At 37.1% G+C, this 121,896-nt stretch overlaps 1 protein-coding gene and 1 pseudogene across 1 annotated transcript; both read right to left on the bottom strand.

Annotated features, from left to right (window-relative positions):
* Positions 1-723: 723 nt before the first annotated feature.
* On the bottom strand, positions 724-84,052 carry ARSJ (arylsulfatase family member J). The gene is made up of 2 exons (XM_015074796.3): positions 83,655-84,052; positions 724-5,539 (listed from the first exon to the last, which is right to left on the bottom strand). Exons 1-2 carry the CDS (start codon positions 84,050-84,052, stop codon positions 4,135-4,137), a joined length of 1,803 nt encoding a protein of 600 aa, XP_014930282.1. The 3' UTR covers positions 724-4,134.
* A 3,447-nt stretch (positions 84,053-87,499) lies between these two features.
* Positions 87,500-88,016, bottom strand: LOC113598835 (60S acidic ribosomal protein P1-like; annotated as a pseudogene).
* Positions 88,017-121,896: the final 33,880 nt, after the last annotated feature.

Below are 121,896 nucleotides of genomic sequence, written 5' to 3'. Positions count from 1 at the left end.
ATAACAGTATACTGTAATAAAAGTTGTGTGAATAAGGGTCTCTCTCTCAAATATCTTACTGTATTTTACTCAGCCTTCTTGTGATGACGTGAGATGAAAAAATCCCAAAGTGATGAAATGAAGTGAGGTGAATGACCTGAGCATTGGGATGGCAAACCATTGACCTGATGATACGGAAGAAGAAGTATCATCTGCTTCTGGGCTGCAGTGGACCGTGAGTAAATGAAACCATGGAAAGCAAAACTGAGGCTAAGGAGGGGTGGGGGGTGGAGGGAGGGGATTTTGTATATAATTTGTGTATAAGTTTTGTTCATTATTTATTGTCTGCCTAACTTGGCAAGAGCATAACCTGCACAAAGGTAAGAATTTTTACCTGACAGATAGAATTTTACCTGACAGGTAGTAGGATATGATAAATATTTGTTGCATGAACGTACACATTTGGATAAGTGATTTTCCCTAAGAGGGAACAATGAAGTTATTAGCTTATGACATAAGAATTTTGTTTGCTTCTTTTGCAAAGCCAACTTACTTCTGCCAACAACACATATTCTGATAGCTACTGACAAATTCACAATTTGCTCAAGCACCTTATGAATTAAATGCTTAAGAAGCTAATCCTGATGCCAAACTCATGTACCTTGGAATATCAAATGCCAAAATACATTAACTGTATACTTATTCAGTGGTCAATGGCATGCCGTTTTCCCTATTTCTGAAGATCTTCAAAAAGATTTTCAAGAAACTGTAACAGTCGCTCAATTTTTTGAAAAGTGAGGTAAGAGTATGTAAATATACATGAAACATCTCCTTTAGTAGACTGGACAGATGTGGGGTGGAAGTTTTCACTGGAAAGGTACCACAAGGTTTTGTTGCTTTGTTATTTGTTGCTTTGTTATTCCAATAAAATGTTTATATCCTTTCTCATCCAAGGCACATAGCCATAGCCACAAAGTATTTTCTGACAAAGCTAGTGGGAAACAGGACTTTCTTTTGTTCTCCTAATGAAAGGATCAGAGGTTTTTTTAATTTGTTTTTAATGTTTATTTATTTTGAGAGAGAGACAGAGCATGAATGGGGAAGGGGCAGAGAGACGGGGAGACACAGAATCTGAAGCAGGCTCCAGGCTCTGAGCTGTCAGCACAGAGCCTGAGGAGGGGCTCAAACTCACAAACCATGAAATCATGACCAGAGCCTAAGTTGGATGCTTCACAGACTGAGCCACCCAGGGGCCCCAGGATCAGAGGCTTTAAAGAGTTGCAATTTACACTTGGAAGAGCCACAGATGGCCCTAGAAATTCAACCTGAGAATCGCAGTTTAGGAGATTGACACCTGAGACTAAATACCCAGTATTAACAGAGTTTGAATGATTAGGACATGAAAGTCAAGTGTACAGTATTTTCCTTCCTGGACATCTTGAAATACCTAGTGATTTGCTGACAGCATTTTGGAAAGATTTTTGTTCATTATTTATAGATGACTATTAGACTTTAGCTCCTTAAGGGCAAGACAGACTTCTCTTAAATCAGTCTACCTAAGCACCAGGTGCAGCGAACAATAGCAACATTTGTGAAGCCATTTCTAGATAGAAGACTGTGGGCTAATTTATTTTCATTGAGAAAGTTATGGTCATTAATAGAGAACTTAAAATCACATCATATTATGTAATCCTTAGTGGCATCATGTGAGTTAATTTTCATAATCTTAATTGCCTCCTTTTTCTAGAAGATTCTATGTTTACACTCATAATTTTCAAAGTCTGTTCCACACTTTGCCTAGTGCTGTGCAATGTGCTATTGACAAGAGTTTTATGGTGAAATAAATTAGAAAATCATGAATAAAAACTTCCATCTGTTAGAGATTTATGAGGCAAATCAGGATTTTAAGAACTCTTAAGAAAGGCAGCATTAAAGAGACCTTTTTAACTTTGTTTAACTCAGCATTTCCTGAACTTACCCTCAAAACTATTTTCTAATGATAACTCTATTTTTTGAGTTATAAGACATCAACTTTTGTAAATCACATCATTATTTGATGTACCACTAAGAAAGGAAAACACTGACAATATGCCTTTGATTTCTAAGACTCATTTAATATATAGTCTATAAAACACAAGCTCAGGAAATAGTTCTTTATCCTACATAAAACATATACTCTAGAAGTAAAATACTAAAATTATTTTTTATCATTTTGGTTAGTAATTTCAGTAACAGTCTAAATGTTCTTTTATTGATTTCCATAAATTGTGAAAGGCAGTCCCTTGAATTCTGATGCAAATGTATTTAATGGTATGCTGCCATACCACCGCATACATTTTGTTATCACAGTTGTAACTTCTTTCTGTGATTTTTGAAGTGTTGACTATGAGGCTTAGAGGCCCTTGTATTAGGGGAAGTCACTTTAAAGAAAACTCTAGGGCAGACAGAGGAGCCACATCAATCTAGGCCCATTGATGACCCATGATAAATTTTATTACAAACCATGCCCTCCTTTTTTTTTTTTCTTTAAGTTTATTTACTTATTTTTGAGAGAGAGAGAGAGAGGGAGAGCAGGAGCACGGGAGGGGCAGAGAGAGAGGGAGAGACAGTGAATCTCAGCAGGCTCTGCATGCTCAGCACAGAGCCCAGTATGGGGCTCAGTACAGGGCTAGGTAAAGGCTAGAACTCACAAGCTGTGAGATCATGACCTGAGGTGAGTCGAAGGCTTAACCACCAACTGAGCCACCCAGGTGTCCCAAGATCATGCTCCTTTAATCCTCCTCATGGTATTCACACATGTGAGTTCCAAACCAGATTTTTAATTATTCCAGGTAGGATCCATATCTTCATTTCTCTCTGTCTCCCCAGTGTGTCCACTTTATATAAGAGTAGGATCATTATAAATGTTATTTATTAACAAAAGGACATTTTTGTCTATGAAATAGCCAAGTGGAAACATCTCCTATTTGAAAAAATCCATATTATTTACTATGGTAGTTAGCAAATCATACCTGCAATTGCCTATTTGTAAAGATGTTTGTTGTTAAGATGAAGAATATAATTTCATCTAGAAATTAGATCAGAAAAAGCCACAATAAAGTTTCTAGTGCCATAAAATAAGTCATTTTAATAATAAAGACACATAAATAAGGTGTTTATTATGATAGATAATAAAGTTGTCTTTCAACCCTGTACAACACTGAATTCCAAGTAATTTGTAAGGAATATATTCATCTTTTTACATTCAAATAATGGCTGAACAATGAGGATTATCATTCTTGCTGAATAATTTTCTTTTTATCTTTTATGAATTCACCCAGTATTACAGTAATTTATAGTACTACAGTGCTTGGTAATATTGAAGATATGAAATAAAATTCTTCTAACAGTATTTAGAAAATAAAAATAAAATAATTAAAAGTTATTTGTAGAACTTTTTTGTGAAAACAAAATAATTAATATTTTTTTCTGTAAAAATAAATTACATACTTTACGTTGAAACGTCATTCTATTAAAGTGTTTAGAAAATAGTTACATTCACGTTTTGGCAGTGTGCTCAAACATTCTTATATGCCATTCCCTCATGCATGACAGAATGAGGTTCAAGCTGTTTACATGGGAGCAACAGCTTATTTTCACAGGAAAGGAAATGATACATGAAATGGAATTAACTTCAAAAACCAAGTATCATAAGACAGAGATACAATAATTCACGAAGAAAACGTATCTTTCAAGGCCTTTCAGGTGATGCAACCTTTGACTGTACTTTATCAAAGGTAGTTTTTAATCATGCTATCCTGTAACTTCCATCAAATTAGCAGGTCCGTTGATCGCAGTTTTAAAGCATAGTGTCTGGTCAGTTGACGAAAGCACAACAGTTGCACTGATTAAGGACCATTTTTGTAAAGGAGCAAAAGAAATCAGCATCTCCATTCTCCTCTAAGTGTGGCTTGCAAGGGTAGCACCTTTGGCACAAAACAGAACCGTCTTCCACATGACGACCAGGTGGCAGCAGTCTCTGGAGTGGCACAACATGAAAACAGGGCTGCTACTTCCGGCAGTAAAATCATTGAGCCAAATTTGCTGGTCTCTCTAGAAAACAGCTAAAAGACTAAGACCGACTTAAGTTTAACCAGACAGGAAAAAAATTTGTACTTATCTAAGATAATGGCAAACGCCTGAATGGCAATTTGGAAATGAACCTGCTTTCGGCTGTTTCTTCTTTTTCTTACTTTTCTTCTGCTTTTTCTCAGCCTTATTTTTGCTCGGCTTCTTTTTCTTGTTTTCCTCTTTATACCATGGTCCCCAGACTCCTCCGTTGAGCCGAGGATTACTCCTAGGGTCTTTGGGAGGGTACCTGACAGGCACTGCGGTTTTATTGAACTGTGAGAGCCTCCGTAGGAGCTGTTTCACGATTCCAGGATACCTAGTAGATAGGTCCACCCTCTCATATGGGTCAGCCGTGATGTTGAAAAGCCATATGCTTTTGCCAGTTGACAATGTAATTCGTTCATTGTGCCACCGGTTTGGCCCCAGGTTGCTGAAAGACTGAGGGGGAACCCAGTCACTGTAGCCAGGGTTTCCTGTAAGCAGTTTCCAGTGCTGCACCCTGATGGCTGACTGGATTGCAGTGTTCCAGATCCCATAGCCTGCTGCCCAGGAGCCATTTTTTGCCTTGGTATAAATGGGGTCGATGTTGTGCAAAATATCCACCCGGGGTGAACGAAGGCCTTCGCTTATGGTTTCCCAGACATCATAGCCATCCAGTTGAGTGTCCTCATCAATCTGTCCTTCAGCCAGTGAAATAAGAGTGGGGTACCAGTCAGTGATGTGCACAAGCTCCTTACACACTGTTCCCTTGTTTTTCAGAAGTGGACTATGCACAAAGCCAACAGCTCGAATGCCCCCTTCCCAGTATGTTCCTTTGCTACCTCTGAGAGGCCAGTTACTTCCTCCTGCTGTGGGTTGGCCGCCATTATCTGAAGAGTAGATGATAATGCTGTTGTTATAGAAACCGTATGTCTTCAGAGCCAGGGTCACATTGTTGATTGCTTCATCTAAGCAGGAAAGCATGGCAGCGTACCTCCGCCTATTTATGTTGATAATGGATCTGTAATGTTCAAAATACCTGCCAGGAGCTTGCAGTGGTGAGTGAACAGCTTGGTAGGCAATATATAAAAATATAGGCTTTCTGGGATCATGGGAAGCTAAGATTTGCTGAACTCTTTGAGTGTACATCTGTGTGGAGTATAGGCCATTGTCATAGTCCCAGGCAGCATTGTCATTTTCATATAAGTCATAGCCACACATCCCAGGACTGTCACATTTGTAGTGTGTATAGTAATCACCACTTCCCAAGAGGGAACCAAAAAAGGTATCAAATCCTCTCTTGGTGGGCATACATTCTTTTCTGTAAAAACCCAAGTGCCATTTTCCAACCATATGTGTCGAATATCCAACCTCCTTCAGCTTCTGAGGTAGGGTTGCATTGTCCAGAGGTAAGCAGTTGGGTTGGGTAGGTCTTATGATAGAATGTTGAAGTCCGGTGTGTATCTGATACCTTGATAAGAGTAAAAAATTTTGTCAGTGCAGGATAAAAGAGATATTATAAAGATTCTTAAACTAAACAATGCTCTTGTGAAGAGAAACTTCACCCCAACTAAAATATGACCAATTCAGTATTTCTACTGCTGATTCAAAAGTCTTATCCTAGTTAGTTTCATATATAACATTTGAAATACATTTGACTCTAAATCGGTACTTTTGAAACTGAGATTTCACCACTTACCTCAAAGTGTTTTTAAAATTCTTCTAACAGGATTAATCTGAATAAACTTTAATCTCTTAACTAATTATGCAATGTTGAAAACTAATGTGATAAGGGAAAGGATATGAATGTACATAGAGTATTATTATTATTATTATTATTATTATTAGTCTAGAGAACTCACATTAGCTCCCAAATCATTTCCTGAGATCTCTAATTCAAGCTAATTCTGAAGTACTAAAAATACATGCAAAAGTTATACAAAAGTCTCCTGTTTGATTGTCACAAAAATATTTTATAATTAGTCCCCAGCCTGCTAGATCTCTGTAAAGAGAAAGAATTTTTTCTGGCTCACAATACATTATTGCTGAAAAACCATCCTAGGATAAGTATTTTAGCTAATGCTAAGGAAGGATTACATTTTCGCCCAAACAGCAGGAAATGAGTTCTTTCATGTATTTTCCACAGTGTCTCCCTTTTTAAAAAAGTTACATTCACTTACAATGTAGTCTAGGAAAACAAGGTAACCCTTTCTATACATTAAAATTAAATGAACGTTAGTTTCTGGCATTGTTCTTTTTCCCAAAGATATTTTGCCAAGGATTTTTTTTTTCAGAGAATGGTTATTATCACATAGTGTATGAATTTTCACTTGGGTCAAGATGTGCCTATCAGTTAATGACATTTAAAAGTGATTGATTCCATAGTTATTATATAAGTTCAAAAGGACTTTTAAAATAGAAAATATAGAAATTCTGAGAAAATGAAGGTTGTAGAAGGTTTTAAAGTAAATGTGAAAATATTCTTGGAATCAAGTTACAAAGAGTAATATTGAGATCAAAAGTAAAAGTTTTTACAATGGATTTAACCAGAAAGGCCAACATGTCATACATACCTTGGGTGAGTACTTCAATTTATTTAAACCTACAAATGAAAGGTTAATGTAACTGCGAGTTCTTTTGAAGTATCAATTGTAGTCACATGCTTTTGGTTTTGTAGGGTCTATAGGGATATTTGGTCACTAAGGCAAGGCAATATTCACATGGGCCCTGTCTGCTCTGCTGATCATTTAGCTGTCAAAGTTTCACAATTATCACAATTGTAAGAATTTAAAATGTAATCAATTCTCAAAGAAATAAGCATTTCAAAAGCATTATTTAGCACCAAAGTCAGACAGTATTGTTACTATCCTTGGTAACTTTTTAAAATACTATTTTATGTATATTGTTCTGGTTATTTTAAGTTTGTATATTTTGAGAGAGAGAGTGCGTGTGTGAGTGCGTGCAAGCAGGGGAGGGCCTTTCAGAGAGGGAGAGAATGAGAATCCCAAGCAAGCTCTGCACTGTCAGCTCAGAACCCAGTTCTGGGTTGGGCTTGAACTCATGAAACAAACTGTGAGATGGATCATGAGCCAAAACCAAGAGTCAGACGCTTAATGGACTAAGAAACCCAGGTGCCCCTCCTTGATAATTTTTGATGATCTAGTTCAAGATCCAAAACATTCACTTGTGAAACTATTGATTTTGTGACAAGGACATGACAAATTGGTAACACCTATCATCATAAGCATTGAGTAAATTTAAAAACTGAAAAATCTGTATGGGCAAGCATTTTGATGAATTATTAACTAAATAATTCTATGCAGAAAATGTACTTGGCCAGAGCATCTATTCAATTCATTGAATGGCTAACCAATTTAATCTTTCTAATCAAACTGGGCATTCTCTCAGCTAGTACTAAAAGCAAAACTAATTGAGCCTTTTGAAAAGCAGGAAGTACAGAAAATGTTTACACAAAAAATAGTAGGAAAGAAGAGGTGTGCTTCTTTCAGGAGAGGGTACAGTGTTAGCAGATAAGTGAGAGAGGTCAGAATTATTAACTGTGTGGTTTCTGTCTTCCCCACAGCCTAGAACAGTTTTCATATGGGAAAATCCAGAACCAACAACAAAAAGATTAGGCAGCGGCTCATAACAGAAGAGATATTTTCAGGACAGACTCTTATTAAATGAACTTGAGACTGAGGCCAAATTGGTGGAGTTTCGGGTAGAATCTGGGGCATGGGTTAGGGGTACAGTTTGGGGGTCAGACACTGTTGGGTTTGAGTTTGCTCCACTGCTTATTAGCTGTGTAGCTTTGGGCAGTACTTAACCACTCTGATCCTCAGTTACCTCCTCTGTAAAATAGAGATAATAATACATATTGTGTTGCTGTGGCATTGAAGACAGCATAGAGTCTGGTAAGGAGAATATGTCAGCAAATGATTGGTTTTGCTATTATTACATCAGAGTTCTGAGTTACTATGTTACACATTTGTGTAAAGTTTTATAATGTATAGGCTTTCTTTCACATGTATTATTGCATTTAGTCCTCATTGCAACAGTAAGAAGTAGGATGCTTTTATGTTAACTTTAAACATTTTTTAAAAGTTTATTTATTTTGAGAGAGAGAGAGAGAGAGAACAGGAGGGGTAGAGAGACAGGGAGAGAGAGAGAGAAAGAGCGAGAAAGAGAGAGAGAGAGAGAGAGAACAGGAGGGGTAGAGAGACAGGGAGAGAGAGAGAGAAAGAGCGAGAAAGAGAGAGAGAGAGAGAGAGAGAGGGAGAGAGAGAGAGAGAGACAGAGAGAGAGAGAGAGAGAGAGAGAGAGAATCCCAAGTAGGCTCCGCACTGTCAGCACAGAGCTCGGCATGGGGCTTGATCCCAGGACCTATGAGACCACAACCGGAGCTGAAATGAAGAGCCAGATGCTTGACAGACTGAGCCACCCAGGTGCCCCTTATGTAAATTTTAGAGACAAGAGAATAGAGATGTAGAGATGAGCCCAATTCCTCCAACCTGCTCCTCCAAGCTGTGAAATGAATTCCTGAATAACAGAGCTTAAGCTGATGCTCTTTCTATTCTCTTACAGAGTAAATATCAGTACTTCTTGAAAAATCAAGGAGCAGAGGAAAGATGGCATCAGTCTTGAGAAGCAAATCGGTTCTAACTTTCTAATGAAAGATGGGGAGGATTTTTGTAAACCAAATAGTGAGGCTTATCGTGATCCCAGAAAAAAATTGAGAATAATTTTTTAAGGGGATGCCTCATGAGCATGTTAAAAACAAAAACAAAAACAAAACAAAACAAAAACAAATTAGGTGGAGCCAAAAAGAAAAGTCTTGCTAAGTTAGCTTCATTTTCTTTTTTTAAAAAAAGATCAGTATTAGGTAAACAGCTTAGGAAAATGATGGGCATTTCAAAAATCTGCTCATGATTCTTTTCTTATAAAATAATGAAAAAAAATAACTGCATGGTAACATTGTATATTCACCAGAATAATAATAATATTACACATTCACACCAATCAAGGCATACAGAAAATTTTCATTTATATTATTTCTCTGGCTTCTACAACTCTGTGGACTAGGCAGGGGTAATCCATTTATTACTTTCATCTAATAACAACGAAGACAAAAACACTGAAACTCAGAGTAATTTAGTATAATTGAGTGGTTTGCCAGGCTTTACAGCTGTAAATCTTGAGGTTCTACTCTGGAATCCAGATTTTTTGGCTTTAGAGACTTTTCCATGGTACACAAACAGATTACTGAACAGCTAGATCTATTTAAAGTTTGGGTTAATTCATTTGCATTAATCTTCAGTATTTATTAGTTCAGTTAAGCAATATGTTGAGTGTAAAATGTGTGCCAGGGACTAAGCTTTTGTTTTGTTTTGTCCACTACCTTCCCATCCCCAAAGCTTTGACATCCCTAAGTGAGCTCTAGGTAAAGATTGTACCAGCGATGGGGGTGAGTTCAAGGCATGAGCTCCTTGAACCTTGGGGTCAGGTGGGGCTTGAGACAGTGCTTTCAGTCATGGAGAACACCACTGAATAGTAATAAATTATTTTCTTTCAGGAAGGAGATGGTTGGAATCTAGGGAAGAATCTTTGGCAAAATAGTGACTTTAAGTTGGCAGCAGCAACTAGCTTGATTATCAATCAGATAATTCTTCAAAATACACTACAAAATAGTATATTAATTAATGTAACTGATTAACTGGTCGAAGACTGCTGATCTGGAAAGTAGTCTCGAGCAGTACAACAAGGCTCTTTCCTTGGCTTCAATGCATTGGTCATTATTATCCATTGATTATTATAATCCATGATATATCCATATCCATTATCATCCATTATTGCTATGACTTGAATAAGAAACAGAAGAAATGCTTATTATCTAGGTGGAATAGTCAATATTATAAGTGGCATAATCAAGATTCAAAGTAATCTAAATGACCTGAAATGTTGAAACAAAGACAATGATATACAGATCAAAAGTTAAGGAAGGGCTCAAAGAGTGAGGGGAATATGTCAAAAAGATGCAGAATCCTGAATGAAGGGGCTCTTGCTGGCCAAATCTGGGATAATGTGAGCATCAAAATAAATAGTGATAGTAAAGAATTATACCAATGAATCAAATAGGAAACCCTGAGTCCATACTAATAAAAAGAAATAAGTAAATAATAAAAGGTTGCTATGGAATGGGATGACATAGTCTACATAATAATTACAAACCACGTAATCAAAGAGTAACTGTACAGTGAAAGCACCTGATAAACACCATATAAATCAAGCGATTAAAGTTAACATCTCAGTAATTGGGACAAATCAACATCTTGTGCCTGCAGACAGGATGCAATGAGAGAAGAACAGCATTGTTTCTGTGGTGTGCCAGCCTAAGATGCATAAGGTGAATCTAGTCCCGAGTAAACAACAGGCAAACCCAAACTGAGGGATATTCTACATAAAATGGCTGAAAATATTAGAAAAGTGCCAATATAATGTAAGTCAAAGAAATGGTTCAGAAGAAAATGTTATTTTTTGTTGTACATGTGCAGTACTTGACTTTTTCTATAAGAGTGTTTCAAAATTAAAAAAAAAACTGTAAGGAAATCTAATTGGGATAAGTGGAAAGCACTACATGTTAAAAAACAATCATTTACATGATCATTATAGATCTGGGAAGTTGTATATATCAGACTATGAATTTGATAAAAAAGCAAATATGTAAAGAGCTAAAATGCTAATAAGATCTTACATTATATAAGGGCAGTGTGCAAATTCTAAGAAGTAATATTCCTACTCTGTTAATCAGAACACATCTGGAATAGAGTATTCAATATTTAAGCATGTTCTCCCCAAATATATGTACATTTTTTAATTTATAAACCACACACATCCACTGCTATACCAACTTATGAACATTATAAAGCATACACAATTGAAATTTTAAAAAAAGAAGTAGATAAAAATAAATAGACTTTCTGGTATTTGTTCTTGTATCCTAATGAATCACCCTGTGTTGCCCTAGGGTGTACGTATTCCAATTTGGAGACCACTGATACAGAAGGTAGATTGGTAAAAGATGAGAACTGAAACAGGGATTAATTAGGATGCTGTTACAATAGTCTAGGTCAAAGATGATGGTGGCTTGGACTACCACCTAGTGGCAATAAAAATGGAAGTAAGTGGATAAATCCAATGTATAATTTGAATTTAGAACTGATAAGACTAAATCAGTGAAGGGAGGGAAAGGAAAAGGAAAAAAAAAACAAGGACTTTCAGATATGTGGCTGCTATTTTGGTAGATGGCGGATGGACCAGTTGATCTCTGTTTTGTTCCAAAGTATACAATTAGGACTAATGAATAACATTACAAAAAGGCAGATGGCAAAAATAACAACAACAAACAAACAAAAAACCCAACTAGGAAAAAAAAAGAAATGAAAAACAAAATAGACTAGATGATCGTCTGTCAGGGATTGTGTAAAAGATATATCAGAATTGGAAAAGGAGTACTAGTTACCTTTAAGCTTCCTTCTAACTTTAAGAATTTATGGATCAAGGATGATAGGTCAATGATTCCTCAAAGAACCCCATGCAATCTCAGAGCAGATTCACAAAAACAAGTTTATAATGTTACATACAAGTATTTGATAAAGAAGTTTCCACAATACATCATATATATATAACATCTTTCTTTGATTAATATAAAGTTAGCTTAAAAAATAGGTTTTTCACATAGCATTTTCTGAATGCAATGATCATGACTAAGAAAAACTAATTTTGAAATTCAGTCTATTTTTTTTATTACCATCTGGCTACCATGTGAAGAAAATTCCATATGAACAATAGTAAACCTAGAGTTGATGTCAAATCTGTTGAAATCAATAGCCATCATTCTCACTTTCCTGCCAGCTTAAAAGACAAAAGCTAAGTGGGCTTTTCAGCTTGGTGTTAGAACGTGTAAAGACTTCTGTAATCTTTTTAAATATTCATTTATGTCACTGGGTTCTGGTAGTGGCAGTGGTTTTGAATTCTCTTTTGTCTAGGGAAGTCTAATGTAATATTATTGTTTTAATCCAATTACGTAGTTAATGTACCCTAATAAATGTAAAACACTCATAAGGGTAAAATATGAATCATCACAGTTCCACGCAGACTCTAAAGTGTAGGATTGTTACAGAATATGAAGTGAGCCGATAGTGTAGGAAAAATTGATATTTTGAAGGGAAGGAACCAAGTATAAGAGACTATAGTTTATGAATCAAATGTCACTTAGATATTTATAAGTTAGAAAAATATAACTAATTTTCCATATTCTGCAAAGTATTCCTTTACCACTTCCTTTCAAAAGACTCTTTTACCTCCAAGACTGTTGTTCTATTTATAGGACTTAATTTCATCTTTTAGTTAATTTATGTCTTCTGACAAAGGTTGTACGTGGGAGAGAGGTATCATAATAAGTTTTTCATCTCATGAATGAATGAATTTCATTGGATATTCATTCATGAGATGAACAACTAGACATAGTTTAGAATGAATTACTTATTCAACATTCAATGATTGAGAGCAATGATTCCTGCCCTCAAAGAACTCAGTGAGCCTTCTTGCTCAACTATAGACCCCAACAGTTAAAAGCAGAAATAGACAAGACTGCTTAACTCATGCTCTAACTAAAACCCATTGTGCTTATTTCTTATCACACTTTGTTGAGGCATTGATGTAGGTGTTTTACAATGAATGGAAAATTCCAAATGCCAGGCCAGAAAAGCTTTGATAGCAATGGAATGCCTAGAAGACCACACATCCCCTTCCACACCCAGGTTCATGGACTAAACACATATCCAGTCCCATCCATGATCACTCTCTGCCTGCTCTTTTGCACGTGCCCCCACCCCCAACCCCTCCTCATAAAACTTCAGGTGTCCATATTGCCAGTGGAGAGGCTGGTTGTTCAGTGGAGAGGTTGGTTGTTTTTGTAAAAAAAAAATTTAATGGTTTTTTTATTCATTTTTGACAGACAGAGCAGGGGAGGGGCAGAGAGAGAGAGGGAGACACAGAATCCGAAGCAGGCTCCAGGCTGTCAGCTGTCAGCACAGAGCCCAATGTGGGGCTCAAACCCATGAACCACAAGATGGTGACCTGAGCTGATGTCGGACACTTAACTGACTGAGCCACCCAGGTGCCCCATGTTGGTTGTTAAGGCTTGAACCTGCCACCTCCCCTAGCTGCCTTCACCCACAATAAATTTACCTCCTTCTCTTTTCTAAAACTCCTCCCTTGGATTTACTGGCTTCTCTTGTGACGAGTTTATCTGAGTTTGTTGGGCAACAGTGTTGGCAAACATAGCCAGGAGCTCTGCTTTTGATTTGTTGGGATTCCTCAGGATGGAGCAGTTGGCTGTGGCAGCTTGCCAGGGCTTCCCCTTTGTTTCCTGAGTTAGAGGCTATGATAGATCTTTAGGTAACAAGTCTAGTGTCTGAGACAGACAATAATTAGAGGATTATTGTGACAGGGATAAATACTACAACAAAGACAAGCAGAGCATTCTCTGAGTACTCATATTAGGCTCAGGAAATGCTCTCAGAGGTGGTCATGTGGGTGGTCTGAGGGCATTGATGGTCTATCTAGGTGAATGTGAGGGAAAGGCAGATATTTGAAACACTTGGAACAATATGGACAAAACACAGAGTCACAAGGGAACATGAATCGAATCTGAGGTGATTCTTCAGGGAAGAACAGCCATCTAGGTGAAGAGCTGACATGAAGGCAAAGAGTTTTTCAGTAAGAGGAGCAGAATGTTCAAATGCACAAAGGGAGAGAATTTGGCCCTCTGTGGATCAACAGTTTAGAATATGAGAACAGAGATTCAGACACACCTTGGTGGAAGATGAGACTACAGAGGTAAGTAGGTGCAAGTTACAGAGAGCTGTATTACAGCACACAGCTGTACAAAGATTTTTGTACTTAATGTGAGGCTCACAGAAAACCAAAGAAATACTTTTGAAAAGAGTAATATATAATAAAAGTCTGCATTAGAAAACTCACTCTGGTTGTAGCGTGAAGGGTAGATTGGAGTGAAACATGACAAAGTTAGGTAGGTTTGCCCTAGTGTAAGAGATAAATGCTGACAACTGAAATGGAGATGGGTGACAGTAGGGATGCAAAGAAGATTCTAAGGAGGCACATCTGAGAAGGCTACAGGCTATGGAGAATGTGGGAGAGGGGATGGTAAGAGTGAGTCCTAAGTGTCTGGGCTGGGCAGTGGGGTGAAAGTTTTCCTGCATGAAGTTAAGAAATCTAAGAACAGGAATGAATGGGAAGATGGTGAGTTCTGTTCTGTGTTTAGTCGGAAGCACCTATAAGATATCCAGTCGGAGGTGTATAGGACGAAATTATTCCAAGATTTGAGACTCATTAACATATAGGTGGTGGTAATTCATGGAAGCACATGACACCATTTAAAGACAAGATGAGATTGGGGCACCTGGGTGGTTCAGTCGGTTAAGCATCTGACTTTGGATGAGGTCATGATCTCACCGTTCATGAGTTTGAGCCCCGCATCAAGCTCTGTGCTGACAGCTCAGAGTCTGCAGCCTGCTTCAGATTCTACGTCTCACTCTCTCTCTGCCCCTTCCATGCTCAGGTGCGCGCTCTCTCTCTCTCTCTCTCTCTCTCTCAAAAATAAACAAATATTATTTTTTTTTTAAATACAAGATGGGACAGGACACCAAGGTGACCCAGTCAGTTAAGCATTCTACTCTTGGTTTTGTATCAGGTCATGATTTCACGGTTTGTGGATTCAAGACCCATGTCAGGTTCTGAGTTGACACCATGGCGTGGAGTCTGCTTGGGACTCTCTCTCTCTCTGTCCCTCCCCGACTCACAACCATGTGTGCTCTCTCTCTCAAAATAAATAAATAAACCTAAAAGAAATAAATAAAGACAAAATGGGGACTGAGGGCCAAAGATAGAGCCCAGGAAATGCCACTATTCCGAAGAAAAACAAGCAGCACAGGGAAAGAGTTTGAGATGAAACAGCTGCTGTGTGCACTAGAGTAGTCAAGGGCAGTTTTAGAGTTGACTGCATCACATACTGCAGAGAAGTCAAGAAAAGTGAGAATTGAAAAGCACCAACGAAACTTGGGAATAAGCCTGTATGATCTTGTAGGGGCCAAGGGCAGACTGCCACCTCCCCCACAACTCCCTGGATGTACCAGGAAGAGAGCTATTAACACAGGTTCCTTTTTACCTAAGAAACTTAATGGCATAATAGGGCAACCTTTGTTTTCCAAACATCTCCCTTCTCCTTCCTACTAATAAACTTCCTTCCCTTTGTATCCCCAAAGGCTTACCCCTCTTCCTAGCTCAAATAAACCTCACATTGCCTGACTCTCTTTGGAAGTTCTTGTCCGTGTGGATCCCGGTAAGTATGAAACTAAATTTGATTTTCTCCTGTTAATCTGTCTTCTGTCAATTTGATTCTTAAGTCTAGAATAGAAGGATCTTGAAGGGCAGAGGAAATTCTTTCTCTTTAACAACCTATTAAACTATATTTTAGTAGAAATCCAGATTTTAGTTGGTTGAGTCCTGAATGGAAAGTGAACACTGTGAAAATATTAATTTTCCACTAAGGTAGAGCTGGAAGGCTAGAAGTGGGAGCTATACCATTCAACATCAATTACAGGAAGAATTGTCAATTATAGACCCCATCAAAAGAATCTTAACAGGTAAGAATGATCAGTTACAGGTCCCAACAGGAAAAGATGTATACTGCATCTGCTTTAAGAAATTGAGGACCCCTGCAACTCAGCCAATGAAAAACCATCATCACTTTGAACTCTTGTTTTTTCTCCAATGGACCTTAGTTAAAAACAACCCTCCCAACTTCCTCCTTCTCCATAAAATAGTCTTCTTCTCCTTAGTCTGTTGGACTTGCCTATGGCTTTGCTGTAGCTTGCAGGTCCTGAATTATAATTCTCTACCATTCCTGAAGAAACCCATTTTGTTGATAAAATAACTGCTTTTTTTTTTAGGTTGACAAAATGTGTAGATGCTGAGTATAAACTATTTCATGATACATGAATGGAAAAAGAAAAAAAAAAAGAATAGGGTGAGGCTCCAAGTGCTGATGTGGAGAAATGCTTATGATGTATTATTGAGTAAAAGAACATCTGGCACTGCCAGAGTACCTACTGTATTATTACATTTTTATAACAAAAAAATGTATAAATTCCCTAAAGGCAAGAACTGTTCGCTGCTGTTATCTCCTAAAACAATACCTGGCTCATAATATGACATCAATAAATATTTGTTGAATGAATAAATGAATGAGAATGAGTGTGTATTCATAGAAAGAGAAAGAGAAAGAAAAAAAATGTAAAGATATACACCAAAGAGTTAGACATCATTATTTCCAGGGAGATAATAATAATTGTAAGAGAAGAGGAAGCTTGCATTTCCTGATATATAAATTTATATAGAATTTATATATATTATGTAAATACCATTTATAATTTCTATATATTATATAAAATACTGTAAATGAAACTTAGGTGAATGGGTGTCAAAAACTTAGCTTACTCTACTCAGACTAATTACATATGGCACTAATGTTTAATTTAAAATAAAAAAAGAAATCTAAATTCAAACAAAGAAAATGTTCATCTCATCAAAGAGGGTTCTTCTATTAGGGACACCTACTCAGGAGACCACATTTAGACCAGAAGAAAGCAGATGGAATGAACTAAATAAATTATGTAAGTATCCCTTCAAAGCTAGAGAAAATGCTCCCTTTAGGCAAAAATAAATAAATCAATAAATAACTTGTCAGGTAACTTAAAATTCCTGGTTCTGAATGGTCTTTCCTTGTCATGAGAGCCTGTTGTTCATTCCTGCAATTGCCTTGCTCATCCACAATATGTTAACATTTACAACATCAAAGATTTTTCTATGCTGAATACAGTTGTCCTGGTCTCATTAGAAACATGGCTGCAAAACACATGTTTAGTGATTTCTTTCTGGAAATTTCCCTTTTAATCTTGAAATTGGTGTCCATCTCGTCAGTGCAGATGAAAGAATGAACGCTTGAGGTCATATCGCCCCAGGCACCACTGGACTGACCAACGAACCTGTAGGAATGCGACTCTACTAGCTTATAGGTATGAATCAGCACTACCCTAGAGATAGATCACCGACTGTACCTAATTAAAAGAATAAAGATATTTTTCAGATTTCAAGTCTCTTGGGATGGAGAAGACCTCCAGGCAATCAGACAAAGCGGCACCAGAGCACCTGCTAGCGTGGGCCTTCAATCAATGGTGTCCACCTTTTAGGAAACCCCTTCCCCAAATTTTGTCCTTAAAACCCCTCACTTGCAAACAATCAGGGAGTTTGGGACTTTAGAGTATTAGCTTCCTAATCTCCTGGGGGCACCACACCAAAAATTACCTGTCTTTCTTTACTGCAAAAGGTGGATACTAGTTTTTATTGGCTTGCTGCATATCAGGTGAATAAACTTTTGTTTCCTTCAGTTATAGACTCTTCTATAGTGTGTGTGAATTCTTGGTAGTTTCCACCAAAAGGTCAATTTAGTTCCCAACTAGAGGGTCTTCTCCCTGATTCTTTTTTTCCATGTTGTCTTTCTTTTTGGAATTATTCCTTTTGAAGACCATACTTTCTACTACCTTAAAAAAATTAATACATAAGTAAAAGATTACCAAACATCTGTCTAAATGAATATTCACTTATATAATTAATATGTTCCTTTTCGGTAAAATTATTTACACAATAAAATTTAAGAGGCAACTCCAGAGGTTTATTTACAGTTATTTAATTTTAAAAAAGTTAACATTTATTAATTTTTGAGAGTGAGAGAGACAGAGTGTGAGTGGGGAAGGGGCAGAGAGAGTGGGAGACACTGAATAAGAAGGCTCCAGGCTCCGAGCTGTCAGCACAGGGCCCGACATGGGGCTCGAACTCACAGACGGTGAGATCATGACCTGAGCTGAAGTCAGATGCTTAACGGATTGAGCTACCCAGGTGCCCCTACAATTATTTAATTTGTAGAGACTATTTTAAGGTCACATATATTTCACAAAGCACAGTGTAACTATAGTGTGAAAGTAAAATTTTCTATTTCTTTTTGCTATTCTCTTTACTACCACAGAGTATTATTAAGTCATTTTTTTTTTAAGTGCAAGTTTTAATCTCTATTTCAAACAGAAAATGCATGCACAGGTGTGGACCAGAGATTTCTTAAATGTTGAACCACATTTCATGTTACCAACTTTGCCCTAGAGACAGGGTGCATTAAGGAAAATACCCTTAACTAATATCCTTTGATATTAGAATTCTCAAAGATATCGATTTCTTAGAAAAAAATTTAAATCCTTTCAATTATTTTGAAAATATGATCTCTCATTTTCCTCTGTATGCATTAGTCTATCATTATTATTCTTCTAGAAATAGGACTGCCATATTTAAGTCCAACATTTTCTTTGTAGTTCTAACTTTGAAGAGAGAAAAATTATGAAGAGCTTGACATTTATGTTCACCACGTGGCTTTTCTAGGGATTAGCTCAACAAAAAAGTGGTAACTTCTTGCATTCTTAAACAGAATTACTTCCTTTTAGCCATGGTTAGGAATTATCTTTCAAATAACTGATTATCTTTGAACCTGAAATTATCCCCACATAGGTGAAAGTATTTCATGTCAAACTCATGTGGAACTCATCAGTGTCTTAGCTGCAAGCCAGGTGAAAATAAACTGAAAGTAAAGATGGCTTAGCAGGGAATAGATAATTGTTATATAATATAATTGTTGGGGAATGTGATCAAAAAGACATTCGTCAATTGACTCATGAGCTGGACTGGGCACTGGGGGGCTCCTCACCCCCTCCTCTGTCCCGGGAATGTGGGTTCCATTTGCCTTTCCTGCTCCCAGACGCTGCTCCAAGGACATAGCCTTCATATGGTCCTGTGATGTTGAAAACACCTGTGCAGTATATAGGGTATATATAGGTGACCGAACCCAGTTAGGACCTCTTTATAAGCTTTTAAGATTTGGAGAGCTGGTGTGAGGATCCATTCATCTTGTTGCCATCCAAGATAAGTCTTTAGGTAAGTTCCTTTTGCTACTGTTAAAAATGCCACCACCACACACACAAAAAAAGCCACCTACAAACTTGGAGTGGATGATTTTTTCTTAGGTCTTTCCCTGTTTTCCATGGATGGAGCTGCTCTCAGATTACACCAGGAAATCTACAGCAAAGGCTCTGAACATAATTCTTCAAAGCCAGTAGGTTTACTAACACTTTCAGTTGATTACCATTTGTTTTTAAAGGATGTTTATAATTCTATGCTACAAAGCAGTTTTACTAAAGAAAAACGCAATTATTGAATAAAAGCTCCATCAATTCTCAAGGTTGGAGCCATGCATTTTCATGCAGGCACCATTAGACTTAGAACAGAGAACCAACTGTCATGTATTAGATAATTTTTTCTCTAAAAGCTGAATTCATGGACTTCTGTCTGTGACTTTGCCCTTTTATTGGTTTCTCTCTAAATTCTAACAGTGATTACTATTGATTCTGTCCTGAATACAGATATTAAACTATATTGAGTAGCTTAGGATTTATTATTAAAATGGCAGTATTAATAAGCAATTAGTGCAGATAAGGACGTGGAATTGATATTTTATGTTGTAGAAGATTGAACTTTATACATAGCTTTAAATGAGAGTAAGAAAATTAGCAAATTAAAATGGACCCTTTGCGCTGATAATTATTATAGACACTCTTTCATCTACCACATGTATAACAGGATGGTTATAATAGCTGTTTTAATTTTAAAGTTTGTTTGTTTTATTTATTTTGAGAGAAGGAGAGTGTGCACAGACACGCTCACAAAGGCAAGTAGGGGAGGGGTGGAAGGAGAAGGTGAGAAAGAATCCCAAACTGTCCCCTTGCTGTCAGCACAGAGCCCAATGCAGGGCTCAATCCCATGAACCGTGGGATCATGACCTGAGGCAACACCAAAAGTCCAAGAGTTGGATGCTTAACCAACTGAGACACCCAGTCACCCCTGTTACTTTCTTAATTTTATGTAATATTGCAATTATTTTCATTCAACTTTCTCCTTTATGTAGAAAAATGCTCAGAATAGTTGTCATATTATTCTTAAGAAGATTTAGTGTGTTTGAAATGTTTCACAGTGATAATAAAAATAATTTTTGAAACTAGAAAAAAAGGAAAAATAAATATACTCTGAAGATCTCTAATAGCTAAAACCTATTGCCTTGAAATATATCCGAGGGAAGGAGATTCTCTCCACTCTGGCTTATAATCAGAACACCTTTATCAGAGTTAACTATCATCTCTCTTGCTACATAGGCTAGTCAGCCCTCTTTTTTTTTTTTTCCAGGAAAGTTATCCAAAAATTACAAGTAAAAAGTAATCATTATACAGGCACATTATTTTCCTCAGGAGAGAGCTCACTGCTTACAGACTAAAAAAGGGCACTAACTGGAAAGTTCCCAATATTTAAGTCACATGTCATCTGGCAATAATCCTCTTTATTTTCTCCAAAAGTTTTGCCCTGGTAGTCAGGGTTGGGTCTACAGCCCAAGGTCTCATACCCATCTCCTGGGTAGTAAGTGGGAGAATGCGTACTTTATATTTGTTAGAAATCAGGTTGGTGGAGGGATCAGTAGATGGCATAGTTTATCTTTGGACATTCTGCCCAATGACTTGACATATTAGGATGTTTTCTAGGATGTACTGTGGAAACAATCCAGCCTATGTGGTGGTACTGAGAAAAGCCTACAGTTTTAGGAATCACAATGGCTGGATTTGAAATCCTCCTCCTTACTGGCTGTGTAACCTTGAGCCAACCACTTAACCTGAACCTCAGTCTTCATTTGTAAAAAAGGTATTAATGATAGCAATGCATCAACTCCACAGGATTCCCCTCTCCCCTTTTTGGTTAGGATTAAATGAAATGAAATACTTAAAACATACTGTAAACTGTGAAATTTTATACAAATGCTAGTTATACCAATTATTATGACATCTTGTCTCTTCTTGTGCCCTTCCTTTGCATCGTCTCTTCAACACCATGTCCTCTTCCTCCACTGCCCTACTGTATACAAGTGATGTAACCAAAACCAAACCAAAACAAACATGTGATTCCATTGCTTGGAACTAATGAACTAGTATCTTGCCCATTCTCTTTCTTCCTGGCAGTCAGATTGGAATATGCAATTATCAGACTGAAGTTTTGCCCATGGAGTTGCTTACCCCCGACTCCTTTTATTTACAAAATATGTCAATTCCTCTAAATGTCTATGAGGAATGCAAAAAATAATAATTCACATTGCTCCATAAGGAGACCCAAGTTATTGCCAATTACTTAGCCTTATTTTTATGCAATGAATATTCTGAATGGAGTCAGTTTGTGAAAAGAACAGGTGTTGAGTCTATAAGAATATTTATGGTATGCTGAGTTGTAATGTCTTATAAACAAAAACCAACTGATCTAGTTGTCTGAGTCATAACTTCCAGTATTATTTTAATATATGCATCTTGATATATTTCAGGAGTAGAGATAAACTTATTCCCCTAAATTCTCTTGAGTGTTTTAATATTAATGTTTATTTTATCTATCAGAGGGAAGATTTGATAGATAAATCTCAGCTGGGATACACTATTCAATTTTTTTCTTATTTTTTATTCATACCATAACTCATATCATAACTCATTCTAAAATACTATGCAAATGTTGCATGTATGACCTCGCGAAAGCATACCCATTATTAAGCATAGTTTTCTCAGCTGACTCTATTCTGGAAAGCTTCCAGAAAGTACCCTTAAGATTGGCTGCACTAAAAATTGTTCTTTATGGTACTGCTTCTGCTAGTGCTCACCACTCCTTTCCTGTGCCATCAAGAGGAATTATGTCTTCCTGCTATGCTTTGCCTGACAACTCCTCTAAAAATTTGTGTTATAACATCCCAAACTGTTATCCCTATGTTCTTGAGATTTTGCAATCCTAGAGAGTTATGTAAATCCTGAAAAGCTATGTCTAGCTTTCTTTTACTAGGATCCGAAACACAGATTCCTAAAATTAATTTAAGGTATTTTTATTAGCAATATAAGGGAAAGTGCACACAAAAGTGCAATGATTAGTAAAAATTATATTCATAAGCTGTGTTAATGTAGTTCTTCGATATCATATTCAGAAAAATACTGTATTAGAAACAAGTTACCAAAAATAGATCGTTCTATTGCAATAGGCAATATAATTGGAGGCATACTAATACTAAAAGATTAATAAGTGATTTTGGCCTACTAAAGGAGGGCTGTTATCTCCCTTTGTAATTAACCAATGTATTATTAGTGTTCAATATGTCATATGCTTACCAGTAACTTTGAAATTCTATTACTTATCCTTGTCATTAGATTTATTTCATTTTGAATTTACTATCCTGTGAAACAACAGAGCTGAGCAGTAACATGGAATATTCATTTCAGAGGTTCTCTAAGCCTCAGTTTCATTATTTGCATAATAGGAGGTTAATAATAGCACCTTCCTCAATGAGTTATCAAGACAATTAAATGAGTTAATAGATCTAAAGTGCTTAGAACAGTGGCTAACAAACAGAAGCACAATAGGAAAAATTAGAGTGCAGTGACGTTATTAGAATTTTGGCAGATTTAATACATTTTTCCAACTAATTGGTTGTCTGACCTCACCTAATGGTAAGTAAGACTCCCTAAGAAACTACCATTTGTCAAATTTTGGTGTAGTATCAAAGAAGAATACCCACATTTACCTGAAAACACTACTCAAATACATCTCCTTTTTCCAACTATATGCCTCCATGAAGCTAATTTTCTTCATGTACTTCAATAGTAATAATGTATACCAATGACAACCTAGTTATCTTCTATTAAGCTAGCCATTAAACAGATCAGCGAATGTAAAAAATAGTGCTAATCTTCTCATTATTATTTTTTAGGAGAATATAGTTCTACAGTAGTCCTTCCTTATCTGCAGTTTTGCTTTCTGTGGTTTCATGTATTTCATTTAATCCTAATCAACCATGGTCCAAGCAGATGATCTTCTTGATGTATTGTCAGGTCAATAGCAGCCTGACACTACGTTGGAATGCCTGCATCATTCGCCTCACTTCATGTTGTCACACAGGCATTTCAGCATCTCACATTATCACAAGAAGAGTAAATGTAGTACAATAAGATATTCTGAGGGAAAGAGACCATATTCACATAACAGTTTTAAAGTATATTGTTATAATTGTTTTATTTTATGATTAGTTGCTGTTATTCTCTTAGAGTGCCTAACTTTTTACTGTTTATTTAGTTTTGAAAGAGAGAGAGAGAGAGAGAGAACTAGTGAGGGAAGGGCGGAGAGAGAGAGGAAGACATAGAATCTGAAGTAGGTTCCAGGCTCTGAGCTTCAGCTCAGAGCCTGATGTGGGGCTCGAACTCAAGAACTGCAAGACCATGTCCTGATCTGAAATCAGGTGTTTAATCAACCGAGCCACCCAGGCACCCCTTAGAGTGCCTAAGTTTTAAGCTTATCATAGGCATGTATATGTAGGAAAAACATAGCATATATAGGGTTTGGGACTTTCTGCAGTTTCAGGTATCCACCGGGAGGTCTTGGATCATATCCCCTGTGGATAGGGGGTACTACTGTACTCATAAAAAGATCTTATTTATGTTAACATGTAATTGGTTTGTTATTATTTTTAAATAAATTAATAAGAAAAATATTTTTTTAATTCTCAGCTTTAATTTCTATTATGGTAAAAAACAACACTTTTAACTCCTATAAATAAAAGTTCTTCGACATTCTTAGTGATTTTTAAGAATGCAAGCAGGTCCTGAGGACAAAAATTTGACAAAACACTGATGTCATAAAATTCTTTATTCTATGGTTAAAATTTTCTGAAAGGACACATAAATCATTATCAAAGCTAAATAACAAATATTTTTATGAACAAATATTTTGCAATAAAAAAGAACATGAGATTAGGTATAAAATTTCCAATACTGAATCCATTATTAACTCTGTAGCAAGATGAAACAAATATTTTTTAGTAAGCCAACTCTGGCAAAATGCACATTAGTGGTGAAAATTTTCCAGGTTGCTTCCTTCAGCTTCTAGAGTAGTTGGCTTTGGTTTTTAGAAAAAGTTAAAAATAAATACATAAAAAGGACTATTTTTTATATGTAGGTTGCACTGAAGCTGAGAAACCTATCATCTAGTCTAGAACATGAGATTCAGCTGAGACCAAAGGCTGTAGAAAGAGGTGACCATGAGACTTTGAGCTACTAGTAATTAACAGAAGTCCTTGGAACACTACTGGACTTCAGTAAGATGTATGTTAGGAGTTGAAATCAATTTTATGTAAGTGAAATTGCAAAGGAAAGTGTAAAGTCGAGTGATAACAAATTGGCAGTGCCTTTGATAAATCAATTCTGTATGTATCTACATCTGCTCTGCAAAATGGAATAATACTTCCCACACAGGGTTATTAAACAGATTAAAATGTGTTAATGCAAACTAAATATCTATATAAATTATAATGTCCAAACAAATGGTTATTGTTGACATTGTTAAAATAACTAGTGGAGCCCTGGATCTGTCATTCTTCAGGTCATTCTCCATGATTTGGATCTATCACTTACCCCTCCTGAACCTAACTTTCCTAATCTGTATGAGGTGGGGGGCATGTTTGAGGTATGTGGACTTTGGGAAGGGATGGTTTGTGAGACGGACAGCCAGAGAAATGGCAGAGACCGTTTGCTATGCAACATGTCCCTGAATTTTCAGAAAAGTTAGTCATGCCTCAGAAAAGCATTGAGGATCTTGTGGAGACAGGAGAAAGGCAGAGATTCATGGTTCAAAGTGACAAAAAGAGGAATCTGCAATATGGGCAGATGCTGAGAAATGCAAAGGAAGAATGGTAATGGCTTTCTTTAGTCCTGACTACAGAAGTGAGCTGTGGATTGTAGTTAACTAAATCTCTACCAATCTACAATGGTCAGACACGTACACTTGCCTTTCTCTTCTGGTTGTTGTGAAAGTTAAAATAAGATAATGTGTATAAATTCTTCTTTATTTTTTATTTTTTTTAATGCTTATTTATTTGGGGGGGGAGGGGCATAGAGAGAGAGAGAGAGAGAGAGAAGAATCTAAAGCAGGTTCCAGGGTCTGAGCTGTCAGCACAGAGCCCAATGTGGGGCTCAAACCCAAGAACTGCAAGATCATGACCTGAGCTGATATTGGATCCTTAACTGACTGATTCACCCAGGTGCCCCTAAACTTCCTCTTTAAATAATGAAATATTATGAAAGGTTAGTTATCATTATTAAGTACCAGGAGCAAGACGGTCCTGTAGATCCCTCCCATAGAGATAATCTGGGTATTGAAATAGTTTCATATCTAACAGGAATCATGCTCTGTAAAGTTAATATGCTCAAGATTTATTAGTGATTTCTACTAGGAACAAGAAACACACTATTTCTATAAAAATGAAGCACTTCCTTTTGTGTATTGAACACAGTGCTCTACCCTGCTTTGAGTTTTAATAAAAGAGAAAGCAGCTTGATATTCCTTTGTATAAAGCCAACAGCTAGTTTCTAAGAGTTAGAAAATTTAATGCTACCATGGGGCCAAAGGTTGTAATTATTCTCTAGTTCTTGTAGCAGGCTAGTTTCAGTGTGGATCAAAAGGCTTCCTTGGAATATTTATGTTTGTGTGAGTGTTCAAATATCATAAAATATTCTCTAGAAAAGTGTTCAGTAGCTATTAGGTACAAATGAACAGGCCTAAAGCACACATTCATAGCACTGAGCAGCAAACATAAAAATTACCCAGGATCACTTCAAAACATATCTGTACACTGTGATCTATTCATATATTTGCAGAAACAGGTCCAAATCACCACAGGTAATACACTCAAAGAAACACACAAACCAGTATCAGGAAAAACTGTAAACCTTCTTATGTTAAATAAAAAGTCTGTAATTTGGGAGCCTCCAGTCCTTTCAGTTCTGGCATTCCAGGAATCAGTAACTTTTATTGGCAATTAAAAGCTGAAAGATGAGGGTGCCTGGGTGGCTCAGTTGGTTAAGCGTCTGACTTCAGCTCAGGTCATGACCTCACAGCTCATGAGTTTGAGCCCTGTGTCAGGCTCTGTGCTTACAGCTGAGCCTGAAGCCTGCTTTAGATTCTGTGTCTCCCTCTCTCTCTGTCCCTTACCCACTCACATTCTGTCTCTCAAAAATATATAAACATTAAAAAAAAAAAAAAAGGAAAGCTGAAAGACTGACTGAATTCTCCTAAAATGAAACTTTTTTTAAAGAGAAAAATTGTAAAGAATCCAGAGGCAATATGTCTCTTCAGAGGCGACTGAAGAGTGGCCCATACTTAAATAAAAGTCCACGAAGGGTCATGACTTAATGACAATTGACCTGTTTTGACTGTCTACTCCGGGAAGTCAATCTGGTAAGTACTTAATGTGCATTATCACATTTTAGTATAAAAATGAAGTTTTAGAATTTTTAAATAACCTGGAGGTCCAAGATAATGACAAACGTCACATTTATATTCTTCAACAATTTAATCTGGGCTACTGACAAGGTCTTGAAGGTATTAGATTAAAAGCAATGGCACCAATCATGACACACTGGAGTGAATGGGAATGAAATGGGATGGCTGGACTGTGTCGGCACTGTATGGAATTGAATGAGATTCATCAAACAAAGAAAGAGCAGAATGCTGCTAACAATTCTCTGAAACAGATATACAGATACACATTTTAAATGACCATAGCTGTGAAACCAGTGGGAAACTAGAGTGTAGAAAGAAAAATTATAAGCTTTAAACTTTGAGTCAGCTCTGGTTAAAATGAAAAGAAACTATAGGAAACCATGGTATTTGATGACAAGTCTTGAGAGAAAAGAATCTTGTTGACACACATGCTCAGCAACTTCCATAAACTGCAGAGTATTACTCATTCTACCAACATAAGGAAGAACAGAAAGAGCCAGGCTGTTAGGAGACTGGAGGGTGGGAGGTGTGTGCAACAGATTTAGGTAAGATTCTTTTAGTTTATACATACTCTTTTTCTTCTTATCTTGAATGACAATTCTGTGTACTGTTTGTTGAGGAGGGGCAAGAGGCTCTCAGAATTATTCACCTGAAACTGTAAAATACATTTAATCTACCAGGAATGTAACTTTTAACCAAGAGCTGGGTTGACCATAAGGCTGGTTAAATAGGTTTGTTTATATCCAGGATATAAATGAAGCCACCATCTCAGTGATTATTAACCCCTAATTCTAGGAATGATCTCACCAGTCTTGTGTTAATTAAACTTTCCAAATGGCATCGCTTCTCTTCTTAGTCAGAAAACTATAGTCACTTTCTATTTTGCAAACTACTAAAATGAAGGGTGCACTTAGTAGTCTCTAACCCAGAGGCAACATAAAATTTCATCTTTCAGACGGCCGCATGCAGGCAGAGTTGTGGACAACACCAGGAACGGGGTACCTTGGTGAAACTTCAGGTGGACAATGAGTCTGAACAAATAGGCAAATATCAATGAATTCTCACATAGTCCTAAGAATAAACCAAGTAACAACAATCATGCTCGTACAACATGAACAGGGCAGATTTTTTTTTCTTGTGATTCATCTTCTCCATTTAAGTGGAAAAGAGAACAACATCAACATCAAGTTTGTGAGGAAAGTAATGTCTACGACAGGAAAGATCACTTAAAAAATGCAGGAATATCCGTCCCTACTTCTCTGCTTAAGTAAAACATCATGCCTTAGTCAAAGATGTTATGTTAGGAAAGTACTGAGCTGAAATCCATGGTGCGAAGTTAAAAACCAGACCAAATCAAATATTGTTATTGAGTGTTAAATGGTTTCAATTACTAAGAGTTTGTAAGCAATGAAGAAATGTAATTTAACATTTAATTTTCATATTTGAAATGTAAACAGGATTATTAACAAATATTCCAGCTCTTTTATGATTATTGTTCAATGTTTAATTAAGGTATGTGTAATATTATCCTATCAGCTCTAATGCTAAGCTTTTTTTCCCCTAATATATAAATATACTAGATATGTTCTCTAATTATTTGATGGAAGTTATGGTGGCTTCAACTCCTATCAATCACTGTTGTATTTTCACTATGGAGAAAATGGTAACATTTAAAGCAATCTTCTTACTTTTATTCATACATTATAGAAACAAAAAGTAGCATTTAGAATAATTAGCATCAAAGAGTTTTAGAATACCATGAAATAATATAACATTAACTTAGAGTGCTCTATCTGGTGATTTATTGAACATGTCAATTTTGTTTGATTTTAGAAAAGCAATCTGCTTTAGTACTAGTCAAATTCCTTTCCAGTGTACTCCATGGAACAATGCGGTTTGTTGTACTTCATACAAAAGTGCTCAGTGAACTATGGGATAATTAATTTTATATGTCAACTCGGGTAGGCCATGGTACCCAGATATTTGTCCAAACACTATTCTAGACACTTCTGTGAAAATATTTTTTAGGTGAGATTATCATTTAAATCTGACCTTCTCTGAAGAAAGAATTTTCCCAGTATTCTGCCTTTGGACTTGAACTGTAGCATCAACTATTCCCTAGGTTTCTAGCCTAATGACTTATCTTGCAGATTTTGGACTTGCCAGCCTCTGCAGTCCTTTAAAATAAATCTCTCTCATTCTCTCCACGCTCATAATACACCCCTCCACACACCCCTCCCTGTGCATTTAGGTTCCTTATATGTAAGAAGACAATAAAAGTAGAATTTACCTCCAGGGTTATTTTGATAATTAAGTATTATAATGTATGTAAAGTACTTGGTATCTTGTGAGCATTCAATAATTTTTAGATTTTATTGTATTATTACTATAATCCCAAATCCTAAAATGCACATTTTTCATAACTTAACAATTCCCAGATTGTGAAGCATTTTATAACTGACTTACATATTTTATATGGTTTTATATAATATATTGGGTTCTCCACTATTAATGGGATATTATAATCAATAAAATATGAAATATATTCCCAGAGCAATGCATATGTCTAAAATTTGCATATCAAAGTGGTACAAAATTCTAAAAAAGAACCATAAGAAATAAATTAGGCAGGAACATTGAGATGAATAGCTTGGAAAAAAGATAATTTGTTTTATTTTATGTCATAAGTATAAAACTTCAAATCTATGTCTCTTCCTTCACATTATGAAGGCTTTCCAGCAAATATTTACTTTTGCATGTCTAAAGGTAGACGAAAAGACCCATAGCTCTTTAGTCTTCTTTAGCTCTATAACTTCTTCCCTCCTTATTTCTCCCTCCCTCCCTTCTCCAACAATGTGCTACTCAAACAAAAGTAAAGAAGACACAGTGCTTTATCTAAAGGAGTTTATAGCCAAAAAATAAAAGATAAATGTCCTGGTGATTTCAATTCAGTGTGTTAAGTGCTCACATAGGGGTGATGACAATGTGATATGGGGACTCAAATGTTGCAGTTCAAGAAAGTTCAAGGAAATGTTCCCTGGAAAATATTTAAGCAGAGACCAGAATGTAGAAAGGAAAGGTGAAGAAGGGTGGTAAAGAATCTTTCAGACAGAGGCTAAATGATGTGAACAAGCACAGTGGTGGACTCTTACGTAGTTCAGTATGGTAGGCAAGAGCGAGGGTTGAAAGTGTGGGTAAGGGTCTTGTGTGGTAAAAGCTTAGGTAAAACTAGCTCACTGGGATGTCTGTTGCTATGACTTTGCCAGTAGAACTCTATAGTTTTCAAGATATTTTAGCTTTCAGGTTACAGCAAGGAGATAGTACATTTACTAAGAAATGTGGAACCACAAAGTTCTGAAAAATGGAATCTGGAAGAGATAGACATGAAGCCATGGGGCTGTCCTTAAAATGCAGGAAGAGGCAATGAGTTGCACCAGAAAGGGTGCTGCGAAATGAGGCAATGGAGCCCATATATGAGGGAGAGAAATACTGAAATAGAAAATGGGAGCTCTAGAAGCCACAGTCATATACATTTTTTTTTTTTAACGATGTCGAGGCAATCAGAGGAAGTTTCACAGAATGAGGACTAGCTTCACTGCAAAGTGTGGGTTTCTGTGAAGGGGTGTGTGAGAGCAGCAACTTCACAAACTCAGAAGGGAAAAAAAATAAGATGAGCCCTGTGAGAATTAAACAAAATTAACATGTTAGGCAAGAATTTTGGTATATGTAAGTCATTTGGTGGTGACATCCACTGTTAATTTTACCAATGGTCTTAGCACCTATATAAAAAGGAATGAATGTGTTTAACTCAGAATGAGGGCCAATGATTTGCAATTTATCCAAAAAAAGTAAGTCAGAGGGGCAGTCTTTATTTTTGTGTCTCTGAGACTGCTGTCATTTGAGTGCCTTGTTTATTGGACTCTTCAATCTGTCCGTTCCTGAGACAAGTTTATCTCTACAGCAAAGATACAAGTACTTGGTTAGTGGTTTCCAAATTGGATGTATCCACCTCAGGGAAGATGCAAGGCAGAAAGAAAATCAGATTAAAAACACTATTTACAAGTATTTTATCATTCTTATAAAATTTCTGTTAGGGGGGTGTTATTTCTTATAAGGCATATTAAATATTTGTATAGGTGATACATGATTAAATAAATGTGCATAAATTGGGGCAACTGTTATAAAAGCAATTTAGAAACCATAAAACATTAGAATCCTAAGCATGTCCACCAGTTCTAGGTTCACAAACCAGTTTTTGCTTATAATTTGGCTTCCATTCAAGCAAAGAACGAATGCAGCAGTCATGCCAACACAAGACTATTCTACAACACATGACAATTTGTATTTTAAGAGAATAAATGCTCAACTCGGTATATGTATTTATCTTGTGATCCTGGCTATTAAGAATCTAATAATGATCTAATATTCTAAGAAAAAGGTTCATTTTCAGTGCAGTGGCTGAAAACTTAAATACCACTCTCTGAATCCTGGAAACTTAGAAGTTAAATATCATCCAATTAAGTATCAACAATTAAGCACTGCTTTTTAATTTGATTTTTCAATATGGTCCACACATGTTTCTAAGTCTGCTAACTGTAGCCAATAGAAGTATAAATAAATATGCATAAAAATAAAGACTAATGGCTCAGCCTCCTCTGCTTTGGCCCAAATTCAACATTTTGAGCAAGAAAAAAAGAATAAGTATGAATTTTCCCTCTTCATTAACAACTTTACACTCCTTTTGGACCTACCATGATCCAAGATTAAGTAAAAAGAAGAGGAGAAAAGAATTAATGAGATAACCAAAGCAAAAAGGTAGAGGAGAAGGCCAATTGAGCTATGAAAGGAGTAGCCATTGTTCCCACCTGCTTAGAAGAAACGAAAACTACCCTCAAGAAAGATTAGATGTGTTTTCTCCTGCCCCATCCCTGATTTTATTATGCTACTGAATTTTGTTTAAAGTAAATGTCTCCAAGAAAGTATTTTTACTTAGTCATGATTAAAAATAATATTTAGATTATTTTGGAATGGAGAATGTTTTTCCTTTGAGGAAGTTTTGCATGCAAGCAAGAACTTACGTCAAGAGGCTCAAAGGATTTTCAAGTAAAAAAGTAGTAATTAGAAGAAAAAAATAAATAAAAATTAGAATCAAATTGAAAAGCAGGAAGTATCTTTATCTAGGAGAAATTAAAATGCAATTTAATATCTGAATCAAAACAGACTGAAATGTAAACATGGGGGCAATGAGATTATTAGTCTTAATCAGGAAAGAGTCATGAGATTAATAAGAAACCAAGAAACAAAGACAGGAACTGAATGTCACAGCCTCAAAAATGGCAATGAAGAGAATTTGCTAGAAAGTCAGAAAAGGATCGCTTCTCAGCCTTTTGGCTAAGATCAAGTGAAAGTCAGAAAAAAAAGATGCAAGAAATGAAAGAAAAGGTAAATAGTTCAGAGATGGAAGCAATTTGCAATTAGTTGGCAATTATCTGATTTTTATTCTTAAGCAGGGATTTAAGAGTGTAAAAGTATTTTTTTAAGCTTTTGTTTTTTTTAAGCAATCTCCACACCTAATGTGGGACTTGAATCTACAACCGAGATCAAGGGCCTCATGTTCCACTGACTGAGCCAGCCAAGCTCCCCATAGTATAAACACATTTTTAAAATAATTAAATCTGCTGCGTGGACCAGAAAATTGGCTAGCCCAGAGAATTAAGTCCCTGTCATAACCACAATAAAGCTAAATATTATTGGTGAAGCTTAGACTCTGGGGAACGGAAGGAGAATACAGAGAAAATAAATCATATTATGTGAAACTCCAGATTTTCCCAAGAAGTCAATGTCAAAACATATGTGAATTCTTGGAACCACAGTATCAGCCTAGATCTGACAAAACTCATAAAAGACATTCCCTAAAGAGCCTTTTCCTTTATAAGCTAAGAATCAGCTTAGGCTAAATTTCTACAGAATATCATCAATTTGTAAATGATCTAAAGCAGAATTTTCTAGCAAAAAGTTAGACTCTATTCTTATTCACACTCTACCTTTCTACTCATGAACCTGAAACATCATTTGTTAAACATGCTTATTTCCCAACAGTATATTCTCAGTTCTGCAGGCCAGAGGCAAGACTCTCCATTTGGTCACAACCCGAGGTGAAACCTGCGTCTCTCATGTCTCAGTCTCTAATTTCCATCAGGCCCTATATATTCATCTTTCTGTTCCCATCCCTGACTCCTCCCCAGGACACTGACCCCTCTGGAGCTCTCAGCCAGTCATTAGCATAGTCCCCTTGATCTTCAATCTCCTCTTGAATGTGACCTTATCTTTTGGTTTCTTTCCACTCAAAACAGGCTCTCTTCTGAACACACTCCATCTCCTATAACCCTCTCAAGTGGCAGCTCTTCTCTCTTTGACACCTTTCACACCCTGGGCCTGGAAGTGGGGCAAATAACCCACTTGCATTTCATTACTAATTCTAAACAATTCTTTCTCCTCCCTGTAACCCCAACTCTGAACCCCATGTTATCAGACTATAGAATCTACTGCATCTCATTTTTCTAGCATCCCCTCTCCATATATTCTTCCCTTTCAGTTCTTGAAGAATTTGGCTCTTAGTTTACCATAAAACATTCTTCAGTTCTGCTTCAATATCCACACAAATGATTCTTCCAATGCCTTGGACTCTTGGTTACTTGACTTCCTTTCCTCCCATGATCTTTTTTTTCCTAGCTACCAACTCCAGTGATCATGCCCTAGAAGATCTTCTCACTACCATTTATGGAAACCCCAATTTTAAGCACCTCATTCTCTAATCACTGATGCCAACTTTTTTCCTGCTCATTCCTTCTAATATCCTAACTAATAAAATATTTGTCCTCTTTGAGACTAAGAATCCACTTATTATACTTTCCACTACCTCTATACCTAATTGCCTAGTTTAAATTCCACACACCATAATTATAATTGCCTCCCTACACATGTGTACCACTCTCTTTCCTTCTTTCTAATTTTATCATACTCTTTCAGTGAAACTCTAATTCTGCTTAAATCCAACTCGCTGCCTAACCCATTTCCAGAGAAAAACCTTAAATGATGTGTACTGGTCTTACTTTGAAGTCATGATTACTAATCTCAAATGGGCCCTGATGCTGGCCCCTAGTCCTACTTTATTTTCCTCATTCATTGCCTCTCCGTTTTCTAGATATATATTTCATACCACACTCTTCTCCTCAGATCTCTAACAGCTCTTCCCTCATGCTCCCTCTTTCTGGTAAAGGAATTACCGATTTCACAAAGGAAACAGAATCACTCAGATTCTATTCTAATTTCCACAAGTTACCCAATCCAATCTACAACCTCCTTGCTTTTGTGTTCATAACACTCTGTCTTCCTTACTATGTTCATGGCTAATTCCAATCTCTCATCTTGCACACTGGATCTCATCCTCTCTTGCCTACTCAAGAGCATCTTTCTATATTCAACATCAGCAAATTTTGCCTTTCTGCTGAACCATTCTCATTAGCTTACATATGTTGTTGCTCTTTTTTATTCCATCTTACAAACACCTTCTCTTGACCCTATGTCCCTTTTCACGTACTGCCCTGTTTTTCTCTTCACTTTTACACCAAAACTTGTTGAAATACTTGTCAATACTTGTTGTCCACCACCAGTTTTCTCCCATCCTCTTTTGAACATATTCTAATAGGTTTTTCTATCTACCATTCTACTACAAGATCACCATTGACCTCCATGTTGTTAAATCCAATGATCAATGTTCAGTCTTCCTTTCACTGAATCCATTAGTAGCTTTTGACAAAGTTGATCATTTGCCTCTTCTTTACACACTTCCTTCACTTGGCTTCCAGAACACAGTCTCTTACTTTTCCTCTTAACTCACTGGCTGCTTATTTTTAGTATCCTTTTGACTCTACCTCATTCACTGACCTCTTAACTCTAGAGTGCTTGGGTTTATCTTTGGATTCCATAAGTCTCATGGCTTTCATGTATATCTTCAGATATAATCTCTATTCCAAAACTCAGTTTCTTGTATCTAATTGTTTACCTGACAACTCTACTTTAATGTCTAAAATGTGCCTCATGCTTAATAAGGCCCAAGTTAAATTTGTCTCCCTCCTTGAAAGAAGTATTAATATGGTTCAAAATAATAATATGAAATTGTGGATTATAAAATTGGGGTTTATATTTTGCTGTACTGGAAAATGATCTGGCCTAAGAAAGTAACAGCAAACAAAACCAGTTTTCTTGAAACCTGATTTAGGAATTCCCTATGTCCTTATTTTGACAGCTTGTTCAACTATTCCTCTGCTTTCCCATTTATCCTAAGTGTATACCATGATTCTCAAATTTCCCCTAATATAGTAATTAATAGTGTTTGCCTTTTTGAAAGTCTCTCTTAAAATGCATTTTAAACATTCTTTCAAAACTTAAGTAATTAAGGATACTAACTGAGGGGATTAAATGTCAAATAACACCAAATCCTTAGAGAAGGTGTTGTCCATTATATCCTCAACCATAAATTTTAATGCAAAATAAATGCAAAACATGATGTTCTAACCTGTAAAAAACATTGTGATCATATGAGCAAGCACTCTGACTTCATATGACATTTCCCTCATTTATGTAATAAACATACTGAGCAACTTCTAAGTGTAGGGAACAACTTTTGATGTCCTGAAGAATGCCAGGATATATAAGAAATAGCTAAGTAAGGAGGATAAGACATCTATAGCAACATATACAAGACAGAAATTCTTTAGATGTTCTGAAGAGGAGGAAACTAATTCTGGAAGGGTGGGCAGAAAGATGAGGAAAGGGTTCATATGTCACAGCTTATGATTTATTGGAGCATAGAATCTGAGTCTTACCATCCTGGTTTTCCATTTTGTACAGCACATTGAAATAAAGGTGTCACTTTAAAGATTATTAAATGAGGGGTGCCTGGGTGGCTTAGTCGGTTAGGCATCCGACTTTAGCTCAGATCATGATCTCGTGGTTCCTGGGTTCAGGCCCTGACAGCTCAGAGCCTGGAGCCTGCTTCAGATTCTATGTCTTCCTCTCTCTCTGCCCATCCCCTTCTCTCTCTCTCTCTCTCTCTCTCTCTCTCAAAAATAAACATTTAAAAATTATTGAATTAATGAAGGAATTAATACATGAATGAATTTTGTGTGCTTGTACGTTCATGAATCAGATTGACATTCAAAAGAAAGAGAACGAATGTATCTGCTACCTTTAAAAAGAGGATATTTACATGGTAGAAGTAGACAGAAGTAGACCAGATGCATTCCAATGGGGGTTCTGGTTTAGCCAGTAAAACAAATTTGAAGAACATTTGAAAACACTTCTACAACTTCCATTAGGTTGCTGCTTTACACACTTCACACACAGACACCTTAATTTGTAATCTCCTGTGTACATAATGCCAACATAATAAATAAATAAATTGTATGAATGTGTGTGAGTAAAGGTTGCATGTTAAATCTCTACTAAATCAACCTGTTTAGAATAATCTGACATTATCTTAATCACTGGTTTCTTACTTGTCCTCTACTCCCTGTTTACTAGAACTACTATGTAAAGATCCAAGCAGGGGAAGCCCTTTTCTGACTTCTTTATTACAGTTGGTGCACTGCACAGTGCCTGATGCATACTATCACTGAAATAGTACATATTATGAGTATTTTAATGTAAAGTCATGGGGGAGTGGAGAAGGGAATAAAGTTAACCATTACAAATGAGGAAAGTTAACTGGTGCAGCTGCTCTGGAAAACAGTGTGGAGGTTTCTCAAAAATTAGAACTCCTCACGACCCAGCAATAGGACTACTAGGAATTTATCCAAAGGATACAGGAGTGCTGATTCATAGGGGCACATGTACCCCAATGTTTATAGCAGCACTTTCAACAATAGCTAAATTATGGAAAGAGCCTAAATGTCTATCAACTGATGAATGGATAAAGATGTGGTTTATATATACAATGGAATACTACCTGGCAATGAGAAAGAATGAAATCCTGCCATTTGCAACTATGTGGATGAAACTGGAAGGCATTATGCTGAGTGAAGTCAGTCAGTCAGAGAAAGACAGATATGATATGTTTTCACTCATATGTGGAAACTGAGAATCTTAACAGAAAACCATGGGGGAAGGGAAGGAGAAAAAATTGTTTCAAACAGAGAGGGAGGCAAACCATAAGAGACTCTTAAATACAGAGTATAAACTGAGGGTTGATGGGGGTGGGGCGGGGGAGAGGGGAAAATGGGTGATGGGCATTGAGGAGGGCATTTGTTGGGACAAAAAAATATGCGATGGCCTCATCGCTAACAACTGATACTTGTTTAATATTGACAGTTTATTATTAGGCAGATGCTATATAGGATTTATATACTAAATATTAGGCAAAGAATATGAAAAAAGTATACTGTTTTTAACACCTGTTCATAAAATAAAGACAATAATATTATCATCCCCACTATAATCCATAAACACAGAATAACACTTTTTGCATTAAAAACAAAGAATTACTTAGAGAATGTTACTAGATAAAGACAAATTTTTAATAGCTAGAATTAGAAACAGTGGTCTAATTTTTAAAAAATATTTTGGTTGTGGGATGCCTGGGTGGCTCAGTCACTTGAAAGTCCAACTCTTGACTTCGGCTCAGGTCATGATCTCACGGTTTGTGAGTTTGAGCCCCACGTCAGGTTCTGTGCTGACAGCATGCAGCCTGCTTAGGATTCTATCTCTCCCTGTCTCTCTGCCCCTCCCCTGCTCTCGCTCTCTCTCTCTCAAAATAAATAAACTTTAAAAATATGTTAGTTTCTTCTTTTTATACTACATTGAAACTTTCTAACCACAAAAGTCATTCTTCAAATTTTATTTATTTATTTATTTAATTTATTGAGTTTTAAGTTTTTATTTAAATTCCAGTTGGCAAATAGTGTAACATTAGTTTCAGGAGTAAGTGATTCACCACTTACATACAACACCCAGTGGTCCTCACACTTGTATAAAAAAATTTTTTTTAAGCTAGCATGGATTCTTTTAGAATCAGAATCAAACTCACTGTAAATTTTCATTAATCTAACAATAATTAGAGGGCATCTGGGTGGCTCAGTAGGTTAATTGTCTGACTTTGACTCGGGTCATGATCTCACAGTCTGTGAGTTTGAGCCCTGCGTCAGGCTCTGTGATGACAGTTCAGAGCCTGGAACCTGCTTCAGATTCTGTCTCCCTCTCTGCCCCTCCCCCACTGGTGCGCGCGCGCTCTCTCTCTCTCTCTTTCAAAAATAAATAAACATTTAAATAAATAAATAAATAAATAAATAAATAAATAAATAAAATTAGAAAGGCATGGTTATTAAGCATAGAGGTGAGGATATTTTATTAGCTCAAATACCAAACCATTTTTATTTTGTAGCTCATAATAGCAGAATAATAATGAAGCAAAATAGGGGCACCTGGGTAGCTCCATTGGTTGAGTATCTGCCTCTTGATTTTGTCTCAGGTCATGATCCTAGGGTCGTGGGACACTCAGCATTAGCCAGATTAAAATTCTCTTTCTCTTTCCCTCGGCCCTTCTCCCCTGCTCATGCCCTGTCAATAATAATAATAATAATAATAATAATAATAATAAACCAAAATAAAAAACACTTCTAAGAATTTGATTATTTCAAATAAAATATTAATGTATCTTTAATATCTTCTGTTCATATGTTCATGCTACCACTTTTAGTTATATTGCATTGAAGTCTGTGAACACAAGAATATTACTGAATCTAAATACACTAAAACCTTAGTGAGATGTAGGTCACACTGGATTAAAGTAACAGGAAAACGCTGAATGCCTAGAAAATGGTGATGAAGACAGAAGACCTAGAAAACGAGGTGGAGGGGCATCTGAGTGGTACAGTTGGTTGAACCTCTGACTTCAGCTCAAGTCAGGATCTCACAGTTCACTGCTGTTAGCACAGAACCCCCTTTGGATTGCCCCACCACCACCACTCCTCCCCACTCTTTCTCTCTCTCCCTCAAAAATGAAAAAACATTTTTTTAAAAAAGGAGGTGGAGTTACCAAAGATAGATTTCACCTACTTTATTTTTTTTTAAGTGTATTTATTTTGAGAGAGAGAGAGAAAGAGAGAGCACATGCACACAAGTAGGGAAGGGGCAGAGAGAGAAAGGGAGAGAAAGAATCCCAAGGAGGATCTGTGCTGTCAGTGCAGAGCCTGACATGGGGCTCAATTTCATGAACCATGAGGTCATGACCTGAGCTGAAATCAAGAGTTAGACACCCAACCGACTGAGCCACCCAGGCACTGCTCACCCACTTTAAAACTTGGCCTAAAATTTACTCTAAGAGTTGCACTGAAGAATAAATTTAAAATGGATTATAAACTTGAATAAGATAATTTTTTAATGTTAAATGTAAATATTTTGACAGATGGCATGCATGTTTCTTAAATCTTGGGATATATGTGTAAAGCAGATTACTCTTGGGGCGCCTGGGTTGGCTAAGTCAATTAAGCGTCCAACTTTGGCTCAGGTCATGATCTTGCAGTTCATGAGTTCGAGCCCCACCTTGATCTCTGTGCTGACAGCTCAGAGCCTGGAGCCTGCTTTGGATCCTGTGTCTCCCTCTCATACTGCCCCTCCCCTGCATGCTCTCTCTCAAAAATTAATAAACGCTTAAAAAAATTAAGAAAAAATAACTTAAAGCAGATTATTCTTAGAATAAGATTCTTAGGGATTCCTTACACAACTGATTTCCTTATTCTCTTCTAGCTTCTACAATGCCTTCCTGAAGTAAACCTACAGGTTACAGGGACAAAAATAGCCTTCCAGGTGAGTAGTCCTTGAGGGTTTATCAACAGAAAAAAACTATATAGCTCTTTCCACTCGGTTCCATATCTGAATCCTGTGCTCGTCACAGAGCCACGAACACTTTAGCAGCTCATAAATATTTCTATAAAGAATGAATGACTTCTTTCTAGATGTAAATGTGATGAACACAGCAACATGTGAACACACCCCCTATTCTGAAAAGAAGATACACTAGTTAAGAGTTTCTAGGGACTCTTAAAGTTGTAAAATAAAACAAACACTTCTCAGTTACATGAATAAGCAAGCCAAAGTGGCTTGCTTTTTGGCATCTCAGAAATTTGAAAGAATATTGGAGTCACTTCCTTTGTGTTCATGTTTTGATTCAGTGAATGTTTACTTGGTTCCTACCATATGGAAGAAACCATATGGTAGGAAGAAAATCTACTAGGAATGTAACAGGACAGTGCAAAGATGAGAAGGCATGGCCTATATGCCCTCAAATGACTTGCAACAAACTAAAGTATCTGATATTGGTATGTTTCCCAGAAGCCCTCACATAATCATAATTCAAGATAGATATGTTGCTAACCATTATAAAATGTAACTTAATTCAAATTAAAAACATAAATATCTAATGTGTAAAGCATCATAACTCTGTGGTGAAAACGAAAATAATATTCCATTTCCACTTTCAATTAAATTAGAATCTAGATGCAGCAATAATTCATGTATATAAATGGCTGTATAGGAAGACAAAAGGCGAAATTAATATTGCCAAGTTGAAACTGCATCAATCCAAAAACAAGAATGCTCAAAATCTTTTCATTAATTACTTTAGCACAATTCGGAAGTGATGCTATTATTATTGTACATTAGAAGTTAGAGGTTTAGAGAGATAAGGAATGTGCGATGATAGATCATGGTTCCCAAAAGTGGAATTACAGGGATGGTGGTGGCAGCAGATTGGAGAAAGTGTCAAGGACATAACCTCCCTGAAATATGACTAAACAGAAGGAGGAAAAATGGATACCAGTTACAAGGAGCCTTAGTAGGTAAATGTGTTGAATTTGAAGAGCACAAGAACTGTCCAATTTTGTTGGAATGGAAGCGATGAGTAGTAAGCAAGAAATGCAAAGAAAGATCAGATCATGGGATTACTTGAAGACCTAGTCAAACCATGGTAATAGCAATGAATTCACATGTCCACCTTTTCTTTTTGCTTCCTAGACCTTTCTGCTCAAATTAATTTATCAGACAGCTTTCGATTCAATATTTTATAAACAAATCCCAGTGATATAAACTTGCTGCTAAAAAATCAGTTACCTGAAAAGTACATAAAGTATAGATATCTCAGAATGAGGTCCTTGAAATTATGGCTGTAAGTTTTCACAGACCCAAGTAACTAGTATCCACTTCTTCACTGTTCCAAGTATACCCAAGCAATATTACTCCTGAGACTTTACTTGATATAAATTTTTGTTTTGGAACCACTTCCATATTTAAAGGTCCATTTCAAATGCCGCCTCTGCCATAAGGCTTTCCTCTTGACTCTGAGCCACAAAGTAAGCACAATCAACAATGACTAGGGAATGTTCTTAGATTTTGGCAAGCAGTGGATATAAGTGATATTTGCAGATCTTCATTTTAATTTGGCATATACACAATGCACAATCTGCTAGAATTTTGGAACTTTTTCTTAAAATGGAAAAGTCACAAGAATATGAAAAAAATGTACCACATGTTTACTTAAATAGCACCCAAGCCGTATGTTCAATCATAGCCTAGAATAATTAACTGGTGCAGCTAATAAATACATGTGAGGAAAATATCTTGCCTAATGAGTCAGAAATTTACCTAGATACTAAAGAACAATAACTAGGAGTACAAGGCATCTTTCTACTAAGAATCACAAAATATTCATCCATAAATTTAGGCTTTGAATATCTTTGGTGGATCCTCACACATGTCTTGAAACCCCAACAGGGTTTATCGGGAGGCCACTGACTTCTTTTGACCGACATTTATCACTACGGGTCTAGAGTTGCTCAGATACTTTTTAAAACTTGACAGAGAGGAGTCAGCATCTGGCATAGACTCCAATTTCAACTTTCCCTGCTCTTATTCCTATCCTGGGGCTCCCATGATCCTGAATCCGTGCTTCATACCTTAGCTCACATCCAAGTACCTACCAAAGCCCTATGCAGGAGTCTCTTCTGCCCTTATGCTCTATTGTATCAGATCTATTATTGTCCTGAGCACCATTCCATCATGTTCTCTCACATTAATGTAACAGTTTAGATTCCTAAACAGAGCAGAAATTCCTCCATAAATACCACAAACATATTTTACTGGGGTTTACCTATGCTTTAACAAATATTAATTGAACACCACTTTGGGACAGGCACTAGAGTATACATGAACCCTAGCTCTACTCTCTCCACAGGGGAGTTGAATAATAAGCAAACCAGCTGCAAATAAGAAAATTCAAGTAGTAATCTGCTATGGAAAAAATTAAAAGAAGCAAATGGTGGAGTGACTAAAGAAAGGTACATTAGAGGGGTGCCTGGGTGGTTTAATCAGTTAAATGTCTGACTGTGGCTCAGGTCATGATCTCGCAGTTTGAGTTGGAGTCCTATGTTGGGCTCTGTGCTGATAGGTAGGAGCCTGGAGCCTGCTTTGCATTCTGTGTCTGCTCCTCCCCTGCTCTCTCTCTCTTTCTCTCTAAAAAATAAATAAACGTTAAAAAAAAAAGGAAAAGTACATTAGGTGGGGGGCAAAGGAAGCATTCTTTGAGGCTGTAGGTTTTAGACACCTGAATGACAAGATGAAGCCCAGTGAAGATATGGGTAAAAGCCATTCAAGCAGAAGGAATGGTAAATGTAAGGGCCCTGAGCTGGGAATCAGTGAGATGTGTCCATGAACAGAGAGAAAGATAGTGTGGCTGGAGCACAGTGGAATAGCAAAGATGGCAGGTAAGGAGGCCATGGAGGTAGAGGTCAGACTGTGTTGGGTCTTGTAGGCCATGTCATGAAAATTTTATTTTACTCTAACTGAAATGGTAAAGCCATTGGAAAGCTTTAAGCAGAAAAGTAATATGATCCAATTTAAGTTTTTCAAAATCTTTCTGCTGACTTATAGAGAATGTAATTTTGGTGACCAAAGACGAAACAATATAAATGCTGCTGTCCTAGTCCAGGCAAGTGACGTTTGTGGCTTAGAACCAGGAGACTCAGAGAAGTGATATATAGGAAATGATTTGCTCATAGATCTGACAGGGCTAGACAAGAGATGTGTATATGTGTGTGTTTGTATATGTATATATCTGTGTGGCTCTATGTATTTGGGAAGGGACAGATGGATAAGCAGAAGCCAAGATGATTTCTAGGATTTGGAATTACATAATTGTGTGAACAAGGGCAAACGGAGAAGAAGACAGAAAGAAATCAACAGCTCTGTCTGAGCTTGAGTTTGAGAGTCTTAAAAGTTTGAGACTCATCAGGTAGATGAGGTCTCATAAAATGGCCTCATGGTTTAAAAGTTGTCTAGTTACAAAAAGGGATCTATTACCTAAAAAAAAAAGTCGTCAAGATCAGTATGTCCAATAAAATTATATACATTGTGAACGAAATATTTCTCAAGACCTGGAAAAGGGTGAAGGAGATTTCTGAATGTCCTTTTCAGGTCCATGATGGGGGGTAAAGTCTTCTACCAGATCCCCTGGGAATTGTCAATTCTATAGGAATGTGTCTTATTATTGACTTGGCTACTTTACAACTCTGTAGGGGTTAGAAGTTAAGTGTTAGAAAACTGAGGGTAATACAAATGATTCTCATTTGTAGCAATGCAAATGAATTTTGTCTGGTAGAGAAATAACTGATCTCTGCCCTATAGAAAAGATGACCCCTAACACTGTATTTCATTACACCATGAAAATTAACTAGTCTTGCATTTACTAACAAATTCACTTCAGCATTCATGACTGCATATATATCATTCTTCAAATTCTCATTTAAATTAATATTGACATCTTAATGGGTCTCTCCTTAATGAATTTAATAAATCTTTCACATGTTTATTTTATATTTGAATGACAGAAGTATTTTTATATTTTGAAATTACATGTTAACAAGAATAACAACAGTGCATTAAAAATCAAAGGGGCATTTTTAAAATCCGAATAGGAAGTGATTTGCTGTGATTAGTTCTTTGATGGTCTCTCTTCAAATGTCCATTTCTGACAATTAAAGAGCAGATAACAGAAATTGGTAAACTTTGAATAGTTAGAATTATAATTGACTCGTAGAGATATGGGTAATATCATAATTGTGTTTGAAATATATGTAATCATTCCTAAGATACTCATATTCTAGGAGAATTTTTTTTGTCATTCATTCAAAACAGGCATCATGAACAACTATGAGAAAACAAGTTTTGGCATCGTAAATCCCATTTGTCCATTTCAATATTAAAATTCTTAATGCAGTTTACCTTTATGCATGACATTTATATAAGTAGGTAAAACAACTATTGTTTAGAAGTAGCTGTATTTTGCCCATTCTTTGATTTCTTCTTACTCTCTTCCTAATGAAAATAAAAATAATTCTACCTAGAAATTTCCACACATATCCTTTTCTGATTTGAACCAATAATTAAAAAAATTATGTTTATTTATTTTTTGAGACAGAGAGAGACAGTGCGAGTGGGGAAGGGGCAGAGAGCGAGGGAGACACAGAATCTCAAACAGGTTCCAGGCTTGAAGCTATCAGCACAGAGCCTTACACAGGGCTTGAACTCACCAACCACAAGATCATGACCTGAACTGAAGTTGGACTTTTAACCTACTGAGCCACCCAGGTGCCCCTGAACCAATAATCTTGATTGTTGGGAGAGGATACTGGGGACTTAAAAATGTCAATCTGTTTCTGGGTTGCAGGCAAAGTGATCTGAGAAAACAATTTCACACAAAGTACTTTCCTTCCACTCTTTAAATTCCACGCCCGCCTCCCCCCCACCCCACTAATTACCACTTTTCCCCCTTGGTCTAAATATAATGTGCCTGGTGGTTATTGTGATGAGTAACTTAAAATAAAGGAAGTGTAGGTCACTTCTGTGTTCCCCAGGTTGGATAAAAGGAAATAAATAAAAAGCGAGCCAGAATTTACTTCTTCACTCTTCTAGATGTCCTTTTCATCAATTTCTTATCTGTCTTCTTTATAGTACTTTCTTAGAACTAGGAACAATAGGGACTGTACTCCAAAATTAAAGTGAAAACAAATCTTAAATGTATCCACCATCTTTTAATGACTTGCAAATCATTACGCATAAATACAATGAGGCAGACACACATGGAAGTTCCACACAGAGAAGACTCCTTTGCACATCAAGTGGCACTTTTAGGAGCATAAAAAAAGTACCTGAAAGAAAAGAATGTTGAGATATTAGAGATAATTTAAATATGTTATATTTCACAGTGGATCCACATCCCAAATTTTGCACATGGTCTCCACCAAACATTTTAGAGTAAAAAGGAAATCCAGAAAGGCTGCATTATATGTATACATAATATATACACTCACCCATGCACATACACATGCCAGTAAACATGATTTATATATTTAATATGCCAAATTCTTTAAGTGCATACATTTGTATTTTGCCTTGACCTTAATAATAGCAATAATAATGCATTTATAATATTTTATGTAAATCATATTATTTATTTTCATATACATTATTACAATTGAGCTCAGAGGTTAGCCCATGAGGAAAAAATGTAGCATGAAAATTATTTTAATGATTTGAATTATAGCTGTTTTGTTTTCCTGTACAATGGTTTCTAGGTTCTTATTTTCTTTTCCAAAACATAGTTATGATTTTTTAATTATAGAAAATTTATTAATATTGTAATAACAGTTAAAAGTTACTTATGCAACTTAAAATTTAATATAATTAGGGGCGCCTAGGTGGCTCAGTTGGTTAAGCATCTGATTTCAGCTCAGGTCATGATCTCACGGTTTGTGGGTTCAAGCCCCACATTCGGCTCTGTGCTGACAGCTTGGAGCCTGGAGCCTGCTTCAGATTCTGTGTCTCCCTCTCTCTCTGCCCCTTCCCCACATGTGCTCTCTCTCTCTCTCTCTCAAAAATAAATAAACATTAAAAATAATAAAAGTTAATATAATTAAATTTTCATAAATAAGAGATGAGACATCAGCAAAATGAGTGGTATGTAACATTTGATGATTATACACTAAAAGAAACTGATGACTATCACTTCTCCATAAACTATGTGGAAAGCATTTGATTTTTATTTTTGTCAATAAGATATTTTGACATATATCCAAAATTTTCAAATTTTGATGTTTAGGTAATTTCACTATGATTTACAGGTGAAAAATAGGTTTTACTTTACCCAGTAGAGAATAAAGTGCCTTGCCAGTTAAATAAAGAAATTATACAAACTGTGTTTTACAAGTTACTTAATAAGTTTTACTTTTTGCATTCGATCATTTAGCTTGAGATACTTTGTACTTTCTTTAGAGAAGTGTAATATGGTAAAACATATGACCAAATATATCTGGATATAGAGTATTTTCTTAAAGTACTTGGAAAGTAAGTCTTTAAACTTTGTATCTGGTGAAAATATATTAAAATATAATATATTGAATATCTTAAGCTGAAGGAGTTTGAGAAAACAGCAGAAGCATGAAGCACCCCTTCCTAAAAAGCAGGAGATAAACCTTCCATGTGAAAGTTTCTCTCCCTGTACCAGGAGGAAGAAAGGCATCCTAATCACCAGAGACAAGGAATTTAGGGCTAAGAAAGCTGTGTAAAGAAATCTTGTTACTTGTTCACCATTCTTCACAAATTTATTATTTCTTTGTGTAAAAAGTATTAAAAGCTTTTTGCTCTGGTTACTTCCTTGGGTCTTGTGAAGGAAAGCTTCCATGTACATGTAAAACTTCAATAGAATTTGAATGCTTTTCTCTTGTTAATCTGTCTTATGTCAGCTTACTTCTGAGACAGAGTCATAGATCCAAAGAGGGTGGAGGAGAACTTTTCCTTTCCTACAGAAATAATAAGCTTGTGAGTCATTTATGGCTTCACTCTACTGTCTTATCTATATGAGCCCGGGTAAGGAATTGTCGAAATTTATATTCTTTCATAACTACAGATTGGTAAACACAAATCGTTTACAATCACCAAGAAACTTAAACCAGGAAAGACTTTAAAAATTATTACTCTTTTCTTCAGAAACCCCCTTATAGTTAACAAAGATTTGGGTATTCCCTCGAACCCTAAAGCTATATGAAATGTCATATTTTATACCATGTAGGCAGTTTTATTTATTTTAAAACCAAACACTTATACTTTAGTATTCTCTGATAACAGTTGCAAGCATGCTGCATTCTAGCATTTTTTCCAAGCTTCTTAGATGTTATTTGGCTTTGCTCTTAGAATTTCCTTTTCTTTCTTTCTTTCTTTCTTTCTTTCTTTCTTTCTTTCTTTCTTTCTTTTCCTTTTCTTTTCTTTTCTTTTCTTTTCTTTTCTTTTCTTTTCTTTTCTTTCTCTCTTTCTTTTAAAACTTTTATTTTTAAATAATCTCTGTACCCAACACAGGGCTCAAACTCACAACCCAAGGTCAAGAGTTTTACATGCTCTACTGGCTGAGCAAGCCAGGCACCCTTGCTCTTGGAATTTTCTCTATCTCTTCATTGCAACACATGCTCAAAGAGTTTCTTAAAGTCCATCTTTAAGAAATGTGCTACCTCACCAATAGCACGTTTTTTTCTGTCTAGAATTGAAGATGCAGTGATACCAGAGACCATCATTTCCCTTTCTGCTTGACTTTCATCAAAGGAAGAAAAGGAAGTGCATGGATGGAAGTTAAGGAAGCACACACTAGAATCTGTCATTTCTTTCTTCTTTTTAAAAAAAATTTTTTTTAATGTTTATTTTTGAGAGAGAGAGAGAGGCAGAACATGAGTTGGGGAGGAGCAGAGAGAGAGAGAGGAGACACAGAATCTGAAGCAGGCTCAAGGCTCTGCACTGTCAGCAGAGAGCCCAACGCAGGGCTTGAACCCACAAGCCGCAAGACCATGACCTGAGCCAAAGTCAGACGCTTAATCGACTGAGCCACCCAGGTGCCCCTAGAATCTGCCATTTCTGAACGAAACTCAAGATCTGCACACACTGAACAATACTGGCATTCAACAGCCCCCACCTTTATTGCACAGGCATTTACTGATGGTCCATTCACTGTCCAACTGAAAAATAGACAGGAATGGAAAAATCTGAGTGTTATTGAGGATCTACCCCATGCCAGTCCTTGTGCTAAGGGGTTTTACCTCCTTCTTCTTGTTTTCTCCTCATAATTACCCCATGGGATACATATATCAGTGTCATTTTAAATATGGAGAAATGGAGGCATGAAGAGATGAAGCTGATGGTCTCATCACTAATAAGACACTTTTGCAATCTACACTCTGCTCCATATATATCGTATTAGCTCCTTGACACCATCAGGCAAACCTGCACAGCAGAAGTAGATTCTTGTTATGAAGGTTCACAGCCTCTCTTCCACTTGATGTTAAAGACTCTTTGGAGGAAAGAAAAGAGAGGTGTGGAGATTTTCTTTTCCCTAGGTTTTCCCAACTTTTAATCTGGGAATGGAGTCAGACACTGTAAATGCCAAGACTCTAAGGACCCAGAGTAACACATGCTATACGATGCAAACTACATGGTTTCTCAGGCCATAAAAATAAGTTCTAGTAAAATGTACTGAAAAGTCATTACATATGAGTGGCAATATTGGGCCATCTGAATGGAGAAACCTGCTTCTGAAGGAGCAGCTTCTCCATTTCCCTCCCTTGGAAGAGATTTCAGCTGTCTAGACCGTGAAGGAAATCCATCACAAAGGAGGAAGGACATTTCTGTTCTACACCCCCTCCCATTCTTTTTATGCTCCCCCAAAGCTGCTTCCCACTGTACCCTCATGGTTGCCTTACTGCCAGCTGGTGAAGGGGAAGCAATTCGTAGTACAGCAGAGGTGGGAGACAGACAGCAGCCAGTTGAACCCTGGACCCGGCAGTGTGGTTTGGCAATAAGGAAACAACTCAAGAGAAACATAGGAATGGGACACTTGATCGTTCTGCTGAGACACACCATGAGACAACTGTGAGATAAATCCTGAAAGAAAGAGAGAAAAAGAGGGAGGAACACAGAGAAGGGAAGAGAGCGAGAACTGATTTTGCTTCAAAAGGGCTGCAAATTCTGAAGTTATATAAATTCTGCTTGGTTCTGTAATATGAATATCGAAACATTGCACATAAGCTCCTTAGGCTTATGATAAAGTGTGTTCTTTATTTTCATAGTCACCAAATATAAAGCTTTACCTATTAAGAGACTATGCTTTTCTGATTATACCGTAACTGGGGATAGGAATGGGAGTTATTTTCTCTGGAGTCTGTTCTGAGACAGCATCTTACTCTTTTTTTTAAAATTTTTTTCAACGTTTATTTTTATTTTTGAGACAGAGACAGAGCATGAAGGGGGGAGGGTCAGAGAGAGAGGGAGACACAGAATCTGAAGCAGGCTCCAGGCTCTGAGCTGTCAGCACAGAGCCTGACGCGGGGCTCAAACTCACGGACCGTGAGATCATGACCTGAGCCGAAGTCGGACGCTTAACCGACTGAGCCACCCAGGCGCCCCAGCATCTTACTCTTAAAGAAATCTGCATACAGTTGAAACACTGGCATACTGCTTTGGCCATGATATCCTGTAATTCTGTTTATGACGCTGCCTTGTCCAACTTTGTACAAGTTTGGGAGGAGGGATTGGAGAGCAAAAGAAAACAAATGAAGGTTTCTGTATTTGAAGACAGAAATGTAAAAAGAGAGAAAGGAAACAGAATCATAAAAGTTAAAGATTTACAAGAAAGGCATTAGACACCCCAAACAGTAAAGCTATAAAGAGGCATACTTGTTTCTTAGTCCTACGGCTTTTTCTAGAACACTTCCAGTGCAGGGAGTTCAATTTCTCACCAGACAGCTCATTTTGTTTCTGAAGAGTTTGCTAATAGAAGGTTCTTATTTGGATTGATCCAGCCTCTACTTGTCTGGAATCTTAATAAACGCAGCATCTCCTCTACATTACAGTTCTCCTAATACGTGAAGACAGCTACCATGTTTCTGAGTCATCTCAGCTATTTCAGCCAATCCTCGCGCCCTGCAGTTGCCAGATCTCCTTGGCACATGCTTCAGTTTGTCAGTGTCCCTCTTAAAATCTGGCACTTTAAACTGAACATCCTACGCCAGATGCGGTATGAAGAGTGCAAAATTCAATGGGACTATTCCTTTCCTTGATCTGAACTCTACACTTTATTAGGACTCAACGTTAGCTTATTTGGCAGTCATCACACTGTTGGCACAGGGTGAGCCTGCCGGCAGCTAAAGCCCTATGTTACTGGTTTTTTGTTGTTCTTTTTTTTTTTTTTCTTTCACTTATACTTTTCTTAAGCCAGGTTTCCTGCATTTTGTAGCAGAACGGTTTAATTTGTGAATCGGCACAGAGAATTTTCCATTTCTTGATGTTTTCTCTCATTCTTCCTGCCATTTAGAGACCCAGAAGATACTTGATTTTGTCATCCAACACGTTAGCTATTCCTCCTCTGTCAATTTTGGCAATAGAGGTCTTCATGTGAATCACATGTTAAAGATTTTGAGGGGACAGCGCTAACTCAGATCAAAGCCTTATAAAATGTTACTGGAGACCTGCCCTCAGGCTAACTTTTGATTTAGTACTCAGTTCACTTTGAATGGCTCATTCAACTTTTTACTTACCACTCAATCTAATTTTTTCTTTATTAAAAAGGATTGCATTTTCTATGAGCTTTGCTGAAACTGAGATAGAGTATATCCATAACTTCCCCTGATATTGGCATGCTAAAAGAAAAGTAAATGATATTTTGGGGGCATGATTTCTTCTCAATGAATCTAAGGTAGATTCTAATGATCACTGATTCCTTTACTAACTTACTGAATAACAATCATGTCCTAGTCAAGTAGAATTTTTTTTTATCAGGGCACTATAATCAACTAACTGGTCTTTTGTTGTTGTTGTTGGCACTGAGATCCTACACATCTTCAATATTGTGACACCTTCTCTTTTCAGGAGTCTTCTATGGCTGCTTTTCAGTTTTCTCACACACATGTTAATGTTTAAAATATGGAATGTAATTTAACCCACTGTGGCTTCTCAATTCAGCTGACTGTTCTTACAGTCTTTTAACCCAGGTAAACAAATGCTTCAGCACAAGAATAAACCACCAAATGAGATAGTGTGGAAAGCAATCACTAGAGGGCAATAAAGGGCTAAGAAATAGTTACTAAAGTGAGTGACAGCTGGTTAGAAGGACCAAGAGACCTATAGGCTAGAGAAGGCCGGCCCTCTGCAGGAGAGGCAAATCTCTTAGGCTTATCCAAAAATTCCAGTTTAGATAACAGTTCACCTAAGAACTGGGATAGAACTGGGACACAATCAAGAGGGATCAGCCAGTCAGCAATCAGCTGGAGGACACAGCAGTGACGTTTTTAGGAGGTTTGATATCAGTGTCAGAAAACAGCTTTGACACTGGGAGTCTTGGTATCATTGTAGACGTCTATCTTGAAAGCTAAGATCAAAATAGCATGGATTCAGGGGTACCTGGGTGGCTCAGTTGGTTGAACATCCAACTCTTGATTTTGGCTCAGGTCATGATCTCACAGTTCAGAGATCAAGTCCGCTGTGTTGGGTTCTGTGCTGACAGTGCAGAGCCTGCTTGGGATTCTCTCCCTCTCTCTTTGTCCCTCCCTGAGTCCTGCACACGCATGTGCATTCTCTCTCAAAAAAAAAAAAAAAAAAAAAAAAAAAAAAAAAAGAGAGAAAGACAATACAAAAGAAAAGAAAAGAAAAGAAAGAAGTAGCACAGATTTAGCAATAATAGCTACAGTTTATTGAGTACTATATATCTAGCAATAAGCCAACAATATATCTCTCATTCTTGGAACAACCTTTGGAAAATAACAGTGTCCCTGCTTTATAAAAAGGAAACTAAGTATTAAGAAACTGAAGTGACAGACCTAGTATCTAGAGTGAGGTCTGTTCAGGGTTGTTCTTTCTATGCTCAAAGATTATAGGGTATCCTGATTCAGTAAATTAGAACTCTGGGAAGATGGCGTGGAAAAAGCTTGTGACAACTGGCTTTAAAGTCTTGGCCATCTCTCTTAAAATTTGTGGAGAGTAGACACATCTCATTTACTTCTTAAGCTACTATTTCCTAATAATCATATTTCATCAATCCTTCAGTTTGAAGTTCATTCTGCTTTTTAAAAAGGATGCAAACAAAATACATTCCATTTCCTTTAATTTTTTTATTTTATTTGTTTTATTTTTTTGAAAGAGAACACACACAATCGAGCGTGAATGGTAGTGGGGGCAGAGACACAGGGAGAGAATCTTAAGCAGGCTCCACGCTCAGCACGGAACCAACGCGGGACTCAATCTTGTGACTCTGGGATCATGACTTGAGCCAAAATCAAGAGTTGGATGCTTACGGAGCCACCTAAGAACCCCTCTATTTTCGTTAAAGTCTTGAGACAACTCTCTCCCTCCCCTGACCGTGCTCTCTCTCTCTCTCTCAAAATTAAACATTAAAAAAATGTTCTTAAGTCTTGAGACAAACATATACTTTGTAAACATAACATATGGCTTTTTTTGTTCAGTATGATGGATTTAAGACCAATGTCATGCAGTGAAAATCCTTAGCAATAATTTGAATTTCAAACAAGAACTGCACCTTTTTGCCCCCAATACTGGCCATACATATGTGGCACCAGATCAGCCTAGTGAAAATGCTAACTAATTAATTAAGGGAGAAAATATTCTAAAGGGTAAGGAAAAAAAAAGATTTTCAATTTTGGTATCTGTAAAATAAAAAAAAAAATGATCAGTGCTAGCACAAGAAAAGAATTTTAAAGGTGCTGAATGTGAAATCAGTCAGATAAAGTGCTCTGGGGAAAAAAAAGGATCAGAAAGTTAGCAGAAGCAAATAAGGTCACTGATATCAAAGATGTCTGACATAAGTCTGAATAAAATTGTTTCAAGAAATGTGAGATTCAAAAAGGCAACATTTCTAAATATACTAGAAGCATTCTAGAATATGGTATAGGCCTAAGTGAGTATGGTTCTTTATAGCTTTATTGTTCTGGGTTTCTGATAGCTTTCTCAGACAAGAAGTAATTAAAATAATATATTACCACCAAAATCTATTTTAGGCCTCTGAAGGGATGCCCTCTGGTTTCCTGGAGTCACTGACATCCCATTAGATATGCAAATATATCCAATACATAGTGACTCTAGGGAAATCTATTAGCCACGGTGCCCCTCCTCTTTGCCTCCCTCCTTCCCAGTGTATATATAAAATATTCTTGGCAATTAACACAGAATTTTCATAAAAATTAATATATAACGTTTCCATAGTAGCTTTCTCTGATCTTTAAAAAAATATAATCCGCAAGGAGTATGACATAGAACAAAATTTTAGGCATATGTTATTGTTTATGTTTTCATTCTTTACAAAGATACATGTTTTAAATACTTGTAAAAGAAAATAAATGAAATGTTTATTTCAAATTCTGCCTCAAACAAAATACCTAGGAAGCACTGCTTCCAAAACTAAAATATCTCCCTTCATTTCATTTAGAGTTAAACATAGATTGTACTTTAGAAGTCCACATCTATCTCCTTTAACGCTCTTTGCACAAACTGTTCCTGGGACAAAGATTTCTGCAGTTATTATAGGCATTTTTTGATGTATGGGTATTGCCAATAGGTGGGAATTTATCTCATAGCAGCGAGACAGATGAAGCCAGATCACACTGGGCAGTGAGCCACCAAAGGCCCACTTGCTGAAAATAGAGCCATGCCTTTTAAATTTGCACTGTTTCCAAGAGGTCTATGGGTATTCAACCCCCAAAACCCAGGAGCCAGATGTCTGGAACCTCTTAGGAATGATTTCCAATTTGTTGTAATGCAGTAATGCTTCCCCTTTGCTATTGTCTGTGCATTTATCTGTCTTGTGTTATTTTGGTCCCATTCTTTACCCCGACAAACAGAGCTGTGTTCTTTTTTATTCCTCTTCTCAATTTCATGACTGTTTTCTTTAGCATATGTGAGCACACAGCATCTGTTTCTGAGTCTATGCCAGATGGATGAACTTAATTATTGGAGAAATCTGAGGAAAGGGAGATCAAGGTACTTTTAACACAGGAAGGAGATAATGGAAGGGTAGAACCAAAATCCAGAGACACTCATTGGAAACACAGTAAACCGCTTCTCAAAGTTTTGCCAGATCCAGTGACGCTGGATACATCTTGCTTGAGAAAGTCTTTGAGCAGTGGGTAGATGCAGGATACTTATCTCTCCCTCCCCCACATTCTTATTAGAGCCTATCAAAATAAGTACTCAGACTGCTTACTATCAACATATTAACTCAACCAATTCATCAACTTCTTTTAGGTCCTAAATCTACATGGACTCGTGGTAATCTAAATGATTACATAATTAAACAGGAAATTCCAGAAAAGACTATCAACAGAATTACTAAATTAAATTACTTGGAAGCCCAGCTTCCATGCCATCCTGCAGGGGGTGTGTCATAGTTTTTATTATAACAGAAAGCACAAGGATGCAGTCTGTTTGGTATTTTCAAGCACCGAATTCATATGGGTACAGCTTGATTAAATACTATGAAAATAATAATGACTAACATCTGTATAGTGCTTTCTTGTCTACACATTGCTTTGTTTAACCTTGATAAGCATTGTCATCCTCATTTATAGATAAGGAAACTGAGGCTTAAGGAGGAAGGCTTAAGGAAGTCATTACGATTCCATAGCAAAAGACAGTATTTTTAGCTATAATTTTTGATTCTAAAATGAGTTTTTTAATTCCAAATCTAGTGTGAGCTCTACCATGGTATTGTGCCTCTCTTTGAAACATTTTAACAAATTCTCCATTGCGGAAACAATAATGTGATTATACTTTCCAATGTTACTTTTAGAAATTGCTGTCTTTTAGTATGTTCCAACTATAGGTGCTATGGTCTAATAATTCATGAAGATAATATTTCTGAGCTATTCATACTATGGAAACAGTGTTTTTAAAATTTTTTTAATGTTTATTTATTTTTGAGAGAGAGAGAGAGAGAGAGAGATTGAGCGAGCAGGAGTTGGTGGAGGGGCAGAGAGAGAGGGAGACTCAGAATCCGAAGCAGGTTCCAGGCTCTGGGGTGTCAGCACAGAGCCCCACTTGGGGCTGGAACTCACTCACCGTGAGATCATGACCTGAGCTGAAGTCAGATGCTTAACCAGCTGAGCCACCCAGGAGGCCCTGGAATCAGTGTTTTTAAACTGAAAATTTTTAAGTATTGTTGAAATTTATTAAACAGTTCTACTTGGTTCCACTGGTGACAAAATATTTTTTCTATGTATTGAATTTTGCAGTTTGGGTAGACAGTAGTCATAGAAAAAGGCTACAACCTCACTGAGGGATCCTTATGGTTATGGACACATGCTCTACACAAGTGGGCCAACAAGTCATGAAAAATGTAATGCCTCAGGACACAGAGCACTGACTTAAAACAAAATGTGTTAACATAAAGTTTCAAGGCACACTAACTTTGATCACTGTTAATTAAGGTGCTGTCCCAATTATCAGTGTTTCTAGACTAAAGATAAAGGTTATATATTCATTTAGATGAGGTAAAAATAGATGCCATGTGTTTAATTATATGATATAATTGCCATAGCAGTTAACATGTTTTCATGTTAAGCATGTTTGAACTCACACTTCAAAAAAAAGAAAATTAAAAAAGCCTGAAATGTTTCTGTAGTAAAATATTCAAGAAAAGTTGAAGACAGTTGTCTCAAACTTTAAAGCAAGTATAGTTCACTCTAGTTTGGGGCTAAATGTGAAAATATTTGGTTGAAATAGGGACTAGGTTTGTAAAGTACTGAGTAGCTAAAATAAGAATGCTATTTTTTAATCATTTGCAAATGACAATTCAATAATTTTTAAAAATATTTTCTTAAGTTTATTTATTTGAGAGGGAGAGGGAGAGAAAACAGGGGAGGGGCAGAGAGAGAGAGAGAGAGAGAGAGAGAGAGGGAGAGAGAGAGTCTCAAGGAGGCTCCATGCTGTCGGTGCAGAGACCCACACAGGGCTCGAACTCACAAACCATGAGATCGTGACCTGAGCTGAAATCAAGAGTCTCACACTTAACGGACTGAGCCATCCAGGTACGCCAATAATTCAATAATTTTAACAGAAACAAAGAGTGCAATTAACAAGTCTCTTTATAGATTTTGATCTTGTCCAGAGGCCAAAATAAATGTACTCTTCAGTCCTTATCAACCCCCTGATGGTAGTGCACAGCTGCCTTCATGAAAGGTCTGTAAATGACCTAAGAGATGCCTTTTTATGATGTTGCCCTAACTTTACCAAATTCTTCCACTAATGCACTGGGATCAGGGGCAGGGCCCCATACTCACCAGCTGGCCAGTGTTAGATGCATAATCTATGGAGGCTCCTGGAGCCTGCAATGACTGATGGTGGTGTTCCCTGCCCTTAAATACTTGGGTTAGGCTCCAGGCAGCAGTGGGGAAGCCTGCCTTGGAAACATGGGGAATCAGACTGCATTTGTGCAGATGTATGAGTCTACATTTTACAGTAGGGTTTGAGGGGCAAAATTCACTTCTGTGGACCAGCTCCCCTTGACCTAGCCCAAAATGCAAGTAGAGAAAGCAAATTCTACTCTATCCTGGGAGACACACTATCCTTTACTCTGGGAGGCTGTGGCCCTCTGCCACAGATAGCCTGACTGAAGTACTGATAGCTACAAAAAATCCTTTTGGAACCTAAATTAGATCATGTCACACTTCCGCTCAAAACCTTTCAGCGGCATCTCCTCACTCATAGGTTAAGTTTCAGAGTCTCTACCATGAGCTGCAAGACAGACTCCATCTCTGTTCTCATTTCCCACCATGCTCTGCTCATTGACTCCACACCAGCTTACTGCCCACTTCTCAAACATGCCAAGCCGGCTCCAATCCCAGGACCTTTGCTACTGTTGTTTCCTCCACCTACACCAATTGCTTCCTTTCATTCAGGTTGCAAATGTGTCCTCTTCACAGACACCTTTCCAGAGTGCCCTATAGAAATAGGGCAATTCCTCTCATTCTCTTTTTCCTGAAGTTGCTTTATTTTTCTTCATAGTATCTACCACTTCTTGGCATTGTATCACCATTTTATCAATGTAAGCATTAGGTACAAGAGTACCATTTTATAAGTTTAAAAAGCCCAAATATCAAGAACTTAATGTAGTAGATATAAATGCAAGCTTTTTATCTTCACTGATAAATTTTTCCTCTGTGTGAAAATATTTCATGTAAGTTATATGCAATGCTGGTTGGATTATTCTGTTTTATCTATTCTAATCTACACTGTTTAAGTCAGGAGATGAGCTAGTGCCACAAATCTTTTATGTGTGTGTGTCATAAAAATGCAGTTATTATACATAAACTATAATACAAATTTATCGTTATACAACATTATATAATTTATGAAAACTAGTTTGCTAAAATTTACTTCACATCAAGCTCTTATTCCATGTGTAACCCAATCATGATGAAACAGAAAAACACTCCACAAAAACAAAAGCTCAAGGAAATCAAGGCCAAGGAATGAATTAAGGCATTTATAAGTTATGAAAATGACAGCTTGTAAGTATTCCAATTCCACTGAATATGGGGAAGGACAGAAGAAGCCTAACTGGAATTTAAAATCGGTTATAAAGGAAAACTTTCCTACCCATGTGGTTGAAAGTAACCATGACTTTTTTAAATCAAAGGACGTTTTGGAATTTTTTTCCCTAGATTTTTTTTTTTGAATGAAAAATTTTCCCTTTTGGGGATTGTTCAGCTATGATGTAACTCCAAACTAACATAAGCAAATGGACTGTATCCAAATGTACCACAGAAGGAAATAAAACTTATTTTCTAATTATTCTAGGATAATAATACATATTACTTATGAGAAGACAAAGGAGATGATTCAACCTCTGCTTATTATATCCTAATTTTAATTGGAAAATTAATATATTAAGGAAATATAGCAAATAATTTATGATATTTAATTTCTATTTACATAACTTATAATATATAAAATTAATAGGTTCAATCAGGAAGGACAAAACAATTTTATAAATGTAAAAGATTTGATTTGAAAATTATGGTAGAGGTATAAGGCAACTGTTTTCAACAGGATATATTACTAGTCAAACCTGACTGGATATAAAATATCTAAAAAATATACAGCATGTATTTATGCTTCTTTGACGATTGTACTCAAATGGTAGTTGTTTGGTTTACATTCTGATAATAATTTCTTTTTCCCTTTCTATTCTTTGTCTTTATATTTCTAACTTGACATAAGCTGTACTTTAAGCAGCTAGAACCAAGATATAAACTATTACCAAGTATTCATTGAATTCCATGTTTACCAAGACTAGATGAATAGTAGATGGGGCAAGTTAATAAAATAGACATGTATTGAAATATAATTTTTCAAACCAGCACTGGGGAAGTTGAATATTTATCCAGCTATATGCCCAAGCTTAAAAAAAAAGAATATAGTATTTAATTTCTTTGTCTAAAAATACAAGAATAATACTGGGGATAGACCTTGTACGGATTTTGAAAGAAAGTAAGGCAAAGCCTTCTTTATGAAAACATAGATTTAGAATAAAAAATTAATATTCAAATAATTCATAATAATAAAGGAGGCTCTGGGATGGCTGGGTGGCTCAGTCAATTAAGTGTCTGACTCTAGATTTCGGCTTAGGTCATGACCTCATGGTTCATGAGATTGAGTCCCACATTCAGCTCTGTGCTAACAGTGCACAGAGCCTGCTTGGGATTCCCTCTCTCCTTCTCTCTCAATGCCCCTCCCCTGCTTGTGCTCACTCACTCTCTCTCTCTCAAAATAAATAAACATTTTAAAAAACTTAAAAAAAATAATAAAGGAGCCTCCCCTTCTTACAGGATGTGATTAATATATTGTTCCCTTAGAATACAAAGAGTTACTTATTAGTCATTTAAAAGAAAAAATAAAGAGAAGTGGCTGTAAGATGTTAAAAGTGAAAATACTAAGAAATATTACAAATATGTTAGAAATCAGTAGGAACACACGTTCACTTAATATTTATTGACTGTTTACTATAGACCATGTAATGCTAGGTACAGGCTGAATTTCAACTTATAAGACAAGGCCTATGCCTCTGACGAGCTCAGAGTGCAATGGAGAATACGGCAATGAGTGCTATAGTACCGGTAAGTATAAATAAAATCTGCGAATAAAAAAAAGAGAAACCCGTCTACAGGAATAAGCAAAGGAAGTAAAACTGGACTTGAGTTCTGAAGGATAAATCACATATAAACAGAATGAGAAAGGAGTGAAGAACACCTCAAAAGGGATGGCCTGTGGAAAGGCAAAGAGATATGTAGAAGAGGTAAGTTCATGGAATGGTGACATATCAGTGTTCACAGATTACAGGGTACTTGGAAGGGCAGTGAGAAATTAGACCAGAAAGAGTGAGGGACTGGTTTGTAAAGGCTCTTTTATGCCAAAGTGCGGGCTCCACATTGTCAAGAGCACTATCTTACAGGTTATTCACAAAGATAATTCCAGTGGCTTATGGAAGGGAAAATGATGGAAAGAAGAGACAGGTGGTAGTGGACCATTTCACAGGCAATTGCAATTGTACAGGCAAGATGTATGTTGTGAATTAGAGAATCATTTTACTTTAGAATAATTACTGTGTTAGTAGTTGTGGGCAGATCGTAAATATGAAATGTTTTGATGCAAAGCTAGATTTGGGGAGGAGGGTCTTGAGGAAGATTTCATTACATAGTAAGGTAATAGCAATAAAGGCTTCAATGTGATGTCTGATGCCTTGGGATAGTGACGGTTCTTTTATATTCAGCTCTCCAAAAGGTATTACCACAATTTCATTTACATATCTTTATTAACATCCTTAAACACTAGGGGTTTCTTCTTTATAAAAAAGTTAAGGGGCCCTCCGGGTGAGCATCCAACTTTGGCTCAGGTCATGATCTTGTAGATCGTGGGTTCCAGCCCCAGGTCGGGCTCTGCACTGACAGCTCAGAGCCTGGAGCCTGCTTCAGATTCTGTCTCCCTCTCTCTCTGCCCCTCCCCCACTCTTGCTCCCTCTCTCTCTGTTTCAAAAATAAAACATTAAAAAAAGTTTTAAAAAGTTAATTTCAGAGACCTCTCTGAAGAAAAGTGAACACAAAAACAAATCCTTCATAAGTGCAAAACTAATAAGCAATACATTTTATTGGAAAAATAAAATCTAAAATTAAGTGGACTAGCCATTTATTTGAGAATAGCAATGGGTCTTTAAAGTTCTTCTGCAACAAATGTGACTATTAGTTTCATTGAGAAGGAAAATTTTAAATTAATCTTTCCAGGATAGAACACTGAAAAAACAAAACCCAACAGCTCCAAACCTTCTCTCTACTGTTGAGCACACAACTATAAACACAAATGCACAACATATGTTTCCATAGTTCACGGCCACTGATTTATTTGTATATTAAACACAGTGGTTTCCATCTCTTGTGTTTCTTACATAAATAAATAAATAAATAAATAAATAAATAAATAAATAAATAACAGTAACTTACAAGAAGGACTCCCAATCACATGTGAGAAAAAAACTTAGAAGTCAGAATTTCATCTATAAGGCTTGTATCTTTTAATTTTAGGATGCAATGGAAGTCTTAAAACTTTCATGGATAAATAACAAAATCAGTCAACACACAGACTTCCTAAGACATCCTTTCTGGATAATATCTTCTAAGTTAGCATTCAGTGATTACCATTCTATGTTCCATGCTAAGATGATCAAGGAAAACACTTCATATTGAGTGACATACACAAGTGCAGCAAATCTTTTTAAATATGCATGTTGTTTTGGGAACCTTTTTAAAAGGAACGGTAAGCCAGCATATGGAAAGTTATAAATGGGGCCCAAGTCCACCTGGAATCTAATTAGAGATGCCTTCCAGCTGTTGCCACTGCCTGGCGCCTCTATTTCCTCTTACTCTTTCCTTCCAAAATACCATGGAAAAGAAACTGAACAACAGTTCTCCTGAGGCAACGTGAAGAGTGAGGTGGTTTGGTGGAAAGAGATAAAAAATCAGCTACCTTATTGAATGTCCCTGTACATAAAGCATTACTCTATGAAAATCCAGGGAGAGAGTTATAGAGGCAAAATTAGCGTTAAAAAAATTATGCACATAACCAGTAGCACAGTGTTACCAATGCTATGACTAAAGATAGAATGCAGTCTAAGGTTTCCCTGTGTGTAGAGAAATTAAGAAATGCATTCATTATTTTTCTTTTCATACTATATTCCCCAAACCAGAAACCTGTGATAATTATAGAACCTCTATAAACTGTTCACTTTGACAGATATCAGACCCTACCTCATAGATTGCATATATTTTTTCTCAATGGATGTTAACCTGAATATTTTATTGTTGGCTATTATATATATATATATAATGTATACATAACAGAGCTTAAGGCTCTCTCTCTATATATAATGTATGCATAACAGAGCTTAAGGCAAGGAGGATTTGGAGAAAGACAGACATTGGTCTGGACCTTCTAGGACAAATAAGATTGCAAAGAGGCTAAGAGAAGAGGGTAATTGTGATAAAAATTTACCGCTTGCATTTGTTTAAAGATTTACTTTCCCTTTATTTTCCTCTATTTTCTGCTAATTCCCCTTTATTTTCTGCTATACCTTCACCAACATCTTCAAGCACATGTCTTGAAAATACCCTCTCTTTGACCCTGCTGCTTTTTAAATCACCAGAACACTTCCCCCTTGCCTTTGTTTCAAAGTCAAACTCCTCTCACAGTTTCCACCAGTCTCTCCATTTCTACTTCTACTCCACTGGCCCTTTTGGTAACCCTGTCAGAACCAAAGCCATTTGTGGTTTTAGTTGTTGTTGGTTTGTTTGTTTTTTGGTGGGGGGGGGAGGGTGATAAAAATGTCTTCCTTCTTAAAATAGCAACTTAAAAGCACTATAAAATTTTTTAATGATAACTAAAACTGTCTAAAAAGAACATTCCTTTTCAGGCAAATGTTAAACTAAGTAATCAGCTTCACATTGCTGTAGACAGCTTTGTGAGTGGCTCACACAGAATATAAACTTCTTAAGTCAACAGCACACTGAGAGGGGAAATAATTTCTGTTCACCCTCAGTCCAGTGTTCTGTTCTGTTAACAGCTCTACTTCTAAATATGCATGACATTTCCTTTAAAAAAAAAGTCTTCTGTTTCATGTTTCAAATGCACAGACTGATTCTGATCTAGTGAATTGATTCTCTAATATTGAATCATTCTGGCAAAACATGAGTCAGAGTAATAAAGCTTTCTGAGACAGCTAGCTATTAAAATATTAGGCACATATGTGAACCTGTGAACAACTTCACAGTCTCAAAAGGGACAGAATTTTAGCTTTTATGAGAGACCAGGGTAATAGAGAAACAGCACTTTATTATTTTCACATCTTATCTTTTCTGAATTTCAACATTTACTAGAAGAACCTCAGTTTGCTATCATTTTTTATTTTTACAGGGTTTATAATGATCATGTGTGGAATTTTAAAAAAAAATTTACAAACACTTCCTATGTTTCGGTTTATATTTATTTACCATGTTTTTATTTTAATCATCATTTTTTAGACCATTTGGCAACTACAGTGGGATGACAATGATGTGGGATTAACTGTGTCACCAGAATGTCTTTATATGGTTGCATATAATCAAAAGTCATTTGGTTTCTGAAAAACAGAATGCAAATACAAAGACAAGTAGCGCAGTTTAAAGTCAGAATATTCACAACCTTGTATTTTGATTAATGTCTACTTTGGTTAACGTTAGGTAATCTACCTGCCACCCAAAGAGAACTTTCCTGAAAGTCTTCCAGTTTTTCCTCATTTCATTTCAAGCTATGTTCATTTGGGAATTCAGTAATGTCCATTCTATCACTGATTATCTCTTGAAATTTTGTTCTTTTTTGCCAATCTTATTGTTATTATTATGTCTTTCCAGCTTCTCATTTCTTACCTAGAAAGTTTCCTACTGATTTCCCTGCTACAGAAAGAGAGATGATAACAAGGTAGTGGAGTCAGAGTCAGCATTTTATAGACTATGCATAGAAGGAGGACACATTTTAAGTGTTAGTTCTCAATAACTGTTGTGCAACAGGCTTACCTATGACTTAGTTATAGAATAATAGTCTCCTTGTACTCTCTTTTGCTCTCTTGGGCTATTGAAATGGTATTTGATGACAAGAAAAAAAAACTGAAAGTCTGATATTACCTAGGATGTCTTCTCCACTGTACAGATATTGTTTTTTCATTATTATTTTCCACATGCATCCATGTACCTGTATTTGAATATTAACATCTTTCATGCCTCTGCATTGTAGCATTACAATACCTTAAGATTATTAGTAACTGCCTCATCTTTAAAAACTATGATCAATTCTTTAAAACAATCATGACAAACATCATGATTTGTAAAAGAAAATATGTTGTAATCAAAGTATTTACTTATAAAAGATGTATTTAAGAGATTGGCAGCTTTTTGTTGCTGCTGCTATGTCATTGTTTTTACATTTTGTAACTTGATGCCTATATTCTCTATCCTTTTTTTTTAAGTTTATTTATTTTGAGAGAGAGAGAGAGAAAGCAAGTGGAGGGGCAGAGAGAGAGGGGCAGAGAGAGAACCCCAAGCAGGCTCCCCATTGCAAGCACAGAGCCTGATGTGGGGCTCGAACTAGTAAACCATGAGACCATGACCTGAGCCAAAGTTGAATGCTTAACCAACTAAGCCACCCAGGTGCTCCCTATATTCTCTATTCTTGAGATTGACTGCATTGTCAACAAACTATTTATTTGTAGCATTAAGTCAGTAATGTGTCTGTAATGTATCTTCCCTGACATGTTAGAAAATCACTCACAGAGTAAATAAAATATGCCTAAGTGTTTCAAACCATGACCCAGGAACCCTGAAGGTTGGGCAAAGAGGCCCTGAGCCTGCCTTACAAGGAAGAGTTTGAGGCTAGGAACCTCCACCAGACTCTCTACTTTCTCATCTGTTTCATATATATTTTCCATCAAGACTTGAGTAAAAAGTTCCACAACAGAAAAAGGGTTTGTAAGTCACAGAACAAGTTTCAGGCCCAACACCGAAATACATCAATTTACATGTGACAGAGAAACCTGTGGACTGGCCAGCTCCTCGAGGTCAAACAGAAGCCCTGGGACAAAGCAAGGACTGTATGGCTCCTGCATAGACAGCCAGAGGCATGATATCCTAGCCCCACTCCAGGGGCCCAGAAAGACCTCAGCACTTGGGAAGTGAGGTAACCCTTAGAGGACAGGACAACATGGCTTCACTAAAGTTTCCCACAAAGATTTAAAATTAAGGGATTTTGAGAAGAAGTTTGAGATGGTAAAAGATTCTTGAGATTCAGTGTTCTTCAAAAAATAATTTTGAAAATTTCTTTTGCATCGGCATACAATTTTTTTTACAGTTCTTGTGCTTACAAATCCAAGAAAGGGAAAGTTTGGGCTCACTGTTATATGAGATGGAAGGTGGACCTTGTGATCACAATATGAGGTGGGTAGGTGAGGTGAATAAATGCCCTGAAACAAATATTCATCTCATTAAAGCTTGTTTCGGGATCTGCACAGTGTATCCCAGAAAACAACACAGAAACCAGCATCAGTGACACAACTTACCCAAGATGGTTCATAAATTGTCTAGAGAACAATTTTACTAATTCGGAGAACAAAAAGAAGAGATTGCCAATGTGGAAAAGTTTGTTTATATAAGTGTTTTCTAAAAATAAAAGCACATGTTCTATTTTTAGCCATTTTTAAACTAAGGAACAAAATGGGCACAGCTCAAATTAAAAAAAAAAGTTCTTAACAGAAGTAGATCCTTAAACATTATAACTCTATAAATACAGGTGCAGAACCAACCACCAACTACCACTCAGACTCTTTAGCCTTGACATGAATCCAAGAGAAAGGGAGGTGTGCGTGTGTGTGTGTGTGCGCGCGCGTGTGTGTGTGTACACTTGGTATTTAATCTGTCTCAAGTAGCAGCATTTTCAGTGTAATAGCAATAGAGAGGAATGTTGAGTTTATACATTGGTTGTTCTTGTCTGTTTCCTTTTTTCAGCAACCATCTGAGCAATTCTAATAATGTGTAGTGTTTGTGTCTACATGTCTGAGGAGGTGAAGTGATGGGATTGGTGAATTCGCCTAGTTAATGCTATTCTGGGTGACTTGGGGACCAAACAAGCCCCTGTTCTTGCTCTGACACAGCTGCCTTCTCCACATTCACCCATACTCTTTGTCTTTCCTTTGAAATATTTGTGAGTGGCTGAGCCAGAACTCAAATACAGATTTTTTTATTTTTTATTTTTTTTATGAAATTTATTGTCAAATTTCATACAACACCTAGTGCTCATCCCAACAGGTCCCCTCTTCAACGCCCATCACCCACTTTCCCCTCCCCCACCCACCCCCATCTCAGTTTTTAAGAGTCTCTTATGGTTTGCTTCCTTCCCTCTCTGTAACTTTTTTTTTCCTCCCTTCCCCTCCCCCCCGGTCTTCTGTTGAGTTTCTCAGAATCCACATATGAGTGAAAACATATGGTATCTGTCTTTCTCTGCCTGACTTATTTCACTTAGCATAACACTTTCCAGTTCCATCCACATTACTACAAATGGCCAGATTTCATTCTTTCTTATTGCCAAGTAGTATTCCATTGTATATATAAATCACATCTTCTTTATCCATTCGTCAGTTGATGGACATTTAGGCTCTTTCCATAATTTGGCTATTGTTGAGAGTGCTGCTATGAACATTGGGGTACAAGTGCCCCTATGCATCAGCACTCCTGTATCCCTTAGGTAAATTCCTAGCCATGCTATTGCTGGGTCATAGGGTAGGTCTATTTTTAATTTTTTGAGGAACCTCCACACTTTTCCAGAGCAGCTGCACCAATTTTCATTCCCACTAACAGTGCAAGAGGGTTCTCATTTCTCCACATCCCCTCCAGCATCTACAGTCTCCTGATTTGTTCATTTTAGCTACCCTCACTGGTATGAGGTGGTATCTCAGTGTGGTTTTGATTTGTATTTCCCTGATGATGAGTGATGTTGAGCATCTTTTCATATGCCTGTTGGCCATCTGGATATATTCTTTAGAAAAGTATCTATTCATGTCTTCTGCCCATTTCTTCACTGGATTATTTGTTTTTCGGGTATAGAGTTTGGTGACTTCTTTATAGATTTTGGATACTAGCCCTTTATGCGATATGTCATTTGCAAATATCTTTTCCCATTCTGTTGGTTGCCTTTTAGTTTTGTTGATTGTTTCCTTTGCAGTGCAGAAGCTTTTCATCTTCATGAGGTCCCAATAGTTCATTTTGGCTTCTAATTCCTTTGCCTTTGGACATGTGTCAAGTAAGAAATTGCTGCGGCTGAGGTCAGAGAGATTTTTTCCTGCTTTCTCCTCTAGGGTTTTGATGGTTTCCTGTCTCACATTCAGGTCCTTCATCCATTTTGACTTTATCTTTGTGAATGGTGTAAGAAAGTGGTCTAATTTCATTCTTCTGCATGTTGCTGTCCAGTTTTCCCAGCACCACTTGCTGAAGAGACTGTCTTTATTCCATTGGATATTCTTTCCTGCTTTGTCAAAGATTAGTTGGTCATACTTTTGTGGGTCCAATTCTGGAGTCTCTATTCTATTCCATTGGTCTATGTGTCTGTTTTTGTGCCAATATCATGCCGTCTTGATGATGACAGCTTTGTAGTAGAGGCTAAAGCCTGGGATTGTGATGCCTCCCACTTTGGTCTTCTTCTTCAATATTACTTTGGCTCTTTGGGGTCTTTTGTGGTTCCATAAAAACTTTAGGATTGCTTGTTCTAGCTTGGAGAAGAATGCTGGTGCAATTTTGATTGGGGTTGCATTGAACGTGTAGATCACTTTGGGTAGTATTGACATTTTGACAATATTTATTCTTCCAACCCATAAGCACGGAATGTTTTTCCATTTCTTTATATCTTCTTCAATTTCCTTCATAAGCTTTCTATAGTTTTCACCATACAGATCTTTTACATCTTTGGCCAGGTTTATTCGTAGGTATTTTATGCTTCTTGGTGCAATTGTGAATGGGATCAGTTTCTTTATTTGTCTTTCTGTTGCTTCATTGTTAGTGTATAAGAATGCAACTGATTTCTGTACATTGATTTTGTATCCTGCAACTTTGCTGAATTCATGTATCAGTTCTAGCAGACTTCTGGTGGAGTCTACCGGGTTTTCCATGTATAATATCATGTCATCTGCAAAAGGTGAAAGTGTGACTTCATCTTTGCCAATTTTGATGCCTTTAATTTCCTTTGGTTGTCTGATTGCTGATGCTAGCACTTCCAACACTAAGTTAAATAACAGCGGTGAGAGTGGACATCCCTGTCGTATTCCTGATCTCAGGGAGAAAGCTCTCAGTTTTTCCCCATTGAGGAGGATGTTAGCTGTGGGCTTTTCATAAATGCCCTTTGTGATGTTTAAGTATGTTCCTTCTATCCCGACTTTCTTGAGGTTTTTTATTAAGAAAGGATGCTGAATTTTGTCAAATGCTTTTTCTGCATCAATTGACAGGATCATATGGTTCTTAACTTTTCTTTTATTAATGTGATGTATCACACTGATTGATTTGCAAATATTGAACCAGCCCTGCAGCCCAGGAATGAATCCCACTTGATCATGGTGAATAATTATTTTTATATGCTGTTGAATTCAATTTGCTAGTATCTTGTTGAGAATTTTTGCATCCATATTCATCAGGGATATTGGCCTGTAGTTCTCTTTTTTTGCTGTGTCTCTGTCTGGTTTGGTCAAATACAGGTCTTTTAACCCCACCTACTATGTTCTTTTCCCTCCACTGTACTACTCAATGAAAAAATATATATGTTATAGCACTCCCTCAAACTATAAAAACTCAGAGAGGCAGAAAAGAAGGGAGAAACAAAGGCTCTAATTTATTGGTGGGCTTTGAAGTGTAAAATGTAATTGCCAAAGGCATTCCTGTAATTTGTAATGGGTAGTAACTTTACCTTCTTGAGAGAACACACTTTTTTTTCCCTGCTGATAGCAGAATGAATGACCTTGAAGTTGTCCTTGACTCCTCTTTTCCTTCCTAACCCATCTGTAGTCCATAAAAGAATTTTATGTGGAACATACTCAGAATCCACTGCTTTCCATCACCCATCTCCACAGCCCACAATCTCTCTACAGGCTAACAGATGATCTCTTTGCCAGGTATTCCTGCTGCAAACCTTACCTCCACAATCTATCCTCAACAAAAGCACCAAAGCAATTCAGTTAAAACTAAGCTAGGTTAGGTCACCCCTCTTCTCTAAGCCTTTCAGTAGCTCCCATTTTGCTCAGAGTGGAAGTCTTTTTCCTGTCCTGGTCTTCACTGCACTACACAGTCTGGCTCCTTTAATGACCTTGACCCCACTTCCTCCTACTCTTCCCTGTTCTCCCTGATTGATCTAGGTAGATGAGTTCTTAATGGAACCTGAACAAAGGTGTTCCTACCACAGGGCTTACGCATTTACTGTTGTGTCTGCCCAGAGCATCAATATACAAGACTCCCTCCTTCACTTCATTTCTTAATGAAGCCTTCCGTGACCTCCATAATATTGCCCTCTTAACTCCCATCCCCTTTCTTGCTACATTTTCCTTCACAGAGCATATCATCCTCTGGTATACTATATATTTTACTTACTTGTTTCTCCTTGCACTAAAATATATATGTCACAAGAACAGGGATTTTTGTAGGGTGTGATGAATGATATGTTTCCCAGTGCCTAGAACAGTAGCTGGCAAAGAGTAGGTGCTCAATATTGAATGAATGAATGAATGATGAATGAATCCAGGGAAATAAAAACAAGAAGCTCAATTAAGTTAAGGGTGATTACCTCAGGAACCATTAACTGGTAATGGAAACTTCATGAAAGCTTACACGTGAGTGTGATGAAGTAGTAAAAGTATAGTTTTCTCCTCTACAGAACTTCTAAGGGTTTACATTTAATCTTGGGAGACTCCTTTGTAAGACTAAGAAATATTAACATTCCCTTTCCTCATAGATTTGTGGTGAGGCTTAAAATTTGTCTTAAAAAAAAACCTTAAGTTTAAATCATTTATTTATTTTGTTTTGTTATCTTGGCATCTGTGATCATTCAGAGCCACATCAGAAAAGAGATCTGAGAAGTTCTATTGTTAAAACCAAATCACTGAATTATTTTAGCAAATGTGAGACTACTGAACCAAATGGTCCGATTTCATTTAAAGGTAAATGATGACAGTGAATTCTTCAGCTAATTCAGACTAGCTATGACACTTTTAAGAATTAGGATATACCTGAACTCATCCTGAAACTGAGGCAAATTAGATAAAATTCTTAATTTACTGATTTAAAGGAGACCTCAAAATAAATGTCCATTTTCTCTAAGTCGGCATTGTGGTAGAAAGGTTCTAAAAGAGAACAATGTGCTAAAATATCTTTATTTCCTAGCACTTTTAATTTCATGATTCAGTTCTCAGAAATTCAATTGCTTTTGCTCTTGTGCCAGTTGCTTTGCCCAAAATTGGAATCTTTTTATCATCCACTTTGTGGGAGAGCAGAAGCGCATTAATAGAGAAGCTGTCTCTTCCAAGAGCCAGATCTATGTGACCTGAAACAAGCCTTCAACTGTAGAGGATGTAAAGAAAGCCTCAAGAATTAACTGTGCTTGCTAGTCGGATGGTATTTAAACAGGCTTGTGCATATAGTGGGTGCTAAATAGTGGCAAAAAAGAAAGAAGTAAAGATGGCAATAAACAGGGGCGCCTGGGTGGACCAGATGGTTACGTGTCCAACTTCGGCTCAGGTCACGATCTCATGTTGGTGGGTTCCAGGCCCACTTCAGCCTCTGCTAACAGCTCGAAGCCTGGAGCCTGTGTCTACCTCTCTCTTTGCCCCTCCCCTGCTTGTGCTCTGTCTCTCAAAAATAAATAAACGTTTAAAAAAAAAAAAAAAAGATGGCAATAAAATGTCATGGAGCCTTAGGAGACCAAAACTGTATCGCAGTGTCACTCAGCACTCATTGTGGTCTCCAGACTAGCAACTTCACCATCACCAGGCAGCTTATTGGAAATGAGGAATCTCAGGCCCCACCCAGGACCTTCTGAAACAAAATTTCTGGGTGACGCCCAGAGGAATGAATGTTTTAACAAGTTCTCCGGGTGATTCTTATGCACCACACTATTACATACATCTTACAGTTCTAAGTACCTAATTGTTAATATTTAAGAAGTTAGAGTCAACAATACATATGAAAAAAATCCTTAAAACTTTTCAAAGTCAAATTAAACAAAACATTTTATAGGGACTAAACAACTATTACTTCAAAACACAGTAACAAAAATAGAGCTGGAATCACATGGTTAAGCATCAGACTCTTGATTTCGGCTCAGGTCATTATCTCACGGTTTGTGGGTTTGAGCCCCATGTCGGGCTCTGCGCTGACAATGTGGAGCTTGCTTGGGATTCTCTCTGTCTTCTCTCTGCCCCTCACGTCCACCCCTCAAAATAAATAAGTAAACTTAAAATAATAGAGCTGGGATTATATTTTAAGTACCTCATGGGCCATTTAACTTCTTCATTTCACCTCAATACGAGAAAATGTAGTTTGACTAATAATTTAAGTAGTACAAATTTTGAAAGGTAAATTAACAGTGTCATCCTTAATTTAGATATGACACAAATGGATAACAAGAACTTCCTTCAATTTTCCTGAAATTGTGTGAGTAAGCCAATTTGAAAATGCATTTCTGCCTTTTAGAATTGCTATGTCTATTTTAGTCTGTTACGGCTTTACTTCAGTAAGATATTTACTGATTTCTACTCTAAAGATAAGCTGTGCAGCTATACTAAACCTACCCTGTCAACCATCTGAGCAATGTGGTGGAGCACTCATAGTGTTAAGGTTGGAATTCTAGTCTCATCACCTACTATGTATGGGGTCTTGGCCAAGATATTTCATTTCTGTGAGCTTGATTTCTTCATATATAAAATGTGACTAATAATATTTACCCCTGAGTGATGAGGCCTATATACATATTGGGACAAAGAGAGATACATACATAGACAGATTAGAGAATAATATATATTTCCTGGGGCTCCTGGGTGGCTCAATTGGTTAAGTGTTAGACTCTGGATCTTGGCTCAGGTCATGATTTCAAATTCATGGGACTGAGTCCTATTTCAGGCTCTGTGCTGAGTAGAACCTGCTTGAGATTCTCTCTCTCCTTTTCCCTCAGCCCCTCCTCTGCTCTCTCTCTCTCTCTCTCTCAAAGTAAATAAACACACACACACACACACACACACCCATATATATACACACACACATATACACTTCTTAACACTTGTTAAATGCCAAGTAAATGTTACTTCTCTACTCCCAAGATTTTATCTTCAACTAATCTCTTAGAAATTTTTATGATTAAATTAGACTTCAGAGCATTGCAAATGCAACCAAACTAGAACCAAAGCCAAAAAAACAAACAAATAAAAAGAAAGTAAAAACCAAAACTGATTTCAAATATCTGAGCTTATATTTCAAGTGTGTTAAAAATTATCTAAACCAAAAAAAAAAAACACTTTAATTTGATGAGCCTGATACACTCAGCTCATATACTTTTATGATACATACTTATTCTGTGCAAGAACCTGGTATGTTCAAAAAATGTAACACAGTCTTTAATCTTGTAACATTCAACCCCAAAGATAATTTTTTAAAGTATGATAAAACAATTTAAAAATTCTTGAGGTCTTCTGATCCAAGATTATGGCAAGTCTTTTTATAAATTTGTAATAAATTAAAATTATAGATAATTTATAGTTACATTAATATTATGGTTTAGAGTATTCATTATTGCTTCTGTTGTCTCAATGGAATTTTGAAGTAAGGCAATGAGCTGATGAGAAGATATTGGCAATTTGAGGAGATGGGAAATTTTGAAATGGTAGTCCTAAAGACTGGAACACATACTAGAGGGAGTTAAGAAGATCGCTGTGCATTTTTGAGTGCCTATTTTCAATTTGTGGTGATAAATTTAATCAAGTGTTGGTCGCCACTCATGTTCCTGCTGCTATGCCTACCTGTTCGCTGGACCTTACTGGACACTGAATGCTGCCAAATCATGCTCACAAAGCCTTTTTGGACACTGCATGGAACAATCCAGTACTCCCATAGTGTCCAGTCAGTTTCCTCAGCCTCCTTCTTACCCAGGTCTGATTACCTTACCCTCTCCAATCCAGCCTGACACCAACCAAGTATTGAGAAAGCACATCAGTATATCTCCTCAGCAAGGGGGCAATGACCTAGTGATTATTTTCTGGCTTGTCTCCCTACTAGGCCCAGGTGGTTGGTAGATCGGTGTTGGTGTTATGATAGAGATGCACTATTATTGATTCTATTTGGTCAGTGGAGAAAAGAGTCTCATTCATTGTCATAAAATGAAGGAGCTGAAAAAACATTGTGTGTGATATTCCATCTAAGAATTCTATCACTGTGTTGCTGCCATATCACATACCCAAGAAAAGGTTTATAAAGCCTACATAAGGTAAACCCAAAGGGTTCCTGAGTATTGTCATATAATTTTTGGTAAGGCTCTACACATCCCCACTTTGGAAAAAATTTAAAAGAGTAGTTGAGAATTTGGAAAGATTTTTCCTTTTCTGTTCAAAATAAATGCCCCATAGAATTCAGCTAAACCTAAAACTAGAATGTATGAAGCATCTATTATATGTCAGGCAATACTTTATGCTCTTTCACCAACAAGGTCTCATTTAATATGATAACCAAACCAGAAATTAATGGTCTGTTAGCTCTTATTATGCTCATTTGATGAGGAAACTCGGAGGCATGCAGTAACCTATCTAAAGTTTTACTGTAAGTGGGAATTAGTATTTAGACCCAGGTCTTCAACCCTATGCCTACTGTTCTTTCCACATAGCAAACTTCTTCTCAAATAACTTCCACTTAACATGGCTGCTTTCTCTGAATATAATAGTTTAAAGTTATACTTGAACAATTGTTAAAGGTTGTTACCAATCTGAATATTTATGTCTACCTAATTCTATTAAATGGAGTATCAAATCTCAGTTGATCAGCAATGGTGATATGGATGTTGACAATTTTTTAAATGTTTATTTCTTTATTTTGAGAGAGAGAGAGAAGGAGAGACAGAGAGGGAGGGAGGGAGGAGCAGAGACAGAGGGAAAGATTCCCGAGCAGACTCTGGGCTGCACAGAGCTCAACGTGGGGCTTGATCCCATGAACCGTGAGATCATGACCTAGGCCGAAATCGAGAGTCAGATGCTTAACTGACTGAGCCACCCAGGAGCCTCCAGATGTTGACAATTTTTAAATCAAAATATTCCTTTAGGGCACCTGGGTGGTTTAGTAGGTTAAGCGACCGACTTTGTCTCAGGTCATGATCTCATGGTTTGTGGGTTCAAGCCCTGCATGGGGCTCTGCACTGACAGAATGGAGCCTGCTTGGGATTTTCTCTCTCTCCCTCTCTCTCTGCCCCTCCCCTGCTCATATGTGTGTGTGCACTCTCTTGCTCTCTCACTCTCTCTCTCTCTCAAAATAAATAAATAAACTTTAAAAACAAAACAAATTCCTTTAAAATTTTAAGTCATTGTACTAATCAACGAAAAATATGGAAGCTCCTAAAATTCAGAATAAACTCAAGTACGTGACTCATATACACTTACCATATTTTTGATATTTCTCATTAAGAGCTTTTCACTTGATTCAGTACAATTATTGAATAAATATTTATTGAAAGTCTGATTATCAACGCTAATTATCTGTTGGATAGCTTAAAGTTGTCCAGCATGAAGGTGATAACCGAGATAATCAAGGTTTATATATATAAATATATAGAACATATATAGATGGGTTTCTATGTGGCAGACTCTATTCTATGTGTTCTTCCTACACAATCCCACTTAAGCCTCACAATAAACCCTTTGAGTAGGTATTATAATTATGATGACCATCTTCCCATGAGAAAACTGAGGCACATATAGCTTAAGTTACATGGCTGATGTCTTACAGGATCCTTGCTTTTAATCACCAGGGTATGTATTTTAAAAAAATAGACTATGTGGTAAGAAGTGTACAGTTTAGTGTGCTGTTGTACATTTTGGAATTTGAAGGAAACAGGTAAATAAAATAATTGGAATTTATTATAAAAATAGAGAGGAAAGGTTGCAGAAACAGAAGAATGCACTTGATTCTGCCTGGTGTGGGGTAAAGAAATGATCAGAGAAGGATTGGAGAGGAGATGAAGGTAGCAGAGGGTCTGGAAAGATGCAGTAGCATTTTCCCAGAGGAGAGTGAGGAATATTCCATGCTTAGATGGAAAAAGGAGGATTTGGGGCATAGCCCTTGTGGGTAAGTGTAAGTACCCTGGCAGTGATAACCCAAAGAAGGTATAAATGGGAATGTGTTGGCAGATTGCACCAGAACCATATCAGATGCCATATTTTAAAAGTCCTTATATAGAATGCTTAGGAATTGGGCTTTAGTCTACAGATAATAGCAGCTTCTAAAGGATTGTAAGCAGGGGAGTGGTATGATTTCGACTGTGTTGAAATTTCACTCACGTCCTAGTGTTAGAGTCAGATGCTGCAGGCAATATAATCATTTCGGAGGTGACTGAAATAGTGGCCATAGAGCATATAAAATTCCAATTCCCGCGAAGCCAAGAGCAATGTCTTAATTCAAAACCATTGCATACCTACTGAGTGGTAGTCCCAAGGGTGAACTGGCATTCAAAACTGAATGAGATATGTTGATGATATTCAATAAAAAAGTTATTGTTGACTGAAGGAATTTGAAGTAATCTTTCCATTTCTCTATGTCCATTACTTCTCATTTAGTGTTGTAGTCTTAACTTATTGTTTAAATATGCATCTGCTTTCAGTTGTCATGAGCTTAGCAGTATTCCATCAGATTCTGCCAAGCATGATGATAACAACACACAAAATCTCCAAGTACAGAAGCTTTAAAAAAAAATATGCCCCTAGTCACCTTCCCGAACATCTCATAACTAATAATATTATGTGAAAAATGTTGGTGGATAAAATGTATAAAGTTTAAAGCATATGCTATTTAATTTTAACTCTGCACTGCTAGATAGAAATTGGAAAAGAGATACGACTCTTCTACAGAAAACTTTTAAAAAGACCAAATTGTTCTTTTAAAGTTTGTACGTAATTAAAAATTATGGAGAGGTAGCTCCAAATTTAAAAGACTTTTTACTTAAAAACTATATAAACTTAAAAGTTTTCAAAATGTTTTCACATGTTACCTCATTTGACCAATGGAATAACCTTTGAGATTAGTAATATAAATAATATCATTATTCCTATATTACAGATGTAACCATGGAGTCTCAGAAAGATTAAACTACTTATTAAAGGTCACAGTCAGGAACTTGTTCATTGAATCAGCACTGTAATTCATATTTCCTCACTATAAATTCTATGTTATTTCTTCTCTATCACATTGCCTGTCAGAAGGAAATAATCATTTATTCATTAATTCATGTATTAATTCATTCATTTTTCACACATATGCTTATTGTCTATTAGTACAAAGCACTGTGAGATTTACAGAGATTATAAATCAGGGTCTGTTCTGGGGACTGACTGGCAAGGGAGGTACGAGGTTCAGTGACAGCTATGAACAAGGGGGAAATCATGCATAATGAGACAGTAATAGAAAGAATTATGAAAGGTAATCACTGGAATAAATTATTTCTGGCTAAGGAATCATGGAAAACTGCACAGGAAAGGTGGTATTTTAGGTGAGTCTGAGTGGCTGACATTTGGGCAAAGAGAGATAGGGTATGAATTCCAAGAAGTGAAAACAGTATGTGCAAAAGAAAGAAGAAAGTGAACTATGTAACGTGCTCAAGAAACTGAATCATTCTCTTTGCTGGGGTTGAGTGTGAAGGTTGAGAGAGGAAAATAAGGCTAAACACTTTTTTAAAGACTTGACTAAGGTGCTTACAATTTTCATATAGTGCAGAATGATGTGATGAAAACAGCAAGGGTCTTGTTGAAACCACACAAGTATAGGTTCACATACAGGCCCTACCACTTAGTGGCTGTGTGATCATGATCAATTTAGGTAATTTCTCTAAAACTTTCATATATCATCCATGAAAGGAAGACATTTGTTAAATATTTCATAAATAGTTTTCAATAAAAATATTTTACCTTCAGGGTAGTCATGAAGATCAAATGACAGGATGTTTGAAAAATGACTAGCATGATAAGGTTGTCAGTAAGACTTAATTTCTCTTCTTATTCTTTGGTAGTCAGTGGTGAGGCAGGAAGGGTGTTTGCTGAGGCTGGTGATGTAATGAGAGTCATGTTTGAGTAAAGCAAATATGCTGGGTGAATTAGAAGAGAGAGGAAGTAAATGAGGTAAAAAGTCTTTTTTTGCAATGGAGCACACGGGAATGCATGTCTCAATAAAGTAACACTACTGGGAATATTTACTATCTACAATGATAGAAGGACATTGCAACACACAATAATTATATCAAGGTGAAATACGGAAAAAGATCATAGTGAAATTAATTCTGGAATATTGCTATAGGAAAAATATGAATGAAACCAAGCTTTGAAATAAAAGAGGCTTTCATACTGAGCTCACGTTAGAAGCAGGGGCTCTATGTCTTTTGCTTCTCTCACCTTTGATCTCTCTCAAAGAGGTCATTTGGATGAAACAAAATGTTCTCAATTCTCTACACCTGGATAAATTTCCACCTTTCAGAGCAGCCATTCAGGAAACTCACCAGGATCGCCTGAATAGAGATTCATTTCAAAGGACATCTTTTTAAAAGCCTCATTTAAAATTAGGGACTTGGATTACAAGAGTGTGCCAATAGCTTACTAGACCATGATTCTATTGTCAGAAAAACCCATATGATCAAATAGGAAGAGGGAGCTATTTGTTGAATTGTCTCCTCTATTGAGCTGTTCTTTTTGAAATGGATATGTGAGGTTTTAAAGCCACCCTCTCCATTTGTTGTTACATTCATTTGCCAAAGCCCAAGTGAGCCTTGGAAAAAAATTGTTTCTTCCAAACTTTTAACCATAAACATTTCTCTAAATGTTTATGCATTAACTAAATATTTATGCATGTAATAAGTGAACTCTTAGTAACTGATATTTATTGTGTACTCTGAGTGTGTAGAACCCTACTTAAAACTAGGCTTTGGATAAAAGAAGTAGATGGGAGAGAAAGCATGCATGACTCTTGATGTTATGTTTACAACACAAGTAGAGGGAAAATGTGTACCCGCATGCCTATGAAATGGAATAATTGAACCCTACTCCCCTTAGCTTCCTTGAATATTTCTCCTATGAGAGTGGCTGAAAGAGTTCAATTACTTTTTCAAGGTTTTCAACACCAGAACGATTGTTAATTGATAATTGATTTTTTTAATTTATTTATTTTGAGAGAGAGCATGCATGCGAGCAGGGGAGGGGCAGAGAGAGAGGAAGAGAGAGAATCCTAAGCCTGCTCTGTACTGTCAGCCTGACATAGGGCTTGAACCCACGCACCATGAGAGATTATGACCTGAGCCAAAATCAAGTCGGACACTCAACCTACTGAGCCACCCAGGAGCCCCATTAATTGATAATTTCATATCTATAAACAATACGTTATAAACTCCCAACAGACATGGTCCCCTGCTTCCACTGCCCATTGCAGTCTACAGAGGAAGTCTACATGGATCCTATCTTCCTGGACCAAATGAGGCCCCCAGGGCTCCTGACTATGTGCCTGATTATGGCTGCAGTAGTTGGCAATGAAGGGCCAGGAGTCCCCAGCTCAGTCACTCTCCAGGATGAGGCTACAATGAAAACTGAACACTAATTTCCTAGGAGATCTTCTGGGGAAAAAACCCAACGTGCTTTTCAGCACCATCTGTGTTTTCACTATAACTCCAGTCTTCTCAATGTATCATTCTTCACTTGGGTTTGAATCCCCATGTATCTCTGTACATCCTCTACTCTGATTCAATCAATCCCTCTCCTCTCCTCTCTAACCCTAGCCAAGAAGCCTTCTGTTACTGAAAGTATGCCATTAGCAAAATTCAATATGACCTCCCCTCTTTCCTGGACATTCTCTCCACCTTCTTGCTTTAGTTGATTGCTGGGTATCCCTGACATCCTCTCAACTTGGAGCTGTTCTTTTACCCATACCCCAATTATCCCAGAGCCTGAAACAGGGGCGGGTGTCCTCTTAGCTCCTCACTGACACTTCCAGGCAATTTTGGCTCTTGTCTCCTTCTAAAAGCTCAACTCCTTTGAAAACCAAGGCAACAGATTATAGACTCACTATCTTCCCTGTCTGACTTCTTTACCCAGTTCCAGGCCCTGCCCCTTACCTCTCAGTCATAAATGATTCCAGCACTTGGTTCACTGTCCTGTTGAATATTACTTCTCTCATTGTTGTTAATGGTTTCAATATCCACTGAAGTGATCCATCCAATACCTTGCCCTTCTAACACCTTGCCTTCCTCATTTCCAAACATTTTTTTCTTCAATCTCACCTTAGTATCCATCCCCCTGTCATTTCCCCAAACTGTGCTACTCACACAACTTTGATCCCAAGCATACACTTCTCCAACTACCATTATCTATCTTGCTTTTCAACTTTATAAGAGTGTCTCACTTGACCCCAGCCAGATAGCAAATTCATCGACCCTGGCACTTTTCTAGAGAACATAATTCCCTCCTAGTCTTCCCCTTTTCCTTGCCAAGTTTAGAGTCCATGATCCCACTCTATTCATTTAGCAAAGCTCCAAATCTAGTTAAATCTACCTCTTCAATGGCGATTCTTCTGCACACCAGCACCTGGCCATGGCACGAGAAAAACAGACAATAACTAGTTTCTGTTTAAAGTTATGACCACAAATCTCAAGTGGGCTCAGCTGAGTGCCCCATATTTGTACAGCATTTCTCTACTTAATTCACTTTCTCATTCTCCTGGAAGAATATTTTCTATTTCTGTCTTTAAACCTCTAGATCTTTATTCTTAGCTAATGACCTCATTTGTTATTTCACTTAGAAAGTAGTATAATTCAGAAAAGAACTACTTCATATTCCAAAACCAAATCTTCCATGCTATTTGCATCTGTACACCCATATTTTCCCTTCTTTCATATTACAATGAATGAACTGGTAAAGAAGGACTAAGGCAATTTTGAAGGAGAACACGTAGGAGAATTTAATTCCAGATATCAATATTATAAAGCTACAGTAGTTAAGAATGTAGTATTAGCAAAGGATAGACAAAGAGACTAATGGAACATAATAGAGTCCAGAAATAAGACCCAATGTCTACATTTATCTGATTTATATAAAAGTGATTTTCAACAAATAGTGTGGGCCAAATGGAGGTACACATGGAAACAAATCTTGAATCTTGACGTATACCATAACAGAAATTTAATTTCAAATAATTATAGATCTAAATATAAAAATAGGACAATAAAACTTTTAGGAAAAAAAAAGAGCATTGTCATGACGTTGGTTTAGTCAAAGATACCTTAAATAGGACATAAAAAGAAAAAGATTACTAATTAGACTACAATAAAATTAAAACCTTCTGTCTGTCAAAAGACACTATTAAGAGTGAAAAAGCAAGCCACAGAGTGGAAGAAGACATCTGCAGTGCAAATATCTGACAAAGTCGTCCAAGTCCCTGCTCCGCTGTGTCGGGTATACTTGGGCCCAAGCTCGAACTTGCAAATAAACCCTCATGTGTTTGCATCGGAAAACAAAACAAAACAAAACAAAACAAAAAAAAGCCTAAATATCTGACAAAGAAACAAATATATTAAGAACTATTACAAAGAAAAGCAATCGCCTAATGAGAAAATAGGAAAAGACTAAATAGACACTTCTTAAAAGGGAATATTCAAGTAGTCCATAAAAATACAAAAAGATGCTCAACTTCATTAGCCAATAGAGAAATGCAAATTTAATCCATACTGTTATACCAGTGCATAACAATCAGAATAACTAAAACAAAAAAGACAGTATCAAATGTTGACAAAGATGTGAAGCAAATAGAACTCTCCATACATTGTTGAGAGTATGTGTTGCTAAGAGTATAAACTGGTGGAATCACTTTGGGAAACTGTTGGGCAGTATTGATAGAAAACAAATACACACATTCCCATAACCCAGCAATCCTACAACTGCATAGATATTCAAGAGAAATGTATACATATGTTCACCAGCAAACACCTACAGGTATGTTTATGAAAACACTATTCATAACGGCTCAACACGAAACCACCCTAATGTCTGTCAACAGTAAACTGGATGAATAAATTGTAGTATATTTATACAAAAGAACACTTTTCAGTAGTGAAGATGAATGAATTATGTCTACAGGCAACAACACAGAAAGGTTTTACAGTCATAATGTAAAGAGAAAGAAGCCAGACATGAAAGAGTACATTGTCTATAATTCCATTAAGATACAGTTAAACATAGGCAACAATTAACCTGAGGTGTTAGAAGTCAGGAGAGTGATTACCCTCCGCAATAGGGAGGGCTTGTTTTAAAATGAAATAAATTTATCAATATCCTATTACAAATACACATTTGAGTTACCTTTGCATTTATAAAAATGCTCATTTTGGTATTTCAAGTAGAAAAATGAATAACAAAATAATAAAAAAACAAAATTATTGCTAAAGACATAAATTCGGTTAAGATGGCCAATTTTTCCTACTTTAAAGTCTACATAAAATGCATGTCTAAATTTTGCAAAACTTTTCCTTTTCTGAAGACGTCACTATATGCTAAGAAGAAATGGTGTCATTTATCCATGTCTATGTGTAAAACTGTGAAAAACAAAACAAAAGGTGGGAAAATTACTTTGAAATAAATCAAATGTAGGCAGCTACTTTCTCAACCAACCTTTGTATCATGAGGCCAACTTCGAACACATACAAGGCTGTTTCTCAAAGCCCCATGTACAGAACCCCTGCGTTACTATCTCTCTTGAAATCTTTTGCCATAACTATATAAAAAGAAGATAATAACAGCAACTATCTCATAGTGTTATAAAGGTTAAACAAGATAAAAATGCATTCTCCTGGAACACTTAATTTGTATTAATAGTGTTAACATCACAATAACCTGAGGTGTTTGTTAAATCACTATTGATTTCTGGGCTCAACCCCCTACATACTGAAGTAGAATTGCTGGTTGTGCCTGGAAATCTCCATTTTATCTAGCATTTTGAGTGATTATTTTTGTTGATTTAAATTTGAAGACCACTATCCAAAGATTAAGGTCCACTTCCTACTTGTTCCACAGATCTTCAATACAGGGATCCCCACACAGCTAGTGCTTACTGACAGTCTGAATGATATTCAACATTGCCAGACGAGTATAATATAAATGATTAAAGGAATCTGGAATTTGTTACAGATTTGTGTAGTATAAGGGCATAGATTTTTACATTTTGACGCGAGTAGGTTTGTTAATATTAAAAGTAGTCTCCGTTTCAATCATTTTAACTTTCTTTACAAATGCAAAGATATTTGAATCCTCTTATATTTTACATAACCCATTTTTTCTTAAAATAATTCAGTCCATTTAGATTTTTATTGTTTTTTGTTTTGTTTTTGTTTTGTTTTGTTTTGTTGTACTTTAGAAGATCCAGAGAGTATAGTCATGTGCTCCTGAAGAGGACAAATGACCATATTCCCTGGGCACTGCACTATTCACATTAGGCCCACAGCTGGGCTTCTAGAACTACTTTCTTTCTTACATCTCATTCATTTACAGGAAAGTTCCAGTCTAAAAAGAGAACTGTAAATGAAAATGTCTTCAACTGTTTAATTCAAATAAAAATTTAAATAGAATTACAGTTGCTATTTAAACTTTTTGTCCATAAAGCACTTACACAATTTGTTGCACTGAATAGAAAATCTTAATAGGAGACAAAATCTTTTCATAAGATGTTTGATTGCATTGAAAGAACAAGAGAGTCACCCTTTGACAAAAGAGATAAATTAGCCACACAGCAGTGAGCGCAGCATAATGTAGAGTCATGGAATCACTGTGTTGTACGCCTGAATCAAATGCAACATTGTGTAACATGTTCAATTTAAAAAAGAGAAAAAAAAGCTAGGAATTATTTCCAGTTTCATTTCTGTTTCATGTTATTGGGTAAACATAAAGATTAAAAGATAAAACCTAGATATTTTATCAGTACAAGATAATGTTTAGGAACTAAATGTTCTTATTTGGTGAAAAGCCTTAAGGCATATGCTCTATTGTGAAAGATAAATTCATATAATTCATTTACATATTTTCAACTACCATTGGCTATCTGAGTAAATCTAAATTCTATAAATTAATTGAAGAAGTTCAGTGAGATTTTAAGACACATTTAATTCATAAACCAAATATAAGAGTGGTTGGGATTAGACATGAAGAACTTGACCTACAGGCCGCCAGATGGACTTATTTTCCAGCCAAAATCTGCTACTTTATAAATATCAAATGCCCTTGACTTTCTGACGCCACAATTAACCTTTAAAATTACTCTGAAGTACAGTGAGACTCTTTTTTTTTTTTTAATCTCTCTCTCTCAAGAAAGGAAAGGATAGGATTTTTTCTTTTCTTTTTTTGGCAATGATGCTAAGTTCTGACAGTTTGCTAAGCAGTGGAAATCATGCTGTAAGCAAAAGTCTCTGCAAGACAGAGATTCTTACAAAACAGTCTTTATGTTTCCAACGGATACTGGCTACTTTTATAGGATTCAATTCCAACAACAACTTCACTGAAGCAGGGTTCCCTGAGACTGAAATCACAGGACACATATACTGAGCCACTAAGGATTCCCCACTATCTTTGTCCAGTGGTAGCTTGACCTCCAGACCTCCTAGTCTATCTCTGTTCCACACACTGACTTTGGCCATCCAAATCAATAGCAATAGCCTATATTCTAGTAGGATAGAATGAAAATATGGAAATGAGTGAACACCTTAAGTAGAAGGTTTACCTGTTTAGCAAAGCGACAATATTAAAAACGCTTTACTTAAGCATCCAAATAACTTGATTTTTCTTAGAGTTAACCAGAAAATTCCCAGACCTGTGAAAGCAGCAGAAAACTTGAGATGAAATTTGACTCCTGTTGAACATTTATCATTGAATTTCCCTGCATTTTGAGAATAGCCTTGGTAATTGCACATGACCGTCTTTAGTGATCCAGTTAAGACAAAATTACCAAAGACCCAAAAAGAGTCATTTGTACACTGATTTTATATCACCTTCCATCTATTTCCTTGACCTCTTTTCTGGCCATGAGGACCTGTGGCTTTGATTATTCAATTCTAGATTTAAGAACAAATCGAGAGTTGCAGAAACGTTTTAGTCTGTCTTTCTTATCAGTGATGGTGACTGGGAATTCTGTTGTGATACGTGAAACAAATCTGAGCATGCTCAAAAGTCAAAATGGATTTGGAAAAGGAGACCCCTTCTGGAGACATCTGGTTGGTAGGTGAGACTTCAAAATGTCCTGATCTTGTTTAAAAACCTGGAGGGCACCTCACAGCAGGCTGAGAGTAAGCAGAGTAATGAGCCTAGACTAGTGACAAGCCGTTCAAGATCACTAACAGGGGAATCCATTTTAATACTAACATAAATCAATACCACATTTCATTCATTCATTCTCTCGTTCCCCATATTTTCTGTTACTCTTTAAATTAGGAGCGGGGTCTTAGTTAAATGCTTAAGATTTCTGCAAGACATAAATACATGAAGCAGTAACACTTACTTTCCAGTAATAAACTGACTCCTGGACGGTGTGCAAATAGGCTGGACATAGTAGTTCTCCAGTTTAACTCCTTCGGCAGCAAGCTTGTCAAGAGTGGGAGTCTTTATCTCCGAGCCGTGGTAACCCACATCTCTAAATCCCTGATCATCCGCTAGGATGAAAATGAGATGGGGTTGGGAGGTGGCAGATGTGCTGGGCTCTGGCCTCTCTCCAGACTGAGCTCTCAAGGCCCCTTCCTCCTCCTCCTCCAAGCCCTGGCCCCAGGACAGGTAACCGTAGGTGAGGAGGCTGAGGACCCAGAAGGCTGCCAGCGCCCCCATGGCTAGCATCTTTCCGGGCCAAACCCAGGCCGGCGGAGTCGGCGGAGGCGGGGGCCCCGCACACCCCCTGGGGGCCATTCACTTGGGTCCCGGCTGAGACTCCACTCGCAGAACCACGCACCCGGTGCGGCCGCCGACGCACACATGCACGCGGGAGAGGGGTAGATCGCACAGGCGGTGGACGGTCCCCACCTGGAAAGAAGTCCTGCGCTCCTCTCGGCTGTCACCACATCCAACAGCTTCAACCTTCTACAAGTGATGGGACGTCGGACAAACAAGGAGTTGCGCTTTTCCGTCGGATTTGACTCTCTCCTCCTCCTCGCTCCCCTGAGTAGCTTCCACACACACAAAAAAGTGAAGGCTTCCACCCGAAAGTTCTCGGGACAAAAAGTCTAGCAAGGAATCACCTTGAGTAGGGACCTTTTGTGGCCAGAGCGCCCTTGACGTTGAGGAGCGAGGTTCTGGCAGCCGCGCGCGCACACAGGTCGGGGGACCGGCGGTCCGGCGGTCCGGCGGTCCCCTCACCTGGAAGGCACTGGGGGGCGGGGGGGGGGGGGGGGAAGAGGGAGGGTTGAGCAGCCGCGCCGCGCTCTTACCCTGACAGATAAACTGCTGCCTGAAGTGCACCGACTTCCTGACCACTTTCTCCACTTTTCCAGGGCTCTCTATTTCTCCCGGTCCTCTCCAAGGCGTTTGCCAGTCTCCCCGACACTAGGCGGCGAAGTAAGGGGGAATAAAAGCCCAGTTTCCTGATCTCTTTCCACGGCTCACCACCCTTTTTCTGCAGGAACTTCGGGCACCAAGTCCTCCGGGCCTCTGGAGCGCGGAGGGAGCGAAGCGGGGTTCCTGCTCCGGTGGCCACTCCACTTCGAGCCCACTTGGTCTCCGCGGAGTGGGTGCACCCGGCCGAGGCGCTGCAAGATGGGTGCGTTGTGTCAGCTAACTTACTTAGTTTTGGCACTGGGATTTCGTGGCTGCCTCCTCCCTCTTTTTTGTCCAGTGAATCACAGAACGGTACTTTCTGCTTTAGCTCCTCCAGGAAGAGGGGGAGGGGTAAGGTTGGTTTAGAGGTTCGGGCTCTCCTTTTTCCCTTCCGGGAGGAGGAGGGAGGGGAGGCTTTGCGGGAGAGAGAGAAAGCTGCGCGCTCCTCCTCGATCCCTGCGGGATCCAGGATCCGGGATCCGCCAGGGCTAACGCTTCTCTGGGTTTCGCCGGCTGCCCTCCATCATCCGGAGAGGGGAAAATCCGCGGCGGCGCGGATCCGGAGGGGGGAAGCGGGCGCTTCTTGTTGTTGGTCTGTAAATGAAGAGCTCTCTCCCCCATCCCGAAGGCTGCGCTTGCAAACTTTTTCTAGCTTCAGGAGGGAGTGAGAGAGGAAGAGCAGGAGAAACAACAAACTGCGTAGCATACCCTTTCTTCTACTCTTCTAGTTTTCCTTTACTACTCCCTTCTGCCCCCCTCCTCCCCATTTTTCCTACTCCTTTTATCCCCGCCTCTTTTTTTTTTTTTTTTTTTTCCAGCAGCCTCGACTACAAGTTTTTAAATTGAATTTCCTTTCCCTGTTGCTGGCCTTTCCAGCCTGACTTCCTCATTAGCTTCTCCCCACGTGAAGATACTGAAATTGCCCCCTTATTCTTACCTCTTCCCAAACTTACCCACAGGGCGTCTCCAGCCAAGAATGTGGGGCGGAAGAGGAGTTACACATTTCACCCTCAAGAACGGAGAGCCCAGTCTGTACTCCTGCAGTAAAGAAACCACAGTTTCCCATCTAATAATTCAGGGAACTTCATCACTTTTTAAAAACTATGTGGAGTGAAAGTATTGTAAAAGCTTGTGCTGACGGGGAAGATATGCATGCTTGTACTAGAATTATGGGGTTTTAAAGCTCTGCTCAGTCAGGAAAAGGATTTAGGGTATGTATTGAGAGAGAAGGCAACAGATGCCAAGAGCCACTGAGACATGTTTTTCTTTCTCCAAATTTATTCAACGGTTCTTTCTTGAATACCTACTATGGGCTGACACATGAAAAGTCAGATTCTCCCAAATGCCTGAGCATAAATCTAGGTTTCACTTAGCCAATTTATTTTTAATTCTTTCCTATTGCTAAAGTTCCTATTTAGTTTCTAGGCAAAACATTTGTAAATGGAAACTTAGCACCTTTGAAACTTGCAGTGTGCTCCATACAGTTAATGTTACTAACGTGTAGCCTTCTGCTAGTCTATTTTCTTTCCTGAGACCATTCTGATTAGTTTGTGGAGAGATGAGCAGTGTTAGAAACCTGTGAGAAATATGATCTTAGCAATTCAGTAAGTTAAATCACCAAATATGTAATGAGTGAACGGAATATTGGGACATTGGAAAGCACTAAGGTAAGGCTTCCAGCTTCGTGGGTCTAACGAGAGGCTTGAACGCCAGCAGACATTTCAGATGGGTTAGCCACTTTTAGTTGGAGTGGTCAGTGACATAGAACAAGAAGTATCCATGTTACTATGCAAGAAACAGGGTCCTTTTTTTTTTTAATGTCTACTTATTTTTGAGAGAGAGAGTGTGAGCAGGGGAGCGGCAGAGAGAGAGGGAGACATAGCATCTGAAGCAAGCTCCAGGCTCTGAGTTGTCAGCACAGAACCCGATGTGGGGATTAAACTCATGAGCTGTGAGATCATGACCTGAGCCGAAGTTGGAAACTTAACAAACTGAGCCATCCAGACGCCCCAAAAGAGGGTCCTTTTCAGTTCAGGTTTCAAGCAAAAGAAAGAGTAAATAATAATATGATGATGATGTTAACAGTCATGGAATACCTACCACGTGCTGTATTTAATGATTATATATATATGTGTATACATAAATATACACACATATGCTGTATAGTATTTATATAATGCTTTATATGCTTTATCTCTTCTCCTTATCCACCAATTTTATGAGGTATTCTTCCATGGCACAAATATCTGAGGAGCTGGGCCAATGCTAGAAGCTGGGAAAGTAATGGTCAGCTAAATCAGGCACAGTGTTCTTGTGGAGTTTACATTGATGGAAAGAGATTAACAGATCATCCCCAAACTCCAAAGGTTTGGAGTTTATTCTGAAATATTCTGAAGAAAAGGAACAAAATTAGAAGAAATTTTAAACAAAGAAATCTGACTTAGACTGGGTGTGTTAGTGGGTGGGGTGGTACAGGGATGTGACCTGTAAACTGAAGGAGCTGTTATTTTGTTATCCACACCCGCTTTGGTTTTAAGAGTTCAGCTTTTTATTGAACAGATTGCAGAAGAAGTTTAGTCAGAAAGCCCGTGTTGGGGCGCCTGGGTGGCTCAGTCAGTTGAGCGTCCGACTTCGGCTCAGGTCATGATCTCGCGGTCTGTGAGTTTGAGCCCCGCATCAGGCTCTGTGCTGACAGCTCAGAGCCTGGAGCCTGTTTCAGATTCTGTGTCTCCCTCTCTCTCTCTGCCCCTCCCCTGTTCATGCTCTGTCTCTCTCTGTCTCAAAAAAAAACAAATAAAACATTAAAAAAAATTTAAAAAAAGAAAGAAAGCCCGTGTCATCATCAGATTCCTCGGATTCTTCTTTCTTTGCTTCCACTTTCTTCTCCTCAGCCTGAGCCTTCTGCTGGTGGAGCGCCAGCTGCTGGGGCAGGTCCACCAGCCCATACACTGCAGGTGAGACTCCTGATGTTGACATTGGCCAAAGCCTTTGCAAACAAGCCCAGCCAGAAAGGTTCAACATTTACAACCGCTGCTTTAATGAGGGCATTGATCTTATCCTCCGTGACCCGTCACCTCATCGTTGTGCAGGATGAGGGCTGAGTAGAAGCAGGCAAGCTCCCAGACCGAGGCCATGGTGCAGGTGGGTGCTGAGTGGGTGCTGCCAGGAGCTGTGCTAGTCACAGGGTGAAGTGAGGGCCTCACCCTATTCTGGCCGTAGCTTCCTTAGAAGAATGGAGCACGTTAGCAGCAGCTGAGGAAAAGCTGTCTATCCGCCTTTTACAGGAAATTTAGACTTGCAAATCTGTCTGACTTCAAAATCCATGTTTTTCAAAAGATAATCTTCCCACAAGTAGGCATTAAGGTCTTTTCCAGCCACACAGCACAGAGAGAACACAGCTGCCAGAGTTGGAGAATTCTAATCTTTACACAAGGCATGCATGCTCTCCACATTCAAGATAGAAGGGCAGAATTCTGGCCCTAAAAATGCCATTTTGGAATAAACAGTACTATATTAGGGGAGACTAAGAACTATTTGCAATTAGTAGTAAGAGCCAAGAAACAAGAATAGTCATGCTACGGCAGACCAAATGAGATGTGACTCAGAGGGAAAATCCATTGGTTGGGTGCCCTAGCCAAAGTGGGAAATGGGTAATGGTTATTCCCACATCCATAAGGAATACCTTCAGAATGAAATCAGAGGCTATTGAATGCACTATACATTATTGTACATATACTGGTATTATAAGCACAGAAACTTCACATTTCTCATTATAGGATTGGGTTTCGTACACTCCAAGCAGTAGTTTTAGCGTCCTCATGAAATCCCAGGTTAAAGACCCTCTATAACTGAACTGTTTTTTTCTGACTTTAGAGCCAGGATTTTTGGTGTTCAGGCATCAGCTTCACTAATGGAACCACATCCTAAATTTATTTCGGCCCAGATATAGTCACATTACACAGTCCTATAGTTGTGGAATGGCATTATAAAAATTAAAGGTACCATTTGATTTAGTAAGGGGAGAGAGAAAGAGAGGGAGAGAAAGAGAAGTGCTTAGGGATGAAATTAGCATGGACTGATTATTCAGGTGAGGCTTACGCAGGAGGTAGGACTAAAGCTATGCCTGAAAGGACCAGCAAAATTAAGATTTGGGAGAGAAGAGAAGAAGTTAAGGGAAAGGCATTTCAGGTAAAAGGAAAGAGAAAACCAACTGGCTGAGATATGTTTGGACTGGGAGAGTATGGGAAGTAATATTAGGAAGTTCAGATCACCCCATATATTGGAAAGCTTTGAAAAAGTATGAAGGCTTAGAACTTGATTTGGGGGCATTAAAAGGGATGAGGTCCTTTGAGCAGGACATAACGTTCTCTCTCTCTCTCTCTCTCTCTCTCTCTCTCTCTCTCTCTCTCTGTCAAAAGAAATAAACTTAAGAAATAAAAAGACTACAGAACTAAAGCTACTTTGAGTCATTGTCACAAGAAACAAGAGCTCTCTGATTAGAGAGAGAGCACAATTACTGATTAAGTAATTGTTAAGTAAGGATCACTTACTGTCCTTTCTTGGAAAGTCTGTTGAAATAAGCTGTAATAATTTGAGTAATGTGAGTGACACTAAAGTTTCAACCATGTATAAACATTGCTACCCAAGAGTGACAAGGTTTTTGACTTGAGAAACTCAGAAGATCTGAACTGCCAAAGAAGAGATCTTTTTTTTTTTTTTCAACGTGTGAAAGTAGACATTTAAACAAAATTTTTACAGTGAGAAACCTGGTAATTTCAACAATTTTAAAATCTGTTCTTACTGCTTAAATTGTAAGTCAAATTCTGTATTATTTATGTAGCAATTTTCTATTTAGAATATCAATTTCTAAACCTGGCTGGTCATTAGGCTCCTTTAGGGATTTTTTAAATAAGGAAATTCCCAGCTCCACCCAAGATACAAATCAAAATATCCAGAGTTTGGGAATATTTATGTTAAGAAAAGCTCTCCAGCTGATTCTGGTGTGGATAGAGTTTTGAAAAACACTGACTTAGAAGCTACAGCATCAAAAAATTTTAATAGGGTTGCTTAATGGGTGAGTTTGGTGCCATCTATCAAATGTAATAAGGGGAACACAGCTGAAAAATGGGTGGATAAATGTAGAGTCTGAACATCTGAGGGAACAGTCAGTTTCTGTAAGAGGGCAGGAAGAATTAAAGTTGGGGTATAGCCAAGCCACCAGGACCAAGAAAAAAGGGAAAGGCATTAAAGCTTAAGTGGGTGAATGACAGGGGCAATAGCGTGGGCAGGCACTGCTGAGTTCACATGTACTGAAGGGAAAGACTGGAAGGAAAAACTAAGTTCTAAAGCCAGCTCTTCCATAGTGATATCTTTCGTCAGGATTTGTAGTATTCTCCCAGTTGCATGGGCCAAAGGTCTAAGGTGCTGACCTCCTGAGATCGAAATGTGCTGGTGTCTGGTCTCAAGGAGTCTAGATAGCTGTGAAATCTAGAGTCAAGGTTACTAAGTAAAAGTAAGTGCCTGATCTGGCATCCAGAAAATAGCACATTCCCAATTGTGGATTGTATGAATTTATAAAAGTCATATGAATTAAAGACTATAAGAACCACATAAATCAGAAGAACAAAAATTATATCAATTTATATGATATTCAGTGGTGAAACCAAGAGAAGTTAGTGATTAGAGAATAAAAATAAGGGGAATAAATGATTATGCCCAATTTCTGGTTTGAGGAAATTGCCTGAATGGTAGTACTTATTTACTTATTTATTTATAAGTAATACAAATATGTAAATGGCATATAAACTTAATTTATGAATGGTATATAAATTTATATGGTATATAAACTTATTATAAATAATTAAATGATAGTACTATTTATGTATTTATTTAATTTATTTAATTTTTTATTTTTTTAAATTTACATCCAAATTAGTTAGCATATAGTGCAACAATGATTTCAGGAGTAGATTCCTTAGTGCCCCTTACCCATTTAGTCCATCCCCCCTCCCACAACCCCTCCAGTAACCCTCAGTTTGTTCTCCATATTTATGAGTCTCTTCTGTTTCGTCCCCCTCCCTGTTTTTATATTATTTTTGTTTCCCTTCCCTTATGTTTATCTGTTTTGTGTCTTAACGTCCTCATATGAGTGAAGTCATATGATTTTTGTCTTTCTCTGACTGACTAATTTCACTTAGCATAATATCCTCCAGTTCTATCCATCTAGTTGCAAATGGCAAGATTTCATTCTTTTTGATTGCTGAGTAATACTCCATTGTGTGTGTGTGTGTGTGTGTGTGTGTGTGTGTGTGTGTGTATACACCACATCTTCTTTATCCATTCATCCATTGATAGACGTTTGGGCTCTTTCCATACTTTGGCTATTGTTGATAGTGCTGCTATAAACATGGGGATACATGTGTCCCTTCGAAACAGCACACCTGTATCCTGTGGATAAATGCCTCATTGTGCAATTGCTGGGTCGTAGGGTAGTTCTATTTTTAGTTTTTTGAGGAACCTCCATAATGTTTTCCAGAATGGCTGCACCAGCTTGAATTCCCACCAACAATGTAAAAGAGAGCCTCTTTCTCCACATCCTTGCCAACATCTGTTGTTGCCTGAGTTAATGTTAGCCATTCTGACAGGTGTAAGGTGGTATCTCATTGTGGTTTTGATTTGTATTTCCCTGACGATGAGTGATGTTGAGCATTTTTTCATGTGTCGGTTGGCCATGTGGATGTCTTCTTTGGAGCAGTGTCTATTCATGTCTTTTGCCTATTTCTTCACTGGATTATTTGTTTTTTTGGTGTTGAGTTTGATAAGTTCTGTATAGATTTTGGATACTAACCCTTTATCTGATATGTCTTTTGCAAAAATCTTCTCCCATTCTGTCGGTTGCGTTTTAGTTTTGCTGATTGTTTCCTTCACTCTGCAAAAGTTTTTATTTTGATGAGGTCCCAGGACCTCATTTGCTTTTGTTTCCCTTGTCTCTGGAGACGTGTTGAGTAAGAAGTTGCTGCAGGCAGGATCAAAGAGGTTTTTGCCTGCTTTCTCCTCGAGAATTTTGATGGCTTCCTGTCTTACATTGAGATCTTTCATCCATTTTGAATTTATTTTTATGTATGGTGTAAGAAAGTGGTCCAGGTTCATTCTTCTGCATGTCGCTGTCCAGTTTTCCCAGAATCATTTGCTGAAGAGACTGTCTTTATTCCATTGGATATTCTTGCCTGCTTTGTCAAAGATTAGTTGTCCATACGTTTGTTGGTCCATTTCTGGGTCGTCTATTCTGTTCCATTGATCTGAGTGTCTGTTCTTGTGCCAGTTCCATACTGTCTTGATGATTACAGCTTTGTAGTGTAGCTTGAAGTCTGGGATTGTGATGCCTCTTGCTTTGGTTTTCCTTTTCAGGATTGCTTTGGCTATTCAGGGTCTTTTCTGATTCCATACAAATTTTAGGATTATTTGTTCTAGCTCTGTGAAGAATGCTGGTGTTATTTTGATAGGGATTACATTGAATATGTATATTTCTTTGGGTAGTATCAACATTTTAACAATATTTGTTCTTCCAATCCAGGAGTGTGGAATCTTTTTCCACTTTTTTGTGTGCCTTCTTCAATTTCTTTCATAAGCTTCCTATAGTTTTCAGTGTTTAGATATTTCGCCTCTTTAGTTAGATTTATTCCTAGGTATTTTATGGGTTTTTTTTGTGCAACTGTAAATGGGATCGATTCCTTGATTTCTTTCTGTTGCTTCACTGTTGGTGTATAGGAATGCAACTGATCCCTGTGCGTTGACTTTATATCCTGCAACTTTGCTGACTTCATGAATCAATTCTAGCAGTTTCTTTGGTGGAATCTTTTGGGTTTTCCATATAGACTATCATGTCCTCTGCGAAGAGTGAAAGTTTGACCTCCTCCTGGCCGATTTGGATGCCTTTTATTTCTTTGTGTTGTCTTATTGCAGAGGCTAAGACTTCCAATACTGTTGAATAACCACGGCAAGAGTGGGCATCCCTGTCTTGTTCCTGACCTTAGGGGGAAAGCTCTCAGTTTTTCCCCATTGAGGATCACATTAGAGTTGGGTTGTTCATATATGGCTTTTATGATCTCTATGCTCCTTCTATCCCTACTTTCTTGAGGGTTTTTATCAAGAAAGGATGCTATATTTTGTCAAATGCTTTCTCTGCATCTATTGAGAGGATCATATGTCCTTTTTTTTATTGATGTGATGAATCACGTTAATTGTTTTGCGGATATTGAACCAGCCCTGCATCCTAGGTATAAATCCTACTCGGTCGTGGTGAATGATTTTTAATGTATTGTTGGATCCGGTTGGCTAATATCTTGTTGAGGATTTTTGCATCCATGTTCATCAGGGAAATTGATCTATAGTTCTCCTTTTTAGTGAGGTCTCTGTCTGGTTTTGGAATCAAGGTAATGCTGGTTTCATAGAAAGAGTTTGGAAGTTTTCATTCCATTTCCATTTTTTGGAACAGATTCAAGAGAATAGGTGTTAACTCTTCCTTAGATGTTTGGTAGAATTCCCCTGGAAAGCCATCTGGACCTGGACTCTTGTTTTTTGGCAGATTTTTTATTACTAATCCGATTTTGCTTACTGGTTATGGGTCTGTTCAAATTTTATATTTCTTCCTGTTTCAGTTTTGGTAGTATATATATTTCTAGGAATTTTTCCATTTCTTCCAGATTGTCCATTTTATTGGCATATAATTACTCAAAATATTCTCTTCTTATTGCTTTGATTTCTGCCGTATTGGTTGTGATCTCTCCTCTTTCATTCTTGATTTTATTTATCTGGGTCCTTTCCATTTTCTTTTTGATCAAACTGGCTAGTGGTTGATCAATTTTGTTAATTGTTTTAAAAAACCAGCTTCTAGTTTCATTGATCTGTTCTACTGTTTTTTTGGTTTTGATAGCATTAATTTCTGCTCTAATCTTTATTATTTCCTGTCTTCTGCTAGTTTTGGGTTTTTTTGCTGTTCTTTTTCCAGCTCCCTAAGGCATAAGTTTAGGTTGTGTATCTGAGATCTTTCTTCCTTCTTTAGGGAGGCCTGGTTTGCTATATATTTTCCTCTTATGACCACCTTTGCTGTGTCCCAGAGGTTTGGGGTTGTGGTGTTATCATTTTCATTGACTTCCATGAATTTTTAATTTCCTCGTTAACCTCTTGGGTAGCCCATTCATTCTTTAGTAGGATGTTCTTCAGTCTCCAAGTATTTGTTACCTTTCCAAATTTTTTCTTGTGGTTGATTTAGAGTTTCATAGCATTGTAGTCTGAAAATATGCACGGTGTGATCTTGATCTTTTGTACTTACTTAGGGCTGATTTGTGTCCCAGTATATGGTCTATTCTAGAAAACGTTCCATGTGCACTGGAGAAGAATGTGTATTCTGCTGCGTTAGGATGAAATATTTTGAATATATCTGTTAAGTCCATCTGGTCCACTGCACATTCAAAGCCATTGTTTCCTTGTTGATTTTTTGATTAGGTGATCTGTCCATTTCTGTGAGTGGGGTGTTGAAGTCTCCTACTATTATTGTATTACTATCGATGATTTTCTTTACGTTTGTGATTAATTGATTTATACATTTGGGTGCTCTCGCATTTGGTGCATAAATGTTTACAATTGTTAGGTCTTCCTGGTGGATAGACCCCTTGATTATGATATAATGCCCTTATGCATGTCTTGATACAGTCTTTATTTTAAAGTCTAGATTGTCTGATATATGTATGGCTACTCCAGCTTTCTTTTGTTGACCATTAGCATGATAGATGGTTCTCCATCCCCTTATTTTCAATCCGAAGGTGTATCTAGGTCTAAAGTGGGTCTCTCGTAAACAACATATAGATGGATCTTGTTTTCTTATACATTCTGTTACCCTATGTCTTTCAATGGGAGCATTGAGTCCATTGATGTTTAGAGTGAGTACTGAAAGATATGAATTTATTGCCATTATGATGCTTATAGAGTTAGAGTTTCTGGTAGTGTTCTCTGGTCCTTTCTAATCTTTGTTGATTTTGATATTTATTTATTCATAATATATATTTTTTTCATCTTTTCTCCCCTCAAAGAGTCCCCCTTAAAATTTCTTGCAGGGCTGGTTTAGTGGTCACAAACTCCTTTAATTTTTGTTTGTCTGGGAAACTTTTTATCTCTCCTTCTATTTTGAATGACAGCCTTGCTGGATAAAGAATTCTTGGCTGCATATTTTTCTGATTCAGCACACTGAATATATCCCGCCACTCCTGTCTGGACTGCCAAGTTTCTGTGGATAAGTCTGCTGCAAATCGGATCTGTCTTCCCTTGTAGGTTAGGGACTTTTTTTCCCTTGCTGCAGTCATGACTCTCTCCTTGCCTGAGTATTTTGTGAATTTGACTATGATATGTCTTGTTGATGGTTGGTTTTTGTTGAATCTAATGGGGGTCCTCTGTGCTTCCTGGATTTTGATGTCTGTGTCTTTCCCCAGGTTAGGAAAGTTTTCTGCTATGATTTGCTCACATAACCCTTCTACCCTATTTCTCTCTCTTCCTCTTCTGGGACCCCTATGATTCTGATGTTGTTCCTTTTTAAAGAGTCGCTGATTTCTCTAATTCTTAAATCATGCTCCTTTGCCTTAATCTCGCTCTTTTTTTTTCTGCTTTGTTATTGTCTATAAGTTTGTCCTCTATATCACTGATTCTCTGTTCTGCTTCATCCATCCTTACCGCCGCTGCATCCATCCGTGGTTGCAGCTCAGTTATAGCATTTTTAATTTCATTCTGGCTATTTTTTACTTCTTTTATCTCTGCAGAGAGGTATTCTAATCTATTTTTGACTCCAGCTAGTATTCTTATTATCGTGATTCTAAATTCTGGTTCAGACATCTTGCTTGTATCTCTGTTGGTTAAATCCCTGGCTATCGTTTCTTTGTGCTCTTTCTTTTGGGATGAATTCCTTCGTTTTGTCATTTTAAAGGGAGAAAAGGAATTAATGAGGTAGAAAAATTAAAATTTAAAAAGTATTAAAATTAAAAAAATATTAAAATTAAAAACACACACACCCACAAAAATCAAATAAATGATGCTAGATCCTAGGTGTGTTTTGGTCTTGGTGTTGAAAGTGGTTTGACAGATTAGAGAAAAAAAAGGGGGGGGAGAGGCAATCGTTTGAGAACTTGAAAAAATGAATACACTGAAGTAGACTAAAATGAGATGATGGGAGTAAAATAGAATTTGAAAAAATGTACACAAAAGTAAAGAATATAGTAGAAAAAATAAGGAAAATATTTGTAATAAAAATTAAAAATAAAAATGAATTTTTCTTTTTCTGTATTCAAGAAAAAAGAAAGAAACAAAAAAATTTTAAAAAGGAAATTGTTTGAAAATTTGAAAAGTAAATTTGAAAAGTAAATACACTGTAGTAGACTAAAATAAAATGATGGAGGTAAAATAGAATTTGAAAAAAATTTACACAAAAGTAAAAAATATAGTAATAAAAATTAAAGAAAAATGTTTTTAATAAAAATTGAAAATAAAAATGAATTTTTTCTCTTTCTGTATTCAAGAAAAAGAAAAGTGTAAAAGAGAAAAAAGAAAAGAAAGAAAATTGAATAGATGGACCTGCTGACAGATTGAAGTAGTACTGAAATTATTTTGTTTTCCCCTAGAAGTCAGACTATGTAGTGCTTTATAGTGCATAAACTAAGCAGGCAGTGAGACTTGTGTTCTTGAAGATCAAGGTTGGCCCAGTTGGGCCAGGCTTGGTGTAATGGCTCCGCTCTCCACTAGATGGCGCTGCTAGCCTACTGGGGTGGAGTGTCATGGCACCCATAGGTGCCACGCGTATGTGCATGTGCGGGAATGGTGAAAATGGCGCCACCCAGTTACCCAGTCTCTAGTATCGGAACTCTGTTCTCCCGGATCAGCAATTGTGCACCCGTCCTCTGTCTTCAGCTTTCGTCCACTCCCCACTTTTTCACTGTCTGTGACCAGGCCCCAGGCAGTACCTCTCTCCTGAGTTTTGTCTCAAATGTGGCTGTTTTCCCCGGCCCCTTACTTCTGAAAGAATGTGGCCTTGACCCATTCCGCCCCTCTGTGGGAGGGTCTCACCGAGCAATGGCCAAATGAGCAATGACTGAATGTCGGCTGCACCCAGAAACCCTTGCTGGACCCTGCTGCTGCTGGTGCCCCAAGACTGAGGCCAGGTGCCAGCCCGCCCCAGAACAAGTTCGTGAGATAGTATACCAGCAGCCTTTCAGGGATTATGGAAAATCACAACACACATCTGGCACCAGGCTTCACCCTTAACGACCTTGTTCCAGCACCAGCAAATGTGGCCATTTTCTGGGGTCTGCTGGGACCAGGTGGCTTCAACAGTCTCTACCAAATATCCTGCCAGCAGTGGAACAGCTTTTCCCCATGTGGCCCGAAAACCTCCTGGACCCCACTCTGGTCCTGGGGATTCGCCCTCCCCACCACAGCACTGCCAGGTATCAAGCTGCAGAGTTGCAGACTTTGCCTCCCTTTGTTTTTGTTGTTTTGTTTTGTGGTTTTTTTTGTTTGGTTTGGTTTTTTTTCAATATATGAAATTTATTGTCAAACTGGTTTCCATAAGCCTCCCCTTGTTTACAGTCTTAATGGGATTTAAACTCTCTCCTTTCTCCTTTCTCCTTTCTACCTTTTTAGTTTAGTCCCTCTGGCTGTTTCCAATTTTCCACTTTCTCTCCAGCTGCTTTTGGGGAAGGGTGCTTTTCCCGTATTCTCCCCACCACCACTCCCCCCCCAGTCTCTGTCCTATCAGCTCACAAAAGCAAGAAGCTCTCCAAGTTCACCTCTCCGTGCCATGTACCTGCTGAATTCTGTGGTTCAGGTTGTGCGGGTTGTTGTGTTAATCCTCCAATCAGTTTTCTAGGTAAAGGATGTTTTAGTGTTGGTCTGGCTGTATTTCATGGACGCGAGACACACAAAAGACTTCCATGCTGTTCCGCCATCTTGGCTCCTCCCCTCTCCTCTTTATTTATTTAAAAATTTTAAAAACATTTATTTATTTTTGAGAGAGAGAGACAGAGAGAGTGCAAACATGCTCATGCGAGTAGGGGAGGAGCAGAGAGAGGGAGACAGAGGATTGGAAGAAAGCTCTGTGCTTTGAGCCCAGAATGGTTGGAACTCAGGAACCATGAGATCATGACCTGAGCCAAAGTCAGATGTTTAACCAACTGAGCCACTCAGATGCCCTGGTAGTACCATTTATAATGGTAGGAGTCATGAAAGGACTAGCAAGTTTGAGGAATAGATGGAAAAAAAATTACTCTGGTGTTATTGAACTTGAGATCTCTGAAAGATCCCAATAGAGGAGTGCAGTAGATAGGCAGATATATGGGTCTGGACCTCAGGGTATAAAACACAGAAGAGAAAATTGTATTCACAGGTAGATAGGGTGGATAAAATTTCCCAAGGGAAGATAGGAGATAAGAGGTGAGAAAGGGGACTAGGACAGAACTATTTTAAGGATAGGGAAGATGAAATGGAGCCCACAATGTAACCAAGATGTAGCAAGAGGAATAAAACTGCAACAATGGCAACTTTTATTAAACATGACTCCATAATGGGATGGTTCCGGCACTAAACTATGTGGTTTTTCACATACTATCCCAGCGCTCTTCACAACCTATGCAGATAGATGCTATTATTACCATTTCACATGTGAATAAAACAAGCTTAAGTTACATCAGATGGTTGTACAAAAAGACGGAAAACAAGAGAAAGATATCATAAGAGAACAGAATATCAAATAGCCAAGGACCAGAAAACTAACACACCAAGAAGTAAGAAAGGCCAATAAAGTCAAGAGTGAAAAGGACAGTGAACTGGGGAACACAGTAGGTGCTAATGCATTGGAATAAGGTCTCTGCAAATAACTTACTAAAGCTTTTTTCTTTCTCTGAATTTACCAACAGTGACAATGATAGAACTCTATTGTATTGAAGTATTGATGAACAGAGTAGGTTTGTAAGGAAAAAAGGATTTTAGCTCAAAATCTGTTCAAAGAAACTGACAATCATCAAAACATATAAATGTTAGAATAAACTTGATGAGATGTGTAAAGTCCTTATAAAGAAAAGTATATATTTATATATTGGGAGTTGAAAATATTTAAATAGATGATTTTGAATAAGCTTTTTTCTGAACTAAGGACTCAGTGTTATAAAGATGATCAAAAACATGCACTATGGTGCATGTACTATGGTGTATAATTAGTGTTAGTCCACTTGCTAGCCAGTAACTTACTGAGCCTCTCCTTGCCTCATTTTTCTCATCTGTAAAATATGGATAATAATAACACCTACTTCATAGTGTGGCATGTTATTTGTCTATCACCAAACAACACTACTTAACAAACTACCCAACGCTCAATGGCTGAAAGCAACAGTAATGTACTCTTACAGATTTGAGCATTCACTGGGCCAGCTCTGCTCCAGCTGTTTCTCATCTCTTCCTAGGATCAGTGGGATGGACATATGTTCTTCTCAGGGCATAGCTGAAGCTCAAGAGAGAAAGCCCAACCAAGTAAGCACATATCAACACTCCATTTATCTGCTTATAACTCACTGGCCAATGCAAATTTTATGACTACACCCAGAGTCAAAGGGTGAGAAATCCATTCTTCCTAGCATGAGGCTACCAAAAAGTTGTTGATGCAGGATGAGGTGATGAAATGGGGCCAATAATTAAATTGACCACAGTTGTTGTTAGAATTAAATGAGTTAATACTGGAAAGCACATATGCTTTATAATTTATAATAGAACAGCATTTGGTCCATTGCAAGCAGTATTTTTAAAAAATTTTTTAATGTTTATTTATTCTTGAGAGAGATAGAGAGAAAGCATGAGCAGGGGAGAGGCAGAGAGAGAGGGAGACACAGAATCCAAAGCAGGCTCCAGGCTCTGAGCTGTCAGCACAGAGCCCGACTTGGGGCTCGAACACACGTGACATCATGACCTGAGCCACCCATCTGCCCCATTGTAAGCAGTATTAATGTTTTTTCTAATTTGTTATTCCTATTATAATTATTCCTAAATTAATTTATATTTTAATGTCATTCCCATCAAAACCTCAGTCCAATGATAATTCAAAACTCAGCGTAAGGTAATATTTTAAAGAAGAGTAACATAGATGAAACAAGCTGTGCCCCAAAATTGACATGAGGTAACCACTTTTAAGCTATCCCCTATCACTGGGAAAAGTCTAATGCTATAGCAATCATTATAAAGAATAAAAAGCCTCTGCACTGTTACTTAATACACTATCTTATAACAATATAACTCTGAGGCTCATTCCACTGTTGGTTTGAAAGCTCCTGGTTTGCAAACTATTCTTATATGCATGATAAACTCTTATCAAATGACATAAAGGTCCCACCCAACCATAGATAGAACATATTACTATATAACAATAACTTAATGCTGATTAGTGAAAGAAAAGAGAAACCAAAAACTGATCCGATCCTATAGGAAAACAGTATGTGAAAATAAACTTTTTGAAATAAAAGAAAGTAAGTAAGCATTTAGAATGATGGACAGAGTAATAGGATAACTATATAACCACACTAGGAAGATCAATCCGTATTTTATAGCACATAACAAGAGAAAAGCATAAATGGTTGAAGTTGGAGAGCTAAATAAAAAAAGAAAAAGAAAAAGAAAGAAAAAGAAAGCCTGACAGAAAATTTAAATGACTATATTAAATACATGTGGGGAAACTATTCTATTTTTGGTTCTTAAATGATAAAGTGATTTCAATGGTAGATGATTATAAAATACTTACAGCAGACTATTAAATCAGAAGTTTTAACTGAGGCACCAAGATTCAAAGCTGTGACTTTCCAAAAAGGTGTGCCAGAACAAGATGCCAATTTTCAAAGGAGATTATTGAAAACCAGTTTGACAACTCTTAACATTCTTACACATACAAAGGTAGTAAAAGGGTTAGAGTATGTGGAGACTGAAGAGTATGTGTGAAGAGCCATTTTAATAAAATTATTGGTATGCTCTGAGAACTCTAACCCTGCCTACGCGAGGCTGAGGAGGGAGGTGCTGACAGGAGCACCTAAGAGTCAAGTGCGTGAATGAAAGCAGGCCTTGAGTCGTCTTTGGTCCTGTTCCGGAAGGTCTCCTGCAAGCTTAATCAGATAAAATATTTATCTTATTTGTAAGGAAAGGAATATAAACTAAAGCAAATTATCATAATTTTTATACCTATTAAACTAGTGAAAAGAATGGTATGTAATATGTAGTACTAGTAAGATTGGAATGATACCGTGCTCTGTTGAGAGCATTGTTTTATTTTTTTTATTTTTTTTCAGTATATGAAATTTATTGTCAAATGGGTTTCCATACAACACCCAGTGGAGAGCATTGTTTTAATATATCTTTTTCCAAAAAACAACATAGCAATATATGTCACAGTATCACATAAAACTATACAAATATCTCTACACATTAGCTCAGTAATACCATTTTTTGACACTTATCCTAAGAAAATAATTCAGTAGAATAAAAAAAGCTGTATTAATAAAAATGGTCATAGGAGCATTAACGACAATAGAAAATACTGAAGTAGTCTCAATGTTAAAAATAGGAAAGTGGGTTAAATAAATTATGAGTCATCAACTTGCTTCAATGCTATGACCACTAGAAATGATAAGTATGAATATAATAGGACATAAAATATGCATATAATGTAATGCATAGTGAAAATAAGAACATAAAATATTTTGTACACCAGAAATATATATACAAAATGTATATGTTAAAATATAAGATATATGTTTGCATTTCTTTTTTGAAAAAGTTTTTAATGTTTTTATTTGTTTTTGAGAAAGAGAAGGAACGAGAGAGAGAGAGAGAGAGAGAGAGAGAGACAGTCTGCAAGCTGGGGAGGGGCAGAGAGAGAGGTACACACAGAATTCAAAGCAGGCTCCAGACTCTGAGATGTCAGCACAGAGCCTGACATGGGGCTGGAACTCACGAACCGTGAGCTCATGACCTGAGCCGAAATCGCTTAACCTACTGAGCCACCCAGGTGCCCCTGTTTGCATTTCTTATATATTGCTTCAAACTAGTAAGTTTGAATAACTGAGCAGAGACATATTAAAAAGAATAGAAGGTGACAAGAAATTAAGGAAGAAAGAATAAAATTAATTGAATGGAGTAAAGTCTATTTCATAGGACACAGAGTGAGGGGAAGCCTCAGAGATATGAATCAGATGTGGCTTCATGGTCCAGCTCTTCCTTTTATCTCTTTGAGATTTAAGGCAACTCACTTAACTTTTCTGAGCCTCAATGACCTCAAGTAAAAATAAAGGGTTAGATGAAAACTATCCCTAAAATTATATCCTTTGTTTCCCTTTTTTGTTCCTTTTCTCTCCCCTTAATGAAAGAAAGTGCAGGATTTCTAGGGCATAAGCCAGCTGGATACCAGGCAAATTGATGAAGTCAGAGATTTCAAACAGAAGCCAACTAGAGGAATTTATTTCTTTTCAAAAAAAATGTTACACCATCTTCTCATCGTGAGTATTCACTGTAGGCTTATATATCTTGTTTTGCTAAGAAAAAAAAAACCTCAAATTTTGTAAATACCTCACCTCCTTCCTTACTTGAAACATAAAATGATATTTGAAGACTGGGTTCAGATTTGAGTTCCGTTATTCATCATGATGCAAGCTCTTGGAGTTTCAACTGTTCTCAACTGTCAAGAAAGAAAGTAATATCTTCCCTATCTATTTTGACAGGGTCGTTCTAAGAACCAAATTAAAACAATATACATGAAAGGGTTTTGAAATCATCAACTACCATATACCTGTAGGTTCTTCATCTCTGCCTAATTTTCTTCATTTCCCTGACTTCAGAAAACCCCTAGAGCAAATGCATAACTCAGCATCCATTGAAAAGAGTATGTGGAATTTTAAACCTAAGTCAATGGTTGTGGAAAAGTCTGGTTAACTTTCCACATAAAAATAAGAGCTATGAGGGGCGCCCGGGTGGCTCAGTCGGTTGGGCATCTGACTTCGGCTTAGGTCATGATCTCCCAGTCTGTGAGTTCGAGCCCCACGTCGGGCTCTGGGCTGACAGCTCAGAGCCTGGAGCCTGTTTCAGATTCTGTGTCTCCCTCTCTCTCTGACCTTCCCCCATTCATGCTCTGTCTCTCTCTGTCTCAAAAATGAATAAACGTTAAAAAAAATTTTTTTTAATAAAAAAAAATAAGAGCTACAAATATTAAGAAGTCCATAACCAGCTTAAAGTGAAAGATCATTTCAGAATCATAGCTTTCTAATAGAAGGTAAACATCCTGGCTAGGCCTACCCCTAACATTGCAGAGCTGGTGTCAAGATTAAAAATGGAGGTCTATATGCCATATATTTAAATATATGATATTTAAATATCATATAGAATAGAATGGTATGTAATATAATATAACATATTTAAGTATATTTTAAATTTTTAAATATAATATATTTAAAAATAAATATATATTTAAATATATAAAAAGTGAGTAGATACTCCAGACCACATGAGCAAACTGCCATTAAAGCAGTCCTGTCTTGCTTTCCCCTTGATACAGAGAGTATACTATAGCTGTGTGATCCACCCTCAGGAGGACAGACATATAGAGTAATCTTTACATGGAATTTCTGGGTCCCAGATATTCAAAATAGGATCTAAAAGGAGGTATATGGACTCTGTGTGGGCTCCCTGCCTTTTCGGGAGGAGTAGGACTGGATGGGGGCCAGAGAGTAGTCTTTCACAGGGTGGGAACCCAGGGCAGGTGCCCCTCTTGCCCAGGCCTACTGTACTATTTCTGGATTTTTGATTTATCAAACTCTTTGATTGCCCAATGTCCCATTTATCCCCACTGTCATCACCCTTAGTCTCAGTTTCACTTTGGGCCTTGTAATCTCTCAAAATGGGAAATCTTTGCTCATACCCTTCTTATATTGTCATTCCTACCGAATATATCTTTACTTATTATCATTCTCTCAGTGGATAACCATTTCCTTTGTTAACTTGTGCTGGCAGGCCTCTCTACTATATTCCCTTACTCAGCTCACATCCTCTCCATCAATTTCAAACATATGTTTGTGTACTTACCTCTTTGTTCTTTCCTCTCTCCTGCTTTGCCGTTCATTCAACTATCCCCTATCAAGGGTCCATTATTGGTCAGTCATTGGAGATGCATACAACAGGGCACAAGACACGTGTGGCCTGTCTTCATGGAGATTACAGTTTCCTGGGAGAATTGATAATGGTGATTAGTTACAATTATGATGAATACTATGAAAATGATGTGTATCTATGAGAGTCTAAAATGCAGGTGTGGGAACAATCAGACCCCAACCATCCAGTCTATGGTATTTTGTTTTAGCAGCACAAATGCACTAAGACACTAAGTAATGAAAAGAAATTGGTGTCCATATTTGCTCCATATGTAATTTAAAAACATCAAGATCTTATATCATTATAAGTGTAAAGAAATATACCCTAGTACTGATTTTTCCATTATAATCACTTCAATGCTTTTTTGAATTTTCAAATATCAAAAATTTTATTTTTCCCCAATATTTGTGATGTCTTGCCTTATTTATTTATTTATTTATTTATTTATTTATTTTAGCTTCCTGTGAAAACGAGCCATAAATTCTTCCTATCTTTGCATGCTGTATACTGCCTTTTTGCAAAACTCCTCTAATCAAGGGGAGGGATCTATTTTTTTTCTCTCCTTGAATCTGTGCTTGACTGTGTGACTTGCTTTGGCCAATGGGACACAAGCAAATGTGATTTAGTGGAGGCTTAAAAAGTGCTTGTACCTGGGGACTTGCCTTTTCTCTTTTCATTTTTCAGGATTTGTGGGTAGAAACCAGGAATAGCCTACTGAAGGATGAGAAATTACATGAAGTAGAGATAGGTTGTCTCTTCTTCCAGAGACGAGGCCTGCTAGACCCAGTTAGTTATGAATAAGGCCATCCTAAACCATTAGCCTCAGCTGAGTTACCATCTGACTATAGGGATCCATCAAGCTGGCCCAGACCAGAATTTCCTAGCTTATTCAGAGAATAATGAACAAATGAAGTGGCTATTGTATCAGGCTACTCATTTTAGTTATGGTTTGTTATACAACAGCAATCTCCCTGCCATGGTTAATTTGGCTCTATCTGTGCTCAGGCCATGATACAAAGCCGGACAACAAAGGGTCAGAACTGATGGAGGCTTTTCCTAAAGGAGAAGCATCCTGAGATGAGAATGGAAACAATAACAAGGACTGATTGCAGAGACCAAAGTGAGGAGGAAGCAGGAAGTTGAAAGTCTTTTTAGGAAGGAGATACAAAACTGGAGGAAAAAAATCTCCTGGGAATAAAATTAATGAATATAATGTACTTGGTAGAAAGTTTATTCTTACCTTAACCTTTGTCAGATAATGAGAAGAGCTTTTTGAAAGAAATCTCTTCAAAATCTGCATATAGTGAGTAAACAGTAAACATTTATGGAATAAATAAAACACCAATCGATATTTTTCACTAAGGCATTTCAAGATTAATAATAGCATACTGTGCAGTGCTATCTTCCTTAAAACTTTTTTCTATTAGATTTCTTTGAATCATAAACATAATACCATCCTTGTTATATCTTTCTCTGAGAGAATACAAATTACCATATAGCCTTTTTCTGCCCCAGAGAACATTAATTGGCCAGGCACTATTCTTTGTGCTATGCAAGTATTAACATATTTGTCCTTGCATCAGTCCTGAGTGGTAGTATCTTTACCTTCATTTTATAATTAAGGAAACTGAGACAAAGGGAAAATCATTAATTAGTTACACAAATAGTATATTCGAATAGGAATCTGAACCTAGTCAGTTTGGATCTGAAGCCACCTCAATAAAAGTAACAATTTTTTTTTTTAGCACTTTGGTACTTCAGGAAGTTTGCTATGGTTTTTCCGCTAAGAGTCAAATTCTTTAATTTTCATAATTTTACCCTGAACTACTATGGCTGTCTGCATTTTATAGTAGGTGCTCAAAAATGTGCTTGTTTTGTGTCCCTCTTTTGTCTTATTTTCTCCCCCTTGCACTTTTGCCCTCTCTTCCTAATTGCAGTGACTAGAAGAAGGGCCTATCTCCCAATGCACCCAGCCTCATTCTCTGCATGCTCACCTGCTGGTAAAATCCTTTCCTCTCCTTCATTCAGTCTGCTGTGGAACCATCTAGTGTCATTTTCAGTTCAGTTATTGTATTCTTCAGCTTTGTGACTTGTATTTGGTACTTTATGTTTTCTCTCTCTTTGTTGAAGTTCTTACTGTGTTCATTCATTTTTCTCCCAGTTTTGGTGAGCACCTTTATGATTATTACTCTGAACTTTTATCAAGTAAATTCCTTATCTCTGTTTCATTTTTTTTTTGAGGTTTTGTTTTGTTCTTTCATGTGGAACATAGTCCTCTGTTTTCTCATTTTGCTTGACTCTGTGTTTCTATGTATTAAATGTAACATCCACCTCTTTCAGTCTTGAAAGAATGGCCTCATGTAGGAGAGATGAACCTTATCATTCAGCCTTGCTCTAGCTTTCAGTAGTCTTTTGAATCCTTGTGATTGTCTAAGCAGCCTATTTTATTTTTCATGGTTCCCAGTTGTGAGGGTGTGATAAGACCTATCAGTGTCCCAAAGGGGGAGATCTCAGCACCTTATCAGGCTGATTAAAAACCAGACCCTCAGGCAACAACTTTTAAAGTATGCAAATATACAAAGTCCTGTGAGACCAGTGAGCAGAAGCCCTTCTGGCCACCAGAACCAGGTGATATAAAGGTATCCCCCAGCAGGAACTGCAAAAATCAGGGCATCAGACAAGGGTATAAGCTTCTTCCTGGAAGATACCAGTAAAAAGGAGACAGGCAGAGAGAAAGTAAAAAGAATGAATCCACTGGCCTCCTTTCCTGAGTACCTCTGTAGTCTCCTATGAGCATGCTCAGCCAGAAGCCTGTCCCTCAGGCCAAAGCTCCCAGACAACCAAATAGGACCTTTATCAGAAAAACTGGGGGTGTGTTTTAGTTTGCTATCTGTGCAGTGCCCTAAGTGTGGTAGTCTGCCAAGAACTGTCTTTCTGATTGTTAGAGTCCCATGGGACCCAGGAGTACAAGTCCCCTGGCCACCAGAGCCAGGAGATCAAAGGGTGCTCCCTGGGCTACACCTGCAAAAACTGGGACACCACATGTAAAAACCAGCACATCAGCTGTGTGTATAAAAGCCCCCTCCCTGCCCCAGAGATACTGGCACTGTGGAGCATCACAGAGGGGGAGCATGAAGATAGAACCCACTGAGAATAAAAAAAAAAAAAAGTTGCCTGATGCTGACTTTAACAAGGTAGAGAAAATGCTTGAAAATTAGACCTGACTGTGGCTTTTCCCCAGAGAGTGTCCTAACAAGCCCCTGCCCATCTGGAGGACACTTTAAAATTAACAAATGAATCCTTCACATTTAGACTGGGTGTTTTTCAAACTGCTACTTCTGTTCGGGGCTCTAGGGTAAGTGAGTTTGTGCATGAGCCCTTTAAGGGCAGCTTCTCAGTTTGCTACAGCCCTTTGGGTCCTGTGGATGACAGCCCTATTGGTTTTTGAAGCCAGATATTTTGGGGTCTCATCTCTCAGGTGCAGATCATAAAAGTTGGGGTGCCTGATGTGGGGTGCCAACCTTTCTCCCCTCAGAGAGAAGCTCTGGATTTGTAAGCTCCTTTCAGATTGTGTGTTGCTGTACTGGTGCTGGGGTTTATGACAAGATCACATCTCAGCCTTTCCCCGTCTTTTCTTTTTTGTAGCTGAGAAGGAAATGTTTAGCAAGTTTTCAGGTCTTTTTCTGAGGGAATTGTTCCATGTGTAGTTACAGATTTGGTATGCTGCAGGAGGAGGTGAGTTCAGGATCTTTCTAGTCGCCATCTTGGACTCCCTCCAGCTGGGCAGCCTGTGTGGTATCTGCCACCCGCCTGATGTTTCCTGATATACCCTATTCTTTTTGATAACAGGCTCAGGCAGGCCTAGCTGGGGTGTATTACTGTAACATGGGAGGATCACACCCAAACTTATCAATTCTGGAAACAGCTGGTAACCATTAATATGTATTTACTTCACAGATAAGTAAAGAGACACTTCAAGTTGTTCCTTGACTTTTCAAGGTCACATAGCAAATCAGTGACTAAAGAGTCAAGGAAAGTACATGGTTCTTGCCTTTGCTTTCAGCCTTTCCTTTTTCATTACATCATGCTCTTGATTATTACTTTTATTATTTTCTTTAAAAAAATTTTTTAAACATTATTTATTTTTGAGAGACAGAGAGAGACCGAGCATGAACAGGGGAGGGGAAGAGAGAGGGAGACACAGAATCCAAATCAGGCTCCAGGCTCCGAGCTGTCAGCACAGAGCCCCACACAGGCACTCAGACCCATGAACTGTGAGATCATGATCTGAGCCAAAGTCCGGCTCTTAAGCAACTGAGGCACCCAGAAGCCCCTCTTGATTATCATTATTATTATTAAAAAATTTTTTTAATGTTTATTTTTGAGAGAGAGAGAGACGGACAGACAGACAGAGCATGAGTAGGGGAGGGGCAGAGAGAGAGGGAGACATAGATCTGAAGTAGGCTCCAGGCTGTGAGCTGTCAGCATAGAGCCCGACATGGTACCTGAACCCACGAACTGTGAGATCATGACCTGAGCTGAAGTTGGACGTTTAACTGGCTGAACCACCCAGGCGCCACTATTATTTTTAAAAGTAGGTGCCTTCCTTCTTATTTATACTTAAAGGTCGGAAGATTTTAATTAAATAAATTTAAAACATAGCATCCCATAAGCCCCATAAGTATATTGTTGGTAAGGTCAGTTCTTATACTGAGTTATTTGGAAGGAATTTAATTTTTGGAAAATAAGTAGATTTGACAAAGAATATACTCTTATATTATGATAGATGTCTTGAGGAGAACCTCTCCTTCTCTTTCCTGCTTAACCTCCCACCCCCACCTCTTAGGAAGCATTTGATTTTAAGTCAAATAACAAGTGAAGACATAACACCATCTTTTGGCAACATTAAAACAAATGCAGATGTCTTGCAATATTTCATGTCCAAAATGGGGAGCACTAATTTTGCTGATAAGATTTTTTTAAATGCCTTTTAAAACAGCATTTTCTATTAAAAAGTGTTGTCAGCTTTCCATATTAAAATAATTCCATGAGAAAGGCCCTTCAGTGCTTTAAGTGTTATTGTAATTGATATAATTTCCTTTTAATATCAAAGATCTGGCTCATAAAAATAAGATTTTATAAGATACATTTCCCTTTGTGGCTATCTTATGTTTACTTACCATGATAAGTAAAACAAAACCAGATTTTCTGCAGATGTTTCTATTAGCATATTGAGGATTCTGACCCACCAACTGTTTTATAAACTATATGCTTCTTAAAAACTTTCAGAAAAAAATTGAATGTATTTGTTCTGTTTCTTTCAATTTAATACCACATCGAAACAAGTTTTGTAACATTCATAAATTTGGTATGATTTTAAGGAATTTGTACTTTATGATGATATGTTAATTTTTATAAAAATTTACATGCAAATGTACATTTAATCAGACAGCATCTCTTTGTGGAACTATCCAACTAACTTACATGTATTGAATTCAACATAAATTAACCAATAATTATATGTGTATGGCTAATGTGACCAGTGGTTTTCAAATTCATAAATTGATAGGCAGAAAATAATTTTTATTTTGATTAAGCATACTTTCCCTCTGTGGTAAACTTTGATGACATTTGTAATGGGGGTATTTCTAGTTCCTACCTTGTGAAATAGAAGAGTTTGAAATGCAAGGGAAGGAAGGAAGTATGATTTTAGAGATTTTCTGAAGTCTAGACTGTATAGGAAGTGGTAAACAGATGGCATTTCAAATAATTTGAGGTTAAATAGGAAAAGATTATAGAGGAATAATGGAAGAATAATAGAATTTTCAGAGACAATACATATAAAAATATATATTGTATAAAGGTGGAAAGATAAAGGTGAGAGAATTGTCTCATTAAACATTTTGAAATCTATTTATTTAAGTCACTTTCAATAGAAACTTACCGTTTTCTTATACTATTCTAATCTAACATTTCTATATCATGTTTGTTAGCTGAATTTCCTAAGTCAATGTTCTTTTCTGGAAATACATAGAGGAATCTATTATGACAATATATTTTGCATTGTGATTTCTTTTCAGGATCTATGTTGACCTAATACTTGGATTCAGAAATAACAAATAGTTGAATCTGGTCCCACTGGTAGCCATATTCTGAAGCTTTATAGAGAAAATGAGTAGAGCAAGTTTTAACAAAGGGTACTTGCTTGCCACCCACTCAGACCCTACTCCAGTTAAAACATGCATGAAAGGAATACACAATAAAACATTAAAAGTACCATGAACATAGAGTAGCTTAGCCTGAATGTTGCCCAGCTTACATGTTTCCCACATAGATGTAAAATTTCTTTTTCAAAGTTCTAGACAAGTGCACATAAAATGAGATTTCTTCTAAGTGTATTTTTATTAACTAATATGAAAAGTCAGTTCCCTTGCAGAACAGCATCAGAGCATCTTACTAATGAGTAATTACTTGGCTTTCTTCCAATTGATTTTCTACATTCAGCAATTATGTTTTAAAAAAATCACAGATCGGATCATGCACCAGTCCTACACTCGATCTACTCCATATTCCTTTTGTCCAGAATATTTATTTCAGCTTATAAAGACACTGTGAGTATCTGGTTAATGCCAACCCCCATACTGCAATAGGGACTGGGTCAGGTTTTGTTCACTATTCTAAGCCCAGGGCTTAGCGCAGTGTCTGTTCCATACCAAGTACTTAATAAATACTAGCTGAAGAGCAGAGGGGGGCATGGAAATTGATGTTGCATGGAACAAAGTTCCTTCCTCTGTTACGTCTAATTATCTTCAGTGAATATGAAAGATCTGGGACATTCGATATTTCTTCTTAGCTTCTAAAATTGCCTCAATTAAACCCCCATGCCCACATTTGGAAATGACAGATTGGTTGGGAAGCTCCTGGTGCTGCTAAATTCCATCAAATATCTGGCTCAAAAATTAAAAAAAAAAAGTTGCTGTTATCTGTCACAGGTACACTAAGATAATTTAACTCATATTTGTTAATTTACTCTTACATCTCCACTCAATAAATATTTCAGAAGCATATTATGGCAAACACTAAAATAGAGGGTAATGGAGTTTTAGCTATTTAGCTAAGTCTTCTTTCTCAATTGGCAATATTGCAGCAGAATGGAGTTGTGCACTGACTCATAGGCCACTTGCCTTACTCGTAGGCTTGCTCACCTGAGAGGATTGTTTCCCTTACAGAAAGGGTGGGTTGAAGAATTAATGTGCAGCTTAGCTGGCCCAGCAGAGAGTGTTTCCTCCTTAGGAGGCTTGAGCCAAAATTGAAAACTAACCCTGCCATCCCTACCCATTCATTCCCATATGGAAACTTAAAACCTGCTCAAATCAGCTTACATAGAAGACAGTGTATGTGTCTGTTTCTGATTGCCAAGCCAAGCAAGTTGTTAAGAGCTGTGCCCTAAGAGGCAAGATTTATGTTACCATTGCTAACCTTAACTAGGGGGATGGAAACTGGAAGGCTGTTTCGGTGGCTGGTGGGAGAATTCCTCCTTCCTGCCAAAGGTGAATGCCAGCATCATAAACAGATTATACAGCATGCTTGAGAGAGGGAAAGGGTTTAAGGAGCACTTCTCCACAACACTCTGCAGGGTTAGAGATGGAAGAGTTGCTAGAGTTAATGGAGGGTGTGAAACCAAAATAGAACAGAATGTGAGCTCTCCGATAATATGAAAGGAATACACATCTGGCAATAGGAGAGACAAAGAGAGCGAGAAGAAATTGACAGAAGACATAAGAAACGCCATTCTGTACTACTGGAAAGACATCTTTTGAAGGGGCTCATCCTTTGAGAAGATAATCTGAACACTTTTTGGAGAATTCTAAAACAGTAAAATTCATTGCTGATAATGAAAGATGCAAGGAAATCTGGGCCTGTGAGGAAACAAGGATTTATGATAGCTGACATCTGAAAGGGCCTGAATATACACTCCCTGGGAAGTTGGGTGCTGCCTTCTTCAAGCAGATCTTTGAGGGATGGGAATAGGACCATCGGGAAAAAGACGGTTCAGAATCTGATAGATAGACTTGTATACAAGCTCTGATCTATCAGTTGCTAGATATGACCTTCAATAATGTGCTTGTCTAAGTGCCCTAGGTTTTTTTTTATGAGTGGGCTAATTCATAAAGAACACTATATGAAACAATTGGCATATAACAAGAGCTTCAAAGTGTGATTGTCATGTTAACGTGTTAATTTTATCCTTCCACAATTTCTCAAAGTTCATGTGGGAATGAATGATACTCTCATGCAAAAACATGGAGGTGTATTTCAGATGTATAATGATTTGGGGGTAGTTTTAGGTCATAGTTAGAGTTTGCACTATTTCTTCCTACTGACAGTTGAATCTTTCAAATGCAGAACAGCTAAAAAATGGATGATCTGCTCTACCTATGGTAGAAGTGAATTATAAGTGAATAAGATTTTTCTGATGGGCTCTTGCCTTTTAGTTGGATATGGAGTTACGTCTCAAGTACATTCCAGAAAGATCAGCTTTCATTCAAAGGTGTGGATTCCAAGAAGTGGGGATCACTGAGGGCTATCTTAGAGCCTGCTTACCACAGCAGCCAAATTTTTCCAACATGTCCATGTAGATAGTTGGAATTACTACCGTTTTCAGAAAGGATTGTGTATCATCACTGCAAATGTAATGTTGCCTTGAACTAACCATGATTTATATTTTTGTGCATGTACTACTTTTCTACTTCACATTAGCATTCTGTTTTTACCAGTTCTTTGTTATCACTCCTTCCCCCTTGGAAAAGAGACCTGTAAAAATGAGAATAACTGGCCAAAAAAATTGTATAGGGAATTTAATACTGTATTAAGTTTAGGCTCCAAAATAATAAACTATAGTTGGCAGATTGAACCCCCAAAATCATTTCCTTGAAAGTATACTTTGAAAATATAATTAGTCAACATTAGGGTAAAGTTGCTTCTTTCCCAGTTCTAAAATTTTCTGATTATAATCAAGGAACTTACTGGAAAAAGGACATTCAATTTCTCAGTTTTTCCTATAGATAAGATTTAAAAGAGATAGAATAAAATCAAAATACATAGCTGAGAGTGAATCTTGAAGATGATATACTCAGTCTCTCATTTTATAGATAGCCCTTACAAGCCTCAGTTTCAAAGCTATAGCACTCTAAAACCAAGTTCATGGGGCGCCTGGGTAGCTCATTCAGTTAAGCACCCCATGTTGCTCAGATCATGATCTCACAGTTCATAAGTTCTAAGTCCCACATCGGGCTCTGTGCTGACAGCTCAGGGCCTGGAGCTTGCTTAGAGTTCTGTGTCTCCCTCTCTCTCCGCCCCTCCACCTGCTCATGGTCTGTCACTCTCTTTCTCTAAAAAGTAAATAAACATTAAAAAAAATTATAAGACCAAGTTCATGATCTTCCTTGAAAATATGTTCCATTTCCGTCTATGGTGATATGCGAGCCTCAAATTTGCAAGGCCCTGCTGACACTCTCATCCACTACATCCAATCTATCATGCAATCCTACTGATTTTACTTTTCAAGTGAAGTATATTCTGAATCCATTTATTTCTCTCTCCTCCTACTGATCCAAATGGCCATGATCTACATTCTGGATTCCTGTAATGGTTTCTTCCCTGATTATGCTCTTCTATCTTTCTAATCCATTCTCCACAGTCTGGGCAGAGTAATTCTTTTCAAATGCAGATCTCATCACATCAATTCAATTTCTTCACATTACTATTAACATTAGACCTACAAGATCTGGCCTTTTTTGTGATACCTGGAACCTCTCTTCCTCATACCTAGGGGCCTAGAATTCCTTATTTGAATTACTTTGCTGTCAAGGTTTTCCCATGTCTTTTCCTCTGCCTGGACCAGTCTTCCCTGTTCCCTGACCCCACCTTGTTATTTCATATCTCAGATTATATATTGCATCTTCTAAGTAGCATTCTTTAGCCTCTCTGGTGCAGTCAAGTTCTCCTACATCCTAATTCGTTTATCACAGTTTCTAATTGCATTTTTATTTGTGTGATTATCTGATTAGAACTTGCCTTCCTCACCAGATTGTGTCATTAGAGTGGGAATAATAAATACTTTGTGCACCATATTATTTCATTATCTGGCACAGAACTGAAGGTTTAAAAACACTTATTGTGGATAAAGTCTGAACGAATTGGGTTGAGTTTTAGACTTAAGCCCTTACTCTCAGGTCCAGTGTGATTTCTACTACATTTTGTGTCCTTTTCCTCTCTTGTTCAATAAATAGTTTTCTCTTTTCATTGAAAACAAAAGGATCATGAGAATCTTAACTTCATAGAGAGATTATAGAATGGGAGGTGAATAATTGAAATAAACAAGATCAGATTATTCATAACGGAATTGCGTAAATAGAAAAACGAAGCACATGCAAGTCTCAGTGCTAAGAAATTCAGAAGGACATAGAGGTATAAAGGGAAAATTATGGATTTTTCACCATTATCATGGTAAAATAAAAGCAGAGGCTACTTGTTTATGTCATAAGTTGGCCAAGTGTGTAAAATAAATTAGGAGGACACGGGCAGAAAAAAAGCATGTGTCACACTATTATTGCTAACATGCCTGAAGAGAGATGAGCAAAGCTGTGGCACCTTTTCAAGCTCTAGAATGTAGTTCACAGACTTGTTACTTTTCATTAGCTAGTTCTTAAAAGCCACAGAAAAACTGATATGTTGATATTTGGTATCCTAACCTGCCCTCCACCCCACCCCCCCACCCCCATAAAGATTAGCTTAAAATAAGGGAAAAGAATTTCAATGGCATATTAACCTAGTTAGATGATCAGAATCAGCATTTGGCCACAAAATAATTCCCTGGGATTCACAATGGCTTCTGAGTAAACTGTCTAAAGCTTTTGATAGTAGCTTTTTAAAATCACAGTATTTTTTGCAAATAGTGGGAAGACCTATTTTGAAAGTTATAAGGGAGATGCTTGGAATTCCGCTGTTCCCTGTGGAAGAAGCGAATAGAAGACTGTTAAAAAAATACCGAAGCACCTGGGAAGAGGGGCTTTAAGCCCTCTCTCAGGAAATGATCATGCTTTATATCCTACACCTGGCTGGAGTTTTGCATTCTTACTGCATCCTGAGTATGACTGTGTTATTTCAAAACTGACAAATGAAAGACTTGCCTAGACCATCTGTAATTTTATAATACTTATTAAGGATGGTCACTTTAACAACAAGAAATTGCCATTACACTAATACTTACAGGTAACAATTCAATCCTTTTTTTTGGATTAGATGCAGATGTGAAGTCAACAAATATATTTAAAAATTATTTATATTTGGAAAAAAGAAAAATCAATTCTAAAGAGAAAAGAGGCAAGACACTTGTACCTACTTTATTCATATAAAAATCTTTGCTATTTATGCTAGCTGAAAAATTTTCAAATAATGATTTATATTTGGATATGTTCATTTCTAATGAAAATGCCTAGTTTGATCCTAAACTCATATGCATGTTGTATCTGGTTGTTCAACTTCAAGGAAGTACAGTATGTTAAAATGGCAATTATATTTTAACTTCAAAAATCAATAATTAGGAAAAAATATTCCTCTTTCTGTTATTTTATATTATATGACTATCCTTCAAGAAATAGTTTACTTGTGGGGCACCTGGGTGGCTCAGTGGGTGAGGCATCCAACTCTTGGTTTTGGCTCAGGTCATGATTTCGTGAGTTCGAGCTCTGTGTCCAGCTCTGAGCTGGTGGTGCAGAGCCTGCTTGGGATTCTCTTTCTGGCTCTCTCTGCCCCTCCCCCATTCACACTGTCTCTGTCTCTGTCTCAAATAAATAAAATAAAACTTACAAAAGAAAGAAACAGTTTACTTGTGATATTTGAACAGTTTAATATCAGTGACAACATCAAAACACAAGGCAGTAACTTTCATCTCAAGTTATTTGCATTTTTTGGTGTTTCTGTTTTTTAATCCATAAAATAAGGGTAATCATTAATTAGCTCATAGGGTTATTGTGAAGATTTAAAAAATACATATGTATACTTATTCTAAGCACTTTATATAACTTAGCATTATAATAAGCAGCAAAATTAAACTCTAAAGGAAAACTAAAGAAGTAGAAATTAAACACACCTCAAGCGTATACAAAGAAACTGAATTTCTAGATTTGCCCACCATTTTGTTAGAAGAGAATTAAGCACATCTTTGACTTTCTAAGGTTCATTTTACAGGTATTTTACTTTATCAGTGACTATACGTTAAATAAAAAGAAGCCATAATAAACCTCCCAATATCAGGGGCAATTTGGTTTGGGTTTCATAAGTATTTCCATGGAATGTTTCTCTACCTACAGACCCCCTTTTCTAAGACTTTATGAACAAAACTTGGACATCCTCTGTCCGCACTCTCTCAGCACAATAAAGTGTTAAGGCTTATAGCTTGAAGTAGATAAAACATGACAGATAAAATAGTATATGTACTTTTTATAACTGGAAAATTTTTATTGCATAGGAAAATAATATTTTTTCAGTTAAGGTGAGGGTTTGACTCTACTGATTTGTAAAGAAACCTTAAAAGATCACTAGATACTAATTTTGTGATCTTTAAAATAATTGATAAGAATACTCAAATACCTCTTAGAGATGCCTTTCCCAAATGTCCAATTATAAATATAAGATTTATAAAACTATCAAGTTATGCAAAGAGGGCAATCTTTTGACAAAGTATAAAGCCCATGGAATTTAACAAAACAAAACAAATTAGAAACTCCTTTTGCTTAGCTCTCCAAGGCATAGATTGTTTTGTTTGTTTTCTCAGATTTACACCTAATAGCTTGCTTTGAGCAGTATTAATATAAGTGGAGAACTAGAGAATTTCTGTTTTCTTTGAAATTCACATTACTAAACATCAAAGTTGTGGCCATTTGGTAGTAGGCAGACTGTCTAGCATTTAACACTATCCTGCTCTATCTAGAGTTAAAATACATTATTTGAATAACTGAATGAATAATTTTCAGAAAATCAACGCTAGTGTATGCCAAATTCCCATCTTTGAAAAAAAGATTCTGTTTATATTAAATGTTTTCTTCCTTTTAGCCCATTTTTTTGGAGTACAAAGGCTAATACCAGACAACAGATCAGTATGTAGAAAACATTGTTTCTCTGTTAAAGGAGCACAACATAAAGAAAGTAGATATGTCTTGCCTTATGGAAATTACCCTGACCCAGGATGTTATGGATAAAAAGAACAATGAGATAGATGAATAAACCAGTAAAACATCAGCCTGTCTGACCTCAATCTCCACTGCAATGGGTGTTTTTCAAAGCTGGGTACATTTTTCTGGTTTTCCATCTGCCTGCTCCTCCTGATTTAGTGATGTGTTTGACTCCCTCCATTCATAAGCCTGATTCATTTCCTGGCTTTTAAACTCTTTCCTGGCATAATGTTCTCTTGGGCTGCCATCTCAGAGTAGATCCTCTTCCTTCTTTGGACTTACTCCAAAATCAACTATATTCAACCCAGACCTTTTATGTGAAGTCTTGACTGACCAAGGCCTGGATCCATTGGCTTATAGCACTACCACAGATAAAATAACCAAACAAAAACAACATACCTCATTTGGTCTTCTTTACTTTATCCTTTTCTTCAAATGAGGTATAATTGGCATATGAATTTAAGGTGTACAACATAATGGTTTGATGTTTGTGTACATTGCACAATGATGACCACAGTAAGTTTAGTGTTAACATCTGTCACCCTACATCATTACAAAAAGTTTCTTTCTCATTCTTGTGATGAGAACTTTTAAGATGTAATCTCCTAGCAATTTTCATTGTTATTAATTCTAGTCACCATGCTGTACATTACATTCCCATGACTTATTTATTTTATAACTGGAAATTTGTACCTTTTGACTCCCTTCGCCCATTTTTCATTCCCTCACTTTTTACCTCTGGCAGCCGCTAATCTGTTTTCTGTATCTATAAACTTTTGTTTTTGTTTTAAACAAAACACATATAAGTGAGATCATACGGTATTTGTCTTTCACTGTCTGACTTACTTCACTTAGCATAATGCCCTCGAGGTCTATCCATGTTGTTGCAATGGCAAGATTTCAACCTTTTTAATGACTAAATAGTATTCTATCACGTGCGCGTGTGCACACACACACACGCACACGCACACACCACGTTATCTTTATCCATTTATCTGCTAATGGACACAGGTTGTTTCCATATCTTCACTATTTTAAGTAATGCTGCAGTGAAAATGAAGGTGCATTTATTTTTTTGAGTTAGTAATTCTATTTTCTTTGGATAAATACCCAGAGGTGGAATTGCTGGATCATGTGGTAGTTCTAGTCTTAATTTTTTGAGGGACTTCCATAATAGTAACTACACCAACTTATATTTACATAAATAGTTCACAAGTGTTCCCTTTTCTCCACATCCTCACCAACACTTGTAATTTCTTGTCTTTTTGATAATGTGAGGTAATATCTCATTGTGGTTTTGATTTGCATTTCCCTGGTGGTTAGTGGTATTGAGAATCTTTTCATGCACCTATTGGCCATCTGTATGCCTTCTTTAGAAAACTGTCTATTCAGATCTTCTGCCCATTTTTAAATCAGATTGTTTGGGGGTTTTTTGCTATTGAGTTGTGTAAGTTTTTTATATTTTGAATATTCGCCCCTTATCAGACACATGATTTGCAAATATTTTCTTCCATTCCAATAGGTTGCCTTTTCACTTTGTTGATGGTATCCATTGCTGAACAGATTTACTTTGTATTTTAATCATCAGTTTTTAAATTATTATATTGACTTGTAGGACAAGCACAATTGAAAATGTTGGCTAAAGAGGATTCTATAACAATGGGAAAGCATTGTTAGCAATCACGAGGTACTATTGTGTTTAGTGATCATATCTTGGGTTTTCTCTGTATCTTTCAGTAAATCCTTAATTGAGTCAGAGGATTACTGGATATCTCTATTTCTTATTTCTATCTGTTGCATAAATATGGAAAAAATTATGGTCACTACCATTTTTAATAAAATAACTATCCAAACGCTTTGTTCTTATTTTTTTTTTAATCCATCAGTCCAAAGATTCACTCACTATGCCATTAAAATTTTTGAGTGTTTAATGATACATTTGATTAAGGAGTACAAGTAGCAATATTAATAGCAACTATCCTATGTATCTCAATTTACTTTTTAAAAATTTAATACTTGACTGCAAGCTACAAAGCGCTTAGAAGGTCTCAGAGGAATGAATGAATGTTTTTTTCCTCTTGTTTTTAGTTGGAAGATAGTGATACAATAAGGTATATCCCTAAGTCATGAAAAATGTTTATGGTTATTTTCTAGTAGAAAGATTTATTTTAGAACACTTTCTTTAAAGTTTGATCTCTTTATAGGAACAATACAGTTATGTATACTCCTTTATGCTAATAACTATAAAAGAGCATACTATCACCCTATTATTATTTTCTCCCAATGTAAACTTGTAAATGTCTGATAACCACTATTTTAAAAAATGATAATAGACCTTATAATACAGATGAACTTTAGCCAGGTGAACAGGATTTGTCAGATAAGACTCCCTTCAGAGTTCAGAAGCTGAGGGTTAAGAAATAATTTAATAACAAAGGAAAATGGTGCAGAAGGAAGCAGATGAGCAATTTAGAGTAATGTGGGAGGCACCAAAGTGGGCACGCATGAAGAGTGAAGGTCTGAGCTATGGAGAGAAGAACCAGATTGTCAAATAGTGTTGAAGGATCAGATTGGAGAAACAATCCACAACCTAGGGAAAAAGTCCCTGAGCTAATGCAGAGAGACTGGGCAGCAGAGATCAAAACCAAAGCAGAACCAGCAACCCACGTGAGTATAGCACATAGTCTAGGTAACCGTTGGAGCAGCCTTTCAAGATTTAGGAGAGATCAGACAGTAGGGAACTCAGAATTATGGACCATCAGTGAGCACAGGCTCACTGGACCATCATGTCTGAGGTGATGTCACAGTTCTCCCCCACTTGCTTCCATTTTGTGAATATGAAGAAACTGAATAAAAGAACAGGGCAGTTGAAATTCTCATATTTGAAAAGAACACGATGTGTCTCAAATAACAATAACAAGATACCACTTTTCATTAATTAGCAGAGCAGGTTTTCTCTCATTGCAACGGTTGGAAACTGGGTGGCTTTGGATCTGAGAGAGAAAGGCAAAGATTCGATTTGTGAGGAAAGTATGAACTGACACTTGGAGGTAGGAATTACAGGGTCATTTCAGAGAGAAAACTGGTCAACCAACAGAGTTGCTGGGAGATTGGAAGTGAAGGAAATAACTGAAAATAGAACAATTAGAATATTATTGCTAATATTGGGGTGTTGCATTTATTGAAATTTTACTACCTGGTCCAGATCATAGGACAATTATATATTAAAAATGCTTTTATATTCTTTCTATTATTTTTATAGAGACTTTTTTTTCAGCTTTATGACATTATTCACATGATTTTAACCCTGCTATTGAATTATGCAAATACTACACATAATTTAGGTGTTGCATTTATTGAAATTTTGCTGCCTGGTCCAGATCACAGGACAATTGTATATTAAAAATGTTTTTGTATTCTTTCCATTATTTTTTTTGATAAAGACATTATTTTTTTCTGACATTATTCACATGATTTTAACCCTGCTATTGAATTGTGCAAATACCATACACAATTAAAGATTAATTTCTTATTTGATTGTTGTGTACTCAAAATGTTTAGCAAAGCCATTTGATATTTTGGTTGGGGCATAACCACTTAAATGCCTTACAGCTAGGAACTCTGAGAGATCTGATTCTCTATCACTCTATATCAAATATATTAATATGCTTTTACATCCTACATTATACATTACATAAATTGATTTTCAATGAAGTTCAATAGTTTGATATAATGTGCTATTTTTATACATTTTATTACCAGTTAATCATTTCAGCTTATAATTTTATTTTCATCTTTTTGAGCCAATAATCTTTTTTAAGGATCTTGAAAACCTAGCAAGCCCATGATGCTGTGCTTTTAAAGACTTATGGAGAAACAATTAATGTTTCTCTATAATGTTACTCTATGATGTAAGAGTGAAGATGATTTTACACATGCAGGATAACCTCTCAGAAAAACAGTGTCTTAAGATTTATTATAAAAGAGTATGAGAGAATGTTCATTGATCAAATATCCCATTTCTCAAAATAATAGGATTCAATGATTAGTTTTTGGTACATTTTACATTCATGTGGCTTCTCCCCTAAAGTATCTTGTAAACTTCTTGAAGGCACACTTTCCTTTTTAGACCACATTTTATCCTAAGGATCAGTCCAATGACTTCTACTTAGTAAAAGTTTTTAGGTTAATTGTTCCTTCAAATATAACCACCTCCTTTTAAAAAATATAAGTTTACTAAACTTCTGTTAATATAGTAAGTAAAGTTCTTATGTTGCTGCCAACTGGCAGAAATCATGAAGACATGTTACCAATTGATTGATTGTGTAATATTTTAAGAATTTACTGCTGATTTTCTATGTTCTGACCAACAGAAAAAAACAAAAAGGTCAGCATATGGGTTTTTTTAGTAAAAATAACCTCAAAGTTTACATCTTTGCCTATATTGAGTTTAATGCCAGCATTGAACTCAATATGTAAATAGGAAAAGAACATCTGTCATTTCATAGACTTGTTAATAAAGTTCTGTTACAAATTAATGGTTCATTTATAAGTATTTTCTAGTATGAAAAAAATTATTTTGTGAACATTGTAAAACATACCCCCTATATATAGTTACATATAATTTTTATGCCAGATCTAATCTCATCTACTTTTCCTTTTCAAATGGCAAATAGGCTGTATAAATCAATTGTCAGGCACTGTGCCACATCTGAGCCTGAGAATTACCTTAGGGCTGTAACTTGGGTGGAGGTGTGAAAACAAACTAGTTCACAG

This window comes from Acinonyx jubatus, chromosome B1, assembly GCF_027475565.1.
Source record: "Acinonyx jubatus isolate Ajub_Pintada_27869175 chromosome B1, VMU_Ajub_asm_v1.0, whole genome shotgun sequence".
In the NCBI taxonomy this organism is placed as follows: Eukaryota; Metazoa; Chordata; class Mammalia; order Carnivora; family Felidae; genus Acinonyx; species Acinonyx jubatus.
Note: the sequence above shows the minus strand (reverse complement) of the source record. Positions and strands in the feature narration are given on the sequence as shown.

Excerpts from the sequence above, each read along its gene's own strand:
- ARSJ (XM_015074796.3), bottom strand. The coding sequence starts at position 84,052 with ATGGCCCCCAGGGGGTGTGCGGGGCCCCCGCCTCCGCCGACTCCGCCG. Across the intron at positions 5,540-83,654 it reads AGTCAGTTTATTACTGGAAA|GTATCAGATACACACCGGAC; the intron begins GTAAGTGTTACT and ends ACTCTTATCAAG.